The sequence below is a fragment of the Jaculus jaculus genome, chromosome 6, assembly GCF_020740685.1.
Source record: "Jaculus jaculus isolate mJacJac1 chromosome 6, mJacJac1.mat.Y.cur, whole genome shotgun sequence".
Lineage (NCBI taxonomy): Eukaryota > Metazoa > Chordata > Mammalia > Rodentia > Dipodidae > Jaculus > Jaculus jaculus.
The window spans coordinates 133,645,408-133,789,586 of NC_059107.1; positions in this window are offsets into that span (position 1 = coordinate 133,645,408).

Below are 144,179 nucleotides of genomic sequence, written 5' to 3' on the forward strand. Positions count from 1 at the left end.
GGGAATACTCAGTATGTATACAGTGTGTAAACATGTTGGTACTATCCTTTCCTTCATACCTGCCCCTCTCCAAAGGGACCCTCCTCATTGAGGATGCCCATCATCCTCATGGGGACATGCATTGTGGAGGCATCCATTAGTTATGGGGAAGAGGCAATGTCTCTGTGTATCATGTCCCCACTTGTGGCTTGGATGTGTCTGGCCCCTCTTCCTCAAAATTCCCTGAGGAGCCATGTTGAGTTTGTTTTAAGTCTACTTCAGTGATGGGCTCTTAGTAGCCTCTGTATCTCTTGTTTGATAAGTGTTGAGTGTCCTCATCTCCTCCCTTGTGCTGATATCAGGTTCACCAAGAAAGCAGCACTCTTGCTCATTTCCTCAATTCTGCTATGATTTCAGCTTTTTAAATGTGTGTTTTGTTTGGTGTCAAGTTTAGAATTAAATTTCTTTTCAAATATTTTTTTTCTGTAATAGTCTCTAATATTCTAACATGTGGTCTTTTTACTGCCCCACCTGTTTCTCATGTTCTCATTTAAATTAATTTAGCATTGGTTTTGACTACATGATCTAATTCCTCCACATTCTCTTCAAGACTGGATAGTCTACCTTTATAGGATCCATTCTATCAGTGAGACTTTTTTTAAAAAATTTTTCATTCATAAGGTATTTTTTGACTTTCTGTACTTTTTTCATTTCCAGTTTTATTTCAGTTTGTTTCTCCTTCAGAATTTCCATCTTTTCATGGAATTGTATTTCATGCCTTGGTTTCACGTCCTCATTTTGTCAAACTAATTCTGTAGAAACTCATTTAGGAATTCACTTTTTCTTCTTTGAATTTATCTAAGATTTCATTCATGTGTTTATCCATGTCTCCTTTGAACATATTATAAATATTCTTTTGAGTTATTTGTCTAGAGTTTCCTCTAAATAGGTCCCATGGGGGCCTCTACTATGTAATTGGTAGTTCTTAGGGAAGACATGTTGGCTTACTTTTGTGTGTTACCCATTTTGCATTGGGACTTTTATCAGTCTGGAGATTGTGTGATAGTCAGGTCTTTCTGGCACACCTGTGTTAGTTAAGTGAGTACTTGGATTCAAGTTAAGGTTTCTTTGAGTTTTCTTACCTTTGCTCTAGTTTGTGGTGTTCACTAATTTGTGAATGGGGTAGGGCAGGTGGGTTGTGACTGCCATTTGTGTGGAAAGAGGGATGTTGCTAGAGGAACTCTGAGTGCTGAAATTCACATACAGCTCCCAGCCCCAATGGTGAATCACCAGTGCCCACATAGTGGGGGAAGGAGGATTGCTGGAGAGAATCCAAGTGCAAGAAGTCACATGCAGTTCCATCTCCAGTAGTAAATCACAGTCATCTGTGTGGTAGAGAGAAGAAGTGTTGATGTAGGGAATCTGAGAGATACACTACATGCTAGACACAGCCCCCCCCCAAAACTAATGAATATGCAAATTTAATTTCCTTTGTAGGTAGTAAGATAATTATATAAAACAAATAAACATGGATACAGTATAATTGCTGGCTCAGTCTAATTATAATGACACATGTAGAACTCATAAAATAAAAAGCGAATACCTCCTCATTTGGTTTAAACTAGTAGAAAAGTTCATGACCATTCCTTCATTATCTCAAGACTATTCTACTAAGTGAACTGTATGCCATTTCAAGATAGAGAGTTCAAAACATAAAGTATTTCTATAGATGCTTGTCAAGTAATAAATTCTGATGATATACAGAAGTCTTTGTACCTGAAACTGGTATTGAGTAAATATATAAAAAATTTACCATGTTGTCATGAGATGGCTAAGGTGACTTGACTAATGAACACCTGTACAATGTTCTCACACAGAACATGAGGCCAGTAGTGAAATAATTGACATTGTTATCAATTCACTTTCTGTTATGAATGCTGAATCCAAGACTTGTGATGGTAAATAGGTAATGGACGAAGAAGAGAAACATTAAAAGTAATTGTAGAATGATTTCAGAATGATGTCAATTATGCCACATAATTTATATTGGGTTGATGTATGCAAAAGGGAAATAAGAGAGTACCAGAATTACAAAGTAGTGTTGATTTTTTTTTATTTTCTAATAATGTAATATTAATAAAGTATTTTCAAAATCATTTTTTTCAAATATGATTTTAGAATTAAGTATTCTTTTCAAGTTTGCCTTAATATTATTAAGGAAAAAGATTGAGGCTCAGAAATGGTTGCTACATTGGCTCAAGGTTTTAACAAGTAGGCAACTGGGCATTTGCTCTTGGATTCAGAATTCATTCTGGTGATTTAGTGTGTATATTAGAGACAGACTTTTGGAATGTTCTAGAAACCCACCCAAGTACACATGTGATTTCTCTTCCTGAGGCCATCAACATGGTTTCATGGTGCAGATGTTCCTTTGTAAATGTTTTACTTGTTTTTAATTCTTGAATTATTTCAGTTTTACTTTAGGAACAGTAATGGAAACAAGGGTGATGGAGCAATAAATACATGATTTTTAAAAGCTTATGTAAATATCATGGTTTCTTGGGAGTTTCTTTTATGTTTTTACATTTGGGACCATTTATTCAGAGAGGAATAGTAAAAATTTTGTACTGTAAATGATTTACTATGGCTTATATGTGTAGTTAAATAATAGAGCTTCTATAGTTATAAAGTATGGCTGATTACTTATTATTTTTTCCTAAATAAACCTTAAATGTGCCCCATTTTACATCATGTAATTAAATTATTAGATATTAGTAAACAGCTCAATAGACATTAAGTTCTATGTTCTTTATTTTTGAAATATATTTATTTATTTATTTGCAAGCAGAAGAGACAAGGAGAGAAAGACAAACACAGAGACAATGGGTGTGCCAGGGCCTCTAACCACTGCAAATGAACTCCAAGTGCAATGTGCCACTTTGTGCATCTGGCGTACACAGACACTGGGTAAATGATCTCAGGCCATTAGGCCTTACAGACAAGGGCCTAAACTACTAAGCCATCTCTCCAGCCCAACTCTCCAGGTTTTAAAGAAATTTTTATTATTATTATTTATGTTCTCTCCCCATATGGTGGTTGTTGTGGATAACTTCCTGTTGCTGGGATGAATATCCAAATCAGAGATTATGGGAGGATGACATTTATTTGAAGGTTAAGGATTAAGGGGAAGTTCCATAATGGTGGCAGAAGTTAGACACTTTTTCACAGATCGAAGCAGAGAGTAACCACAATCAGCCAGCACCACACACAAATTCAGATGGATAGCAAAAGGAACCCATATGGAGTTCAGGCTGCTTTGCATACCTTGGGCTGGAAACCAGGTTATCCACCAACACAATTTAGGGCTGGACCCCAGAATCTGCCTAGAGTGATGCCTCTTCAGCCAGGCAAAATCCAAGTTAACACCTGAGATGACTGGAGGACATTGAAACTACCACAGTGGCCAGTTAAACATTATAAACAAACAAGGTGAATGGTACACATGCATTTGCAAAATTCAAATCTAAGTCATTTAAATCCTGACAATCTTGATTAATAAAAAAATCAAGGCCTAAAATTTGTTCTCAAAATGTTTTTGAATCTCAATGAAGTAAGAAGACCAGAAAAAGTTATTTTTTTCTTCACATGTGCGTATGTGCAAGGTATAAGTTTGGTATGCTGTGTGTGGCTTGTGTGATGTGTGGTGTATGCATATGTATGTAAAGATGCCTACACCTCATGTGTGTATATATGGAGGCCACAGAATTCCAGGTGTCCTCTAATCACTCATCCATGTATTTTCTTCAGACAGAGTCTCTCCCTCAATTTAGTAATCTGTAATCAAGCCTCGGCTAGTCTCTGATCTCTGCTTGCCACATACTAGGGATAGATGTATATGGTCATGCCCAGCTTTTCTACATGGGTACTGGAAGTCAAATTTTGCAGTGTCTGGAAAAATGCTCTTAGCCACTGACCCATTTGCCCATCCCAATAATTAACCCTTTAAAAAGAAGTATTGAAATCCCCGTCCATCTTAAATCAATGCAAAAATTAAGGGAGCAGAGTTAACTTACCGATTTCAATTTCCTGCTCTTCTGTCATCCCACCCAAAGGAAACAAGTCATTATTATTTCACTCTTGCTTTCCAGTCAGGAAACTAATAATATCAACTTGATATCTGAAATCAAAGAATTTTTCCATTTGTTCATACATTATATATAATCTAATTTGAGACAAACTGAATAAATAAAAATACATTCATTAATTTATGCCAAGGGATTCAACCTTTAATAAAAATGAATCTAGTTACTCAACACTTAGGCATTTCTAGATACCCAGCCTACAGAAATTATGCAACTGGGAAACGAAAAGCAACTTTAAAAATACAAAGAAGTGCATTAAAGATAGCTCATAATGGAGCTGGGGAGATGGTATAGTTGGTAAAGCACTAGCTATGTAAAAATGAGGACACCAAGTTTGGATCTCCATCATCCACATAGAAGTGGGACGCAGCAGTGGGCACCTGTAATGCCAGCATCGGGAAGGCAGAGACAGGAAGATCCTTGGGACTTGCTGGCTAGTTAATCTAGCTCCATAGGTGAATTCCTATTTCAATAAGAGACTAAAAAATACTGTGGAGAGCAATGGAGAAGATATGAACATCAACCTCTGTCTCCAAACACGCGCGCACACACACACACACACACACACACACACACACACACAAACATACATAAAATTTACACATGTATGCACACCACACATGAATGAATACATATACACACACATGCTTTTCAATTTGAGGTTTGACATTCAACTGGACTTAAAATTTTGTGGTTTTTGTCTCCCTTTTTATTGGGAAATTTTTTTATATCTTTGTCTATCAAAAGTGGATTAGTTAAATTGGTTAAAAAATAAAGAATTCTGCACTTTTTAATAGTTGTGTAGAAACAGTGTAGAATGCCTGGTTCAATACATATTTAATTTTACTAAGTATTTTTATATATTTTGAGAGAGAGAAAGGGAGGGAGGGAGGGAGAAATTGGGTGAACCAGAGCCTCTAGCTGCTGCGAATGAACTCCAGGTACACGAGAGACACTTTGTGCATCTGGCTTTATGTGAATAATGGTGAATCAAAAACAGATCGTTAGGCTCTGCAGACAAGCATTTTAATTTCCATCATTCAGCCTTAATGCAGGTATTTTAATGAGGTGGTACCTGTCACTACGATCCATGTGTCAAACACATCCAGAACCTCTCCAAATTTGTTTCTGTTTGTGTGCCCTTTTGCTTTTATTTATTTATTTATTATTTTTTTTCGAGGTAGGGTCTCACTCTAGCTCAGGCTGACCTGAAATTCACTATGTAGTCTCAGGGTGGCCTTGAACTTATGGCAATCCTCCTACCTCTGCCTCCTGAGTGCTGGTATTAAAGGAGTATGCTACTATGCCTGGCACCTTTTGCATTTTTTAAAAAAAATATATATTTATTTATTTATTTTCTTATTTGAGGGAGAGAGAATGGGCATGCTAGGGTCTCCAGCCACTGCAAACGAACTCCAGACACATGTGCCACCTTGTGCATCTGGCTTATGTGGGTCCTGGGGAATCAAACTGAGGTCATTTGGCTTTGCATGCAAGTGCCTTTTAACTGCTAAGCCAACTCTCCAGCCCAGCCTTTTGCATTTATGTTTTTATTTTTTGGTAGTTAGGTTTCCTTTAAAATGTTTCACTTAACATAAAATACACAATACTGTGTTGCAAACTATATGTTCCATGTCATATACCACACTTCTGGCAGTTTTTTTTTTCAATGTCTGAAACTATGTACCTGTTAAACAAAACTAACTTCTTCCTCCTTGGGTTTGTGCACCATGCTTCCATGTTTCCCTTCTCTCCTTCACATGCTTTCAAAGATACAATCATATAACACTTTTATTAATGTGATTGGCTTATTTCACTTAACATATACTTTCTGCTCGCTCATGTTGTTACAATTAGTAATTTTCTTTATCTTTTTAAGACTGAGCAATATTCTATGTATTTACTAAACTCTGGAATTTTAAGCTATGTAGTAATTGGCTGTTTTTTATGTAATGTTTGGATGATCATGGAGTGCACATATTACGTTGAGATCCAAGTTTAAGTTAATTTGAGTATGTAAAAAAAGTGGGAATGTTAGATCATTTAATAGTTGTATTTATTTTGTGTGTGTGTTACATGTGGTATATACACATGCCTGTACAGTTGCACGATGCCCCTGTGTACAGGCAACAAGCCCACACATATGGATGCCAGAGGAGAACATCACAAGTCCTTTTATATAGCTCTCTGCATTATTTTCTTGAGTTAGAGCCTCTTTGAATACTCTCATAATTAGTATAGTTATTATAATAGATAATTACTTTTTTGAACAGCAAATGAAATAGAAAACTGTTGCTTTCTGTACTGTCTACCTTTCTGTTGTCTGTAGTGTCAAATTTCTTCTGTGTTTTTAAATGTTACTATCATCTGGAAACCATCCGGATGCTCCTTTTCATGGTTATAAATACTATTAAACTATAAATGCAAAGAGAGGTAGTGAAAGGAATCTGAGCCACATGTAATTTATATGTACTGCCTGCTTTCAAAGATATGCCAAGGGAGTTCTGGGCCAGTGGAGGCAGGGAACTCTTTAGGAAAGAAGAAAATTACTCACAACAGAATAGAAGCAAGTACGGTTTCATCCAAAGGGATTTTGGAGAAAAGATAGAATTAAATAAATGGCATGATTTGCTGTCCTCAAAGGAAGATTCTTGGGCTTGCTTAATTTATTTGGCAAGATACCAAGCATGATGTTGAATTTCCATAACTGTACATTGGGTTGGGATAGCAAACCCAATCAATGCCATTGACTGATGTTTTACTTTTTCTAATTTAGCAATATTCTCTCACATCATTTCACTCATATTCCAGAGGACACTTCTAATCCCCGAGTTTGTAGAAAAATATAAAAGTGCATACTTTATATTTTACCTCACATTTTTATGTCCTAAACATCTTGTTAACATTCTTCATTCATGACTTTTTAAAGATCATAGAACAATTAGGAAATCTTCCTGGAGACCTGAGTCTGCATTTCTAAAGGATTTTAGGAAGCTATGCCTATGCCTCTCATGTACCTCTTCCCCTGCCCGTATTGATACTGTCAATGTCAAGCCTCAACATACTTTCAAAATTGACACAAAGTGTGAGATGAGCAGAACTCTTAAATGCTTAGATGTCCAACTTCGCATCTCAGAGATGTTTTCACTCTCACTGTATCATTTACCCCAAACTGTATTTTACCTTACTGAGTGTTGAAATAGATCTACATGTGGCTGGTAGGTATACTATCCATATAGAGAATTGTTTTCTCACTTCTTTCCCTTTTTGAAACAAATCTGAATTCTTTGAGATACCAGTTAAAAACAATCAAATAGAAAATCAGTTGTTGGATCTGGTTCTTGGACCTGCCAACAAATGTAGGATTCTCATTAGCAAGAGCTTTACATGGGTCATTTGTCATAGTCTTTATTAACCCCTCATGTCTTCTATACATACATGGTGTTCTGAAATACCTACTTGATATCTTGAAACACTTTATTTTGTGGCCTTTTGCCATATATCAATGCCAATTCTCAAGGCCTATATTCTACGGGAGGTGTGAGACTGAGAAAATGACATCTTACCACTGCTGTGTGATCATATTATCCCACACCACAGAATCAAAAAGAAAATGTCAACAAGAAACATGGAGCTCTGAAGATATTTGATTTAGTGAAGTTTATTGTGTTTTGCACCTTTAGAAAATCTCTCAGTTCTCTAAATCAAATAAATAAATCCTCTTTGCATATTGAGTGCTCAAAAATCAAGTTTTTATTTACTATTTCTTCTCAGAACCAGAGACCAATCTTTAAGGGGTCACCAGAGGTGAATTCTGGGGCTTCTTGGTTGTTTACCTATGCTGTCTATTCAAATTTTCATGCAGAAAGTCCTACGTGGTACATTTGACTTAATTATATACTCATGGTCTTCTCTAGCTAACTCATAGGAATAATATACTTTCAAGTTATGTTAAAGAAAACCTAAGACTCATCTTTTTGTCTTTACCCGTAAATTCATACTTTCATTTTCTTTAATTGGATTAGGCACCCTGGGAGGCAATCATTTCTCTTTGAAGTCATCTCTTGGCAGATAGATGGTGAATACATAAGGAGTAGCTTTGCATGATGCATGAGTCAGTCACTTCTTAGCACAGAACTTCTATAATCTGCTCAGAGTTCTCCACATTTCTATTGCATTTAATTGCTCTGCCTGCAGTGTGGCAGGCAATCTCTATGAACTCAGTGACTTTGCATTGTATAACCACATCTTAATCTAAACTTTGAGAAGACATTTTAATTGGTAGTTAAATTGCATTATTACAATTAAATTGCAATTCTATGTGATTCAACAGCACAAATAACTCTACTAAAGTGATAGACAGGTGATCTATGGCCAAGTTCATGTGCCAGCAGATGACTGTAAAGTCATCACAATCCTAAGTAAATTTCTTTTGAAATTAATTATAAATTATATATTAATCTCAAAATTACCTAAGTATAGGAAGCATGCATTGTACAAGTGACTAGATGTGGAAAACTTCTGACCTCATATTATAGGATATTTGTTATATATACAGGTGTTTGAAACAGCAGGGACATTTAGATAATATTCCTGGTTCAATCTCTCTCCACCTGTGCACTAAATATAGTTTTCTGGAACTTAATTGCTTTTTTGTCTTGATATTTTTAGACTCTCTCACTCCCCTGCCTCTCTCTCCCCCCTCGCCCCACTATCCTGAAGGCCCACCTCAGTGAGGTTGTGGCAGTTACTGTGGGATCATGAAGCCCTTAGTCGGTTCTTGTTGTGTAACAGAGGACCATGTCTCAGAATATTCCTATCCACTTTGTGGCTCTTAAAATCTTTCAGTTCCCTCTTCTGAATGTTCCCTAAACCATGGCAGACCTGTTGGCAGTCTGATTTAGTGTTGAGATCTCTGTAGCCTCTGGATTTCTACAAGCCCATTCTTCTTTTCCAGATTCCAGTGGGACTTCTCTCTGACATATGGATTTCCTGACCATTGTATTCTGACTTGGTTCCCAGTACCAGATAAGAGTTCTCTGCACTGAGTGGGCCTCATTTCCAATCACAGAACAGTTGGTTACCTGTAGAGGCTACATGCCACTATTGCATAAGTGTGTGCTTCTTGTCCAGCTGGGTGAGCTCTAGTCTTCAGGGTCCCCCGCTTATTCTTTCCACTGGTGACCCTTGTCCTTCAGTGGCTCCAATAGGGCTCTCCAGGAAAGAATTAACTTGTATCATTTTTTTTTTTTTAATGGGAGAGTAAAAATATGTTCTAACAATTAACTGAAGTGAAATGCTTAAATTGTTTTTATGTTTAAAAGCCTTCTCTGCCAAGTCATTTATGAACTAAAAATAAGCATTCTTCTGGTTAAAACTAAATTGTATAATTTTATTATTGACAACTCCCATAATTATAGATGATAAAACATAATACTTCACTCCCCAATAAAAGTTTTAAGGTAATTGTATGATTAAAAAAGCTGTAATTGTTTCATATTGAAAAATTTTAATTTTTTTTAACAAAAAATTAGATAGACTAGTATTTAACTCCCAACAATAAATTCACAGCTCTCTGGAATCCATTGTTGCTTCTTTGCTCCTAACACGTTCCTCTCCAGGAATCAAATCATTTGTTTTGGGTAATGATAAAACATGCATTTATGCTAAAATTATCTTCTAAAATATCCAGGGCAGAGATAAAGAAGGTATTGCAGGAGGAAAAGCTGCCTCCAAAATATCTTTATAATTTTATCCTAAATTAAAGTGTTCTTTATTTTCTCTCATAGATTTTCTAAATATTATTTATAGGTCACTATAAGAATTTCCCAAAGTACAGATAAACAAGGAGTACCTTGCATGTCAATTTTGGGTGCCATCCCACAATTGGTATCATTGAAGGATGTGAATTACGAAGCCCAAGATATTGTCTGATACTCAGAAAACATCATTTGAATCTGGAGCTATAATAAAATTAATGATATGAGCTCATTGTAATTTAGAAACCTTAAAATGTATCAAAGGCACTAGGAAAACCAAAGTGACTTGAACTGAATTGCTTGATAGAGACTCAATGACAACAAAGAATTTGATACCTAAGAAGCTTGTCTAATATTCTAAGTATATGGCTATTTTTTTCTAGCAGGATCATTAGACTTAAAGTAGTGCTGGGTAAATCTACTTTTTAAGATAACAACACAGTCTTTTACAATAAAACACCCCATTGTAGTGAAAAAATGGTGCTTATCTGCCTCCACATTTGACATTAGGAGTTAAAATGGAAATCAATTATTCTGAAATTGTGGTTGCTATACAAAGGCATACGTATGTAAGGTGGTTCAGTGTGGAGTTGCTTGCTTGAATTTAAACTCTAGCTCCAGCTCTTCTTGGTTCTTTGTCCTTGAACAAGTTATTTCCCTTTCTGTGCCCCAGTTTCCTCATTCATCAAATGCAGGGAGCCCTACCGATTCATCATTTGTGGGAAGTCCGAAGGAGGGGAGGTTGTCTGGTACTAGAACACACTGGCTACCTGCTAGCAACCAGCCTGCCCACGAGGTGGTCCTGTCGCAAGTGCACGATGCACCTGAAGTGCTGTGTTCACTCACTTCCCTTAAGCTATCTCCGCTGAGTACCCTTTTGAGGTCACTGCTGAGATTTCTTTATTTCTCATGTAAATTTTTGTGTATCACAAAGTCCTGCCAATAGTAGTATTTTTAAATATCAAACTTTTAAACTCTTTCCTCGTAAGCATCATCAAAAGATTTGGGCCAGAGAAATAGCTTAGTGGTTAAGGCACTTGCCTGAGAAGCCTAAGGACCCAGGTTCAATTTTCCAGGTCCCATGCCGGATGCACATGGTGGCACATGCTTCTGGAGTTTGTTTGTAGTGGCTAGAGGTGCTGGTGATCCCAGTCTTTCTCCCCCTCCCACTCCTCTCTCTGTCTCTAATAAATAAATAAATACATAAATAAATAAATACATAAATAAATAAATAAAAATAAATCTTTAAAAAAAAGATTCCTTATCCTACTCCATGCCATATTACCTTGTTTTCTAACCCAACCTCTTGAATTATCTTTGGCAATCCAATATCCACATTTGGCCATTTGGCCTTGCATACTTATTCCCTACATTGTAGCCTGTGTCAGCTTTTCACAATTCCACCACATCACAGGTTATTTTTTCCTATTCCTTAGAAGCTTCCTATCACTTCACTAATAAATTTCTAAGTCTCTTTAATTTGTACAATTAAGAAGTAAAAGAAAAAAAACCTGTATACAGTTATGGTATGCAATAAGCTGTCATTATATATGGACATTGTGGAATGACTAAATAAAGCTATTAAAATAAGTATCACCTAAGATACATTGCTTGGCACTAAGAATAACTGATATTTAAGCTCAGTTCAATAATACAGGACATGATAAAATGTCTTCATCACAATATACAGAACTCTTACTCTTCCTATTTAACTGAAAATCTATATCTTTGAACCCAAATATTCTCAGTCTCCCCCATCTCCTAACCCATGGTCATCACCATTGTAGGTCCCTATCTTTCTGATCAGATTTCATATATAAGTGGGCTTATGCTAGATTTGTTTTCCTGCACCTAGCTATTTCACCTAACAGAATGACTTCCAAGTTCATCTATGCTATTACAATAACACGATTTTGTTGTTTTGTAAGGCATAATAGTTTTTAATTTTGTATATATGACACATTTTTTTGGCTAGAGTCAACAACTTGGCTATAATCTTATAGTGCTACTTTAAACACAGAAGTGTAGATATCTTTATGAGGTAGAGAATTCATTTATAGTTGTGATTTCTTGTACCCAGTAGTGAGATTTCTTGAGAAATGGTGGTAGTTCTAGCTTCTTTTTGAGGAATCATCTTAGCATTTTCCTTAGTAGCTGTGCTCACTCAGCCAGAGCCAGGGACTACAGAATGCACCTCTGGAAAGAAACAGCCACAGCTCCAGGGTCAGGAAACAAGTAATAATGCAAGAAGTGGAGGGCTTCTTCATAAACATCTCTAAAAGCAGCTCTTGCTTGGATTGGAATGGGAAGAGCAGTTACTGATTCCTTCTATGCTCACAAATTCCTCAGGGAAGATACTTGGGTTTACCTAAATGGAAGAAAGCATATATTTTCTGTATTGTAGGCCACTAGGGAATCACAGTGTTTCCTATTGTGGGGCAGATCCCAGTATCTCTTCATTAGTGTCTTCTAGCATCTCAAGCATGCTGCACTCGCTAGTAATGCTTTCTCTCTGTCATGCACCTATCTGTCTATCCATCTATCTATCCATCTATCTATCTATCTATCTATCTATCTATCTATCTATCCATCCATCTATCTTCTAACTATCTATCTATCTATCCATCTATCTATTATCTATCTAATATATCATCTATCTATTATTTTGTCTTATTTTTATACTCCACTGTTTTACTACTGATTCTTTAATGTTACCTTGAGTCCTTTGGGGCTAATTTGAAATCTGGTGCTATATACACACATGCATACATGCACACGTGTGCACACATGTGGAGTGCACTGACTGGTTCCTCCTCTCCATTTTAGTTATATCACTCCTGAAAATCTAAATGTCTGATGCTTCTTGAGAGGCCTTTACTTCAGAGTCATGTTAACCCTGTCTCTCTAGTCCTTTGCTCTCTGGCTGAAGTGGAGTTTCAGCAACTCAGATAGTCTACATTCTCTTATTACCTGTGTCCTTTGGGCATGTTGCTTTCCTTTTAATATAAATTTCTGCTATTACCCATTATTCCACTCCAATTTTATTAAGATAATCTTTTGTGCAAATCTCTAGACAAGTTGTCCTCTACAGCTTCCCTACCACAAAATCATGAGACTTCTTTATACTTCCTTAGGAAATTCAATGTCCTTCCTTCTTAACACTTGGATAAGGGAAAATGGCATTGCTCCTTCAGATATTACATGTCCTCTTTGTGGGCATGTACTGGGGAAACAAGAGCCTTACCTGTTTTCCTCTCTATTGTATTCCTAGACTTTATGTTGGGAACTATGGTGGCAGCTTTATATTAATCAGCTTTGCATTCCTGTAGAAATAACTCAGACAACTAGGATTTAAAGAGAATTGGTTCACTGAGTTCAGAGTTGACATTTCGAAGGTAGGGCACATGCAGGGCCAAATTGGTCCCATTTGATGAATAAAACAGAAGAAAGAATTTAATCCCTTGGTCCAACCCTTTACAGGTGACAGTATTTCCCAATCCCACCATACCTGGGACTATATATTCATACAAATACCATTGCTGAACACTGCAGACACTGAAACAAAATGCATAGGAAATATCAAACTACAATCTATTGTCTTGGATCATATATCAGACTTGGAGAGATGTGTTTTTATTTCATGTCTCTTTCACTATTAAACAGCTGGTCTATTTATGAAGCTTGAGTTATAGCTATTCACTTATTTTGTTACCTTGAGCTAGTTATTTTACTTTTCTTGAGGCCATTTTTTTTTTATTTAAAGGAAGGAACTGACTGACAATCTATTTTTCAGTTGCCATTGATATAAATGAAGAATATGAAAATGCTGTCTTCAAAGACAGTGATTTTATAGAGTGTAAGTTATTAACACAATTAAAGCCAAGCTATGCCCTAGATTCTTCCAACTAGAGATAGCTCAATACTCATTAAAACTTCATGACACTCTTTTCTGTAAGAGTTTTGTTTTCTAAATCCTTGTGATATTTCTTTCTAAAATAGATATTGAAAGTATGCCTAGGCCCCTGGTAGTTGAAACCCAGAGTATCAGCATGGTTAGTCATAGAATTTGTTATTTCATAAGTTTTATATAGACATAAAATGATCGAATATGTTTAATAATCCATGCCAACAACTTTTTTAGCAGAAGTGCAAGAATGATAAATCCACAATCAATATTAGACTTAAATAATCATAATTCATAACTTTCAGTATCTTTTAATCCTGTATATATGAAGTTTATTGTGTTTACCAATAATGTGTGGAACATGAGTAGCCTATTCTGCCTTCATCATTTTTGTTTTAAACCTAATGCCTGATTATTTTACTGATATTCAAGTTTTATTTTGTAGAAGTTATTGTGATGAAAAATTAAATTTAGTCATGTTGATTATCTCAGAGGTAGCTAAAGATATTTGTAATTCATACAGAATAACAATTAGTTAGTAGGACAACTTCAGTGTAAGCACAATAGATTATTTCATTAAATATTGTAGGATGACTAGACTGATTCTTTAACTAAAATGTTCCATTACCCAAGCTTTTCAATTGTGATGGGATTTGTAATTTATGTATCAAAATTTGTAAGACTGATATTGGTCTAAGTAGATCATTTTCTTGGTATATTATTTACTTAATATCTGCCAAGTTCTTAATCATATAGATTAAAAGTCAGGACAGAATTTAGGGATCCAAAGGGGAGAAACCTTAATAGCATTAGTCAAGCAATAAATGCCAAATGGGTGACATTAAGGATGTCTATCAAGTAGAATGAGTTTAAGGTTGAGAGAAACCAACATTTTTCCTACAAAATCTTTAGAATGTCATAATTACAAGAATCTCAAAAGTGGGGTTTATTTGGCACCTGGAAGAATATTTCTTTAATAGCAAAATTAAGACAATACTCATTAAGTCACAGACTAAAGAGAATATTTTCCTTTCATTTGTAAACCTAATTCAACACAGTTATATATACATACATTGAAAAAATATAAAACAATATTTGTAGCAAACTTCAATTCCATATAAAGAATGTTCATAGAAAAGCAATGACTACTTTGGTTATATACACACAGAAGTCATAATAGACTTTAGGGAGTATATTTTTATTGTAGATCTATACCTTAATTGAATTTCTTTTCCTCTCAATCTGATTGATACGTCCATCATATGCTCAACAAAGTTGTTTCCTTCTTGATAGTGAGAACTTGGGTGTGATGACAAGAACAAAACAAGCTTCTTGTATCTGAGATTCAGAGATGATTTTATCTAAGCAAATTATAGTAAAATAGGTTGCACTTAAAATATTAAAATAGTATGCTAATTGCAAATATGGTGTGGTGGTTTGATTCAGGTGTCCCCCATAAACTTAGGTGTTCTGAATGCTAGGTTCCCAGCTGATGGATATTTGGAAATTAATGCCTCCTGGAGGGAGTGTATTGTTGGGGGCGGGCTTATGGGTATTATAGCCAGTTTCCACATGCCAGTGTTTGGCACACTCTCCTGTTGCTATGGTCCACCTTATGTTGGCCAGGGGATGATGTCCACCCTCTGCTCATGCCATCGTTTTCCCCTGCCATCATGGAACTTCCCCTCGAGCCTATAAGCTAAAATAAACCTCTTTTTCCCAGAAGTTGCTCTTGGTTGGGTGATTTCTATCAGCAATGTGAACCAGACTGCAACAGATGGGTTGTCTTAGTCTTGGGCTATATTATGTAAAATATTAGGTGAAAAATCTAATGTTACTCTATGATATCACCACCCTTTGTGTTGATTATAATTAACTTTCAGTTTTGGCTATTTGTTTTGACTGTGGCAGTCCTGCATTGCTTTAGTCACAATTATCAAGGCTTATGGATATGTCACTTCTTTGTTATAACTTGCACACCTCTCTCTCCCTTCCTTGAGGAGACCACCTTCCTTATCCACTTGCAACAGATGATCTGCCTCTGATTTGTTTAGGTCATATCATCTCTTTCAGTTTTACACCTTACACTACATAGAATAACTTGCCATCAAACTAATATGTAGATTGCTGTCCAAGCTCACCCAGTAATGGAGTTTTATTCAAGGTCATTCTGATAATATACTTTGATAACATTCCCTTGAATAAATTCCAGCATCTTACTTCATCCTTTAGAGAGTGTGTTTGTCCTGAGTCTCCAGACTTCTATTTTGTTCTTTCTTGTCAAGACTGATTAAGTCTTCTACCTCAAATCATCCAATTTTCTTTTAAAAATCCTCTGAGTCTAAATCAGGCTGTAGCTATCATAAAGTTACTTTCCTCTCTTTCTAACTTTTATGTAGCACAAAATATAAGATTTACCACTTCCCAAGCTCTCATTTTCTCATTAAATCACTCTGGTTTCTTCCTTTGCTGCATAACTAAAATCTATACTGCTAAAGATTACTAATTACTAGTTACTCAAATGGGGGGACATATAATAACACTGTTGGCATCATTGTTCATTCTCTTTCTGCCTGAATTCCCCTTCTCTACTGACCCTTAAGAACTTAATTCTTTTGATCAGTCTCTTTCCACTCTGTATTCTTCATGGTGGTTTTTTTTCTTTTTTAAATAAAAATTACTTTTATATATTTTGAATATTGTTTGTTTAGGATACAGCTACAACATATCAGTTTTAATTTTTCACTGTCCTTTGATTAGATTAAAAAATAGTATGGTTTTAATTATAAAATCGTTTATCACACTGCATGCAGAGAAGTCTCAAATTTCTATTGTTTTGCTTGACTTTTTCTGAGTCTCAGATTTTATTATCCTTAGAATAGTGCTTAAAAATCTAGACTTTGGATTTAAAGCAAATTAGATTCTCTAATCCTCTGTGGTAGACAATTTGCAAAAATTCTCTAAGCAACTCTGTATTTTCACCTCTGTTAAATCAAGGAAATTTATTTTATGGGTTAACAGGATTACCCAATATGTAAGTGCATAAAATGTCAGGCATATAGTAAACACTTCCTGTCCTCTTAATGTCTCATTTAAGTAAAAGACACCTCTTTCTTCCAAATGTTCAGACCAAAAAGAAAGAATAAATTTTGGCATTTACACTTCCTCTTATATCTATGTCAATTCCATCAGTGAACCATATCCTCTATAAGTCCAATATGTATCAAGAACAACATATATCTTTTCTTTGTTATTTATTTATTTATATGATATAGAAAATGGGACAGAGAGAGTGAGAGAGAGAGAGAGAACATGGGCATGCCAGGGCCTCCAGCCACTACAGACGAACTCAAGATGCGTGTGCCCCCTTGTGCATCTGGCTAACGTGGATCCTGGGGAATCGAACCTGGGTCCTTTGGATTTGCAGGCAAACACCTTAACTGCTAAGCCATCCCTCCAGCCCTTTTTTTTTTTTTTTTTTTTTTAGCTTTTCGTGTGTGTTTAACATCTTCATTCATATTAACATCACAGTCTGCTAATACTGATTTTTTTCAAACTTAATCACTTTCCCTGTTTCTCCTTCTCCCCCCAGAGTATCATCACAGGAGCCACAGTGATTCTTTTAAAATTGACCAATATCTTCCAATTTTCCAATGTGTCCACATATTACTCCATGTAAAAATTAGGAACCTTGGGGTATAGCATAAATGCTAAAACACTTACATATCATGCACAAAGCTCCAGGTTTGATCTCCAGTACTGCATAACCCTGGGATGGTGATGCATACTTTTAATATCAGCATATGGGAGGTGGGAGGTGGGCAATCAAGAGTTCAAGACTGCCCTTGACTACAAAGTAAGTTAGATGCCAGTCTAGTCTGGGATATATGAAACAAGCAAACAACAACAACAGAAAACTCTTAAGTCATCCACTTGTCTCTAAAATATTACATGCTATAGTTCTGACAAAGCTCTGTATTAGTCAGATTTCCATTATAGCTCCAGAGATAACTAACTCATGAAGATTGGAAGTTATTTTTGTGTGTGTGGCAGTTTAATAGTTTTGAAATTTCTAGTCCAAGACTGGTGGTTCTCATCATTTCAGGCCTGTGACAAGGCTGCACATCGGAGGGAACAAGTGGCTAGGACAAACATTTCACCTCATCATCCAGGAAGCAAAGTGGGGGAGAGAAGAATGAACGTGGATCCAACAACCTTACCAAGGCCACATTGCCAGGCCTAAGATTCGCCAGGCTCACTCCTATCAACGCTACAGAGCAGTACCCTGAAGACAAATTGTGAACACATGGGCCTTTGACAAATTTTCAAGACCCAAACTACACACCCTCCAGCTCATCTTCCCTCCAATTACTCTTCTACTTCAGCCACAAGGGCATCCTTTCTTACATTTCTACAGATGCATCATCTTCCTACACCTGGAGCTTTTGAACTTATTGCTGTCTTTACTTTAAAATCCTTCTCTAGATACTTGTAGCGCCCACTCCTAGAATCCTTAGATCTCTTTTCAAACATCCCTTATCAATGAAATCTACACCATCTTCTGTCAAAGAGCTCCCACATCCCACTTCATGTATTCCTGTGCCTAGTAGCTAGCTTTCTTGTTTCCCAGTAGCACATAGCACTATTACACGTGATGAGTATTTAATTATAAATTTGTATGAATGTGCTCCCAATTAGAAAACATCCAGCAGAGATGAACCATGGGCATGCTGTATCCCTGACAATTGGAACAGTACCTGCCAAACAGCAGAAACTCAAAAGTAAATATTGACTGGCTGGCAGAAACATTACTCTTAATGTGTGATTATCTATTAGTTTTTCCACTTGTACTGTGAGCTCCTTGAAGATAATAATCAGTGAGCATAATTTACCTCCAGGATCTAACTTGGTAGGCACACTATAAATATATATTAAACCAATTAATTAGAGAGCATTTCTCAAACTCTTTTATTTGCCTCTGTGCCTACCCTTCTGAACCATGCTCCATGAGAAGTTTCCCTGGACAGCTTACATTTTTGGCCCCCAATTATATCTTCTTACATTAGCTAGAGTGAAATAGCCTAGGGCATATGCTCAGAATATACTCATGGAATGCAAGCTATCATAAGCAACAGAATTTTCAATATTCAGTGCATTTGTTTATTTAAAATATTAATGGAGCAACTCTACTGTTCTTGGATTTCATGATCATCAGAAAGCAAAATACTCATAAATTCCTTACCCTGTAGAGGAATATCATTTCTGTTTGGAAAAGGTGGGAGATGAAAAGTGTGCATGGTAAGTATTGCATATGCTTAGAACAATGATTAGTAATGTTTTAAAACATCAGTACATAGGGTGGGATGATGGTTCCATTGTTAAAAGTGTTTGCTTGCAAAGGTGCTGGCAAAGCTTTAGTTTCCCAGCATTCTCAATAAAGCCAGTTCCAAAGTGGTACATGCATCTATGATTACAACCAGCCTATCACAGTGCGAGATAGAGCCAGAAAAATCTGAAAGTTAGCAGGCCAGCTCAACTGACATTAGTCTAACGTCTGGCAGTTTGTTTACAGGGGCAACAGAGACTGTATCAAAGTAGATGACACACAGACTCCGCTTCAAAATTGTCATATAGCTTCTAAAGGCATACACATATATACACACAAGTAATAAATAAATAAAATTTGTATAAAAATAACTTAAGTAAGCATACACAAGCAGATGAGTGATCTTGCTGCTCTTCTGTTACCCACAGTACCAGCACATGTGCTCCTGCTCCAGCACTGGTACAGTTCACTGCTGCACCAACCTCGCTGGCTGCTGCTACTTCCTTTGTCATTCTCTTCATAGTCCTCACTCCTCCTGCTTCTGCTATCAGTAGTGCCACTCTTTTTTAAGTTTTTAAATTTATTGTTATTTATTTGTTTGAGAGTGACAGGCTGAGAGGAAGAGGCAGAGAGAGAGAGAGAGAGAATGGGCAAGCCAAGGGCCTCCAGCCACTGCAAACGAACTCCAGACGTGTGTGTCCCCTTGTGCATCTGGCTAACATGGGTTCTAGGGGATCCAGCCTCGAACCAGGGTCCTTAGGCTTCACAGGCAAGCACTTAACCACTAAGCCATCTCTCCAGACCAGTAGTGCCACTCTTAATGCTCCTGTTGCCATATTTTGTGAGTCTTTAATATACCTTTGGCTGCACAGTACTGCATTTTATATCAAATATGCTATTGAATACAGTAAGCGTATGACCCGTTTATTCTTTATTATTATTTATAATTCATTTAGTTATTTTATTTTATTTATTTGAGAGAGAGAAAGAAGCAGATAGAGAGAGAAGGAGGGAGGGAGGGGGCATGCCAGAGCATTCAGCCTCTGTAAAAGAATTCCAGACGCATGCGCCACCTTGTGCATCTGGCTTCCATGGGTCCTGGGTTAATCAAACCTGGGTCCTTTGGCTTCACAGGCAGGTGCCTTAACCACTAAGCCATATCTCTAGCCTTATTATTATTGAGAGAGAGAGAGGGAAAGAGAGAGAGAGAAAGAGAGAGAGAGAGAGAGAGAGAGAGAGAGAGAGAGAGAGAGAGAGAGAGAGAGAGGGAAGGTAAAAGGCAGATAAAAGAGGGAGAGAGAAAGAATGGGCATATGAGGGGCTTTCAGCTGCTGTGAATGAACTCCAGACGCATGTGCTCCCATGTGAGCAAATGTAACTTTGAGTCTGGCTATGTGGGTCCTAGAGATTCAAACATGCATTCTTCAGCTTCACAGGCAAGTTCCATCTCTCCAGCCTGTGACCCACTTATTCTTACTCTTGTTTTCAAAAATGAGAAAAGTTAATCTCTGACACAGTATCACTATAGCAAATTCACAGGACATAATAGCTTATGGAAAGGACTCAGAGTTCCTCAGACTCTGGGTTTAGTCATCTGGTCATTGTCCTGCAGTCTCTCATACTGACTTTTATGGTCAGAGATGACTAATCACTAACAACCAATACACTAGGCAGGCTTTAATAGACTTAGGATGTACAACTGATGAAAAGTATACTTAATCTTCTCAGAAGTACAACGAAATTTGTATCACTGTAAACTGTTTCACTATGAAGTACATGTAAAAATTACATACAAAAACATATACATAATACTACTGCTTTAAAATGTCTAAGAACCCACAAAATATTGTTGATTATAAACCAAATTATGTACAATAGATGTCTATATCTCTGTTAATAGTCATGGGGCAGAGTCTCCTTATAGCCTAGTCTCTCTGACCTTAGCCATTTGCATTCTTCTTGTCCTTGTGAGTTTGGCTGCTTTACATACTTCATAGACAGGGAACCGCGGGCCATTTGCCCTCCTAGGATGAGCTTGTTTTACTTCGCACACTACCGTCAAGGTTCATTCGTATTATCACATTTGACCAGTTTCCTTCTTTTCCATGACAAATATTTCATTATTATACATGCATACTACATGTGCATGCATGTATAAGTCATGTTTTTTTTTAAAATTTACTCATCTATGAATGGATATTTAAGAAATTTCCTGATCTTCACTATTGTGAATAATGCTGCAAAGAACACAGGAGTAAAATCATTTCTTTCTTGTGTGATTTAATCCTTTGGATACAAATCTAGAAATAGGATTGCTGGGCCTTTTTGAAGTTTTATTTTTATCTTTGTTTAAAGAATTCTCAGGTTGTTTTCCATTGTAGTTGGGCTATTATGAATACCCACCAACTATTTTCTCTACATTCTCATAGATGAGAAAAAAAATACACACACACACACACACACACACACACACACATCAAATAAAAATGGTGGATAATACTAAAAGACACTTCTAAATAATAATATGCATCATAATTATCCTGCAGAAAGAAATGTATTTGTAAACTGAGTGCCATATTTTCTCCATTCTAATATTCATTATATTTTAAAAAAATGATTGTCAATTCCTGAAATGTTTGCTAATGTTGTAATTGTTTTAAAGATAAATGTTCAATGCTTATATTTCACTTAGTTGTTTGAGAACTTATATATAAATATAATTATACACTCATATGTGTCTTGAATTTTTGGAAAGAGTTTTTGTACAATAAAATTATTCTGTTTAATTCAATATGATATGTATTTACACTTAATTCTTTTTTTTGCTCATTTTTATTTATTTGAGAGAGAGAAAGAGGCAGAGGGAGAGAGAGAGAGAGAGAGAGAGAGAGAGAGAGAGAGAGAGAGAATGGGTGTGCCAGGGCTTCCAGCCACTGCAAATGAACTCCAGACGCATGTGCCCCCTTGTGCATCTGGCTAACGTGGATCCTGGGAAATCGAGCCTCAAACCAGGGTCCTTAGGCTTCACAGGCAAGTGCTTAACCACTAAGCCATCTCTCCAGCCCTACACTTTATTCTTGTTTTATTCTTTTTTCAATTTTTTTTTTTTTGAGAAAGTAAAAGAGAGAGTCAGTGAGAAAATTGGCACCCCAGGCCCTCAGCACAGCAATTGAACTCCATATGCTTTCACCACCTAGTGGGCATATGTGACCTTGCTCTTGCCTCACCATTGTGCATCTGGCTAACGTGGAATCTGGAGAATAGAATATGGGTCCTTAGGCTTTGCAGGCAAGCATCTTAACTGCTAAGCTATCTCTCTCACCCAGTATTTACACTTTAAGATAATAAACAATTAATAGTTTCTATGTGTTAATAAATAATATTTGTTAAAGATAACTTTGAAACTCTGAATTTCGTCTTTACCTTAACTCACTAAATAAAAAAAAAAACATAATGGTTGAGTTCAAGTAGATAATTAATATTTCCATAGGGTTCATGTATATAAACATACATCTAATGGGAAAAAAATCTAAATGCTAGCTAAATTAAAGCTAAGCTCTTGATAAAAAAAACCAACAATAAAATTATGATTGGGAATTTGAAAGTAATAACGATATAATTAAATTAACACAAATAGATAAGTCTGTTCAAGTCCCCTAGCAATAAAGGATTTGGGCTCTCATCAAAACTCCCAAGCTGTTCAAAGGCTACAGAATGTCAAGTTATAACTTAAAAACTCAGGCTGAGCTAATACAACAAAGTTCCAAGTTGTTCAGTGCTGTTAACATGCAATTGCATTAAAACACATTAATAACTAATTTATGTCCATAGCATGTACTACTATAACTTTCAGATTCTTTCTCATCTGCTGCTTATTTGATTAATCTAAGTATCTGTTGGCCAGGGGCATAGGTGCCAACAAACAAATCAATTAAATATTGTATTACTGTTTTGTCCATGCATCTCCACAGTTCCCATTTGGGTATTTGTATACATAAAGACAAGAATCTACACAAATTTAGTGGACTAGTGGACCACAGTTTCAACATTAGCAATGACAACTGTGGGTTTTGAAGAATTAAATTTCCCCTGACTCTATTACATGTTTATATGTGCTGTCATTTGGAAATAGGACAGGAGTCTGGGAGATGGCTAAGTCAGTTAATCCCTTCTTGCACAAGTGTGAAGACTTGGATTCTGATCACCTGCATTCACATAGTGCCAGCAAGTGTGTAGGCCAGCATGCAGTCTCATAGTTTGGGAGACCGAGCCAAGGGATTCCTGGGGCAAGCTGTGTATCTAGACAAGTTAAATTAGTAAGGTCAAGTAAGAGACACTGTTTTACCAAATGAGGTGGTGAACAATCAAGGAAAACTTATCTGACGTCAGTTCTGGTCCCCACACTCATGTGCATGCACCCCCACACACATGTGCACCTATACTCATATAAATGCAAATACACTTGCATGTATGTATGCTAAACACAAAAACAGTAAATAATATATTAGAAACTTTTAATTTTATTTGCACATAGAAAGGCATAAGAATCATAATTATTGACATATAAAACCATAATAATTCTAAGTATTAGTTAAATTAGCTTAATATATTGTGTTAGGAAAAGTACTCATTAAATATTTTTTGTATTTAAAAAACTTAAATAGCAGTGCCATAATTCATTATGATAACACAAGTTATTAAAAAAAAACCCAGGTTACTCTACCTACCAATACTCCCAAACCAGCAAGAGTTAACTTATTGTGTGTTTTTTCTAGAATTTTAAAATTAATATTAATTTTGATTGAGAAATCATTCTTGCAAATAATTGTAAGGTAAATATGATATATTGATGTATTGTATTTAATGTGGATTGACTATATCCAGATAATGTATTCAGCACCTTATTTCATCATAATTTGTATGCTGAGATATTTAAAATTCACCTTATTTTTATTTAAAGTACAATATATTACTATTGACTGTAGTCACCTGTTGTGTAACAGATCTTAAATTTACTCACTTCTTTATCTGAAACTTTTAACCCCTTGACCGACAATTCCCCCTCAATCATTCTCTCCCCTTCCATATCTGGAGATCATCATTTTACTTTCTACTTTGGTGAGTTAAAATGTTTTAAATATTTGTATTTATAATTTTCAAGCAGAGAGAAATAGACAAAAGAGAGAGAGAAAGAGTGAGACAAAATGGGCATACCAGGGCCTCTGGCCAGTGCAAATGAGCTCTAGATGTATGCTCCATTTTGTGCATCTGGCTGTATGTAAGTACTGGGAAATTGAACTCTAGCCATTTGGTTTTGTAGACAGGTCCCTTAACCACGGAACCATCCCTGCAGCCCTTGTTAAAATGTTTTAGATTGCAAATGGAAAGAAAGACACAAACTATTTGTCTTTCTGTTCCTGGCTTATTTTGAACATGCATTGCACCCTTTTATTCATCTGTATTGCAGACAATAAGATACTTTATTTTAAAAGCCTACAGAGTACAAGATTAGGTACATATTCCATAATTCAATCAGACAGGATTATCAGTATGTAGCTCTCCTGTTTCTCCCTATCCAAGTGCTAGGTACAGACACTAGCATTATGTTTGACTTACATTCTTTTTATCCATTCATCCAGTGGCAATTATTCAGAGTGACTCCATATCCTGGGTTTTGTAAAGCAGGATGCAATGAGCATGACAGATTTTGATATTCTCTTTTTTGTATATATACATCAAAGTGGCATTACATAATCATATGGTAGTTTTGTTGATCTGGGTGCTAAATTTCCATACTGTTTCCCAGTATAGGTATACTAATTTACATTCTCATTGTACAAGAGTTCTCTCTTTTTCCCACATTGTCACTAAAACTACTAGCACTTAATTTTGTTTACCTTATTGATAAAAGGCATTATAAGATGCCAGGAGTGGTGGTGAATGCCTTTAATCTCAACACTTGGGAGGCAGAGGTAGGAAGATCTCCATGAGTTTGAGGCCACCCTAAGACTACATTTTGAATTCCAGGTCAGCCTGGAAAAGAGTGAGACCCTACTCAAAAAGAAACAAGCAAACAAAGTCATTATTAGGAGAATAAGGTGATGTTTCTGTTGGTTGAAGTTTGCATATCCTTATAATAAGAAATGCTACATATTTTTCAAAAGAATATTTGTATTTTTTAAAGAAATGGCTATTCAATATCTTTGCTCATTTTTTGTTTTTTTAAAAAAATATTTTATTTTTATTTATTTCACAAAGAAAGAGAGAGAGAGAGAATACGTGCACCAGGGCCTCCAGCTACTGCAGATGAACTCCAGACTCATGTGTCCCCTTGTGTATCTGGCTAATGTGGATCATGGGGAACTGAACCTGGATCCTTTGGCTTTCAGGCAAACACCTTAACCACTTAGCCATCCCTCCAGTACTACTAATTTTTTAATTGGATGGTTTCCTGTTATTGAGTCGATTGAGTTATTTATATTAATTCATATGTAGAAAAATTTAAGTATCCATATAGATTGGTTTTCTTTTGATCTACAAATACTATGACCATATTATATAAGTGGCTTTCTTTATTTTAAAACTATTTTTAAGGTCAGTCTTCATCATACCCTCCCCAGGGCCTTGTGATTCCGGTGTTCCCTCTAAGGACCTGATGAAGGCTCAAACATTTAGTCTGTATTTTAGGATATAGAATTTTATGGTACCATTGCTATTTGTGTCAAGTTTCACATCCCCCACCCCCAACATTACCCTCCCCTCCCACCCCACCCTCCCTATTGTCTGGTCCTTGAGATGCTTATTAGGCATGTCAGCATTCAGGTTAGGAGCCCCAGATGAGTGAGACCATGCAACAATTTTATCTTTTTGTGATTCAGTGAGTTCACTGAGAATGAACTGTTCCAGGTTTGACCATTTTTCTTCAAATTTCATTTTCTCATTTTTCTTTACTTCTGTGTGGAATTCCATTATGTAGATATACCACATCTTGGTTATCCATTCATCTAATGATGGACATCTGGGTTGATTCCAGTTCTTAGCTATTAAGAATTGAGCAGGGGACTGGACAGATGGCTTAGCAGTTAAGGACTTGCGTGTGAAGCCTAAGGACCCAAGTTTGATGCTCAATTCCCCAGGACCCTCGTTAGCCAGATGCACAAGGAGGTACATGTGTCTGGAGTTCGTTTGCAGTGACTGGAGGCCCTGGTGTGCCCATTCTCTCTCTCTCTATCTCTCTCTCTGTCTCTTTCTCTCTCTGTCACTCTCAAATAAATAAATAAAAATAAACAACAACAACAAAAATTTTAAAAAAATAATTGAGCAGGTATAAACATGGTTGAGCAAATCTCTCTGAACTGAGGCTTGGAGCTTTTAGGATGAATTCCCAGTAAGGCAATAACTTGGTCTTTTGCTTAATCTATAGTCAACCTTTTTAGGAGTCTCCATTTCCAAAGTAGTTGTACCATCTTACATTCCCATCAACAGTGGATGAGTGTTCCTATTTCTCCACATCCTCACCAGCATTTATTTTCATTTGAATTTTTAATGTTTGCTATCCTTATTTTTATAAGCTTCCATTGTTAGTTGTTTTGATATATATATATATATATATATATATATATATATATATATATATATATATATATATGTATATATATATATATATATATGGAGAGAGAGAGAGAGAGAAGGAGAAAGAGAGAATGGAGAGAATGGGTGCTCCAGAGCCTTAGCTGCTGAGAATAAACTCCAGACACATGTGTCCCTTGTGTGTGCTTGTGCAATATTGCACGTTTGCACCACTGTACATCTGCCTATGTGGGACCTGAAACTTCAAACATGAGTTCTTAGGTTTTGCAGATAAGTGCCTTAACTATATAGTCATAAAATATCAACCAAGAGAAAAAAAGCATGGATTCTCCTTCTTGCAGATATAGCACTTTAAGGTTATATTAAACAAAACATCCAATATGATTTCATGACATGAGTAAAATCAATAGTGCATATATTGTGTGCTATATCTCCCAAGACAAAATATTTTGGAACAATTTGAAGAAATAAATTATTGGCTAGAAATTGTTGACATAATAAAACCTCTCATTTCTCAAATGATATAAAATGATTTTGGACAAGTTGATCAAAAGAAAACACTGATTAAAACGCAATACTAAAATGGTTAGCTTTCCCATCTCCAGCTGCATAATGAGTTTGATTTGGTGCAACATCTAAACCAGTGGCCTAATGAGAGACTGACAGATCCTGAAGCACTATGTCTGACTGACAGGAGCTCCTAGCAGGCAGTAGCTGTGATCAAGTCTACTGTAGTCAATCCCACACATGTGTACTTTCCACCGAGAAAAAGAGGACTTTTACCTGTTTTAGAATCAGAATGTCATAGGGAGTTGTATAACATCTCAAGCCAGACCAGTTAATCAAGGCAATAAAAAGTGCTTTGCGGGCTGGAGAGATGGCTTAGCAGTTAAGCGCTTGCCTGTGAAGCCTCAGGACGCAGGTTGGAGGCTCGGTTCCCCAGGTCCCACGTTAGCCAGATGCACAAGGGGGCGCACGCATCTGGAGTTCATTTGCAGAGGCTGGAAGCCCTGGCGCGCCCATTCTCTCTCTCTCTCTCTCTCTATCTGTCTCTCTGTGTCTGTCGCTCTCAAATAAATAAATAAATAATTGAAAAAAATTAAAACAAAAAAGTGCTTTGCATTGCCAGTGAAGCTAGCTTAGTGATAGAACCCAGGAATTTTTGGGTTCAGTCCCTAGCAGTAAGTAGCTGCAACACATATGAATTTTGATACTTTCAATAGCCAAATGATTGATGCTGTTTGAGGCATCACTGTATCATTTTCTTTTCCTTTTTAAAATGTCTTATCAGTCTTTCTTGTCTCCTTATTTTGTCAATTCTCTTCCATTGCTTTTTTTAATATTTATTTTTCAAGTTTTGTTTTATATTTTGTTTCCGGTGCCCCCCACTCCCCTTCCTCCCCACACAAAGAATTCCTATGCCTGCCTGTTTCTCCTTGTTTGCAATGTGTGACAATGGTTGACTCCAAAAACTTAGATAATTCAATTATCAAAATAGTATTTCTGGAAAGTCCTCTACATATCTGATCTGTGCACATCTTCTAAAGTTTTTCCTTTTAAATGATCGGTCTGAAGATATTCAAGGTCAAGATGGCATTGTAATACACACAGATAATACCAGAACTTGGGAGGTTGAGGTAGGAGTATTTCTGAGTTCAAGGCTCACTTGGTCTTAATAGCTTTAGGTCAGCCTGGGCCACAGAGTAAGACTCCCACTCAAAACAAAACAACATAAAAAATTTAAAAAGGAAAATTAGCAAGCAAGCATTCCCATTCACAGCACTCATCTACCCATTAAATTTACTTACTCTGGCAATGTACTAATGTACAAAAAAACTGTTTTTCCATGAGTCTGTCTTTACTGCAAAAGTGCTATTGGATCTAGCAGAGAAAAGCATTTTAAATCAAGTCATGGAGTCATTCAAATAAAATAGCAGCTGTTTCTGAGATGCCTCACAATATCATGTAAATAAAACCATTCCAACAGCTGGAAGTACAAAACAAGTCTTTGATAACACTCTAATTATTTATTATGACTGCTTTGATACACCATTTTATATGAGTATGTTACATTTTTAAAAGTCAGAAGGAAATAAGTAAACAAAACTATTGAACTTCTGACTAACTTTTTTGCTTGAGGTTATTATAATTGGGCATCTGCTAAAATCTTTTTTAATATTCCATCAATTTCTTGGCTTTGGTTTATCTGTGGGATGTATATGGAATTACTAGGATGTTTAAAATAGAAAGTAGAGAAAATATCATTGTTTATCTCTTGGTAGAAATAAAAGGAAGGAAGCAAAATAAGCCAAATGTTAAAGCATAAAAATTATGAAATTTCCCACCAATCCTCACTACGTTTTATGAATTCATAAAGAAATTTTCCCTAAGCATCATCTTTGTTAAGTTTCTTAAGTTAAATATTGTGGAATGTGGAGACATCAGAAAACAGGGAAAACTTCCTGGCAACGGAATAAATGCATTTGGTTTCTGTCGGTGAAATTATTTCAAATGGATAGAGAGATGATTTCTCACAGTTTTTATAACTTGCAAAGGAAAATACAGGTTATGGCAGGAATGGCTGATAGAAGGAACATATGATGGAAAATTGGGATGATATGTGTCTAATGCCAATCTCTAATCTATAGAACTGAGGATGAAGATCCTGGAAGAGAGAATCTTGAGAATCTTTTTTCTTAACCACATTTAATTTTAGATGATGTGCTGAAATGGACATAAGGGGGAGCTTCGGACATCATGGAAAATTGTCCAACCTAACAGCTCTTCAAATTTTGCCAAATGTTCCCTGAAGACTTGGGGCAAAATAACTAATACAAACCCATACTTTATAGAATTTACTATCTCCAATATTGATTTTAAAACATGTTTTTGTTTATTTATTTATTCATTTATTTAAAAGAGAGTGAGGAAGGGAGGGAGGGAGAGGAAGGGGGAGAGAGAGAGAGAGGGAGGGAGGGGGGGAGGGAGAGAGAATGGGTGCATCAGAGCCTCAGCCACTGCAAATGAACTCCAGACACATGTGCCACCATTTGCATCTGACTTACATGGGTCCTGGGGAATCAAATCTGGGTCTTTGGTCTTCACAGACAAATGCCTTAACTGCTAAGCCATCTCTCCAGCCCTCCAAATTTGATTTTTAAGTGAATAAAGGCTAAGATGACTTCAACAGACTTCTACAGATGTTTATGGAGCACTTCCTGAGATTGTTGCTGGGGATGTTAAAAGAAATAATAGATATGTAAGACCTGTCCCTAATATTAGAGGAGCCCATCAGGTAGTTTTGTATGTATATATTAAGCTTCTAAAAGGAAAATAATGGATACAGGAGATATTTATTTTGTATTTTCTCAGAATTACACTCTGTCTTAAATGCTTTTACATGTATTACTCATTTAATTCTTATATCAATGTAGACATTCAGGCAACTAATATCCATTGTTTCTTTCAGCCACTAGTGCAATGTTTTATTTCAAAATGGATGTTTAGAACTTTATTGATAGAGAAATATGGAAAATAGGGTTTTCACACGCTTTGTTGTGCATGAATGTGCGTGCACATACACATATGCTGTTTACTTTAAAAATACACTCTTCTTCCTTTCATAGGAATAGTAGCACTCAGTACCACCCTTACAAAAGAACGATGAGCTATTTGTAAATAATTTTCAGTTTCTGGAAAGAAATGCACTTAGCAAGAATACTTCATGTCTGAGCTTTTGTCCAAATTGAGAAAGTTTTTTTATTGGCAATAAAAAAGTTCCTGCAAACTTGAGTAGTTACAATATCCTCTCCAATGGCTTTCGTCTGTCACATCAAATCAGATTTACTGCTTTGTAAGTTATTTTTATTTTCCAAAATAGGCATCTCATAACTTTGAATGGAAGAATCAGGCACACATTTACAGATGCACAGAGAGTGCAGCCAAGATGTTAGATCTGGCAGAGATGCCAAGCCCAAGGTTGAGAAGGAAGCAAGAGGTGAGGAGCCATTCCAACTATTGACCAGGAGACCTGGCAGAGCCCCAATTCTGCTGTTGTTGTGTGCTCTCTCTTCTCTGCAGCCTGCATAGACGACATGAGCAGAAGCAGTGTTGGGAGAATAGGTAGTTCAATCCAAGTAAGCAACTTTGACTTCCTATCTTTTCTGTTCTTTGAATTAGGGTGGTAAGGTTGCAGTATTTAGATGAGGCTTTAGTTACAAATGCCTTGACATTTGCCTCATAGAGACCCACTTGGGATATGGGAGGGTATCCTTCCCTGAGCAAGACTGGCATGATGCTCTTTTCAAAATGTATGCTTTATTTTGTTGATCACGCTAGATGTTTTGAATGATGCTGGCTGGCTCAGTCTTCAGGTGTAAGGGGGCAAATACAGCTAACAATTGCTTATTAATTGGGAGCTCCATGTGCCAAAACTGCTGAGAAAATTAATTGTGTGTAGTTGGGAATATAGACCAGCATAACATCAACTGTCTAGTATGTGAGAGGCCCTAGGTACACCAGTACCGCAATAACATCAAAATACTTTTTTGCCCATAACAAGTACATGTATGTGAGTTCCAATTCAGTTCTACAAAAATAGAATCTATAGATAGCTTAGTAAAATTATAAGCAAATAAACAATCTTTTTGTTAATTCAGTATCACCAGTAATCATTATAAAAATGTAACATGCTTTAACGGAAGTACAAGCTGTGTAACGAACCTTAAGAATAACTTTTGGATTTGTCCATATTTCCTCTAACCTACACACTGCTGAGCACTATCTCAAATATAAGCTTTGAATCTGAGCGCACTGATGCTATTCTCACACTATACAGCCATGTATGGCATGTACTTATTTAATATATAACATGTGATATGCAAAATGTATAAGATGTGCATTATATATTGCTATTTTATATATCATAGTGATGAAGGTGACAGCAATTGAGTTTAATATACAATATCTTCATGAAAAACAGCAACATTTTGCAGTATGGACTTTGAAATCAGGAATGTCTGAATTCAAACCATTTTCTCAGTTAGGAATTAATTTTATTATTATGCTTATGGCTGAAGAGGCAAAGAAATATAATATGCCATAGCGATAATTATTGACACCTCATATCAGGAAAATTTGGGTACATGAGTAATCTCCATGCCTAGAAACACCTGCCAGCATGCTAGAAGGAGGGACAGAGGGAGAGAAGATGAGAATTTTTTAAAGGGAGAAAGGAAGGATCACAGGTAATCATAGAAGCTCTTCTATATGCTGTGACATGACACAGACAAGCAGAATGAAAATAGCAAACTGCAAAAAGAGTTTACCTCAACTATGACAAAGCATAGATACCAACAAACCATGAATGTATGCAGAGAGTGGAGCAACAATGACATGACATTTTATATCCAACTCCCTAGTGAAATATGAAGGAAAATCTCACTCCTGGTGAGATTACACATTGATACAATGCTTCAGAGAGGAGTTTGGTAGCATCTCATAAGGTTGAACGAGTCTGTGTCTTTCTTCACAAGTCAGCCTTTCCACATAGTCTAAAATTCAAGAGCTTCTAAGTCCTCACATGCTCCTGAATCATGTGAGGATGTTGTTTGAGCTCAGGTTGTGTGTGAAGTCTGAGGGGTGCTTCATGCTCTGCTTATCTAACACTTTCTCTGTTGGTAAAAAGGCTACCAATATGGTAAATATGCACTGATTCCCAGGACTTGGTGGAATTCTTGCCAGGTATACCACAGGACTTACAAAAGGAGGCTTGCAGCAATATTAACTAAAATAACAAGAAATTGGAACCATACACAAACACATTAATATTTTCAATAATGCTTTGGGAACATACCTGGGGATAATATTCCTCAACTTCAGGTCTCTGGAGAGTGAGCAAAAGGTAACAAACAATTGAGCAAGGGCTACAGTGTATGTATAGTAATGTGTGTATATAATAAAATTAGTGATCATGGATTTTTTTCACTATTTTTATGACTTCATATTCTGGAAATTTCTTTTTCTGTCTTTCTTTCTTTCTTTCTTTTTTCTTTTTTTCTTTTCTTTTCTTTTTTTTTTTTTTTTGGATTATTGAGGTAGGGTTTCACTCTAGCTCAGGCTAACCTGGAATTCACTATGTAATCTCAGGGTAGCCTCAAACTCATGGTACTTCTCCTACCTATGCCTCCTGGTGTGTGCCACCATGCCTGGCTTCTTCTTCTTCTTCTTTTTATTGTTCATGTTTGTGATTGCAGCCTGCATGTGTAGAGTTCAGGGGGCGTCTTCAAAGTTGGTCCTTGCCTGTCTCTCACTACCAGTCTTTGCTGCACTTGTTTGCCTGAGATTCTGGGAAGTTCTCTTATGTCTTCCTCCCACCCTGCCTTCAGTGCCAGCATGTTAGGGTTACAGAAGTCCATCGCACCCTGCAGGATCTTACATGGAGTATGGGAAATCAAGCTTGGGGCTCCATCTATACGGGCAAACATTTTATCCACTGACACATTACCCCAGCCCCAAATAGGTACTTTTTAAAAGAAAAAATAAGATCATAACTTACCTCAAACAATGCAGGCTGATATTATATTTACTAATTTTTATTTTCCAAAACTATAGCATTTTTTTCCAGCACCCAGAACTCTTTAATTCCATCATCATTTATGCTGTGTTACGAAGGGAGATGAGACCACATTCTTGATTTTTCTACTATTTATTTCTTTACTTATTTGAGGGGGGCTGAGATTGGGGGGGGAATAGAGAAAGTAGCAGATAGAAAGAATGGAGAGGCCAGGGCCTCTACCCACTGCATACTCTAGATGAATGTGGTTTACACAGGTCCTGGGGAATTGAACCTGGGTCCTTTGGTTTTGCAGGCAAATGCCTTAACTGCTATGCCATCTCTCCAGCCCTATCCTCATTTATTTATTTTTAACATTTTTTGTAGATCTTATTCTTTTTCTTTGAAGCTGTCCTTTGCTTTTTGATTTTATATCAATTGTCCCCCTTCTACTCATCCTCTTTTTTTTTTTAACTGTTCTCTTTTCATTTTTTTCTTTTTATTTGAGACAGAGAGAGAGAGTGTGTGTGAGGGAGGATGGGTGCTACTCTACCCAGTGCAAAAACAACTCCAGAGGCAAGTCCCATTTTGGCATCTGGCTTATGTGGGAACTGGGGAGTCAAATCTGGGTTCTTAGGCTTTGCAGGCAAGTGCCTTAACCACTAAGCCATCTCCCCAGCTACTACTGTTCTCTTTTTCTATAGTGATGCAATTTTTTCCCAATCTCCACCATCCAATACAACCTGTTGGTAGGACCAACATTATGCATGTCTTCTGCAGAAAATGGCAGCCTCTCTGATATGAAAATAGCAACTACTTTTTGTCTGGGAGTTAGCACTCCTCCATATCTGCATATTTGGCTCCTACATTCTTTCTGCAACCTCTTCTAATATAGTCTTCTCTGAGTCACTGGAAGATAAGACAGAGATGTCTCAGTGCTAAGCTCTCAACTGACACATCTTTTCAGCACTTTGGCAGGCTTTGAGTCTCTCCAGCAGTTACTGCCTTTGAAAAGAGACATCTCTAAACAAAAGTAAGAGCATTACTAATATATAGGCTTAAACATAAATAATTAGAAGGTAATTTTATGGGCATAATATATTCATATGTCTATATAACAATAATCACTTCAATCTTATGGTTTTTGATCCTCCCAGCCATGGGCTTTTGACTAGGTTTTCAGAATCAGGCATGCATTCCTTCCCCTGGAGTGAGCCTCAAAGTGAATTAGACAGCAATTGGTTACCTCCATAACAGACATGCAACTATTGCATGAGTGGGCACATCTTGTCTGAGTGGCCAGTTGTGTAGCTGGCAGGGTTCAGTACACCTTCTTTAGAGCCTGTTTATGGATGTGGAATCTGAAGTCTTCATCAAGATTCATGGTTCAGCAGTGCAGCCAGAATGTAAACATAAGTGTATGTGTGTACAACCCACTACAACACTTGTGTGATGTTCCCTTACAAGTGGTAGTCTTCAAGTTATGATAAGCTTTGCTGGATCAATCAGTTCCAGAATACATAGGTTAAATAAAATCATAATCTATGGAAAATGTTTCGATTTGGGAAATACTAAGTTAATAATAATAATAAAATATAAAAGTTATTTCAACCAAAAAAGTTTAGATTTTGGAAAGCTTACCTCCATAACACATAGATAAACATACTTAGTCCTTGTAGACCTGAAAATGTTTGCATTGAAAGTGTTTATGTAATGAAAATAGGCTCTTTCAGGTGAGAGCTAGTGCAACACTGTGGTGAAAGCTGCATGGTGTATCCTTCTGGCCTTGGCTTCCAAACCCACTGTCATCACCTACCAGCTACATTGCTGGTCAGCAAGTCTCTCAGTCTATCTGAACCTCTGTCTCTTTATTCCCCAGTTAGGAATCAGAATGTCTGCTTCTTTTAAGAGCATATGAAAGTACATTCCTCAAAGCTAAAATATATTATAAGGAAAAAGGACAGTTTTAAATAGTGAACAAAGATTAATAAATGAAAGGTCTCTTATTATGGTTGATGAGAAAAGGAAAAGAAGGCCCAAGCGGGGTTGCCAATCCAAACCTAGTCCAAGGCTGTGGTACAAAATTATATATGTGTGTGTGTGTGTGTGTGTGTGTGTGTGTGTGTGTGTGTGCATTTATAAACAAAAGATACAATGATTTCCACACAGATTTAAATAGTCACATAAACATATAAATCTGTGGTAGACAAAGACTTGCAAGAAGTACACAGACAAAAAGAGAGGAGGGAGTGCTTTGCAGGCAAAGTAAGATGAATACAAGACTCTCATAAGCCAAGCATAGTCAAACATGTCTTTAATCCCAGCCCTTAGGAGGCAGAGGTAGAAGGGATTGCCCTGAGTTCAAGGCCACCCTGAGACTACATCATGATTTCCAAGTCAGCCTGGGCTAGAGTGAAACCCTACCATGAAACACCAAAATCAAAACAAACAAACAATAAAAAAAGGACTATCAGAGTTTACATATGTTGAATGGCAATTTCTTTGGTTATAACCTTGTTCATTTCTTGTTAATATATGTAAGTGTTTGTGAAGTTTGGGGGAAGAAAAAGGTTGCTATTTGGAGAGAAATATCTGCTGACAATTTCCACTGCAAGTTTATTTAAGATGCAGTTTTCTAAGAGGGTAGGAAGTGGGGTCAAAGGAAATGGAAAGTCTTCTTTCTGTGTTCCATATTGTAGTCATTAAAACAACAATGAAAACATAAACATAATTCAAGGGTTAGAAGCAGAGGAATAATTTAAGTTCTGAGGCACTACAAAGTGCTATACTTTTCTCTTGAATAAAAATGATCTCCTATGAAGAAAATTTACTGTCTTTTTCCTTCTTTCCCAGAGTGAATACTTCAGGTCAATTATCAGAAATAATTCTGAGAGGTTACTGGCTTCATAAAGCGAGCACATATATGAAATCCACCTCATGATTATGCCCCCAGTAGGGACAAAGCAGTAGCTGCAGTTGATTCTCTGGGTTGTGTCTTTTGCAGAATGCTGGTCCCTGGGTCTCTGTTCTTCAGGTTCATAAGCTCCCTTCACTATGCATGAAGTCATGCCTCATGTGCTCAGTGGGCCTTCTGCTTTTAGGTCTTCTAATGAGGGTTGGAAAATTGCATTGCAAGAGCCATCTTCTTTCTTCCCATTTGCCTTGTTTTCTTTTCTTTTTTTTTTTTCTTACAAAACTTACAATATTGCCAGATCAACCAAGAACTGCACATTTCTTTATTTAAAAATATAAGTTTAATGCTTCATTAACGTTGCCACTCCAAAAGTTTTTTTATTGTGTTTCCCAGGAGACATATGAACTCTGGCAATCTTTCTGTGCCTCACGGATGAGTAGTGTGAGTCTAATAGCATCAGATTTTAGCCAGTGAAAAAAAGTTCCTAATTTGAAAAAGGCCCTAATTTGCCTTTTAGTTTTGTAGTTTTTGAGAAGTGTTGGTTTACATGTGGCAATATATAAACAATTCTTAAACCCATCATGGATCAGAGTCATCCAAAGGAAGTGTTAAAATGCATTTAGCTAAAGTTAGTCACGTGAGATTCTGCAGGCTTAGCATAAAGGCTCGATAGCTTGAGGGTTTTCTTTTCTTTTTTTCTTTTTTTTTTTTTTTTCACTGGCCGGGGTTCTGAAATAGGGTTCACCTGTGGCCAGGCTGACCTGGAACTCACTCGGTAGCCAGGTGAACTTTAAATTTACCAGAGGCTTCTTATATCGGCCTCTTTAGTACTGGGGCTGTAGGCATGAGGCACCATGTCCAGGTAAGAACTTGTATTTTTAACGATTTCTCAGGGGATTCGGAAGCCACATTTTAAGAATATCTGCTTTCATTTGAATTGATCCACCAATGGTAGTTCATGTGAAACGGGACTTATTTTGAGGGCTTCAAACACAAACCCAAAACCTGAGCTTGTGTCTGTTTTACTTAAAAATTGATATCAAACAAGACTGAGAAGGATTATTATTTTTTTTAACTATTATGTTTTTTCAGAAGTCAGGAGGGATGAGGGAGAGTGGGAGAGTCCTCAGACCAAAGAAGGAGGAATTGGCAGGGGAAGTTAGTCTGAGAGCCGACGGGTGAGGAGTGGATACATCCACGTGGTCTACGGGCCCGTGTACGTCTTTTGCCACCCAAGCAGCAGCTAAGCTGCCAGAGTGGGAAAGCCAAAACCTTAAGGGTGGCAGAAACTTTAAGATGCTGAGAGCTGATTATCCCAGGAGCTGGAAAACAGAGAAAAGCTCACCCAAAGTCTCTTGAGCAGCCCGTCTTTTTATTTTTGGGTCCAGAGCTGAATCCCAAAGAAGTGGGTCCACCTGGGTACAGCATCCAGAAGGTGGTGGGCTTGAAAGCATGCGCCCGGGGAATTCCAGGGCAGCAGCCGCAGCCTAGAGCAGGGCGAATAAGTGGCGTAATTGCCCTCTCACATGTCCTGGTGGAGAGCTCAGATTCTGAGTAGATTCTTGTCCCCCAACTTATTAAATAGGAGGCGCTGTCCAGGTTAGTTACCTTTCTGCATTTGAGTTTTTCATAGCACAAAAAGATTATCTTTTATAAAGATGCTCTTCAAAAGGTTAAATAAAATAACAGATCCAGAACACTAGAGTGAAACTGACACAACTATTGGGCCACCACTGCTGAGGTAAGACACCATCGTCCTACAGCTGGACACTCGTCCTGCCCTTTGAGGTCAGTGTTTCCATTTTCATAGATGCTGTTCTTCTGTGTTCCATAAATCTGTAATTCCGATCTTAATCTGATAAACAATTTAATCTTTACAGTATACTTCAGGAACTGATGTGGAAAAGAGTCATGGAAACATGCATCATGAAGCTATGTTGAATCTTAGCTCTCAGCCATACTTGCCCAAAGGGAATGATTCCGCTACTGCATATGGTGGTCCTGCAAAGCTCAACTCATCGTCATCTGTGAGCAAGCACATAAGCATGACATTACAGTGTTTTGTCTACATTTATATCATTCTAAAAGTGGTTTTGTATCTAAACACATCACTTATGTTTCTTTTCCATTTGGGGGGAGGGTCAAGGTGAAGTCTCACTTTAGCCCAGGCTAGCCTGGAATTCACTCTGTAGTCTCAGGCTGACCTCAAACTCACAGCCATACTCCTAACTCTTCCTCCCTCTGCCTCGGAGGGTGAGTCACTACATCTGACCTACTCTCTGGTTGCTTGCTTGTTTCTTTCTCTTCTTCCGTTCTTTTCCTTCCTTCCTTCCTCTCTCCCTTCCTTCCTCCCTCCCTCCCTCCTTCTCTCCCTTCATTCCTTTCTCTTCTTTCTTTCTTTTGTTTCTTTTTTTCTGTTTTTCTAAGTAGAATTTTACTCTAGCCCAAGCTGACCTGAATTCACTATGTAGTCTTAGGGTCTCAGGGAGGCCTGAAACTCATGACAATCCTTCTGCCTCTGACTCCCTGGGATCAAAGGTGTGTGCCACCACACCTTGCCTATTCTCTGCTTTCTTAATTGAAAAATACTGTTTTTGAAATTTCCCTGTGTCATCTGATACAGTAATATATTACAAATTACAAATAAAAACAATTTGGGGCTGGGTGATAATTCAGCAATTAAAGGTTCTTGCTTTCAAAGCCTGCCAGCCTCAATTTCTCAGTACCCACATAAAATCAGATGCACAATGTGGCACATGTGTCTGGAGTTTGTTTGCAATGGCAAGAGGTCCTGGTGTGACTATATTATCTCTCTCATAAATAAATTTTAAGTACATTAAAAATACTTTCACATTTTCTAAAAGTAATAAAATTCTATTATTGTTCCATAATTCTTAGAGTGAATATTGAGTTAGCTAAGAAATTATCCTTTGAGTACCAACAAGAAACCAGGAACTGTGCATTTCCTTTGCCTATCACATGGCTCAGTCAAGTCTTTGCTTAAATGTTCTATTCTCATAAATCTCCCCTGACAACATTGTTTCTATGAAGGTGGGAGTGCATGAGTGTATGCGCATATGGAGGCTTGAAAGTGCTCTCAAAGATCTTATGTGAAATATTAAATATAATATACATATTTGTAAAACCATCCCCAAACAAAAGATGTTAAGGTTTTTACATAAATGGTGTGCTGTTTTCCTTATGTTATTTTAATGGCTTGGAATTTACAATTTGTTTTTATGTAGTGATTCCCTAGAATATTTTATTTTCGTTCCAAAGTCAAATAACATCAAGAAAAATAGGAAATTTCCATACAGATATCATATCATTTTCTTTCTCTGTGTGTATGCATGTTGGGGCTTAGGTTGCCTGAGAGGTGTGTGTGTGTGTGTGTGTGTGTGTGTGTGTGTGTGTGCATGCCTATGTGGGCATGTGCATGTGAAAGCTAGAGGCCAATAGCAGGTGTCTTTCTCAATAAATATCTACCTAATTTTTTGAGACAGAATTTCACACTGAACCTAGTGATCACCAACTCAGCTAGACTAGCTAGCAAGGAAATCCAAAGTATTCTGTCTCTGCCTACTTAAGACTTGGATTAGAGGCTCACTTGGCTAGATCAGGCTTTTATGTGGGTTCTGGGGATTGAGACTCAAATTCTCATGCTGACTTGGAAAGTACTATACCTGCTGAGACTTCTTTCCAGTGCTTATCTTTTCAACTATAAATTTTTTGCAAAGACGGAAAACAAAAATTAGAACAACATACGTATAGTGAGGTATGGATAAAATCACCACATCTATGCTCCCACAGTGCATAAATCACAACCCCATAGGGAATACCTGCGTCCCCAGTGAGGAGGACCCCTAGCCAAATGGGGGCAAGGACGAGGGAAAGGATGGTGTCAATACCTGATTTATGATTTATCCATATTAAGTATACCCATAATTAATAAATAATAAAAAGTGCTCTTGTCTAGGTTCCATCCTATGAATAATTCTAGAGTCCTCTCACAACTTATGTATGCAGAAAGCAATGAAAACTGAATGGCACATTTGCAATGACCTCCACATGAACTGTTGGGCCAGTCAGTTGGTATACAGGAGATGCCCAGGTTAATCTTAGGAAAAAAGTAAATCCCAGAAAGAGAATTAGAACATTTTAGTGTATCTTTACCTGTTAGGATTCAGTTAGGAAAATTTACTGTTTGATTTCTTTTTTATCTTGGATGCATAGGTACGAGAATATGTAATTTTTCTTTCATCATTTAGTTCCCTCAGACATATTGTCACTCTTGAATAAAAGTCCTCTTCCATTGAAAGAAAGTGATTAAAAATGTATGGATGGCACCTTTTCCTTTCTTATCAGCGATTTGCCAATTAACACAAAGGGCAACCTCCCTTTTCTGCTAAGCCAGCTGCAGCAATCTTCTGTGGTGCCTCTCCATCCACTTAATGCACTCAGCTTTACACCAGGGCAATGATAAGCTCCCATTACTACCACTTTGATTTTTATTTTTTTATGCATTGCTGCAGGTTTTTTTTTTTTTCCCTTAGTTTCACAGTCTACTGCCATGCTCTGGATTTACTTCTTTAAAATTTTCTCTCTAGTTAAATTTCTGAATTATATATTTTTTTAAAACTTTCTTCCCACAGTATCTTCATAAAAGTGCCAACACCTTTAAAATCTTTATTCCTTAAATGTACTTCTTTTCCTCTGCCATTGACTCACAAAATCCTTAGCTCTTGAGTTGTTTACTCTGCTTAGTAGTTTCATGCACATGTTTTCATAAGTATCTGTCAAGGACCTAGGCAGTGTGTGATGTATTAGATTGATATTCAGACTTCCATCTGTACTTGTCAGTTCTGGTAAACCACATGAAAAATGCTCTAAAAAATTCAGAGTAATGCTTGTTGTGAAAGGCAGTAATAACATATTTTATAGAATTCATTTTAAGCACTTGTTCAGTACAGTAACATTGAGCTGGAGACCAGAAATTTGGGGTTCTTGTCCTGAGTCCAGACTCCTGCAGATTGCTCTGTTATTTAGCTTTAGAAACAAGTCTCCTAGCATGTGGGCATGTCATCTGCCAAATCACTTTGTGCGCATTTCCTCTTCATGGCTCTGTGGAGTGTCAGACTAATTTTCTATGTTTTAAAAATCCATTATTAAAGGTCATTACTAGGAATAGTAATGTGGCAGAATGAAAATTTAGTCTAGGGCTGGAGAGATGGCTTGGCGGTTAAGACACTTGCCTGCAAAGCCTAATGACCGGGTTTTGATTCCCCAGCACCCACGTAAAAGCCAGATGCACAGAGCTCATGCATCTGGAGTTCATTTGCAGTGGCTGGAGGACCTGGCATACCTATTCTCTCCTTCTCTGCTTGAAAATAAATAAACATAAATATTTTAAAAGAACTTAGTTCAAAAACAATAAAGAAAAACCACATTCCTCATATATGCAATGAAAATAAACCTTCTGTGGTAATAACTGACACACTTTCTCCAGAGCCTTGATCCTAAAGAAAGGAATTCACAGTATAAATGGCAGCAGGGAAGAACAAATATGGCACAAGATGCTTACCAAGGCCATCAGTGGTATTTCTTTCTTTTTAGCTTTCAATAGTCTTTTTTGGCACTATTCATTTTCTTAGTGGGAATCCAATCATTTATATCACCTTTTCCCCAGTTTTGTTCAAAGGTTGTACAGGGAAAGAGAGAAAGAGAGAGAATTAACACATCAGCTCTTCAGTAGTTAAAATAATAGTTTCTCAAACATATCTAAATCCTAAATTTCGTAGTCATTAAATATGTGAGGTTACAATACAAGGATAAATAAGGTGGTAGGTACAGTCTTCAAGTTTGCTAATCCACTGACCATGAAGAGGAGAGCTCACCCAGAATTAGTGTGGTTGTTTAATGCAACCACCAGGGTCCTTAGAAGTTAGAGACAAAAGAAGAGTTGGTGTCAGAATGGTGTGAGGGAGAAAGGTTGCCCCAAGTCACTGACTTTGAAGATGGAAGGAGACCAAAAGCCACAGACACAAACGGATGCCAAAGGGCATAACGCAGCATGTGAATTCCTTTCTGAAGCCCCCTGAGGAACACAGTGCTGCTGATAACTTGATTTGAGCTTTCTAAGGCCTCTTCATATGTCTGAACTCTAGAACTAAAAGATAAAAATCTATGCTGTCTCAAACCATTAAGTTTGTGATTATGAGTGCACCCCACCCCTTGCCATGTCTTCTTGTTGCAAGCTGCACTCTGAAGTGAAACATACTCCTCCTCCATGAGAACATCTGATTTGGCTTGTCTTATTAGACGTCATTCTAGATCTTACCATTAATGTTCACAGTCTCTGGCACAAAGTCCCTTTATGTTCTGACCCACCGGCCCTTTCATGGCCTCTGATCTGCCTTGCTGAAGTATAACATCGTGGATGTCTAGGAGTTAGGCTTTGTGTGTATCTATGTAAACACCTCTATTGGCTATGTGAGGTCACCATCCCTTTGGTCTAGACTGCAACACTGAATGTGGCCTGGAATTTCTTCCTGGAATTTCAAGTGGGATTCTAGGCAGACTGTCTTTTTGCTTTCGGTTTCTCATCAATCAATCTAATATGCTCATGAATGTCAGGGAACAGGCTTATGCTTGCCCCCAAACCACTGTTTGGTTTGTGGCTCTCACAAGGTTTTAAACTTGAAAATATAGGCTTTCATTATGACTCCTTCCACAGTAGCTTACATTCCTTCTTACCTCTGATTGTCAGCAGGAAAAATGTCTATTATGGTAGGCAAACTTGAATTTTTATGGGGTAAAGGTAATTAAATTAGTTCACAATATCATCCTTTCACAATAAAGCCTGATTTTTGTTGCAGTTATTGTTTACTGTTGCTGCTGTTTTGAGGCAGAGTAACAGGTAGCCCAGATTGATGGGATGCACCCTATAGCCCAAACTGGCTGTAAACTCCTAGCAATTCTTCTACCTCAGCCTCCTGAGTGCTGAGTGTTGGAATTAAAGGCATAGGCCACCTCACAGCACTTGATTATTTTAAATTATTGCTTTGATATGGGGTTTACCACAACTATCTTCAGTTTCTGTTTACATTTATATTGCATAATTCTGATCTTTAAGAAACAAACAGATCATAGAGATTACCAAATAAAAACAAATTAAAAGAAAAAGCCTCAACTATTTTTTTTTCTCCTATTTTATGCTGTGGTATGCTGTAAGGTAATTACTACAAATGAAAGTAAAGATTTTATAAATTTAAGAGTGAGAAAGGATGAATATTATTTACCCTCTCGCTACACATTTAGAGTATTAGAGATAAAGTTTTGCTTAATTTTAGACATGGCCTTACTGTGTTGCCAAGGCAGGTATTGAATCCCTGGGTTTGTGCTATTCCTGTGTTGTCCTCCCAAGCTTGCAAGTAGTTGGGATTGTGGAGATTCATCATCATGTCAGGCTTGTTTTAGCCTTTTAAGAAGTTATATATTATGCTTTAGTTATTTTTAATTTAATTTATTTATTACTTATTGATTTGATAGGAAAAAGGAAGATAGGGAGAGAGAATGGGTATATCAGGGCCTCCAGCCACTGCAACTGAACTCCAGACACATGTGCTCCCCTGTGTGTCTGGTTTGCATGGGTGCTAAAGAATTAGACCTGAGTCCTTAGGCTTCACAAGCAACTACCTTAACCACTAGGCTATCTCTCTAGCCAACATATGCTTTATTTTTAAGCTAGAAAAAACTCGAGAATATTTAATTTGAATGTAAATATAGCATTTAATACTCAAAATCCAGAGACAGATTATTTTTTAATATTTTTCTTTATTTTTATTTACTTGAGAGTGACAGAGAGAGAAAGAGAGAAAAAAGGAAAAAGAGAAAGAGAGAGAGAGAGAGTGGGTGCACCAGGGCTTCCAGCCACTGTAAACTAACTCAAGATGCATGTGACACCTTGTGCATCTGGCTAACGTGGGTCTTGGGGAATCGAGCCTTGAACCAGGATCCTTAGGCTTCACAGGCAAACTCTTAACCACTAAGCCATCTCTCCAGCCCAAGAGACAGATTCTTTAAAGTCATTGATTTTACTGGATTTGCAAAATATTGTCCAAGCATATGATGAAGAATCATTTCATACACCACACGGCATCCATAAAGTGACATTTATAGCATGCTCCAAAGGATAGCATGAAGTCTTTTCTAGATCACAATCATGTTTTCAGTAATCTCAGAATATGCAGAATCATTTTATGCACTACACAAAATCCTCAAAGTGCCATTTATAAGTATTTCCAAAGTATGGCACATAGTCTTTCCTACATCTCAAACTAGATCTCTGCATTCTCAGGAAAAACAAATGGAAGACAGTTGCCATATATCACTTGAACTTTTCCTATCTCATAATTGTATTTTGAAAATTCAAGGTCATTTCATTGTGTCTTTTCTTACTCGTTATTATCTTCTTCTGTAGAATAAGCTCAGCTTTTTTTCTTGAAAGGTTATGAGTCTAGTATATCTAATTCTTTCAGAAAACTACATAACAAAATCATAACCATCCAATCACAATACTATTGAATATTCTTTTTGCTGACTTGTTTATCTTAGATTGCTTATGTAACACAAGTGAAAAAATGCAAAATGATTGGGCAGCTTCAGAATGATCCTACCGTTCTTCCCTATGCAGTCTTTATGGTCCGTTATCTTGTGATAATTTAGTGGTTACTATGCTCGCCATTCAAAGTAGAAACTTCAGCTGTCAGTGTGGGAGTACTGCTCTATTCATGCTAACAGTCCTACCCTATTTAAGAACTCAATCAATGCTAACAACAGGCTGGCAGGTGAATGCAGACACACTTGAGACCCCACCCTAGACAAGCTACACCAACAAGGATCATATAGAACTGAGAGTCAAATAAGCCCCTCTTCAAAACTCCTAAAACTTGGAGGCTTGTAGTATAGCTGTAGCCTATTAGTACAACCATTTGTCAGAGTACACTAAATAATATAATCCCTGTTTATCTATCACTAGATAATAATTCCTGATATACTTTCTGGTGATATTTTCAACTCTGTTGAACTGTGTATATTAATCAAAGAGACAGTATAATGCAGTGGTTAAGGGTTTAAAATTCTGGATTTAAATCCCAGGTCTGCTACTTAACAGCTTTATGGTTTGGAACAAGTCACATAACCCTCTTGCCTCCATTTTCTCATGTGTAAAATTGATCTCTATCTGCTTCATAGAGCACTTAGGAACATTTTATGAATTAGAATGATGTTGGCACAAAACAAGCCTCTGGTGTGTGCACCAGCTTTACTGACAAGCATTGTTTATGTTGTTTGAATAAAATATCTTTCATGGGATGCTTTTTGAATCAAGTGCTTTCACAAAGAACCCCATGACCAAGAAAGTTTATAAACCTGTCTGAAAATAGCACTTCATGTAGTAAGAAGGTTTATAATGAGAAACTACCTGGTCCTGATTGGTGTTCAGAAAAAAAAAAAAAAATCAACTGTTGCTACTAGAAAGAACTGACTCAAAGTGAGTGAAGCAAACATGACAGGAATGGACAGAAGCAGGGTGACAGCATTAAGAATAAAAGCTGTGTTAGTTTTCATTCTTTGCATTTTGCCTCAATATCCCCTGGTAGAAGGAGGGTGACATTTTAAAAATTATTTTATTATTTGTTTATTTGACAGATAAAGAGAGAGAGAGAAAGAGAGAGAGAGAGGGAGAGAAAGGGAATGAGTTGTCACACCAGGGCCTACAGCTACAGAAAACAAACTCCAGACACATGTGACACCTTGTGCATCTGGCTAATGTGGGTCCTGGAGAATCAAACCTGGGTCCTTTGGCTTTACACGCAAATGCCTTAACTGCTAAGCCATCCCTCCAGCCTAAGGGTGACATCTTATAGAACAGATGTCTGTATCCTAAGAAACAGTGCTGAAAGACTCGTTTGCATTTGAGACATGATAAGGTAGTAGCTTTCTATAGTATAAGCAACACACCTCAATTATGGTAGTTTTTGATTATGTGTTCAATTAAGAAGAAAATACATAAAACAGTAGTTAAAATTATAAAGGTTCTAAAGGGAAACACTCCGTTATTGACAAAGAAGTTACAAGAGGTGTTTTTAAAACTTAGTATGCTTTGGCTGAAGAGATGGCTTAGTGTTTAAGGTGCTTGCAGGCAAAACCAAAGGACTAAGGTTTGATTTCCCAGTATCCATGTAAACCACAGGCACAAGGTGGCACAAGCATTTGGAGTTTTTTGTAGTGGCTAGAGGCTCTGGTATCCCCATTGTCCCTACATATCTGCCTCTCTCTTTCTCTCTCAAATAAATAAATAAATAAAGGATTTTTTTAAAAATTGCTATGCTTTACATATCTTTGTATGCTGATGAATACTTGATGTATTCACTGAAATTGTACATTCCTGTTAAGGCACTTAAGCCCATTTTCTGTAAATCACTAATCAGAGTTTCTCAAAAATGATTATGCAAAAAAAAATGTTTCAGGAAATTGATTTTTATCAAGTGACCTATTTAGTGTCCAATAAGTGCTTACTACCACCATCATTTTTATGAACTATTTTTGCTATTACTACAGAAGACATCCAAGTACATTAACATAAAATCCATACATGTAATGTCAATATCTCCACTAATCAATAAACTTTCTCTTATTGAAATATTTCATCATGATTTTGGGGTTACTGTAGGTGACAGTCTGACTGCCTCAGTCAGTACAACTCATCTCACTGAGTGTTCTAAGTTCGTGCCTCCTTTCACTCTCTGGCACTCTGGGGGCGCTGCTTATTTCTGCTTCTAAACTTCCACTGTGTGCATGTACTTATCACATATACAATGCAATATTAAGACTTTTTAGTTTTATATTTTTTCCTCTTACAGTTGTTGGAGTCTTAAGAACAATAGCAGCAATGTCTTCCTCTTATTTATAATCCAAAGTATGTCAGTTTGAACATAGTAAAAGCTCAATGAACATTTCTGGAATAGACATTTGTTTGCCCTTAAGAAGTCTTCAAATTTAGGGAAATAGTTGTCATGATGTAAAGTACTTTTTCTATTTAACATAGATGTACACAAATAGTGCTCCAGCCATGGGCCAGATCCAGCTCTTGCATTTATGTAATTAATTATTTATATAAATAACAGGCACACTTCACTCATTAGTGCATGGCCTGTGGCCACGTTCAAGTAATAATGTACATTTTTGCAGTAACTATGAAGGCTGCGTGGCTCACAAACCCTACCATATCCATTATCTAACCTAATATAGGAAAATTTGCTTTCTTTGACATATGACTACAAAGGTATATTTAATATCAGATTGCAGTCTCCCAGAAAATTTAATCCTGTTGGCAAACATTAATTTCAGAGAAAGTATGACCAATTCCTTGACAATTAATCATCAACTGTTTTGCTAAATTAACTTAAACTAGCTCTACTCATCTTTTAATTTCCATATATTTTCCCTTCCATACAGATGTGTTCTATCTTTATTTTATATGAAATTTTATGACCTAATTCTCTAACTTATAGAAAATGAGATCCATTGCTTCAATTATGCAAATAATAACTAACTTAACATGTCTTAATCCTTCTCTTCTCTTGTTGGTCTGTGGTCCAATTATAATCTCACATCTTCTGCATTTTTACTCTCATTATTGCACCCTCATTTCTAAACCTCTCAAATGGGAAGCTACTTGGAAGCTGGAAGATACCATAAACAGTACGAAATACTGGTTATTCTAGAAGTAGCTATATTCTGGAATGCTCCCCAAAGGATGCAAGAACTAGTTCTCCAGTTAATTCGAAGTGATGCTAAACTTACTACTGTCATTATAATCACCATAGCTTCCAGAGTGTGAAGTCCATGGGGACAGTTCACAGATGCATGTTGTCTCTCTTCCCTGTACCTATTAAAATATTATGAGAGGCTGTATCTTTGGAGTTTTGATATCTAGACATGCCATTATTAGTTGGATCCTGAGTATCAGTTTTAGACAAGATTATTCAGAGAAGCAAAAGCAATATGTAGTGAAACATATAAGTGACTTTTGGAAATTGGCTCCCAGCTATCAAGTCCAAAACACCCCAATATATACTGCCTGCAAGCTGAGCAGTAGGAAAGTAGGTGGTATCATTCAAAGCAAGTCTGAGTTTCCAATCTGGTCAGATTCAGACATCTAAATTGTGAGGACTAAAGGCTCTGGATCTCCCTGATGGCTAACACCAGAAGAAGATAAGCAGCCCAACTCAAGAACAATGTTTGTCTTTTCCCTGCCAACTTGTTCTAGTTAGGTCCTCAATGAATTTCATGGTATGTGCACATATTAATGTCATCGTCTTTATTTAGTCTATTCATGTGAATGCTGATCTCTTCCAGAAATGCCTTCACAGATATGACCCCAGATGACATCTTACCACGTACATAGATTCCTGTCAGCCTAGTCCAGTGGACATGAAACATCAATTATCACAGTGTCAGTCTGGATCCAGCTAATTGACAGAGGAAATACTGGGGAATCTGTACATGTCATCAAATAGGACATGGCCCAGTTCTGTTTAATAATCTAAATGGATGACCATTCGTTGTTGCCATGTTGGTTGGCACTAACATTATGACTGGGTACAGTAAATGGAGAAGCTTTCCTTTGCTCCTTCCAGCAACACATAACTGGATTAATAAGGTCTTGTCTCTCACAGCCATACACAGCCTTTACCATTAGTAACTGCACAATACTGTGATGGCTGTATCAGCTAAGGTGCTCATACACAGCCTTTATCCCTAGTGAACTCACAGTGCTGTTATGGCTGTTATCAGCTAAGGTGTTCATCATTTGCCATATGTGTGTCCATTATTTCTTGACCCTCATAACCATTTTGTAGCATAATAAATTCATCAGTCAATTTATCTTTGGGGGGACATACTTGGTTCTATTTTTAATCAAATATTCTTATTAAAAACTTAGGTCAGTCCATCAGAAATATGCCAACAACTCTAACTCCCATAAGCAATTCTTTTGAACATTTTGTTAAGTCAAAATAGTTTTGTTATAATCTATCCCTTGAACAAAGGTATTGATATTCCAATCAATGGCATGATTTCAGCTCCAAAAACAAACAAACAAGCGAATGTTCTGAATTAACTTTTCTTCTTTCCTTGGAACAGGAAGGGCTAAACATTTGAAATGGCAATATTATTTAATACCCTTCTTGCATTCTGTTATCTCAAAATTATATTAAAATCAGTGGAAAAATTCATCAGAGCATATATTCAAAGAGTACATGAAATGTACTTATACATGCACACCTATTAAAATTAACTTGCTGCATTTGGCCACATGTTTAGTGATTGGCTTAGAGTAACAATTTTATACTTTAATTTTCCTGTTGGCATGGGTTCCTTTCCATAACATTCTTTGGGGCTTCTTGTAATTTTTCATTTACCTCTATGTGGGTATGTTGAACTATTTCTATAATTATTTCTACACATATTAGACTCAGCTTGCCACTGTAAAAAACAATCACTAGCTTTTTTGGAAAGAAAAACCCAATATCAATTTGTTAAATGCTACTTGAACGTGTTCTAATTAATTCAGAATATTGAGCTTGATCAAACTATTTATTAGTTGGTTTATTAATAGTCTCAAGACAAGAAAAAAAAAATTTGTCAACTGGGAAAGGACACTCTATTAGTTTCTTAGGCTTTTCATTGCTGTGACAAAATATCCTGACAAAAGTAACTTAAGGAATAAGAATTCATTTCAATTTACAGTTAAAGAGGATGCAGTGGCCATAGCTGGGAAGGCATGGCAGCAGGGGCAAGTCAGCTGGTTACATTGTATCCAAAGTCAGGAGGCAGTGAGTAATGAGAAATGATGAGTAATAAATGCTGACAATCAGCTAAATCTTTTCCTGCATATTAAGTACATGACTTCCAGGCCCCTGAATGTTGGCATCCAGATAGGGTAGGTCTTCCTATCATGACAGCCCTTAATAAGAAACCATTTTACAGACATGCCCAGACATTTTTCTCCAAGGTGATTCTAGATCCTGTCAACTTAATAATAGAAATTAATTATCATAAACATTGAAGAGATGTATAAAAATTCTTTTTCAGGATCTACTGGCAGAAAATTTTAGGAGCATATATAGCCATGTGATTCCTTGTACCAGGAAAAGGGGTCAGGCTACATGTTATCCAATACTCATTTTCCCCACACTACTTGTTTAAAAATGAAGTACTTGGTGTTATTAGAAGAAGTATTCTTTTTTAAATGTCAGGAAAAAATGATTCAGTTGGCATCAGCCTCTTTTCTAACAGCTTGAGCAAATTTTATAAGTTGAATGTTGTATGTGTTGTGATTAGTCTTTTTGTCCATGTTTTATTTTGATACCCATCTTGTATGGTCTAAAAGGCATGATGCACAAGGTGGTCACTTTCATATCATCTACTGGACAAGTTAAATAATCTTCCATTGATTTCAGTTTCCTTGTAAATTGTATGAAAAAAGTTGTTGGCAAATAATGCTTTGGATTATGAACTGACCAATATAGCCAGTAGAACTCTAAATCAACTTAATTTCATAGAATTAAAGGTATTGGTATTTCTTATTTCTCACTAAAGATGCTATGGTTTTTGGTCACTTAAAATACATGTCAGGAAGGAAAATTCCTGGTGATATTAACCTCACCACTCCTTGGAGGAAATTTATGATAGCACAGGCAAAATTCAGATCCTCACTTGGTGAGAAAGCAAATTGGAATAGATGTTTTATAATACCAAGCTCTGAAGGGGCAAGAGATGAAATCAGTGAAAAAAAAAAAGTTGATGGTCTAAAACTAAAGAAGATGGAATATTAAGGGAAATGACTTTATAGTGTGTTCATGGCATATGGGCAACAGTGTAATGGTTAAGAGCTAATGAGACATGTGTTCTCTGAAGAATAGATATGGTCCACCTAGTTCACTATGGCTCTCACGTTGTAGAAAAGAATGTACTGTTTGTGAGGCCTTGCCATATGCCTTGAATTGCATCATAGGCATATCTATGAATTTCATTTCATTTGCAGAACCACGAAAGGATATAGATTGAGATTCTCAATGATGTATAAGTGAAGAATTATGCATTTTGCCACAAATGAAGAGAAGTATGGGAGGTCACACTACTACTATGAAACCAGATTAAAAAGTTGAATCCAATTGCATGATTTCTATTTTTCCATCTCAATAACTTTCACAATGGAGATATTTTCATTATGTTCAGGTTATATTATATATTCCAAGTTAGGGAAATATATACAATTGATACTTTCAATATTTTCTACATTTTCATATAAATCATGATCTGACATTACCAGCTATTATATTTTATTAAGATTTTTTTATATATTAGTGATGTATAAAAATATTTCTAACTTGTTTCCCAGCTCCAGCTATGGGTCTAGTACCACTGAGTGGATCAGTTAGCCAAATTAAGAGCAATTGATTCCTCACCATGGCTGTGTACCACTATTGCACTTGTGTGGGCATCACATCCGGTTATTTGTTGCTAATTAGGTTAAACAATGTGTTGCTTGGACAGATCTTGGTCATTTCCCCCAGTCGCCTATGTAGCACTTTCTGGCACTAGACACGCTGACTGTCTGGGGACTGACTCTCTCCTGGCTTCCAGCCATGTCATTCCATTTTACGCGTCAGCTGCGTATGGAGTCTTCAGCAATAGGGTCTTACCACTGGCCTTTGGTGGGTCATCAATTACTCTGACAGAAGTCTGTCATTGTTTTGGGAAACCTTGTAGGTTTCTCTGATCAAAAGTTCCAAGCCCACTCTACAATATCAAGCTACCATCAATCACGGGGTATAAGAGGGCCTACACCTACCATACTGTCTATCAAAAAAGTAAGTGTTATCTCAATTTTCCAGGTGCTAACTTACTCTCCGTTGGAGAATCTGCTTCTTTTTTCCAGATAGATGCAGATCCTAAGAAGAGAGCTGCCCCAACATACCTCAAAAGGGGCCCAACTGAAACTAAGCACATAAGCAAGGGTGATGTTTTCCTGTGAACTGGATACCAGCACAAAGGGGAAGGAGATCAATGCAGAGAAAAATCAACTCCTACCAAATCAGAGAGCCAGAGCCTCAGATGCCCCCAACACATCAGCACTGAAGCAGACCAAAAATGAACCCAACATGGCTCAGGGAAACTTTGCGGAAGAGGGGGCGGAAAGAATGTCAGAGTCACATGTTGGGTCATGATTTGCAGAGACATTTATCATACCAATAACTGGGGGCTAACTCCACAATTCACGACCCATTTACATCAACAAGGAAGGTCTAATGGGAGGGGGTAGATCACAGATGAGCCTAAATAATGGTACCAAACTGCCTGTATTTACTGAAAAGAAAACTAATAAATTAAATTAAAAAAATATTTCTAAATTAATGGCATTATTTAATTCATTGAAATTTGGTGACCTTACCTGACACAGAATTGAAGATCTTGGCTGCCCATGAACATTTAAGATCCTTGCTTCTGTAGTCACAGGAACACAAGTGGTAGAGAGTGAATCTTCTATTCTCTACTACTTGGTATTTTTCACCTACTGCCTCTTTTAATGCATGAGATCTTGACCAAAGGAGATGAAGAGGATCTGTGTCAAATCATTCAAGTTTTAACTCTATACTAAATGGTTAATCTTAATTTACCTGTTTACTGTATATTAATCAAAACTGTAAAGGTGATCTTTCTGAACCTTACTTGTGGGCTTTTAGAATAGTTACAATTGTTTACAGACACAAAAGTTAAAAAAAATTCATATCAACTTGCAAAATGATTTTTGTTTTTTCAAGGTAGGTCTTACTATAGCCCAGGCTGACCTGAAATTTACTGTGTAATGTTGTATAAACAAACTATATTTTTCCTGCTCACATAAGCAAAATGTAAATTCGTGTGGTTGTGGTTTGTGGTTAAAATATATGTGCAATGACTTATCTACTGTATTGGTATGTATAGATTACATGCATTGTAGTCCTCTATAAGCATATCGGTTAAAAGTTCAAAGATTCAGTTTTTGCTCTGACTTAGTAGATGAATGGAGGCATAAAACAGACTTGGCTTCAAAGCCTTTAACTCAATAATAGTTATGAGAGGAAACAGCATTTAAAATCGCCAAAACCTACTGGGTGCTTTCTATACACACAGCACTATACTAAAATTTGACACCTCACTAAATCCTCTTCACAGCCCTACACACATTATTATCTCCATTTTACAAGGGGGATTTGAAACTTAGAAGCATTATAACTTATAAAGCTTCCTTCACTTTCATCCACTCAGTGGTGATTTATTAAGGACCTCTTAGGAGCCAGCATCATGATGAGCACTTTATATCCAGTGGTGAAACAATTGAATGTAATTCCTTGCCTCTCATAGCACAAATGGCATGGGTCCTAAAGTTAAAAGTCTAGTGAAGAATCACAGCAGCATCCATGCTCAAAGTCTCCATATTGAGAATGATTCTCATAATTCATTTGGTAGGAATGGCAGCATTAAAACCAGTTGAAAATTGTTTTAGTGGTACCTAAATCAAAATATGACCAATGTCATGTCTTGAGTGTGAAATATCCCCTGTAAGCTCAAGCGTTTGGCACGTAGTTGCTAGTTGGTCATGCTATTTAGAGACATTGGAAAATCTTGAGCAAGTTGGGTCTAGCTGCTTGAGGTTAGTCACTTGAGCCTGCTTTGGAAGATGATTACTGGTCCTGGTATCAGCTTTGACCTGTGCTTCCTGCACTGAGATCTCACATACTTAGCACCTCTTCCTCTTCAGGCCCCATACCTTCCCTGTAGTAATGAACCAAAGTTGCTCTAAACTAGTGAGCCCAAATCAATCTCTTTCTTTCTCCTAGCTGTTTCTTTAATTTGCCACAGCAATCAGAAAAATAATCCATAACAACTAGATCCTAAAAGTTCCAATGCTTAAGTATCTTCCTCACCAAATGCAAAGAAATAATCTACTTAAGGCAAATAAATGTGTGCTCACTGAAACTACCTAAGCTACTGAGCCCAAATGCTTGTCTGATAGCTTCTTTAATACATCTTTACTTTGCATTTATCTAAGGTGAAATTTCTTCCATTCAGTAAATTTATTTTTTAGCTGGCATGCAAAGATTTATGTATTATTCATTTGTCATATTAAAACACAGTTTGATTTTGTTGATTCCCATTACTCCTTCCTATCCCCAACCATTCTTCCCTCTCCCAATTCTACCTCCCAAATATTTCCCAGGGATAACATGGGATTTTGGTCTTACTGAGTTTTAAGTCATTTCAAAAGATCAGTTGTATGCCAGAAAATCAATATGTGTACACTTTTGGTCTAGTTTTCTTTCTTTCTTTACTTTCTCTTATTTTTTTGTTTTTGTTTTTCTAGGTAAGGTCTCACTCTCACCCAGGCTGAAGAGGAATTCACTCTGTATTCTCAGGGCAGCCTCGAACTCACGGTGATCCTCCTACCTCTGACTCCCCAGTGCTGGGAGTAAAGATGTGTGCTACCACACCTGGCTGGTTTAGTTTTCTAATCCTCTCAACTCTGTGAGTCTATATGGCATATAAAAAGGTATGTCTATTAACTTTGTCGCTGGCAAGTCTCAGTGACTTACACTAATATGGGAGTGTCTGTCAGATGTAGCTCTGGTATAGGTATTATTGGGCATGCTTGGCTTAGTTCTTGTGGGAAAGTTGAAGACCCAGTCTGAAAGATCAGCCACTATCTTGTCCTGCTGCTCTTGCTTTAGAGCTAGAAGTACCATGACCATAAGAAGCATCTGAGTCCCTTTATTGGCTCTGAACTCTATTATTGGCTCTGAGTGGAACTGGAATGTGGTCACTTCACAGATGATCAAGCCTAAGCTAATAAGACAGACTGGTTATAATACCCACAAGATCTAGAAAAGTTAGGGAAGAAATAGCTACTAAGAAACAATCTAGGGCTGGGGTGATATCCGAGCAGTTAAGGTACTTGCCTGCGAAGCCTAAGGACTCAAGCTCGATTCCCCAGGACCCACATAAGCTAGAGGCGTCTGGAGTTCATTTACAGCGGCTCGATGTCCTGACGTGCCCATTCTCTGTCCTCTCTACCTGCCTATTTCTCTCAAATAAATAAATGATTTAAAAAAAAAAAAAAGAAACAATCTAGTCTGCTACACATAATTTAACCTCTAATGACATTCCACTAATATCTCATTGATCTATTCTAGATATATTGATTTCCTCCAAAATTATTCCATTTTCTAAGCTAAAATAAAAATCTTAATTTTTTTCATTCCATTATTATTTTTGCTTAATTTTAATACCTCAGTCCCCCATTGATGGATATAATCTATAAAATCCCGAAATTTCCTGATACAGAAATTATCTGCATATCATACCTAAAAAGGCAATCTGACAAATATATTGTTCTTGATAATAGTTATGACTTTCTTCCCCACAGATTACTTATGCTATCAAGTGAAATTTCCTTCTCATTCTATGTTTTCAGTGATAATGTAAATTTCAGCATTGACATAATAAATACAAGAGAAAGTAAGGTGGTTTGGATTCTTATAGAGGTTGTAAAGATAAAATATCCTCTTTCCCATTTCCCCCTGTAATAAAAAGATGATTAATAAAAGGTGAATTATATCTGGTGACAAAACAATCAAAAATATGTTTCAGGAAAGATTTTTTTAAAACAAAAAACAAGCTCAGCTGACATGGGATTTCTTGCCAGTGTTCTCTGGTTAATGGAGCTCCAGAGAGCAATGAGAACTGCCACATGCTTATGAACAATGGAGCATAATTTTGGTTTCTGTGGTGGTTTGATTCAGGTGTCCCCCATAAACTTAGAGTTCTGAATGTTAGGTTCCCAGCTGATAGAGATTTGGGAATTAATGTCTCCTGGAGGGAGTGTATCACTGGGGGCAGGCTTATGAGTATTATAGCTAGTTTCCCCTCTCAGTGTTTGGCACACTCTCCTGTTACTATTGTCCACCTTATGTTGGCCATGGGGTGATATCCACCCTCTGCTCATGCCATCATTTTCTCCTGTCATCATTGAGTCTTTAAGTCAAAATAACCCCCCCCCACACACAAGCTGCTATTGGTTGGGTGATTTCTGCCAGCAATATAAACCTGACTACAATAGTGTCTTTGATAGCATAGAAAACTCATCATGCAGGTTATCCACTACTCTATTATTATCTCATTCAACTTGTCACCTGCCATGTTATGTTTATGTTTAGGCTAAGAAAATGTTTCAACCCTACAGTGTGGTTGCCTTTAGAAGCACCTGAGACATTTTCTTATTGCATATCATAACTCTACTTCAGCACCTTGGAGAATATGCCACTCCTAACTCTGTCATACTTCTTCATAATTGCCAGTGACTGTAAAAGATCCAAAATCCCAGGGACTTACTAATGAAATTGAGAATTACAACTAAACCCATAATCACACAAGATCACAACCACTTCCATTTTAAATACCTTTGCAAGTTTTTGGCATGTCCTGGCAAAAGAATCTGTTTTAGTATTAATCAGGAAGTCTGTGTGCTGAGATATGGCTTCCTATTCCTCTTCCCCTTGTTTGCATGTTTGGCCAGTCTCTGCTCTCAGAGTTCTCCCTCTGCTCCTCAGCAGTTGTTGGGGTCTTATTACCAAGGCAGGATAAAGAGTTGGGGATAGAAGAAATGTGTATCACTCTAGTTTGGATGCAAGGCACTCATTTGCTACTTTAAGATCACATGAAACTCTTTTCCTGTCTCTTGGTATGGTTTCTGGCTCTACTATTGAGTGGTATACACAAATAACTGAGAAACAGGATTATTATTACTAATCACCTGATTGTAATATGAGAAAAAAATCAACCTTGTTTTTGTTGTTGTTAAGTCATTGCACTTCACTTTTTGTTATTAGACCATGCTATAACTTAATTAGGATGAATCAAACCTGAAGTGAGGGAACTTCAGCATAATGAAATATTAATTAACAGTGAGTACAAGGAAGGTTTGACTGTCTACACTGAGGAACGGCAGTGATAACTCCGGAGCTTCAGAACGACTTGGGACCAGGAATAGGTACTTTCTGCCTTCTTTTCTTGTACTACATTTTATTTAGCATCACTTCCTTTCATAAAACTTTATTTGGAAACAAGAAAGTTGGGCTGGAGAGATGGCTTAGGAGTTAAGGCCCTTGCCTGAAAAGCCTAAGGACCCAGGTTTGATTCCCCAGTACCCAAATAAGCCAGATGCACAAGGTGGCTTGTTTGCTATGGCTAGATGCCCTGGGACACCCATTTTTCTCTCTATATATATCTGCCTCACTTGCTCAAAATAAAGTAAAATATTAAAAAAGAAAGTCACCTGCATTTTTCTCGTTGGGAGATAATTATAAAGGATCATAAGGGTTCCTTCTCTCTCTCTCTCTCTCTTTTTTTTTTTGTTTTTTTTTTGAGGTAGGGTCTCACTCTAGCCCAGGCTGACCTGGAATTCACTATGGAGTCTCAGGGTGGCCCCGAACTCACGGCGATCCTCCTACCTCTGCCTCCCAAGCGCTGGGATTAAAGGCGTGCGCCACCACATCCGGCTCCTTCTCTCTTTTTAATAGCACTGTTGATGACTTGCACAGAACGACCCACATTTCATGTAAAATGAATCTGAGGAGTGCAGAAATTTGTTCCAGATGCACACTGAGCTTGCCCAACTCAGAGCCTATTGCCATGGAAGAGGGAGAGGCAGAGAGCAGGTCTTATCCAAAGTACAGTGGACAGCTTTGATTTCTCCCATTACTTAGAGTGATATCATATGTATTGCACTCATGTTTCAACTTTACTCTGGCCTGTCACCAGAATGGACTCACACCTAGTATATCTGTGCCTACAACATGGCTTCTACTTGTATTCATGACAGTCTTTGATTCTGTGTCAGTAATCTGTCCTATTCATGTAAGAAAGACACACAATTTCATGAGTATGAAAACCCCAACTTGTTCTGCTGTGTGTGTGTGTGTGTGTGTGTGTGACCATTGCATAGAATAGACACATGCTCTATAGACAGTGGTGAGGAGCTAAAATACCAGTGGAAAAATTCATTTTTAAAAGTTAAATTCCTCCAAAAGCCAAATGTCTATGATTTTTATTTCCATTTTTTACTAAAGTGGAATGATTTTTGTATTACTATGTTTTCTAGTGGACTCAGTGTCCTAGTAGTAGCTCTAGTTAGGGGTTATTTTTACTTGGATATTGGGGACTAGATTGATTGTTCAAAAATGGATTTAGTAACATTATCAATTCATCAAAATAGTACAGAGAAGTTGAAATGAAGAAATATATATATAAGAGTAACATTATGGATAGCAACGTTAATAGGTTTCATTGTTCTCAACATTATTTTTTACTCTTTTTAAAGATAGTACACAAAGTATGGATTTAATTGTAGAATTTTCATAAAGATTTTATCAGTCATATTTCTTCCCTCACTACCATCCTCCATTTCCCTGATCACTTACTGGCCATTTTAACCCTTTGAACACTCCCCTTACGCATTCCTATCACCTGTCCTATACTTAATAAAATTTTATTTTTCCTCAAATTCCCTTCCCTTAAGATCTCTCCTTCCCTTCTCATGGCTCCTTTCCATTTTCTTGAACTGTTCCCACATAAAACACATACAAACACGTATACACATTAAAATCTTAGTTTCACATATGAGAGAAAACATGTGGCATTTGTCATTATGAGTCTGGTTTGTTTCACTTAACATAATGATTTCCAGTTCTATCCATATTACAGCAAATATCATGATATCATTCTTCCCTTGCTGCTGAAAAAATACCAATGTGTATATGTGTACTATGTTTTCTTTATTCATTTATCTATTGTTGAACATCTAATCTGGCTCCATTTCTTAGCTACTGTACAGAGTGTACCCACAAATGTGGATATGCAAGTATCTTTGTGGTAAGACTTAGCCTTCTGGGTATAAACTTAGGAGCAGTATAGCTGGGATATATGGTAATTCTATTCTTAGTTATTGGAGAAATCTCCATATTGATTTTAATATTGGCTACATAGTTCGCAGTCCCACAAACAGTGAATAAGTGTTCCTATGGGTCCATACCCTCACCACCACATGTTGTCATTGGTTTTCCTAGTATAACCATTCTGACCAAGTTGAAATTCTCCCCTTCTTGATGGCTCAGAGTGGTCAACAATTTTAAGTATATTTATTGGCTCTTTGTATTTCTTCTTTTAAGAAATGTCTACTCAGCTTACTAGCACATTTATTGTTTGGAAGATTTGTTTTGGGGAACTTAATTTTTTTCATTTATTTATATGTTCTAGATATTAGATCTATAACACAATGATGTTTCTCCATTTTGTTTCCTGTCTTTTCACTCTGGTAACTGTTTCCATTTCTGTGCAGAAGGTTTTATGTAATCCCATTTGTTTATCCTTTGGATAATTTTCTGAGCTATAGGAGTTCTTTCCAGAAAATTATTAGCTATGTGTATATCTTGAAATATTTTTTCTCTAGGCGTTTCAAAGGTTCAGATATTGTATTAGGGTCTTTGATACATTTTAAATTTTATGACTCTACATGTGAACATACAATTTCATCACCAAGATTTGATGAAGAAAAAGGCTTTTTTTTTCAATGTATATGTTGACAGCTTTCTTCAGAAATCAGAAGGCTGTAGCTGTTTAGGTTTGTTTTGGCTTTTCTGTTCTATTCTGTTGTTACACGTCTGGTTTTGTGCCCATATCATGCTGATTTTGTCAATATGACTCTATAGTATAGTTTGAGATCAGGTACTCTGATAGCTCCAGTGTTGCTCTTTCTGCTTGGGATTGCTTTTACTATTCTGGGTTTCCATGCTTCTATATGATTTTAATTTTTTCTGTTTCTCTGAAAATTACATTGAAATTTTGATGGGGCTTGCATTATAAATTGTTTGGCAATATAACTATTTTTCACAATATTGATGCTTTTAGTCTATGAGCATGGGAGCCACCATTGTACACTGTGAGCCATCTCTCCAACTATCTTAGCACTTTTATTATGAAACAATGCTGAACATTGTCAATGGCCTTTCCTGCATCACTTGAGATACTCGTGTGATTTATGTTATATAACCAACTTTTCATCCCTGGGATGAAACCAAATTTCTTTTTGATGCACTATTGGGTTCAATTTGTCAATAACTTATTTATAAGTTTTGTGCATTCATTAGGGAAATTGGTCTACTGTTTTATTTTTCAGTTTTTGCCTTTTCTGATTTTGGTATCAAAATAATATCATTTGGAGAATCAGCTTGATAGTGTTCCTCTACTTTCTATGTGGTAGAGCAGTTTTTTAAAATGTTAACCATTCCTTAAATGTTTCATAGAATGCAATAGGGAACCAGTCAGCTCCTCGGTTTTTCTTGTGCTTTTCTTTGTTGGAGAAACTTTAAAATTTTTTCAATCACACTGCCTGTCATGGAGCTATTTAAGGTGTTTATAGCTTCTTGGCTTAATTTTTGTAAGTCATATATGTTTGGGAATTCACACATGTCTTCTAGGTACTCCAGGTTTTGATAATAACATTTTGAAGATATTCATGAGAGATCGTCTCAGATTCATTGTATCACCTACGTTGTCATACCAAGTCTTATTATTTTGACTATGTCTTTCTTTAGGTTACTTTGGGTGCTGGCCAATCTTGCTTGACTTAAAAAAAAATCTTTTCTTTGACTCTGTGTATTGTGTTTACTCTGATTTTATTATGTCTTGTCATGTACTGCATTTGGGACTGGCTTGTTATTTGTCTTGGATCTTTTTTTTTTTTTTAAATTTGAGAGCGACTGACACAGAGAGAAAGACAGATAAAGGGAGAGAGAGAGAATGGGCATGCCAGGGCTTCCAGCCTCTGCAAATGAACTCCAGACGCGTGCACCCCCTTGTGCATCTGGCTAACGTGGGACCTGGGGAACCGAGCCTCGAACCGGGGTCCTTAGGCTTCACAGGCAAGTGCTTAACCGCTAAGCCATCTCTCCAGCCCTTGTCTTGGATCTTGAAGAGTATCATCAGGCTATTTCTCTCTATGACTCTTTCATGTAAACACTATACGGTCTCCTTTTAAAATTTTCTTACTTGTATACAAGAAGGTCTAGTTAGCTGTTCTATCATTTTTAGTTGATTGTAGAAAACTTTTAATTTCCTCTCTGATTTCTCTTGTGGCCCACTGTTCATTCTTGAGGCATTTGTATAGTTTTCATAGTCTCTCTTGCTCTTGACTTCTACTGTTGTTTTTCATGGTTTATTAAGACATCAAGAATGGTTTTGATTCTTTTATATTTGTTAAGGCTTGCTTTGTGACTTACTATGTGTAGAGAAGATTCTACAGGTCAATTAAGAAGATATTCAAGAAACTTTCTGTGCTAAGTTGAGCTTTGCAATCTCCAAGGAAGGATTCTCTTGGCAGTAGATTAGCAAGCATTTATCTGTGATGCATTTTATAGGAAACTGTGGCAAAATGTTGATTTAGTGCAGTAAAAAATTGTTAAAGGAATAATATACTTCCTGTCCATATACTTAATTTGTACTAACTTTAGATCTTACAGAGGAAGGTCAAGTTAACCCAGCCCAGCCCACACTTACCATCAAACACCATTTAAAAACACTCATTTATAAAACTGCTTTTTGCCCAGGAATTGATAGCAGATTCACCCAAGAAGCTTTGAAAAATACACATTCATTGAGTCCTTCCCACGTACATGAATCAGAGACATATGACCACTGGATGATATTCTTTTTACCCCAACTCTCAATTATGAGCCATTGTGTGAGGCCTGTAATCTTCACATACTATTCACTCCCATGCCCGCATAGAAGTCTAGTTTTGTTTTTTCATCCTACTGATTACCCTGTACCAGGTTCTTTCTGCCATTGAGCACTTTCAGGACAAGCCAGGAACAGACCCCTAGCAATGCTTTACCTCAGGGCAGAGCTGACAGTAGAAACAGGAAAGGCTTTGGTTGTGGAGCGTAACCCAGCTAGTCGATAAAATATTTGTGCATAATGAAAAGATGATTGCTTAAGCATGAGAAATTTTTATAGCTCATATGCTTTTAAATGCATACAGTTGGCATGAACAGGGTGGCCCATTTTTAAAAGAGCAACTGAATTAAATGAATTCCCTTGTGTAAAATGCTGTCTGCTCGATCTGTTTTCCAGATGTTTCCATGGCAAATGTTTTCTTAATGTGAAGCTCAACTATAAAAAGCACCTGGATAGTATGCAACTCTTCCAGACACAAATCATTTAAAAAATACTTGCACAGGAAAAACACTAGATTTATTTTAAACATAAGCATGGATGATCCCACTCCACACAGAAATATAAAGTGACAAAAACATTTAAGCATCAATCTCTATTGATAGAAAGAGCTTTACGGCAGTAAACAACACAATAGTAGATGTTATCTTTAAAGTCTTCTGTGCACTGAGGCAGCCATAGTTAGAGCCCTTATTTTCAGTACTAATATTTCTGTAAGATCTCTGCCCAAGAACATGACTTTAAGAGCTAATATAGTGAGGCAGTCAGCAGCTGAGACTTATGAATCTGATATCCTGGATTCAAATCCTTCTCTAAACACTAACAAACTGTATATAATTACTGGCCCTTTCCTTAACATCCAAATGCTTGTTATCCTTACAATAATAGGTCTTACCTCAGAAGGCTGTTACAAAGGTAATTCTGTTTAAATTCAATTACATTTAAAAATGTTGTGGTCTGGTAGATGGCAGCAGATATTAAGACCAATAATGTAGATGTATCAATTAAGTATTTCCTTTAGGATTAAAAACATAAAATCATTTTGAATGTGACAGTATGCTTTCTTAGAGGATAAAAAGATTGGTTCAAGATGGCTTCTTTGGGCAAAAACAGAAGCTAGGAAATGATGTGGTAGGCAGTAAACTCCCACTCCCCTTACAATTACCACATTCATTCATGAATCAATCACTTCCTTAATTTTCTGGGGTAGATTACAGAGTAAATAGCTCATATTTGCCATCTAGCTTAGTCATGAAAGTCACAAGAGGTTAGGTGCTAGATGATTGATGCAAAAAAAAAAAAAAAAAAAGGGGAGAGAAACACTAGAAATAAAACCTCGTGAGGAATGAGAGAAGATGAATATACATGAATGAGGAAGTGTAGCAAAAAAAGAGAAACTTCCCAAAACACAGTAGAAAAAGGTGGTGTACCATATTGATATTCTCTGATGAGTGTAAAAGGGATATAAATGTTACTTTGCAAAACTGTAATTGAAACTATAGTCATTTAATGGAATATTTGATTTAAGGTAAAAGTGGCTTATTTTATATTTTCTGCTTATTGCAAGCAGATGGGCTAGTCATTATAAAAGGCATTTACATGAACATCAAATACAGGTGAAATTTTTTGGCATCTACAAGATTCGTGTTAAAAGTTAGTTGTCTGGGCTGGAGAGATTGCCCAGCAGCTTAATTAAGGCACATGTCTGCAAAGCCTAAGGACCTCAGCTTGATTCCCCAGTACCCATGCAAAGCCAGATGCACAAAAGTGGTGCATGTGTCTGGAATTAATTTGCAGTGGCTGGAGGCTCTGACATACTCTCCCTTCCTCAGTCTCTCTATCTATCTATCATCTATGTATGTATATATGTATGTATCTATCTATCATCTATTTATCATCTATCATCTATCTATCATTTATGGCTCCCTCTTTCTCTCTCTCACTCTGTCAAAGAAATAAATATAATATATATTTTTAAAGTTAGTTGTCTTTCTATCTAATTAAAAAGAATGTGGCCAGAAACAAATATGGGGTAACACTGAATTTTGCCCATGAACCTTTAATATTTCTTCAGCATTTGTTTTCATAATGGCTATGGATTTCTTATTGCCTTTATTTAGATATGAAATAGGCATTCATATTTTCTCAAGCTTAAAGCAATTCATTCAAAAGGAAAAAAATATCCTTCTATTCAAAGTATATAAGCAAAATTGTCATATAAAGATTTTTTCCAAGTGAATATTAATGTTTCTAAATTAAGATACATGAACTCTTGATGAAGTTTAAATTGTAGTCAGCTTCCTAATAGTATTGTGAAAGTGAGAAAGCTTGTTTATCTTTAATTGCTATCAAAATCTAGGTTCCTGTGAAGCAGAATCCTATCTTATTTTAAATTTATTCTAGAAATATTAAAAGTAGCATATCTCAGCACAGTACTTTGAAGAGATCGAAATCTTTAATATAGTACAGATATATTTGCTATTAAATGGGACACTATGATTCAACCAGTGTGCTTGCACATTCTGGATAGAAGCTTCTTACTAGTTACAACAACTCACAATATAAAATGCACTGCAAGTTCACAGAAACCTAGAAATGGCAAAACATTTGAACAGTAAATGAAAATGGAATTTTGTCCCCATGATGATACCATACTTACTGCAGTTGTACTGTAATTTTCATCTTTTCCCTCAATTACTTCAACTTTCCTACATGATAGCAATTTCTACATCATGGGGATGTTTTGTAAATGAAGATTGTTCTTTTTCTTCTTGTTTTTTTTTCAGTATTTGTTACTGATAAACATAACTGGGCATTTTGTTAATAGTGGATTTCAAACAATATATGATCTATCTCAGTATGAATTGTCACCTGTGGATCCATGGTCATTTAAATGCTTTAGAGTCTCAGTCTTTTTTTTTTTTTTATTTTGTCAGATTGTGAATTGAATAGATATTAATTGGACTGGAGAGACATGTCTCAAATCCTAGACTCATCTCAACTCTGTTCATGGTATGGCCTAAGGCTCTCTTCTGAAGATTTTTTTAAGAAGAAAACAACGTATGCACCTCCAGAAACTTCCAGAATGGACAGGTCTTTTCATGACACTGACAATAGTCATTACTCTTCCCATTCACCTTGGAGCCACCCTCCTGGGTTGAAATACTGACCTTGTTTCTTGCTTTACATATGTGATATGGGAAAAATAACCATCTTTACTGTGTCTATAAAATTATAGACATGAAAATATAATGAATGAATATTGGCAAATATTTTATAAAGTTTAAGAAATATGATTATGATAGTACACAACTCTTGAGAGGTAGAGACAGGAAGATCATGATTTCAAGGTCTTTGCTACATACGCTGGCCTACTCTCTAAAACAAAACAGCAATTAGAAAAAGATAGATAAATAACCATGGCAGAAATATCAGTTGTAATTATTATAAAGTTAATTGTTTTCCCTGAAAATATGTATCATATACTTGGGTCTAATGGTTTCCATGATACTCTCCAGCTGTCCAAAGTCTAAGAGCTTTGGAGACACAAAGTTTTCACTTAAGTCTGAACTACTATTAAAAAGAAATTATATACAATGCCATAGAGCAAGTGTTCCAATTCCAAAGAGGAGAAATGATAGCATAGCAAGAAATGATTAGAAAGAAGCAAGACCACAATCCAACAGAGCAAACACCACATCCTGCAACTTTATACTTGGCATCTGGAATTAAAGGTAAATAATCTAGGCTCTGAAGGGCTCTCTCCTCTCCAGCTGTGTTTCCCCTGGCACATAAAACTGGTTCTACCATATTCCTGCAACCTCTTCAGCAGAAGTCCCATGGACATGGCTCTGGTATCTCCAGCATCTTGGGGACTCCACTTTAACTTGTTATTCACCGGAACAGCTGCTGATATTTATCTCTCTGGGCCTCCGTGCAGGTATTCTAACCTTGCCACACATTGCTGGGCATCCAACATCTATCTGGACCCTCAATGCAAGGTTATATGGCCCCTGAATTGTGCATCTTCCACCTTTCTATAATCTAGACTACTTGGACAATACTAAAGCTTGAAGCATAGCCTGCCTCATTTGGACCATACCTACCACAACCTCTGTGTGGCCCATGGTTGAATCTGGAAAAACACTTGTGCTAGTCAGTTATTTTTGAGAAGGGACTTCTTTCTATAATTTTGCAATACAGACTCTCTCATTTCAAATAAATTTGAATTTTCATGAAATGGGAGCCTCATATGATAGAGTCTCTCATCATGTTTTCTGTTGCCCTGAGTGCAAGCATTTAGGTTTCTCTTTAAGGGGGCTAATACCTTTATAAATTATATCTGTTTTCACATATTACTTGTCTATAAATTTATACTCATTTCTTTCCCTACCAAGTGGCATGTTTTGAAACATATTTTTGTCATTCCTGCTGCTCTCTCTCTCTCTCTCTCTCTCAGTGAACAGTAATAATGGCACAGCATGAATGAGATACTGTCTTGAAATTCCCACTGCTAAACAGATTAGTTCCTTACTATTGAATTCAGCAGCACTCAGAGTCTTAAGATCTGAACTGAAGGCAATCATATTTGTTATGGGAACATAAATGGAATGACGTCTAGCCCAGGTCTGGACAGAGTCCTTGCTCTCTGGAACCTTGTGAGCTGGGCCACCATTGTATACGTTACTGTCAGTATTCTGGTTTTATAATCCCACGCACCCAATGAAAATAGTCCATTAAGCTCTGCTTACAGAATCCTGGTGTGTTTTTAGCAAGAAGGTCCAAATTCCTTCTGGAAACACATTCAAGAGTCCCATGTCCCACATGGTTAGGTTCATCACAGTAGTGGCTCTACTCCAAATGCCAATTTTCTGAATTAGGTAATTTCCTCCTTGCTATGGTCAAATTCCAAGAAAGAAAGAAATAAATTTATAAGATTAATGGTATATTTTGACTTTCAGTTCCAGATAATTGGCAATAAAGATTATCCTTCAGCATTCACTCTCCCCCAAAATAACTGACTACTGCTCCCACAATATATCAACCACAACATCATGAAGAATACTTGCAACCCCATTGAGGAGTGTTCCCAGAAGAATGGGGGCAGAGGTGATGGAAAAGGGGGTACCAAACACATGATGTATCCATATGAAACATCTTGATGATGATAATAATAAAAACATGAAATAAAAAAGATATCCTTCAAACTCAGATTTATTTTATTTTATTACAGTGTCTAATCCATCTTTGGACCCTGCTTTCTGATAACCTTCTTCATTGTGGTTATATATTTGGGTATTGAGTGTTTCCCAAGTGTGCATATGTTGAAGGTGTTGTCCTCAAGTGAGCATTTGTGAAAGGTGAAGTTGGTTTTGAGGTATGGGCCAGGAGAAGACTTTTAAGTCATTTGGCATATATCTTTGAATGGAGTTGTAAGAAGTCTAAGAAAGCATTTTTTTCCTTACCTGTGTGTGTGTGTGTGTGTGTGTGTGTGTGTGTGTGTGTGTGTGCGTGTGTGTACATGTGAAGGGTCCAAAGTCCATGCCAGGGGTCTTCCTCATTCCCAGTTCTCCTGGCTTTTTTCTTTAGATTTTTTGTTGACCACTTCTATACTTACAGACAATAAACCACAATATTTCCTCCCCTCCCACATTTTCCCCTTCACAACTCCACTCTCCATCAATATTCCCTCCCTCTATCTGTTAGTCTCCTTTTATTTTGATGTCATAGTCTTTTTCTCCTATTATGAGGGTCTCGTGAAGGTATCGCTAGGCACTGAGAGGTCATGGATATCTAGGCCAATTTCTATGTAGACAGTTGCACTGTAAGGAGTGGTGCCCTTCCTTTGGCTCTTACATTTTTTTTCCACCACCTCTTCCAAAATGGACCCTGAGCCTTGGAATGTGTGCTATAGATATTTCAGTGCTGAACACTCCTCCATCACTTCTTCTCAGTACTATGTGACCTTGCTTTTTTAAAAAAAAATATGTTACTTAATCATTTGTAAGCAGAGAGATTCTGAGAGAGAGAGAGAGAGAGAGAGAGAGAGAGAGAAAGAGAAAGAGAAAGAGAAAGAGAAAGAGAAAGAGAAAGAGAAAGAGAAAGAGAAAGAGAGAATGGGTGTGCCAGGGCCTCTTGCCTCTGCAAAAAACTCCAGACACATGCACTGCCTTGTGCATCTGTTTTACATATGTTCTAGGGAATCAAACCTGGACCCTTAGGCTTTGTAGGAAGCACCTTAACCACTAAACAATCTCTCCAGGCCTCTCCTTACATTTTTTAAAAGGGTGTTTCTTCCTGAACTTAGAGTTCACTGTTTTATCTAGACTACCTGTCTAACAAGCCAAAGGAGTCTCTGTTTCTTCATCCCCAGACCTGGGATAACAAGTGCATGCCACCATGTCCAACTTTTTATTTAGATTTCAAAGATCCAAGCAAAGGCCTTCATGCTTACAAAACAGGCACTTTACAACAGACATTTTCCTAGCTCCTAACTATTTTTCTCTCCTTCAAGCTAGTGTGAGAAATTACTATTTATTCCAGCACCTGCTTGTGCAATGAAGTGTTCTCATGGCCATCCTTATTAGATGCCAAGTAATAGCACTTCCTCACCTTTCTGTATTTGGCTTTTAAACTGAGCTGTCTTTTCTCTTTGTAAGCTGGTGCTGCTTCTCTCATTCATGTTATTTTGTCACATTGTCTGATTAAACTCAGTGAGTCACACACCAACATATGAAAAAAAAGAAGAGAACAAAGTAGAAAAGGGACTACTAAGAAGAAGGGTTTAGTGAATGGGGATAGGGAGGAGGGACTAGAAAAGATAATAAGAGGAAATTGTGTCAAATGCATTATATATATGTATAAAATTGTAAATAAGAAGAATAATGATGCTACAGGAATTTTTCATAGTAACATGGCACTTACTCATACAATTGTTCTTTGTGTACTCCAGAATAACCAGATGTATGCAATTTTTAAATCAGGCAATTTTTTATGTCTAATTTATTTCAAGAAATATAATATGACATGATAATAAATGCTATGATAATAAACACATACTCTTTTTAGGTTATTATATGCTAGAAATAGTCTTGCTGTTCTCAGAATAACTAAGTTAATAAAAAAAAACATTAACAAAACAAATAACACCTCTATGTGGTTTTCATTCCAGTGGAGAGGCACAGAAATGATAAAAGGCAGGCAGAAGAAATTTTTGTAAGCTATAATTTAGCTCCAAATTTCTGAACCGTACTTATGACAAAATCATATATTTACTGTCATATATGCCCATTTGTTCCAAAATTATATCTATGCATTGATATAGCTACTCAAATTTTATATTGAAAAATATATAAAAAAATAAAGACTAGCTGAAGATCTCAGGTTTTTCCTATGTTTGTTGCAGCACTTTTTACATCTGGTCTTGTTTGTTAACATCTTACATTAAAGATGAACTTATTAAGAAATAAACCATAATGTCACAGAGTTCCAGGAAAGATAGCCTATTAGAGGTGGCCTCTGTGTTCTGGTGATAGAGACAGCCAGAGTAAGAAAAAGTGCAATTTGTCCCAAAGAAGGTAATAGAGGGAAAGCTCCAAAAAAAAAATAGAGGAAGTGAAAAGATATTGGAGAAGAATAGAAACAAAGACGCAACACAGAGATGCAAGCCATATCCAGCTTCAACTGTGCAATTTTGTGCTGGTGACACAGGGCTTAGAAGCTACTTCCAAAGGCAAACCAGATGAAACCAAAATGTCCTGTCCCCAGGACAGGATCCCAGCTCTCAAGTGCCTCAAACAGTGATGTGGGGTTAGGTGTGATGGAATTGAGTCAGTGATGGAGAGAAATACCATTTTGCCATGCCACTTGAGTGGGAAGACAAAAAGAAGGAAATTGGATAAAGCCAAAACGTGTGAGAATTTATGCATATTATCCCCCTTGGGCATATGCTGGAGGATTGTAAGTCAATGTACCACAAAGTTCCTCATACATCTATATTTATATCTGTATTGTCACTAATGTCAGGAAACAGAAGTAGCCTAGATGTTCAACAACAAATGAATGCATAAAGGAAATGTGACACGTACAATAGCATGTTATATAACCATAAAGGAAAAGAAAATCATGGTCAGCATTTGCAGGAAAATGGGTGCAAGTGCTAATCATTGTGTTCTGTGAAATGAGCCAGACTCAGAAAAGTAAATCCTACATATTTCTCTCATATATACAATCCACATTTAAAGAGTGTGTGTTTGTGTTGGGTATGAAACTAGAAAGAGAATCAAACCAAGTGAGGAATAATTCTTAATGGGGGGTGGGAATTACAGAGGGTAATGTTGTCCATGTGATAGGAACACAGAAAGGAGGAGGAATGGGGCAGAAGAAAGGGATAACCTGAAATGGAAGACACAGGAGAAGGGAGGGAGGGAGAGAAGGGGGAACAAACAAGAACTAATCGTAATGACAAAATTGTGAAGCTGCCATGATAAAATACAGTCATTTCCTTGCTAACCTAATGAAATTCTTTTTTTTAAATTTATTTATTTGAGAGTAACAGACAGAGAGAGAAAGAGGCAGATAGAGAGAGACAGAGAATGGGCACTCCAGGGCTTCCATCCACTGCAAATAAACTGCAGATGCGTGTGCCTCCTTGTGCATCTGGTTAACATGGGTCCTGGGGAATTGAGCTTTGAACTGGGGTCCTTAGGCTTCACAGGCAAGCACTTAACTGCTAAGCCATCTCTCCAGCCTGAAAGTCTTAAGAAAATACAAAAATAATCTATTTAAGTATAAAAGTGCTATCTGATAGAAAATGTAAAATTTTGTTCATAGAAAATAAGTGAATGATAATTTATGGACAACATCATAATAAATGTAAAAACACCAAATTAAAGTACTATGCAAATTAGTATTTAAGATCAGTTTTGGTAATGAGCTTCCATGTACTGAAGTCTTTTTTTTTTTTTTTTTTTTGAGGTAGGGTCTAGCTCTAGCCTATGCTGACTTGGAATTCACTCTATAGTCTTAGGCTGGCCTTGAGCACATGGAGACTCTCCTACCTTTGCCTCCTGAGTTGTGGGATTAGAGACATGATTTGAAAGTTACTGCAACTTTATAATTATAGTTTCCCAGTTTTAAAGTCCATGAGAATAGACCATAGACACATACTCAGTTTCATTTTTGAGTGTTTTCATTACAATGATAGAAAATAAGCCTGTCTTTGTCTCATGAAGGAATCTTCTCTGAGAATTAGAAACTCAGTATTGCCTCCACTAAGAGCATTTGACTTTTCTTTTTACTCAAGAACATACTTTGTTTAGACACAACATGTGTTGGTACCATCTTTTCCCTCCTCCTTTCCTCCTCTCCGCTGAGGACCCTCTGCAGTGGGGTTGTTGGTATTCCCCATGGGGTTGTGGGTTATGTCTTCTGAGAGCAGCAGGCAGTTATTGATGGGGGCAGGGAGCAGTGCCTCTGGGTATGGTGTCCAAACCATGGGGCCATGGTGGGTGTGTTTTAAGTCAACTTCAATAATGAGTTCTCAATAGCCTCTGGCTCTCTGCTTGGGTAAGTGTTGAGTATTCTCAGAACCTCTTTCCTTCACCCTGGTGCTGATCGTCGGGCTCACTATGAAAGCAGCACTCTTGCTCATCTTCCCACTTCCTCTGAGTTTCACCTGGGTCTTGGCTGAAATGTGAGGGGTGATTTATCTCCTTGGGTCTTGCTATCTTCTGAAAAACCAAAACAAACTTTCTAATGGAGAATGAAGTCACCAAAGGATAAATGGGATACACACTATTAATTTAGGTAGATTTTGATGGTTGTAGCCCCTCTTTTAGCTAAAGACTAGTGGTAACTTGTTGGAAACCTTAGTCTTCATCCCCACAGGATTCGGACCTGGTTCCCAATTCCAGCTATAGCTTCCTTTCCATGGAGCAGAGCTCTTATCCAATCAGAAATTCATTTATAATCTTTTATGAAGGTAATCATTTTAGGAATTCAAATGTCTGAAGTGAAATGACTTTACTAATGTCAAATTTATTAGTCTTGTAGGAAAAGTCTATGTGAGCCCTGAGATCTCTTTTACTGCATATGGAGGCTTTATCTTGTTACCAATAAATTAATGAAACATGTGAAAATGGGAGACTGATATATTTTCTCATTAATCACAACCAGTTATCAAGGAGAATTATGTTGGTTCTATCTCAAAATTTCTTTAAACTAACCCTTTCTCACTACCACTATCACACAGATCCAAGCAATCAGGGCCTTCTCAAAGTTTGAACAACAAGCAACATCAGATGCTGCTTTCTTTTCATTAACTATACCATCACTATATACTACCCTCATACCAGCATCCTACCTTCATGGTCCTTTGGACAAAGTGAGTCAAACAACTCTTCCTCTAAAGCAGTAGGACTGCATCTTTCCCTCTAAATTACTGCACAAGCTGACATCTATAATGAGATCCAAATAGCAGAGTGTAATCTGTCACCTACATCATCTTCTTATCTACATCTTCTATTTAATCTTCCTCCACATTCTACACCCTCACTAACACAAGATACATCTGGAGATGCTTGAAAGAGCACTTTCCATTTAACTGAGGAGGAGGACCTGCCTGGAGTGTGGATGGCTGGAGGGCCCAAATGAAATAGAAAGATAAAAAGGAGAAACCCAGCTGGCACAGAAGTCTGTATCTTTGCTTCCTGGCTACATTATATGAAATGATCTGGTCTGCCATGCCCTTCCTACTATGAGTGACAGCTGTCTTTGAAATGGTGAATAAAAATAAAATTTGCTTCCTTTAATTTTTTTTTTATTACAGGCATAAATATAACAGTATGCTTATATGTAGTTGTTTGTTCTACATTTCACTTATGCTAATGTGTAATGACTATCAGACAAATATAAAATGAGTACATATTTTAAAAGTTATTTCAGAGCTGGAGAGATGGCTCAGCAGTGAAAAGCAAGTGCTTGAAAATCCTTCCAGCTTGGCTTAAATTCCCCAGTACTCACATAGAGCCAGATGCATGAAGTGGAGCATGAGCCTGGAGTTCATTTACAGTGGCATGAAACCCTGATGTACCCATTCTCTCCTCTCTCCTCTTTTTTTTCTTTCCTTTCTCTTTTCTCTCTTCTACCTCTCTCCTTGTAAATAAATAAATAAAAGAAAACTCATTTCAAAAGTATTGGGTGAAAATAGTCAGTAAAAATATCAGGACAATATTGTTAAGCTATATGCAGAATGAATGAACAAAGTAGCAGGCATTAGATATAACCTTTGGTGATATTCCTGAAACTGGACAGAAATTATTTTCAGTTCTACTGGAAAAAAAGTTTACATGTTAACCTTAGCCACAATAGAGTGGCAAAATAGCCCACTTGATGGGAAGTCAAGCCTAGGACTCCCCAAAAAGGATGGCCATTAATGGCTTTGCCTATTGCCAAGTTTCAAGTACTTTTTGTGATGTATAATGTCAGGGCTTTAATTTTTCCCTGCTCTATCCCTTGATCTTTTAACATTTTAATTTCTACTTTGTCATAGATAGTTGGTTGGCAATAATTATGGTTTGGTTTTCCATTGTAAACAGAATTTGCACTAATATATATACATATACATATATATATATATATATATATATATATATATATATATATATATATACATATACATATGCATATGCATATACATATATGGGAGATGACAGAGAAACATAATGACAGGAAGAAGTGTTAGGAAGAAGAAGCCAAAATGTGTGGGATTATAAGGAAAACTATCAAATTACAATAGAATAAATTTTCCATCTGAGAATTCATTTGTTCTCAGTATGAAACCTGCAGCCATTAGTCTTGAGGTGATGATGTGAGGCACTAACATTTGTATCCTATTCCACTTAAAATTGTAAATTGAATATGCAACTGAAGGAATCACCTTTTCTGTATTCTCCCGTGACTCAAAAAGTCTTGGAAGGCGGACACCTAGTTAGATAGATCCTTGTAGAATAAAAAGAGAAATGTTAACTGACGCAAGAAGTGACATAATGATCTCAAAATGCCTTGGCTTCATTGCCTATGTATCACACATGAGGACACATGTGCATACAAACAGACACATACACAGCATAGGATTTGCTTCCAGGGAGATCAGGGTTAACTATGTCATTCTGATTACTTGTCCTTTAGTGGATGATTGAACACTCCACATTTCTATTTTCTCAACTGTAAATTTGGAGTCATTAATCTCAATTCTCCAATAGTGAATGTATCAAAGATGTTCCAATGTATAGTATATTAATTATTTTTCTCTTCGCTGTGAGCAAATGCCTGACATGGAGCAATTTGCGAGGAAGAGAGAGTTTATTTAAGTGTATGACTTGAGTATATATATGCATCATGGTGGACAAGCATGCAGCAGGAGCTTAAGCTGACTGGTTACCTTGTATCTTAAGCCAGACCCAGAGGAATGAGCAGTGATACTGAGCCAGGGCCCTTCTGTTCGTTTAGTCTCCTGCAGGAACCCAGACCAGTCATGTGTTTGACGCTGCTAATTGGATGCACTTGTTATGCACAACAAATAAATGAGTTTTGGGTTTAACACAATATGTTATTTTATGTACTCTTTTTTTTAAAAAAAATTTATTAATTAGTTTTGTATTCAGCAAATACAGTCAGTTTGGCACCATTATTAGGCTCATCCATGACCTACGCCCTCCCCTTGGTCCCTTCTTGTTGAGGTATATGGATCATGCATTATGGAGTTAGCCCACAGTTATGGGTAAGATAAATGTCTCTGCATATCATGACCCAACATGTGGCTCTGACATTCTTTCCACCCCATCTTCCACAAAATTTCCCTGATCCATGTTAGGTTCATTTTTGGTCTGCTTCAGTGATCAGGTGTTGGGGGCCTCTGGGGCTCTGGCTCTCTGATTTGGTAGGAGTTGATTTTTTTCTGTGTTGGTCTCCTTCCCCCTTGTGCTGGTATCTGGTTCATCAGGAAAACAGCACCCTTGCTTGTTTTGCCAATTTTTCTTAGTTTCAGCTGGGGCCCTTTTGAAGTATGATGGCGTGGCTCTCTCCTTGGGATCTACATCTATCTGAAAAAGAGAAGCAGATTCTCCAATGGAAAGTAAGTTAGCACCAGGAAAAATGAGATAACCCTTACATTTTTAATAGAGAATTTAATAGGTGTAGGCCCTCTTGTAGCCCACGATTGGTGGTAGCTTGATAGTGGAGAGTAGGCTCATGTTTGGATATGGCTCTGACTTGTTTCCCAGCTCCAGCTATGGGTCCCATACCACTGAGGGGATCAGTTAGCCAAATCAAGAGCAGTTGGTTCCCCACCATGGTTGTGTGCCACCATTGCACTTTTGTGGGCATCACAACAGGCTATTTGCTGCTAAGTAGGTTAGACCATGAGTTGCTTTGACAGATATTGGTCATTTCCCCCAGTCGTCCATGTAGTACCTTCTGGCACTAGATATGTTGCTGGGGACTGACTCTTTTCCAACTTCCAGCCATGCTATTCCATTTTACATGTCAACCACATATGGTGTCTTCAGCAGAAGGGTCTTACCACTAACCTTTGGTGGGTCATCAAGTACTCTGACAGAAATCTCTCTGTCTATTAGGAAACCTTGTAAGTCTCTCTGATCAAAAGCTCATTGTGGATGATAGCAACATGCTGGTACTGGGAGTTACAGGTCAGTACCCACTAAGAGAAGGAGGAAAAAGATAACTAATATATAAGCATTGGAGAGAAGAGAGAGAGAGAGAGAGAGAGTGAGAGAGAGAGAGAGAGAGAGAGAGAGAGAGAGAGAGAGAGAGAGAGAGGGAGGGAGGGAAGATGTAGAAGACTAAGGTTAGTCCTCATCATACTCTCTCCAGTGTCTTGTGGTTCAGGTGTTCCCTGTAAGGGCCTGGTGAAGGTACAGCCATTTGGTCTGCCTTTTAGGAAGTAGAATTTTATGGCACCATTGCTGTTTGGGTCTAGATCTATGTTTCCCACCTCTTCGATGCCCTCTCCTCCCTTCCCTTCCCTCCTAGTATCTAACCCATGAGATGTTTGCTGGGTATGTAAGGTATCTTGGGTAGATTCAGGTTAGGTGCTATAGATGAGTGAGACTATGTGGTGATTTTTTTTTTTTTTTTCTGTGATTGGGTAAGTTCACTGAGAATGATCTATTCCAGGTTTAACCATTTTTCCTCAAAATTCATTGTGTCATTTTTTTTCTTACTGCTGTATAGAATTCCATTGTGTACATATACCACATCTTAGTTATCCATTCTTCTAGTGATGGACAGCTGGGTTGATTCCAGGTCTTAGCTATTACGAATTGAGCCACTACAAACACGGTTGAGCAAATCTCTCTGGCCTGTGGTTTGAAGGTTTTAGGGTAGATGCCCGTAAGGGAATAACTGGGTCTGTTGGTATCTCTATAGTCAGCTTTTTCAGGAGTGTCCATATTGCTTTCCAGAGTGGTTGTACCATCCTACATTCCCACCAACAGTGGATGAGTGTTCCTACTTCTCCACATCCTTGCCAGGATTTATTTTCACTTGATTTTTTGATGTTTGCTATCCTTAAACATTTTTGAGGTAGGATCTCATTGTATGTAGCCCAGACTGACCTGGAATTCACTATGTAGTCTCAGGTTGGCTTCAAACTCACAGTGATCTTCCTACCTCAGCCTCCCAAGTGCTAGGATTAAAGGTTTGCACCACCATGCCCAAAAGTCAATGTCTTTTGATTAGAGAATTGAGATTGTTAACATTCAGAGTTATTGAAAGATGTACATCAGTCCTGTTATTTTGGTGCGTTTGTAATGTTTGTTACTTTCCTAATTTGTTTTTGCTTCTTTAGTGCTTTTTTGTAGTTATTTACTGCTCGTTTGTTTCCTGTGGCTTCATCTGTGTGCAGGAGTTCTCTGAATAAATTCTATAGTGCTGGCTTATTAGACATGAATTATTTTTTTAAATTTATTTTAGCTTTTCAAGGTAGGGTTTCACTGTAGCCCAGGTTGACCTGGAATTCACTGTGTCATTTCAGGGTGGCCTCAAACTCACGGTGATCCTCTTACCTCTGCCTCCTGAGTGCTGGGATTCAAGGCATGCATCCTCATGCCCAGCTGGATTTCTTTATGTGTATTATGGAATTTTTTTTTCTCCTTTAATTATGAAGGGTAGCCTCATTAAATATAGTAATTTTCTTTGCTAGTTATTTACTGCCAGAGACTGAAATTTATTTTTCCATGCTCTCCTGGTTAACTGAACAGAAATCTGCCATATCCTGAAGGGTTTTCCTTTATATGTGCTTCACTACTTCTCTTTTGCACTTTTCAATATAGATTCTGTGTTTTGTATAATTAGTGTTTAACTGTAATATGGTATGGAGATGTTCTGTTTTGGTCTTATATGTACGATGCTCTAAATATATCCTTTATCTGAGTGGCTATTTCCCTGGATTTGGAAGAAAATTATATTATGAATTTTATTGAGTACCTCATACCTAGCTTGAAATTCTTCTTCTGAGCTTATGACTTACTAGTTTTGTCTTTTGATACTGTTCTTTTACTTCATGTATTGTGTTTTATTTTCTCATTATTTTATCTTTTGACAGTATCTGAATGTTATAATTCATGTACCTTGTTTTCAGGGCCTGTATTTCTATCTTATACTTGATCCTTTTCTATCAATGTGGCTTTCCACTTAAATTTTTTTTTGACTTATGAAACATATTTTCCAAAATATGAATTTGAATTTTTCAGTATTTGTTTCCTTCTATTGAATTTTACTTTATTGTACTGCACTAATTTCCTTATTTCATCAGCTCTTCCTCTTCTCTTTGAATGAAATCTGAAGTTTATTTATGTCCTCTTTGGTTTCACTAACATTCTGATATTCACTCCTTTGACTTATTTGTCTAGGCGGTTATCTACTTTATTTTACTAGAGGTCATTACTGTGGAATAATGTATAAGTTAACCATTGATTATAGAATGCTATTATATAGAACTTGATGCACCATTGATGTTGAATAATATGTGCTAGTAAGAGATACTTGCTACTTTCAAATCATGACTTGTGTGTGTGTACAAACTAAGGAGTAATCAAGAAAATTATGGACATGTGGACAGAACTCCTGATGCCTACAGGTTAGACTTATTAATTGCAGATGATTAATTAACAGCATGCTAAATGGACATATAGAAATTGCATATATATATATAAAGCAGAGTAAAAAGATAAGGAAAATAAATATCAAGAGAAAAACTACACAGCAGAAGAATTTGTCCATTCGCTATAAAGGAAAAAATTCCAGTTTCTATCCTAGTATAATCTAAAAGTTTTAAATGGAAAATTTTAATTAAATGTCACGTTTGTCAATTACAAAGGGATTCTGTTCACAAACACAGAATCAACACTTAATGTCATTTTAACATTGCTGAAGAAACTGAGATTAACAATGCTTGGGAAAAATAAAAGTTAAGCAAAAGTCACAATAAGAATTAAGTATTAAACATATTGGCATGCGTAGATTATAATATTTTAGCATATTTTAGAATACCATCTCCTAGGGAAAGAAGAAAAACTTCATTTAGGGGAAAACTTAACTGTTAAACTGTGGAACAGCGTTTTGACACATTAGAGAATAGTTTTTCCATTTTCATCCCATCGTGAAGATCAGGTAGGCTAAGTTAGCCTGATGGTCCAGAAGACAGCTCCCCGGTTACCTGAACCAAATACCTTTATATAGAATTATTCTCAATGCCTTATCTTCCAGGCAGAGTTGCAACTCTCTCAACATTTGTTTGGATGCTTTTAGCTATAATACCATAACATACATGTATGATAATTGGTAAACAGACTACAAATGATAATGAACACCCAGCAACATTTTTTTTTCCTTTGACAAGGCCCTGAAGAACTTTCCCAAGATAAGAATAGTTTGTCTAAATTATGCTTTTACTGCTAAGAGTCTTGTAAAATAATAATTTGAAATTCCTATATTATTTCACAGGATAAGTATATATAATGAAAGTGGAGGAATCCTTCTTATTCCATGTACTTTTTCTTCTTTTGCATTTTTATTTCTGAATGTAGACAGAACTCTAATAAAAATAGACATTTTTCTTGATATTGTGAAGAGGAGAAAAAGAAGAAGGGAAATTAAAGTTGGAAGTAAAAAAAAAAAAAATGACGGATCAGCAATCAAGGAAGTAATAGGTAGTTCACCAGGGAATTTTTTTTTTTAACATTCAACCTCCAAACCTTTGCAAGTTTTCAATAGTCAGGAGAGGCCTTGTGGTGAATACTGAGGCATGCTACACAGTGCTCAATCAGGCTCTAAGAACCTTGAACCCAATGTCTAGGCAAGTTTCATTGACCACATACTTACTCAGGCAGGTATATAGAGAGGTATATGCAATTATTTCTTTACTAAATGTACCTTAAAAGATATATTAAAAAGGAAAATGGTAAATATAAGATAAACATAAAACTATGTATGATTGTCATCATGAAATATCTTTTTTTCTGTACAACTAATTTACACTAATAAATACTAAACCTTTAAAATACAAAATGGCATAATATGAGTAATTCTTACTCTCTGTTTATTGACTTTTTGTTTGTTGGTGGTATTACCTCTATAAAAGCAAAAAAGGAAATATTTAGTCATTTGTACTATCAAGCCTTTAGTATTTAAAACATTGTTTCAAATTGCAACACAGAGAAAGTATTGAAAGTTTCTTATTCAAATTCATTTTCAGTATTACAAGTCCTTTGCCTTCCCATATGAATTTTAGACTTTTTTTCTCTTAAACTGACAGTCTTACTAGGATATTGCTTAGAAAATTGTGCTGAACCTCCAGATCAGTTTAAGAAGATTTAGGTAATTAATGAGATATGCATTTTTGTTTGGATTGAATATTGTGTGTGTTCCTCAAGGGTCTGTGAAGTGGGACATAATTCTTTGGGTGGCACACATGGGAGTTGGGGTATGGTGGGGGGGGATCTGTCTTTAGGTCCCTGAGTATATATGATGTTTTTCCTGCAGCTCTTTTAGTGATTTTCACAAGAAAATTATTGTGAAAGAAGATTGACCCTGCCCATCCTCTTTCTGTCTTCTCTGGTTGAAAATGTAACTTGCTCACCCACGTGCTTCTACCATGGTATGCTTATGCCACCGGAGACCAAACACATTGGGTCAGCCTGGCCTTGCCATTTGAATCTCCTAATTTGTAAGGAAAAGCAACAACAACAACAACAACAAAAATCTAGTGTGTGTTTGGGGGGGTGGGTGCAGACCAAAAGACCACCTCCAGAGTCATGTTCAGGTACACTATCCACTGCCTTGGAGACAGGGTTTCTGCTTGGGCTGGGCCCCACCAATTGTGATAGACTGGATGGAGCCCATGAGTCTTTCTTTCCCACTGCACCAGCACTAGGATTACAGGTAAGCATCACCACATCTAGTATGAACACATGGGTTCTGGAGATGAACCTTAGACCTTTATTCTTGCAACCCATGCAAGAATAAACTTACCAACTAAAGTATCTTCCAAGCCCCCACACCTCTTCTTAGTAAGTGTCCTGTGTCTTCTTTGATATTTTATTTAGATCCATTCTTTCACAATTCTATAAAATTTCACTGTATTCATTGTATATAATTTTTTTTGTATTTAATAGAATATTAATGTTACTTTTTTTTTCAAAATAGCATCTCACTTTAGCCCAGGCTGACCTGGAACTCACTCTGTAGTCCCAGGCTGGCCTCCAACTCACAGTGATCCTCCTACCTTGGCCTCCCAAGTGCTGGGATTAAAGGCATGAGCCACTATGCCTGGCTTAATGTTATATTATTACTTAATCTCAATTTCTGATACTTATTTCTAGGAAGTAGAAATACAGTGATCTTTGTACCTTAACCTTGTACTCTGTAAATTTGCTAAATTTATTATTTCTAGAATTATATAGATTCCATTGAATTTTATAGATTTTATAAAAAAATACTTGAACAAAGGTGGCTCTTTTTTATTTTATCTTTTTAATTTTATGAAATAGAAACTTTGTATGAACACATCATGTGTTGGTACCATTATTTCCTTCTACCCTGCTCCCACTCCACTGTGGGACCTCCTTAGAGGAATTGCTGGTGTTCATCGTGGACTTCCGGGCTATGAGTTCTGACAGCAGCAATCAGTCATTGTGCAGGGGAAGGAATGTCTCTGGATATTCCCTCCCACCCTATGGTTCTTACCTTCCTTCTGGCCCCTCTTCCACAAAATTCCCTGAGCCTTTGTGGTATGCTTTATGTCTGCTTTAGTTTTGAGTGTCCTCAGCATCTGTCTGCTTCACCCTGACACAGGTTGTCGGGCTCTCCATGGAAGCAGCACTCTTGCTCATTTTGCCAATCCCTCTGTAGTTTCACCTGGGCCCTGGATGCCATGTGAGGGGTGGTTTATCTCCTACCAGGGAGTCAGCTATTTACTCTTATCTTGTTGCTAAATTTTGATTGTCCTCAATTCTTACTGTTTTGTGAAAAAAATTTTCCAATAGAGAGTGAAATCAGTATAGGTTAACAGGATACACATTGATAATTTAGAGAGATTTTGCTGGGTGTAGCCTCACCTTTGGACAAAAACTTGTGGAAACTTCTCAAATGAGTTCAAGGTCTCAATAAGAGTCTGACCCAGTTCCCAGTTCCAGCTATAGGTTATTTTCTACTGAATAGATCTCTTAGCCAATCAGAGCCATTGATTAGCCACCAAGTCTGGGTGTCACTATTGCATGGGTGTATACATCTTTTCAAGCTGGTTCCTTTCATATAGCCTGTCCCCTGCTTTCTCACACTTTGTTTGCCATATCCCACCAGCAGCTCAGGTAACACTTTTCAACACTATATGGCTAACCATCTGGGAACTGGCATCTTTCCAGATTTAGCTGTATCTCTGTTTTCAGCAATAGGGTCTTAGCTGTTATCTCAGGTGAGTAATCAAGAGTTATGACAGAAGCCTGTCTTGTTTTCAGAACCTCTTAGATCTCTCCAATGAACAGCTCAATGTGGGTTGTAACCAGTTTCTGGCACTGGGAGTTATAAGCCAGAGCAAAATGTTTTAGGGTTAGGCTTCATACCACTGTCTCCAGGGCCCTTCTTAACAGATGACCCTTCCATGCTTCTATTGAGGATTGTATCTTTTAGTCTGCTATCCAGTAAGAAGGTTTCTATGGTACCAACTCATTTTGCAATTGGTTTTGTGTGTATATCTCTCCTTTCCCTCCAATTCTTCTCCCCCAAGCCCTTTCATTCCTCATCTGTCCCTCAAATTGCTTATCAGGTTAGCCTGCAACTCAGCCTGTTCCAGTGCAGTAACCACAGATGAGAGAGGATATGTGCATTTGGCTTTCTGTACTCATGTGAGTTTGCTTAGTATGACTTGTTCCAAATCCATCCATTTTTCTACAAACTTTATATATCTTTTTTCCTTACTGCTGAGTAGAATTCCATTGAGTATATGCACCACATCTTCATTATCCATTCATCAAACAATGGGCATCTGGGCTGATTCCAGCTCTTAGCTATTGTGAATTGAGCAGCTGTAAGCATGGTTTAGCAAATATCTTTCAGTGAAGAGTGTAGCCTTTATGGTAGATGCCCAGGAGGGAAACGGCTAGTCAGTTAGTAGCTCTATTCTCATCTTTTTTTCAGGAGTCTCCATATTGATTTTCATAGTGGTCGTATAAGTTTGCACTCCCACCAGCAGTGGATGAGGGTTCCTCTTTCCCTGCATCCTCACCAACATTTATTGTTGTTTGATTTTTTTTTTTAAATGATTGCCATCCTTTCTGGAGTAAGGTAGCATCTCATAGTTGTTTTAACTTTCATGTCTCTGGTGGTTAAGGGTGCTGAATATCTTCTTAGGTGAATATTAACCATTAGTATTTCTTAGGTGGAGATTTCCCTATTCAGCTCTCTGCCCCAGTTTTTGAGTGGACTGTTTGATTGTTATCGCTTTGTTTTTTGAATTCCTTGTAGGTTCTAGATAGCAGGCCTCTGTCTGTGGTATAACTGGTAAAGATTTTCTTCCATTCTGTGCATAATGTTGGCTCTGTTCATGGTATGTTTGAACAAAAGCTTTTTAGCTTCCTAAGATCAAAAGTGGCTCTTTTCTAATGTGCATATCATTTATTTCATTTCCTTGCTTTATTATAAAAACTAAAACTTCCTATATGATGTTGAAAAAAGAGATGGTACTGGATTAATTATTTATTTCTGTTCTTAAAAGGAAAGTTTTAAATCTTTTATTCTCATATATTAGCTATAGGATGACTCACTCCTTGCACAACCCTCTTCATGTAAGAACGACCAGGGCAACAAAGGAGAAGTACCTCATATGAGCTGAGTAAATTTAGATGCCTGGTATCAGACTGAGATTGAGAAAGTTATTTTCTATTTCTAATTTTCAGAGAGCTTTTAAATAGAGAATAGATGTTAGAGTTTGTTAAATGTTTTCTGTAATTAATCAAAGGATAATGTTTTCCCCTTTGGCAATTTGCTATTATGAAAATTCATATTCAAATGTTAAGTCAACCTTGAATTTCTGGTATTAAACCCTACTTGATCATAATGAACAATCTATTTCATTTATTGCTGGAATTGATTAGCAAAATCTTCATCAATATTGGGCCTAGACTTATGAGGAGCATTGGCTACTATGCAATATTGACGTTCATTTTTGACACTTTAGGGTTTCCATTTTCTTTTTATCATGATAATTGATTGCTTAGAATTATCTTTATGTTGTAACAATATAGGAATTATTACATGTATCTCATTTATTGATTTATAATTTAAGTCTCCTTGGTTTTATGGCTATGGTTTTTCATTTCCAGGTAATATATAGAACATTCAGTCCAGTTTGAATTTTAAGTGAAGGCTAAGTAGTTTTTGGTTTTGTTTCATGTATCCCATGTAGCATACTTAAAGTATTTATGTTTATCACAAGCTAAATTATTATTGATGTTATTTGGTTTTTAAATATATAGATCTTACAACAGTGTTTGTGAGTTGAATGAACATTAATAATTCTCAGGTGAGTGATTCCTACAGGTCTGTGTATTAAAGGGTTTGTCTCCAGTGTTGCAATTTTGGCAATGCAATGAGGAACTTTATGAGGTGGCATTTAGTGAAAGAGGTCCTTAGTTGGCAGAGTGCTCTTGCAGTGGGCTGTGGGACATTGGTCTCTCATGCTTCTTCTACATCCCTGTTCATGATGAGCAGTTTTCTCCCTGTGTATGTACACTAAAATGTGCCACTGTTGTCAGAAGCCTACAATGATGGGACCACTAGCTTTCAACATTGAATTCTTGCCTATTGGGTCAATTACTGAAAGGGAGATAATGAAATCTTTAATTATATTTGTGGGTTTACATATTTCTCCTTAAAGATTTTCCAGTGTTTTATTAGAGTATTTTCAAGCTGTGTTGTATAAGGGCATAAGTGTTAGAGTTGTTGGTTCTTCATGAAATGATATTCTTTACCCCTTGTAATATTCTTTCTTCTAAAGTATATTTTAGCATATTTTTTAGGGTGCTGGATAATCACACTTGGGGGATTCAAGGACCTTTAAAGCATTCACGCTTTCCCAGCAAGCCCCCTTAACTACTAAGCCATTTCCAAAGAAATAAACATGCACTGATACCTCAAAGCTTCATTATGATTTAATATGATAAAGGGTGAAATCTTCAGGTAAATTTATGCACAAAATATCACAGAGCATGTCTATTCCTACATTGTTCATTTTTTTAAATTTTTTGTTCATTTTTATTTATTTATTTGAGAGTAACAGAGAGAAAGAGGCAGATAGACAGAGAGAGAATGGGCGCACTAGGGCCTCCAGCCACTGCAAATGAACTCCAGATGCATGCTCCCCCTTGTGCATCTGACTAACATGGGTCCTGGGGAATTGAGCCTCGAACCAGGGTCCTTAGGCTTCACAGTCAAGCACTTAACCACTAAGCCATCTCTCCAGCCCAACATTGTTCATTTTTAATTTAGTTGCTTTTCTTCTCTTTATTTCATACATATGTGCACATACACATATAGTCATGTATTAATAGTGATAGCAATGCATACTAAGACATTATTCAGTAAGTACTTTTAATTTTAGAAACATAATAAAGTATCTTTGCAATATTCAGTGATGGCCATCTATCACCCAACATCTGACATAATGTATTGTTGCACTCCAGAAACAGTGAACACCACACATATCAGGTGGCTGTGGTGTAGCTCAGTGGTTTGTTTTACACTGAACTTATTCTTATAAACTCAGAGTATGCTATAATAGTTATAAAAGTATAATAGATAAAAGGACAGTGTATAGTCATTTATTTTCTTTTAAAAATATTTATTTGCAAGGAGACAGAGGAGAAAGGAGAGAGAGAGAGAGAGAGAGAGAGAGAGAGAGAGAGAGAGAGAGAAATAAAGAGACACATCAAGAGAGGGATTGAGAGAACAGGCTTACTAAGGCCTTTTCTGCTACAAATAAACTCCAGTAATTAGAAGCCCTCAAGAAATTCAGTGGGCAAAACCAGGTTTAGACTTTCAATCCTGTGTCCCTTTCCTCCTTTGAGTCATACCTACCTTGCCTCTCTCATCTCTTAACTCTGTAATTTTATAAACAGCTTCAAGATGTAGACAGACTGGGTTTCCTTTTTTGCTAAAAGTAGCTCAGCTCAGGTGCCTTTTGATCATAGATAATTCCAGTGTTTGATAAGGTGTCAAAAACTCCACAATTCTCCCCAGATTCCAGCTTTTAAAAGTATGTAACAGAGGCACAGATGGGTCTGCTTCATTCTCGGGTAACACAACAATTAAATACTTATAATTCTGGCTTGTATGATTCAGTAGCAGACTCTTTTTTTTTTTTTTATGCTGTGATGGTCAGTAGAGCTGAAAAAGTTGTAAGGAAGAATGAAAGCATTTAACTGTCTCTGAAGAACACTGCCAGGAGTGTTTGATCTTTAATAAAAGCACACCTGTGAATGACTGGGCACCACTGTCCCTTCCTTTTATCCATATGGGTCTGATAAGGATTTGAGATGCAAGTTCAATAAAAATAAAAGCAAAGCCCGTTATAAAGATGGGGACGCAAAGATCAGTACCAGCACTGCTATCAATCAAAGGATAGGGTGTGCCAAAAGGAACATTTGCGTCTCAACTAGTTTCCGTCCACTGCAGGCTATGAAATGATAATCCCTGCTATTTTCTCCCCAGCAAATGTCAACTATAGCATTTTTGTTTACAGATGAGTGGGTTTCAATCTGTAAATGTTTATTCTCTACCTCTATTATAGAAAGAACAAAAAAGATTTTTCTCAGCTTGCCTCTGGGAAAGCAATATGATCTGTATTCATATCCTGAACTAGACCAAGGGAAGAGACATTGAATCAAGGACTTTCTCTCTGGGTCTGACTAATTGGATCAAAGCTTTGGGAGGCAGCAAATATGGTTTACTGCTTATCAAAAGTAAGTGACAAAATGTGAGATAAAATCTTTCTCCATTGTGAGAGAAAGATAACATCCAGGGTATAAAATATACACATGAGTTGTTTATGACATCACATGCTGTTTTCTATAATCTCAACCACTCTTCTAATTCTGTGACATTGTGAATGTTCAATTTATAATTTATAAATATATAATTATAATTTCCTAATTATAATTATCAGGTTGAAATATTCTTTTAAAAAATATTTTATTTACATATTTATTTGAGAGAGAGTGAAGAGAGAAAGATGCAGATAGACAAAGGGGAGGGGGAGAGACAGAGATAGACAAAGAGAGAGACTTCATGTTCCAGAGCCTTTAGTCACTACATGTGAACTCCAGACACAGTTTATGCATCTGGTTTTACATGGGTACTGGGTAATCAAACTCTGGTCCTTAGGCTTTCCAGGCAAGTGCCTTAACTGCTGAATCATCTCTCCAGCCCCTGATATAATACCTGATTGCAATAATGTGGTATGTTTAAGGTGTTCATACCAAAAACTTATGGGTCTACATATTTGTTTTATTAAATCCATGTGAGATTTTTATATTTTATATATTTTAGTTTATTTGTAAAGCCATATATATATATATACATATATATATATATATATATATATATATATATATATATATACATACACACACACACATAATCTCACAATAACCTTTTCTGCACATCTAAATATATTCTCGGCATATGCATGTGCACAGTATGTATGGTGTGGTGTATGCATGCCATCGTACATGTATAGGTGCAGATGTCTATGCCACATTGTGTGGAGGCCAGAGGAAAACAGCAGATGGCCTTCCTCCATCATACCATTTCCTTGAGACAGAGTATCTCCTTTACACTGGAGCTTATTGTCTTCATGAGCCCTGGTCACTCTTCAGTCTCTGCTTCCCTGAGACTGGGCTTGAAGATACACATGACACACCTAGCTACGGTCTTGTGACTGAAGAAGTCAGGTGATTTCAGTCCTCCTCCTTGTGGGGGAAGTGTTTTTACCCACTGAGCCATCTCTCCAATACCTTAGCCAGTTTTTAATATTTTTTGATTATTTTTTTAAATTTTTGTACTCGGTGAATACAGTCAAGTTGGTACCACTGACAGAGAGAGACAGAAAGAAAGAGAGAGAATGGGTGTGCCAGGGCCTCCAGCCACTACAGAGGAATTTCAGATGTGTGTTGCCCCCTTGTGCATCTCACTAACGTGGTTCCTGGAGAATTGAACCTGTGTCCTTTGGCTTTGCAGGCAGATGCCTTAACTTCTAAGCCATCCCTTCAGCCCACTTATCCACTTTTTAAAGCTTCAGTATTAACATGTACTGAAGACTTGTTTTATTGTTCACACTGGAAATTCTTTTTGTAAACTTTGTGTAGAATAGTGATTGCTAAGTTATTTTTTTTTTCCTATGGCAAAACAATTTTCATTTAAAAATAAAATTAAAAGTTCAAAGTTAGCATATTGAATTAATATTATTGGTCATAGTAGTACAAAAATGTTCCAGAGGCCAGCCTGTATCTTTATCCCAAGTTGCCTCTGTAGTAACATAAAATGTCTTTACTATTGTGGCATGATTTCCTGGTGTGTGTGAAATGTCTGTTAACCCCAGAAAGTGCACATACAACTGACCAAAGAAACAATACTGCTCAGGCCAGCTTACTGAACCCGTAAGTTTATAAAGGCCATAGAAACATGAGTGAGGACTGCTCATATGACCATGGGTGATCTAAGGCAGCTTCATTATCAAAAACCCCACTTCCACCTGGGTAACCATTCACAAATGCTGCCTCTCTATTTTGCAGCAAGTTCCACTAGTTTCTCCTCTCTCAGCCACTGTTTCCTGTTTACATAACCCTGGAGAGTGGCCTCCTGAGTATTTTAAGTTTAATGAACTTCATGAGCCTGTTATATTCATGAGCTTCCAGTCTTACCTGCCTGCCCCGGTGTCCAGGAGGGAGTGCTTCGATTGCAAGTAGTTAGAGGGTGAGTGGATTTGACAATATTTCCCAAAATGAAAGTTCAAGTCTTATTTACCCCCAAACCCACTTCTTCTCCATTTCTTCCTTGGTCGGTTATGTGTAAGCACTCTCCACTGGCTTCATTGTCTTCTCCATCTCCTCTCGTTCCCTAGTCTTTATCTCCATGAAGAGTTTGCATCCATCCACTTTCCTCTCCTTGATCTTGCCAATGGAATCAACACAAGCTTCCTGTGACAATTGTTCATTTTCCGCTCTCCATAGTAAAATGCAAACAGAGCTGCTTCTCTTCTGTGCAAACATGATTGTGTTTTCCTGTGTGCAACTAATTTGGCAACTAATGATTGCTTGTAAAATCATGCTTAAACTTTTTGACATGGCTTATAATATTTTATGATCTTTGATCTTACACCGAACTCAGACTCCATCATCGTATTTTATGAGCCACTAACTGTGACCTCCAATCCTTCCCCAAACACCTGACCTCTCCCAGTTCTTCCAGTTATTCTAAACCTCCTTGAACTTTGATAATTGAACAAGCATCCATACCTCTTGCAATTTGTCTTATAAAACTCTTATAACTCCTTGGAATATTATTACTCTTATCTTTGACAACAAAATTTTCATTCATCATTCAGGCTAGTGAATTTCAAGCACATATTTGATTTTGACTCATTTATAAACATGCATTTTTAAATCAACACCCAGATCAAACTCATGCAAGAACACAAATTAAGAAGTTTCATGAAACAATATTCATACATTTTTATGAAATACAATCTAACAGTTTGTACCAAGTGACTATTGCTGTCAACTTACTAAATCAAGTTTACAAATTATAATTTTGAAAAAGTGGCTTAAGTGATTTTGATAGGAAAGCCTTCCCTGGTCCCTTTTTTTTCCCATTCATTGAGAATAGTACCTATTGTGATAAGAAAGTTATGCTGGATATCTTTCTAAGTTAATAAGTGAAATTCTAAAGCTTTTAAATTAATAGCATTAAAAAGTCAAGTGGGCCTGGGGTGTGTGGTTTAAGTACTAAGCAAGTCATAAGGAAGTCAACTAATTAAATAATATCTTTAAGAAAGGAAACTGAATAAATATTTAATGAAAAAATACAAATGATAGTTCTAAAATAAAATCAAGTGTGTCTTTGGGCAACTCTTGCTACAATGTCTGTATTTCACTTTGTTTATCCTGCTATGCACACATTATGAACTGAAAATGCCAACCTACCCCAAGGAGGATATCCTGAAAGCCATAGATTATCTTTAACTATTGTTCCCATTGAATGTGTCCCAAGAGAAACATGGCATGGACTTTCACATTCCAAAGGTAGAACAATTAATCTTCCAGTTTTGTGCAAACATTGCCAAAAGGTTACATTCCAGATTGATGATTCAGAAGGGACTCCTAAGTTTGCAGAAGTTTAATTCTGAACCTGAGAAGTACTAGGGCTCTCCACCCAGATCTTGGGGCTCATTCTAGATTTGCGTGTAGTGCCAATTTTTTTTTTCATACTCATTTGTGACTTTGCTTTTTAGAGCTCTTCCATTAATATAATAGTGAACTGATGAGGGTGAGAAAAAGATGATGGATATGTCATCAGTGATGTTATTTTGATCTCCTTTGTAAAAAGCAATATTCTCTATTTTTATTATTTTCAACACTAATGAATAAAAAATTCAATACATATGTTTCTATTTTTCATATTACCAAAATATTCTTATAACAGAACTTTATATGCAGCTGTTTCCTCTCCAAGTTAATATAGTGAGCTTTTGAATAGCCTATTTTTTTGTGCATTAAGATTTTGCCAACTAATACGTGTGCAAGCCTATGACTCAATACATTGAAATGGATTTAGTCACATGTTATTATTTCTTAATATCACTGTGTAATGCATAGGTGAGAGTAATACTAACACTTTTTCATTATAAGTAAAAGTAAAGCAACAATTTATGAAGGTTAGTTCATATGAGACAAGAATGTTAAGTAAACAATATTCCTTGATCTCAGCTAAATCATAATGTTCACCTTCATAGAAATTATTCTGCCAGAATAATCTTTGCATTGGAAAAAGTAAACATCTAGGCAAACTTGCTTGAACAAGAGTGAAATACGTTTTTTTTCTCAGAAAGAACCTGGGTTCTTGGTTGTTTGGTTAAGAAATTCAATGTTGGTGCAAATTTTATGGCTGCTCTCCATCTCTTTGATCTATCTTTCTTTCCCAGGCTTCTAACAAGGTGATAGCACTGATTTCACATATGACAAATCACAGATAAAAACAGATACATGTATATAATTCTTAAGTAGTGAGAAGCACTATTCTAATATTTTTCCCAGTCTAGCACATTTTCCACCAAAACTTAGTAGTGGATTGAGAATTGAGCCTTTTGATGGAGCAAGAGTTGGGAATGGGAATAGCATGCACTGGGCTTCCGGGGCTCATGGCTGATTCATAAAATGGACAAAGGCCATTAAAACTTCAATTAAATGATGCTAGTTACACAAATCTTTTAGCACATGCACTACATTTAATTTGATTTAAAGTCATCTCCATGTACATTTCTGCTTTCTTGAGACACTATTTCTGAGTTGTGCATAATGATTTAAAAGAAAGAAATACAGGGCTAGAGAGATGGCTCAGCAGTTATCCTGAAAAGCCTAAGGATCCATGTTTGATCCCCCAGTACCTAAGTAAAGCCAGATGCACACTATATGATTCATGCATCTGGAGTTCATTTGCAGTGGTTGGAGGCTCTGATGTGCCCAATTCTTTCTCTACCTGCCTCTCATTCTCTTATTCCCTCTGAAATATGTAAGTAAAAAAAAAAAAAAAAATTTAAGGTAAGTATAATTAATGAGGTAAATGAGACAAGGGTTTATAGAGAAAGTAAAAATCCCTGGTTATAAATTTAGATATTATTGAGGAAAACATTATTTACCCTATTTGGAATCAATATAGAACTATGAAATGGGGAAATATACGAATTAATATAGGAATCATAGATCTGTGCCATTGTTGGATAAAGCAGAATTTAGAGCTAGCTGATGTTTATTCTACCCCAGCTGAATCTATCCTTAGCTTCTTCTGCTGATTTTCATTTACTGATAAGCACAAAGTGTGCAGTGACCTGCTGAATTCCTTTATTCCCTCTCCGCATGCTTGACTGCAAGAAAACTAAACATGTAAAATAGAACTGTGTTTCTCAGTTGTGCTAGGCCATGGGTTTTCCATGCTACAAGTTAAGGATATGTTGAGAATTCAGGAGTATTTCTTCAGAACAAAAGATAATTCTGAATTTGTTTTACACCACTTAATTTTAGTTCTTTGTGCACAAAATGGAATATATACATGGACATAATTAAAAAGAGAAAGACCACACCCTCTGTAAAATGTAAAGATTTGATGAGGTCATATCTGACTTTTGAAGTGTAAAAAATGATAATTCCATGGAAGTAGAACCATTTATAGTCAGTAATAGATGTTAAGTGTACTTATATGTATCATGTTTGTTCTGTCATCTAGATAGGATTTCATATCATTTTTAGTATTTCATTCACTTGATGATTCATGTGGTATATTTGCATTAAATGGATTTTAGCCTACTTGGTTTTAGTGAATTAAAGTTTTATCTATAGTAATGAGAGAAACTAACTGTTATTTTTCAACTTCACAGTATTTTTCAAATTTCCAAATGAACTGATATAAGTAACAGTTTTATGTGATGATCATACAATAGTATGAAGAACAAGTAAGTTTCAGACATAATTAACCCCTTCTGAAATTTTACAAAATTTCAAGTTGTTCTAAGTGAAAATCTTTATGTATGTATTCTGCCACTGTTTCTTTGTGTGTATGTGCATATGTGCATATATATGTATGTGTGTTAAACAAGTCTTGAGAAAGTAATCCCAGCACTTGGGAAGCTGAGGTGAGAGGAACACCATGAGTTTGAGGCCATCCTGACATTACATAGTGAATTCCAGGTCTTCCTGGGCTAGAATAAAACCCTACCTTGAAAAACCAAATAAGAAAAATAATAACACATTTTTATTTTTTCTTCTTTCTGTGTTTTTAAGACAGGGCCTTGTTATATAGCCCTGGCTAGCATGGGACTATCTATGTAGCCTAGGCTGACCTCAAACTCATGTTACTCATCCTGTTTATACCTGCTTAGTTTCAGGATTACAGGTATGAGCCACCATGCCTGACTTAAAAAGAATAACAGCTTATTTTGATTTTGATTTTCTTTCATATTACTAACTAATGACAAATTAAGACAAAAGGATTGTGACCTTGTAAGGAAATGCCAAAAACTCTAAAAGCATACACAGCTTGTAGTCACCAAGAAGAATGTTAGCTGATCACTACAATTTCCTTGAATACTGAATGTGGTGGATTAAATACAAATATATGCCTCTCATATTTTAGATATTTTATTCATTCAGTACATTTGTTAGCTATACTGTATGTGTTCTATTCACAGTAATTCTCTATACCCTTGAAACATAATCAGCAACGTGTGAGCACACTGAGCATGCATTTTTCGGCTATTATACTTGCATACTTACCAATACAGCAGAACACCTGACTTTTGCCCACTAGAGTTAACATTAAAGATGGAAATGTAAGTGAGATTTGATGTTTGTTTCTGGTTTTGTCATTGGTATTATTCCAATCTTTTATTGTTATGCCTTCTTTTTTTTTTTTTTTCTTTTTGGTTTTTCGAGGTAGGGTCTCACTCTAGCCCAGGCTTTCACTATGGAGCCTCAGGGTGGCCTCGAACTCACGGCAATTCTCCTACTTCTGCCTCCTGAGTGCTGGGATTAAAGATGTGTGCCAACATGCCCGGCCCTTCTTTTTGAAAAGGAAATGTTTACTTTGTGCCATTATTTGTTTGAAGTACTATGATCCTTGTAATGTTAAAATGCTGTAGGTATTTTTGGTTAAGCTTTTTGCTTAGTCTTACCAGGGTCAGTCCTGCTAGAGGAGGTGGGTCACTGGGGCGATTTTTCAGTTTAGCACCTCTTATGGAGTGTAGACGACAGTTTGAGCTCTAGCCACTGGTGCTTGCTGGCGTTGGCTTCTTTCTCCACTCCCTACCCCTCCCCCCTTTTTCTCTCTTTCTTTCTGCTGTGGATGTTGAAGTAAGCCAGCCTTTTCTATCATGATGGAGCTTCTGCTGGATTTTGTGATATGAAATGAACATTTTCTTCCCATAAGCTACTTTCAGTAAGATGTTTGTCCCGGCAATGTAAAGACAACTGAAACAGAAAATTGATACAAAGAAGTGTGTAGTACAGCTGACCAGGTGGGAATTAGTCTTTTGGAATGTGCTTGTGAGAGGAATGTGAAAGACTTGGTATTTTGCACTAGAGAAGCCTTGCAATGCTGCAGTCAGAGTTTGATGGGCTATTCTGGTAACACTTGAATATTCTAAATGCCGAGAGAATTGTGGACTATGAAGGCTTAGATTATAACTTTTAAAGGGGAGAGAACTTTATTTTCGTAATTGGGCTACTATAGAAAAAGGCTGGATGCATTCTTTTTTTTCCCATGCCCAGAGAGTTTGATCAAGGTTCAATTTAAAAGTAATGGTCTGCTCTCTCTTTCTCTCCCCCTCTTTCTCTTTCAAATAAATGAAAATAAACTATTGAAGAAATGGCTGGAGGGATGGCTTAGCTGTTAAGGTGTTTACCTGCAAAACCAAAGGACCCAGATTCAACTCCCCAGGGCCCATGATAACCAGACGCACAAGGAGCACACATGTCTAGAGTGTGTCTGCAGTGGCTGGAGGCCCTGGTGCACCCATTCTATCTCTCTCTTTTTCTCTCCTTCTCTGCCAAATAAATAAATGAATAAATAAATATAAAATATATTAAAAATAATAGACTGGTGTGCTTGGTGCAGGGCATAGAACAGAAAGATCAGAATGATGCACAATCAGAGGAAAAAAAACAAGCAAGTTTAAAATTACTGACACAGAGACACAGAGACTGGTTTTAGGTTACTTAACCTTCAATTGTTAATGAGATCAGTGCAAGTAAAGGTGAGCACTGTATTGGGACAATGGAAAATATATGCCCAGCAGGTAAGCTAAGAAAAGTTCAAACTAGTAAGAATGCAAATTCTTTTGAAAGGAGGTGGCTTGAAGGAACACTGATAAAAGAGAATCACTGGTCTTCAAGATCAAGCCTATTCCCCATTGGATTTCCAAATTGGGCTAATGATGCTCACCTGGTACTAGCTTGGGATGCACAAAATATCACAGAAAAGGACCCAGGTGGTCTATGTGCAGAGATGTGTCCCCCAGGCACAGAGAACTCAAAATGTGTGTCATTTTAGACTGTGATGTTTGTAGTAACTTATTATGCAGCATAAAAACTAATGCAAACCCTTTTAGGAAAACCTTCTAAAAATCCTTTTATATCAAAAATGATTCTAGGGCTGGAGAGATGACTCAGTGATTAATGCCCTTGCCTGCAAAACCTAAAGACCTGGCTTTGGTTCCCCAGTACTTACATAAAGCCAAATGCACAAAGTATCACATGCTTCTATTGTTCGTTTGCAGTGACTGTAGGCCCTGGCATGCTCATTCTCTCTCTCTCTCTCTCTCTCTCTCTCTCTCTCTCTCTCTCTCTCTCTCTCTTTCCTTCCTTCCTTCTTTCTCTGTCAAGTAAATAAAAATTTTAAAAAATTAACCCTGAGCATTTTAAAGGAACCATTTTAATATTTCATCAATCTTCAGTATAATGCTGAAATAGTCATTTTTGCTGTTTGGCAACCACTTTCCTCAGAGATTTCTGCTTACAGATGTTTTGAGTGTTCTTTTCTAATTATATACATTTACCTTCCTTATCACTGATAAATTCATGCTGGTCCAAAAACTATGCTGAGCAAGGAAATAAATCCATGGCTAAGAATTTGAAGGATCCCATTAGCCCATCTAGATATTTTTCTTGCTAATCACAAGAGAGTCACAGAATGTCACACAAGTTACTTGGCTTGATTTTCACTCAGTTTCTGCCATGTTAGTTGGACTCTAAAAGAAGTTTATCAGCATAATTCAATCCTATCATTAGTACCTTGTAAGGCTTCCCTGGAATGCTGCTATACTGGCAGGTTGACACGACTCTGAGTGCTATCCTAGCTTTTTTTCTCCATTTGACCTTGGTAAATTTGGTAAATTTTTGTAATCACTATTTCATTATTAATAAAATGGGGTCATTACATAGTTATCATATTGGTGTTATGGTTAAAACCCAGACAATGTCTTAATTAAGAGGTAAATGTATTCATTTCTGAACAGTTACTAGTTATCACTAGGCTTAGTAGTGTTCCTGTTATCTTCCTGCTTCTTCCTTCTTTCTCTTCACTACCATCCCAGAAAAAAATGCATATTTAATTAGCACAGCAATGACCACAGTGAAGATGCAAGAAGAAGCTCCTCTTATTCACATTTTAAAGAGGAGTAAATTGTCTGTCAAGAAACAAAAATACCTATCGAAGTTTACATAAGCAGTTACAATCATGACTAAGAAATTTAGAAATTTTGATAATTAAGGGAAAAATGAATTGTGTTAGGGACATTTTATCCTTTTTGTTTTGTTGATTGTTTGTTTTGTTTTTTGATTTTTTAAGGTAGGGTCTCATTCTAGCCCAGGCTGACCTGGAATTAACTCTGTATTCTCAGGGTGGCCTTGAACTCACAGCAATCCTCCTACCTCTGCCTCCTGAGTGCTGGGATTAAAGGCGTGCACCACCACGCCTGGCCGCATTTTATCATTTTATTTATTTATTTATTAGATACAGAGGGATAGAGAGAGAGAATGGACACACCAGGGCCTCTAGCCACTGCAAACAAATTCCAGAGGCATGTACCACAATGTGCATCTGGCTAACATGGGACATGGAGAATTGAACCTGGGTCTTTGGGCTTTGCAGACAAGTGCCTTAACTTCTAATCCATCTCTCTAGCCCATGTTAGGAGCATTTTAATGTAAAGTTTAGTAGTAATAAGTAGTATAAACAATACATGTAATAAAATGAGAATTATTTTAATATTTTTTTCATTTTAATTTCTTCTATAGTTTGTGTATGGGTGTGAGAGAGAGTGCAACAAACCATCTCAGGAGCACATAAGCCATGGCACATATGTGGAGGTTAGAGGAAACTCTGGGGTGTCTGTGCTCCAACTTGTTTGAGACAGGTTCTCTTATTGTTGCTGCAAGCAGACTGCTGGAGTGCAAAGAGAAGTCAGACTTGCTGGCCTAGGAGCATTACATTCTCCAGGCTCCACTGCCCACCCACTGCTGTAAGTGCATAGGATCACAGATTCACCACTTTGCATCCAGTTTTACATGGGTGTTAGGAAATTGAAACCAATCAGCAGGCTTTATAATCAAGCATCTTTAACCACTGATACGTCTCCCAAATCCAACCCCAAGAGTACTTTTTTTCTTACAGTGTTAAGCTGTTAAACTGTCTGGTTATGTCAGAAACTTGGAGATGTTCTTGCAAAGACACTGCAAGGGCAGACATTTGAGACTCTCAGAAGCTGCTAATGCTTTGGTGTTAAATCCTGGAGATAACTGTCCCATAACACCCTTGTTGTAAATGCCTCACACGGGCCAAATCTTTGGGCAGTGAGGAAAAAGCCCAGTTGTGACCCAGTGTTTGCCAAGTAGGAAGGCAGGTGCCTGGGTTAGCCATAAAGAAAATAAAGTTTCACAAGAGAATAGGTATGGAGGGCAGGCAGGTGACAATGACCAATCATCCATTAATATGACATTCTGCAATGTTATGTCCTGTGTGTATGGGAGGGGGGTATGTGTGGGCATATATCTGCATGTTTGTATGTATGGAACACACATGTATATGTGAGTTGCTCATGTGAGTAGGTGCATGTGAAGGCCAAAGGTCAAGGTTGAGTGTCTTTCTAAGCTTCTTCCTACCTAATTTATTGAGATAGGGTCTCTCACTGAACCTAGAACTCACTGATACTCCTAGGCTGGATAATAAGAAAGCCCTAGGGAACACGCTGTCATCCTTCAGTGGCAGAATTATAGACTCATGCCACTGTACCTGGTTTGTGCATGGATTCTAGCAATCCAAAACCAAGTCCTTATACTTATACTAGCTCCAATGCTAGATTTTAAAAGTAGTATGTTTCTCTGAGAATGTTTATAAGTTATCAGAAAATAGAGATTAGTACTTTTTTTTTTTTTTTTTTGGTATTTTGAGGTAGGGTCTTGATCTAGCCCAGGCTGACCAGGAATTAATCTCAGACTGCCCTTGAGCTCACTGTGATCCTCCTGCCTCAACCCCCATAGTGCTGGATTAAAGTGCACCATGCCCTGCAACATTGGAACTCTTAAACTACCACATGACAAATATTTTTGCAAAGATGACAGTCAAGTATGTTTAAATCATTCCTGGTTACTAAAGACAACATTGTTCACAGTGACATTAGTGTCATGTCTCCACACTGCCCCTTAAATGTAAGCAGCATTAACGGGCTGGAGAGATGGCTTAGCGATTAAGCGCTCGCCTGTGAAGCCTAAGGACCCCGGTTCAAGGCTCGGTTCCCCAGGTCCCACGTTAGCCAGATGCACAAGGGGGCGCACGCGTCTGGAGTTCGTTTGCAGAGGCTGGAAGCCCTGACGCGCCCATTCTCTCTCTCTCCCTCTATCTGTCTTTCTCCCTGTGTCTGTTGCTCTCAAATAAATAAATAATTTAAAAAAAAAAAAGTAAGCAGCATTAATTAATCTGTGAAAACTCAGGTGGTTTGTAGAAGTATTCCTGTGAAAAAGAAAGTGGAACCAACTGTTGATTTCTATCGTTTTGCTGGTTAAGTAACACTATCAAAATTCAACCAGCCTTCATGACCCCAGACAATGAATAAATGAATACCAGCAACCCCACAGAGATGCTCCTTCAGGAAAAGGGGATTAAATAGGAGAGAATGAGGGGATGTAGAGGTTTTGTTGTTGTTGTTGTTGTTTTTCAAGGTAGGGTCTCACTCTGGTCCAGGCTGACCTGGAATTAACTATGTAGTCCCAGGGTGGCTTTGAACTCTCGGAGATCCTCCTACCTCTGCCTAACAAGTGCTAGGATTAAAGGGTGTGCCACCACACCAGGCTTTGGGATCTAGAGTTTTATAAGCATTTTATAAAATAAGAAAATCTCAGCACTGGCAAAGTTGTCTAAAAGACAATGATATATTAACTCCTATGTCCTTAGACTTGGCACTCTGGACTTGCTCATAATATATTTAATTCTAAAATTAAAAAAAAAAACCTGTGGGGCATAATATAATGTTGAAATATACCCCAACCCCAAACTTAATCAGGAAAATATTCAAGAAACCTTACCAGTCTTTTTTTTTTTTCTCTACTCAAGTTACACTATTTTCACATTTCCATTAGATGATAGAATAAAAAAGCAGTGGTTTGCGATATCTTTATAGGCACTTTTATAAGGAAATAGCAGATTTTCAAGGCTTGATACACTTCACAAGGTTTAAACTTGTCTGTTAAAAAAAATCACAGTAATAGTTTGCAAATTCAGTGTTACACTGTTTGTTTTCTTTAAGGGGGGAACTTTACATAAACATGATAAGTAAGTAGGTATATGAACTAATTCAGTGCTTATTTAATACTTTAAACAAGTAACTTATTGGGGTTTCATTTATTTCTGTCCATTCCATTAATAACACCAAGGCATAATGTGAATATTCTTATTTTATTTATCAAATAAAGTTCATTAGTTGAACACACTGACACTGTCTGCAATTTTAATTACCTGAAATAGCTCCAGTAAAGTAAGAGTCAGTAATTCACTGTCATCTTAAAAATGATCTGGAAAAGGAAAAACAATGCACCACAGATACTACTAGTTTGTTAAACTGAAAATTACAGGTCAATATTGTACCAATCCATCTCATTTGCATCGTTTTTTATATCCCTGCACAATAAGTGCTCTAATACTCTGGAAACAATACTGGATTTAGCACACCAGCACTATTTAATTCAACATTATTTTCTTCCATAATAGCTACACTGAAAATTAGCCTGTGACCTCTGGTGCCACAAAAGAAAAGTAGACATTTTGTTTGTATAAGTAGGTGAATTACTCATTATAAATAGAAGCCTACATAACCCAGTTGTTCACTAAACTCACTGTCCCTTCACATAATAGATTACGTGTTTTTTGGTGAGCATCTAATATGTAAGTGTGTGACTTAGGTTCCTTTCCCACACTAAGCACACTTCAGAGCGCCTTCAGTCATGCAAGCTCTTCAGAGTTACATTTGCTTAGTAACATGACCATTGGGATATTATCTTAGGTGGTCTCTTTTTGACAAATGATCTGTTGCTTCATAAACTGTGAGTCTGTCACAAGTTAGATACCACAATTGCCTGTTAGAAAAGGATTGACAAAGAGAAGGCAGCTTTACTGTCCTTATAACCCCAAATCAAGTGTAGGCATAGGTCTTATTCCCTCATTTTCTAGCTAACCCAAGATACCACATTCAGAAATGTTTCAGAAGAGGCATAATGATACTAATAAGGGAAGACAAATGAAAATTGAACAATCCTTAATTTCTAGGTAGGATTGTCCACAAAACTCATTCTTCACTTTATTCCAGGACAATGTTCTGCCTCTCCTGAGCCTCTCCTACTATTGTGCACTGGGAACCCACTTCTTCTCCACTGAGAGTACCATAAAAATATTTGGTGTCTAGGTTCCAAATTCTGGGGCCATAAGTCACAAGAGGGAATTACCATGGGATATATTTTATAATCATGGAAAATGTTAATAAAAATTAAAAAAAAAAAGAAAGAAAAGAAAAAGAAAAAGAAAAAGAAAACTTTGTAGCTAAAAGATACATGAAAACAGCAGAGGGTGGGGAGTCCAGAGACATGATTTCTACTCTTGGATTTGTCACTTCCAAGGTCAAGTAACTCCAAGTCTCTGGTGGACTATAGGGGAGAAGGGTTAGATTAGAGGGTACAAATGACTGCAGCTTCCAGAGGGGGTTACTCTTTGGCTGATCTAATTATATTCCCCCTTCCTTTTTTCTCTCTTCTCTTTCTTTCTCTCTCTTTTTTTTTTTTTTTTTTTTTTTTTGGTTTTTCGAGGTAGGGTCTCACTGTGATCCAGGCTGACCTGGAATTAACTATGTAGCTTCAGGGTGGCCTCGAACTCACGGTGATCCTCCCACCTCTGCCTCCCAAGTGCTGGGATTAAGGGCGTGTGCCACCATGCCTGACTTTCTTCTCTCTTTCTTTGGTTGTAGATTGAACCCAGGGCTTTGTGTATGTTAGACAATGGTTCTTGCCACCTAGCAATATCTCCAGGTCTTGATTTTCAAAACAAGGTCTTACAGCAGGGCGTGGTGGTGCACACCTTTAATTTTTATTTATTTGTTTATTTGGGTCCTTTGACTTTGCAAGCAAGCAAGCGCCTTAACTGTCTTCCCCTTCCCAATGTATTTATGACCTTATGGTGTTGGGCCCTACCTTCTGGCTCAGGTGAACCACAGGGACAGCTGGTTGGTTAGGGTTAGGGGCTGTATCAGGAAGAGGCTTGCCATGACACCAAGTTCCAAGCGCTGAACTTGACCAACTACAATGTTTAAATCCTGGGAGACAGATCCCTTCCAAGAGGGGTCCAGGCTGTTTGTGGAAAAACAGGTCTAGGGAACCAGGCAAGGGATAAGAAGTCAGAGCATCTCTGATTTCTAGCAAGTGCAGACTGCCCTGCCTTTTTACTTTCAGGGGTCACCCTAATTGCCTAAAAGAGCTACCAGACTCCCTCTTAGTTGGCTCATGGTAGAGCACACGGGGAGGCAGAAGATAGCAGCCATGCCAAGACAGCTGGTGCACGCCTATACTGTCAGCACTCAGGCGGCTGAAGCAAGGGGATTCAGAGATCAAGGCCAGTCTGGGCTCTATAGTAAGACTTGAAGAAACTAAAAAGCATGAAATACTGTTTTAATACAAAAATCTCCTCTTTAAATCAAGGCATTAAGGGATGGAAAGATGGCTCAATGAGGGCTGGAGAGATGGCTTAGCGGTTAAACGCTTGCCTGTAAAGCCTAAGGACCCCGGTTCGAGGCTCAGTTCCCCAGGTCCCATGTTAGCCAGATGCACAAGGGGGCGCACGCATCTGGAGTTCGTTTGCAGAGGCTGGAAGCCCTGGCGTGCCCATTCTCTCTCTCTTCCTCTATCTGTCCTTCTCTCTGTGTCTGTCACTCTCAAATAAATAAATAAAAAATTAAAAAAAAAAAGAAATGAAATTTATTCTCTTTGACCAACACAGAAGTCCAATGTCCCTGGTTTAATATCTTTCCAAGGCCTATTCATTGTCTATGGTATCTGACAGAAGTACATTCATTACTATGCAGGGTCATCCCATTGCTCATGTGTGGGAGAAGCTTATCTCCTTCTTATATCATAAGTTGTCACCAAAAAGGGAGAAAGTGGTAATGTAGCCAGGAGCAAGCATGGCATGCCCTTGTCATTTCTTAGGTTCTTTTCTCATTGTGACTAATGCCTCAGATGCAGTATCACACCTCAACTAAAGGCAGTATGATGCTGGAATGGGAACCGCTATCTCTTCCTTCAGAAAAACAAACACACTTAAAAAAATGCATGAAATACATGTATGTTAATATCCTATTACCCAAAATGGCAACACGTGGCCCCTGCTACTTGGGGAGAATGGGAGAGAACAATCAAGGGAGAAAAGTGTGGTAAGTATTGAGTCTTGAATCCGACACAGGCCTGCAGTATTTAACCAGATACAGAGGAGATCTCCTGACATGGACAGTCCAGGCTGTGTTCTGTCAGATCCAGGGGTCCAGTCTCATGCACTGTTCTACGGAGATAAGGTGAAAATTGGGGCTAACATCCTTTCTATAATCATCACAGTTTCCCCTTATGATCTAGGCAGTTGTTCAAGCAAGTGCTCACATCTTACATCCATCACACTACCAGATACATAACTTTCAAAGAACTTTCCAAATATATGATTTATAAAAGCTATTCTTTTAACAAGAAGAACAAATCTTCAGAGACAAAACTGACTATAAACTCAATTGTGTGTGTGTGTGTGTGTGTGTGTGTGTGTGTGTGTGTGTGTGTTTTAACACAGCAAAGAATGAATTCACTCCCCAGGGCTACAAGTACATAAGCACAGCCATTTCAAAGGATGCTTGCAACTTTATATCCAGAAGCTACATTGCCTAAACCTAGACAGCATTTCCATTGTTGAATGTATGTATTTACTTCTATTGGCAACAACATTTTAAAGATAGGGGCACATTCACTCATATGCTATTTTTCTCTCTGTGATAGTTTTAAAACTTTATGCTAAATTCCCAAAACAAGACTAACCTATATGTGAAATAAAATTTAAATTTGGATGTATTTTGGCTCAATGAGAAGACTTCAAACAAATAGAGTCCTTAAGCATACTTTTCTAAATAGAAGCTTCCCAAACCACTAAGGGAGGCATGTTTCTTAGGATGGGAACAAGAACAGCATCTCTTGATTCTCCCCAAATCATTCTAACATCATAATCTTTGAGTGGAGTTTGTTGATCGACCCTTTCCCATAGGACCAAAGGAAAGGTAAAGCCTGTGACTTAAAGAATAAATAGGCTCAGATAAACAGCAGGGAAGAGTGAGAGTTGGAGAATGAGGAGGGAATTTAGTCTGAGAGAGGTACAGTGGAGATAGAATTAGGCTTAAGTGGGTTACAGAGGAGAATAATTTTCTTCCTTCCAAGAAAAGGAATGGTACATTTTGCTTCTAGGATATGGAGAGTCTAGAAAATGAGTGTCCCCCAAACACAAACCTATAGGCAAGTTCTATAAGATGACAAGCCTGAACTCTGGAAGATCATGGCATTGCGCTGACCAGCCATGAATTTGTGTTAGGCTTTCCATTGCTATGACGGACACCCAAGAGAAGTACTTAAAAGGAGGAAAAGTTTATTTTGGCTTAAAGTTCCAGAGGTTTCAGCGCATATTCACTTGATTCCAATTCTTTGGTATCTGTGGTAAGGCACAACACCACAGCGGGAGAATGTGGTGTGACCTAGAAGGAGAGCAAGAGGTACAAAAAGAGACCTGTGATATGATACACATCAAGGTGTTCTGCCAATGATCTGTTTCTTCCATTTAGGACCTACCTTCTACCACTCCCCAAAATGCCATCAGGATATGAATTCATCGATTGATGAACTAATGACGTCAGAGCCCATGTGATTCAGTCATCCCCTAGTAGCTGCACCTACTGGCTGAGACTTTTAGGAGTCAATTCCTATAGAAACCATAATAGTAGCATTTAAAAATGCTGTTTACACCGGGTGTGGTGGCACATACCTTTAATCCCAGCACTTGAGAGGTAGAGGTAGGAGGATTGCCAAGAGTTCGAGGCCACCCTGAGACCACATAGTGAATTCCAGGTCAACCTGAGCCAGAGTGGGACCCTATCTTGAAAAACCAAAAAAACAAACAAACAAACAAAAAAAAAAAACAGAAAAAAAAAGCTGTTCAGGGCTGGAGAGATTGCTTAGTGGTTATGGCACTTGCCTGTGAAGCCTAAATACCCAGATTTTGTACCCCAGACCTCATGTAACCCAGATGCACATGGCGGTGCATACGTCGGAAGTTCATTTGCAGTGTCTAGAGGCCCTGGATTGCTCATTCTCTCTCTGCCAGTCTGCCTGTATGTCTCTCTGTCTCAAATAAATAAATTAATATAAAGATATACTTAAAAAATAAAAACGCTGTTAAAATTATTAAGCTTCGATTTAGTAACCCTTATAGGATTCAGTGGGAAAGTTTGAAAGTATGTGGAAGTACTAAGGGCATGGGTAAAGAGGAGAGGATAAGGCAAAGTCCTGGCTGCTGTATCGTGGAATACTTGCATAAATAATGATAAAGTGTGAGGCCCATGCAGGGGAAACGAGTTTGGAAAGAGTGATGGTCAAGCCCTCATGGAACTATGGGCTCATCATGGTGGTGATGTCCTGGAGAGAGAGTTGTAACTTCTGTGTTTATGCTAGTAGCAGGGGAAAGACTGACTGCATTCACATAACCATTGTTTATGCGGCAGTGCATATTTATATGGGTTTGTCGTAATGTTTTCTCCTGTGTAGAGGGTGAGTAATGGAATGACATTTACAGTTTTAGTAATGGGACACATTTACAAACAGCAAGAACTACCTGAAGTGAACTGATCAGGTCAGAACAGTTAGGGGAAAGGGTGTCAACTAGAAATGAGTGCGATACTATGTGGTTTTAAGTCACAGTCCACCTGAGTTACAGAATCTGCTGACAGGGTGTGAACATAGAGTCAGAAAGGTGTGTGATTTGAGAGGAAATAGTCACATAATGATGAAGTGAGCAATCTGGAATAAACAAAATGTTCAGAAACAAAAATATTTACCCTGACTTGTCACAAAGATCAGTTGATATAGGTAGACATCTCAGCTTTCTTATACAAATTTTATTTCATTTTATTCTGTTACTAAATATGATTTTACACTACTTCCACACTACTGACATATGTGTTAGGTATGAAATTCAGTGATTATATTTAAAATGATTACCATTCTCTTCAGCAAATTTATATTAATTTTAAAAGCATAAATAATTACATATAATAAATATTTTGGTTAAGGAAACATAGAACAAAGTAAATGAAATTAATACTTAAAATCTTTTTCAGAAGGATTCCTCATAGTGTATTAGGGAAAAAATAGAAAAGAAATGATTATATTTGGAAACAAAAAGATTTAAGATTTTTCTAAGGGGTGGAGAAATGGCTTAGTGGTAAAAGGCACTGCTTGCAAAGCCTGAATGCCTGGGTTCAATTCCCTAGTACCCATGTAAAGCCAGATGGACAAACTAGAATATGCATCTGGAGTTCATTTGCAGTGACAAAATGCCCTGGCCAACCCATTTCTTCTCTTTCATTCTTTCTTCCTTTCTCTCTCTTCTATTTCCCTCTCTGTGTGTATGTGTGTATGTATCTCTCTCTCTATCCTTGTGAATAAATAAATTAATTAATTAAAAAAATTCTAAGCTAAATGAATCCAAGGAGCATCCAACCTGAAACATGTCTGAAATCTTAAATATCAAAAATAAGGAAAGAATTCTGAGATCATCCAAGCAAGGAAAATAAATTAGCTACTAGAGAGGCAAAATCTCATTAGCAAAAGATTTTAGTATAAGGATAATTTTCATATTATCAAGAAACTATGTCTATAGACATGTTTTTATTTTATTATTTTCAGATAAGGCCTCACTTTGTAGCCTGGCATGATGACATTAATCTTAAATTTCTGTCAATCTTCCTGAATGACGTGGCCTCCCAAGTAGGATTTTAGACAAGTCCTACTATGTCAGGCTAATATAAATCTTTAAAGAAGAAAATAGTATAACCCAGTAATTGTAGCCCAATTTTTTGTGACTTTTCCTAGGAAGATGTGAACCAAAGTCTTTTATTTGAGAGAGACAGAGATACACATATATATATATATATACATATATATATATATATATATATATATATATATATATATAGAGAGAGAGAGAGAGAGAGAGAGAGAGAGAGAGAGAGAGAGAGAGAGAGAGAGGGAGAGAGGGAGGGAGGGAGGGAGGGAGGGAGGGAGGGAGGGAGAGAATGGGCACACCAGGGCCTCCAGCCACTGCAAATGTAACCCCCCTGTGCATCTGGCTAACATGGGTCATGGGGAATCAAGCCTCGAACTGGGGTCCTTAGACTTCACAATCAAACACTTAATCACTAAGCCATCTGTCCAGCCCAAGGGGGACTTAATTCTTATTTAAAGGAAATTAATTAATAAAGCTGGCTGCATCCTTGGAGCTCCCTGCCCAATTTGTAGTCAGCTCCACTGAAGAATGTCCCTTTGCACTAATTGTTTACTGCTTATATAACCTGGGGCGGGTCCTTGTGTGTCTTAAAACATTTTGGGTTTTCTGAGTTGTAGAAGCCTCCCTCCTTCCTCCAAGAAAGTGCTTGGATTCAGAAGAAATGTGCTACAAAATACTATACAGATTACCTTTTCTCAAATATTAAGAGGGTTGTTTTAGGGATGTTGTGGGAGATAAGGGCTAGCAATGAATATAGAAATGTATTAAACATGGAAAGATGAACTGCCAAAGGTACTGCTATGCACCACAGTGGAAAACCTTGTTGATAAGCTCATATAAGAACACCCATTTATTTATTTCATTCCATATACATGTACATTATGTTCATTCTATTGCAACGCACTGCTTCTGTGTTATGGCTCTCTGAAGTGCTGGAATGGATACGAGAGTTCAGGCATACCTTTGTCAATGATTCAATTTCCTTTTTCTGGATTATATGGCACATCTAACTAGTTTTTCTTAGGAACATCCATGCTGTTTTACATAATGGCTGCACAAATATATGCATACTCACAGCATTTGTATGTTTTATTTTGTGAAAGGACTGTTCAGATCATTTTCACATTTTAATCTACTTTCTTTCTTTCCTTCCTTCCTTCCTTCTTTCCTTTCTTTCCTTCCTTCCTTCTTTTCGTTTTTTATTTTTTTTAAGGTAGGTTTTCATTCTAGCCCAGGCTGACCTGGAATTCACTATGTAGTCTCAGTGTGGTCTTGAACTCATGGTTATCCTCCTACCTCTGCCTCCCATGTTCTGGGTTTAAGGGTGTGCCACACCATGCCTGGCTGCTCTCCTTTCCTTTTAACCATGTCACTCCTAATACACAGACATGACAAACAATTGAGGTTATTAAATGCTAGGTACCCTGGCCTGATCCTTAAATAAAATATACATGTATCAAATTATCATATTCTACCTCATAAATATGTATAAATCAAACATATAAAAAATGATAGTTCTATTGGTCCCATAAATATTTCAGGTAGAAAAGAATCACAGAACAAACCACATGGTAATGAACTATACTATTATGTTGACAAATGACTTGGGGTAGTATTCCAGTAATGGCAAGGTATCTTAGGTAGCAACAAATTTTGCTAAGAATTGTTCAATAATTATAGCAGTAATAAATAATATTCTTCAAACTACTAGCCTTAGTATTAATGACATATTTTCGTTTTGAAACACAACTTAGAAACACTATAATAGTATTTATTTTAATAAAATTTGCTAAATTTAATGAGTGATTAAAAACACGCATTGAAAACCTGTAGGGCACTAGATTCTTGAAATAAGCATTTGGTTCCCTCAAACACTATGCTTGGAGTTAAGCCATCAAATTGGAAGACCATATTATAAATATATAAATGTTTAAACTGTATAAACTGCCTTGACAGATATACTTTCATAATAGAAGTTAAAAATACATAGCCAACTATTGTCCTGTATGACTAAAAATCAGCTAAGTAAAAAAAAAAATGTGATAAAATATAATTATCTTCAAGTATTGTCGTCTTGTATCACTAAAAATTAGCTCAGTAAAAGAGATGATCCAATTTAATTATTATCAAGTATAGTTTGACTTAGATGGTGGAACCAGTGATGGATGCTTCATTTATGGATCCTTACTTACTTCAGAAATTTTGTACTTTTTCTGTAACATGCATTGTTTTTTCCTCAATAACAAGAAAATCAATAATTACATTGTTATCAAGATTTTCACAGAATCAATGTTCTTTGACAATAATACTAAAATAAATGAATTTTTGAATAATTATACTTCTTTGGTAATTTTATATACTTTAATTAAAAACAAACTTTGAACTGTTGAAACAGTGCCTATACATAACTAACATTAATAATAAAAAAAAGTAAACCTGGAAATCAATTACTTGCTGGGGTTTTGTTATTTTTCCACAGCACCAAAGGTGAACCCAGGGCACTTAGCATACTAAGCTAGTGACCTTCCATTGAGTTACATCTATAATAATCTCTTCGTTTTTATTTTTATTTTTTAGATATGATTTAACTGAGTTGTGTAGGTTGGCTGTGAACTCACTTTGTATATATCAAGACCCTTCTGCCTCAGAATCCCAAGTAGCTGGGATTAGAGGCCTGATTACAGGCTATTTTTTTAGATACTGAAATGGGGTAATACACAAAAATTTTTATCACTGCATGTCAAAAATCACATGTACTTTTTTAAAACTACATTTTGAAGCAAGGTATAGGGGCTAGTGAGGTTGTTCTGTGGATAAAGTATTGGCATTCAAGCATGAGTACCTGAGTGCAGATTCTCAGACCCCAGTAACAAAACGTGGAAGGTGCCATAAGTTTCTACAACCCCAGCACAACTATGACAGGATGGGAGACGGAGACAGGAGTATTTCCCGGAAACTTGTGGACCAGGTATCCTGGTAAACAGGGATGAGCAAGTGAAGAGTGAGAGAGAGTCCCTCCCTCACATGAGGTGGAAGGTGAGGACGAAACTCGAAACTTGTTCTTTGACCCCTACTAGAGCAATCTGGAACACGCATGCCCATACTCATACACATGGATTCACATATATCATCATGTGCAAGAGTTAAACACAGGAGTTAAAGCAATATATAGATACAAAAACCAGCATGTATTGCAGTCATTACATTTCCTGGATGCTACATCTGGAACTACATAGATTACATTTTAAAAGTAATAAAATTGTCAGCTATTCCACAGCTGTAAATTGGAAGACAGAGAGGCATGAATACTGGAGACAATTGTAAAGCAAGACTTCATTTTAGGTAAAAATGTATTGTGCTCATGTTATCTGAAGGGAAGAATTTTATGACTTAATTAATTTGAGCTTTACCTTCATTCTGATGTTCATCACTCAAATTCCCCTACATTTTCCCTCAGCATCTCTGATGAAGAATTAGCACAACCCACACACTTTGACAGCTTTATTGCAGTTGCCTTTTTCTCAAGGACACAGATATATAGAGAAGTATTTTTCTGAGTCCTGATTATACGATGTCATTACAGTGCTGGATCCCATGTGTCAAGATCTCTGCAGTAAATGAGATTTTTACCCTGCTTGTAATAAGTAAGATAGACTTTTATAGTTATATGGCAGCCTGGAAAAGATGTAAGAGTCATTAAAAAGGATGAGAAGGAAAGTACTCTTGAGGACACATCTGAACAGTGTTCCAAGAAGAAACGATAATGTATATAAAGACTGAAGACAGGGCCCTGCTTGCTATAGTTAAAGAAAAGTGGGTCCTGTTCGGTTAGGATAAAGATGCTAGCTCATATTAGGCTTTATGTATTATGGAAAATTCCATTTCCCTTTGCGAATGAGACAAGGAAACCCTTGGGATGTTATAAATGACATGATCTAATTCAGGATTTTAATATTTTATTTTATTTATATATTTGACAGAGAAGGAGAGAGAGAGAGTGAGGAAATGGGCCCGCCAGGGCCTCCAGCCACTGCAAAAGAACTCCACCTTAACCGCTAAACCATCCCTCCAGCCCCTAATTCAGGATTTTGAAGACATCCTCCCACTACCTTTCACAGGCTGAGTTGTAGGAGGACAGGGCTGGTAAAAGTTAGATCTATTAGGCAGATTGCTGTACTCAAAGATTCATCCAACACCAGACCAGGTAAATATTCTGGCATATCTATCAACACTAAGTATGGCTCTAAGGATTGCAGATGGAGAAATTAGGTGGGATGAAGGGACTGGGTAAAACTAAATCTGTATAGACTATATCAAAGCTGTGATTATTTTAGCACATCAAATTTGAGCTATATTGTTATTATTGTTATCTAAGAAGCTACCTGCTGAGGTACTGGTAAGAAATAAGGTCTTTTACAGCCTTTAGAACAGGGCTAGGAAGAATGACTACAAATTGCAATCTGAAGCCCACAAACATGATTGGTTTCATAACAAACATTAGAATGTACTTAAAGAGAGATTCCAGGTTTACAGTTCTTATTCCCAGAAAATTTATGAAAGGGATTATTGCAGTTACGTTCTCATTGCTGGCACAAACACCCAACCAAAAGCAGCTAATTGGTAGAAAGGGCTTATTTTTGCTTACAGACCCAAGGGGACTCTTTTTGATAGCAGGGCAAAATATGGCATAAGCAGAGACTAGATTTCACCTCCTGCCCAGCATCAGGTGGACAATAACAACAGCATAGCATGCAAAACTAACAGTGGTGAGCTAGGGTTAATAAACCTCAAGGCCCACCCCCAGTAGCACACCTCTTCCAGCTAAGCTCCATCTCCCAAATTTCCACCAGCTAGGGACCTACCATTAAGACCACATTAGCTATGGCGAACCAGAGTTCAAAGCACCACAAGGATTTTTTTTTTTTAAATAAGCTCACATTAAGTCCCTATTAATTTAAGTGCTTAGTCTGATTGCTGGGACTGCCATAAATTAACTAAAGATTCTTGTTATGAGTTCTACACAGTATGGAACCCAATTCATTGAGAAATAAATATTGAAGATTTTATGATGCTAGATTATTTTGTAAAGTAACTGGCCTAAGGAATACTGAAAATCTCTTAGTTAGCTATAATAGCACTTTTCATCCAGTTCAGTCATATGTGCTTATGAAAATTGCATTTATTGGGCTGGAGAGATGGCTTAGCAGTTAAGGTGTTTGCCTGCAAAGCCAAAGGACCCAGGTTTGACTCTCCAGGACCCATGTAAACCAGATGCACAAGGGGGCGCATGCATCTGGAGTTCATTTGCAGTAGCTGGAGGCCCTGGCGCACCCATTCTCTCTCTCCCTCTCTCTGCCTCTTTCTTTCTCTCTCTCTCAAATATATAAATAAAAATAAAGTTTAAAATATTGCATGTATCAATTAGTCAATAATTTTGTTTTAAAAGATATAGTGCTTATATCTTGTAAAAGGCAAAAAAAACTGAGCAATGAATGTTAATGATATAATTAATACATCATACAATTGTATTTTATGATATTTTTAGCAATGGAATCTATTATATATTAAGTTCTTTGTAGTAAGGTAGAGATTTCTAAACAACTCAGGTTTTATGAAATTACAGATTACATAAACTGCAGCAGGAATTACAATTAGAATTCTATCTACTTTTCTATTTTTAAAAATCAAATATTAAATCCTTTCAAAGTACTTGTACACTAATTGCTTTTGGCTGATTTTAAGTAAAAAGCAATTTTAATTCCAGCAGTGTTCTTATTCTTCCTCCTCTTCTCCCTCTATTTGTGTCTGCTGTCACTAAAATCTGAGTAACAGGTTATTAAGCCCTTATCACTAGTTTTACTAAATGGAAAAAAAGCACTGAAATTTATGTGAAAGAAATGAACAATGCACCATGAATTATATGAAAGAAAAGCATCAAAAATTTCCATATAATTTGGGTTTGACACTGAAATTAACATTTTAAGAACTTAAGTGATGTCTCAAGAGATAAGTCAAGATACAATTTTTATAGAACTCTATGGTTTGCCTGTATTTTATGATTTTGACAGTGGATATTCATTTATCAGTATTACTGTATGGAATGGAGTTCAATGGTAGAGGGTGTGCTTAGCTTGTACAAGATACTGGTTCAATCTATAGTAGGCACATAAAAACTTACTGAAGTATAAGAGATTAAATTATGATCAAGCCCAGGTTCCTATGCACTTTGGAAATATTGAGCTGATAAAAACAATCAGAAATTGATATTCATTGGGGTTTAGTGCTAAATTTTATAATAGATAATCAATACAGTCTTGTTCAGAACCAAAATGCTCCCAGAGAAAGGGCATTTGAACCTGACAGAGTAGTGCAGCAGCTAGTTTAGAATAGTGTGGAGAAGGGGCAGGTATGTGGTTAGGCCCAGAAATTCCTTACCTCTAATATCCCCATCATTTATCTCCTGCCATTATTTAAATCTAAGCCACTAGACATCCTGTATCCCCACCTCCCTTAAGTTACTCAACTTTATTCTCTATCTCATCACCTGTTTTATTCATTTTAGGCCAATCATACCTATCTGGTGTTAAGATCTTTTTTTTTTTTTAATACCTGAGTTTCGCCCAAGAAGAATATAAATTAGAGTTGGAATGTTTGTTGTTGCCGCCGCTGATTGGTTGGCAGGCTAACTGGCTGACTTATTAAATCGGGTCTCATGAACTCACCACGTAGCCTGGCCTCAAACACACGGTCATCCTCCTCCCTCAGCCTCTCAGATTTGGGGATTACAGTACTGCACACGACAACTTCTTGGGCCTGTGTTGTTATATACTTTTTTGTTGCGTGGTGCAATCTGTTATGCACTGAATGCTGAGTATTGCTGGGTCAAGAAGGAAAGATGAAAAGAACCTGGGTACTTTTGAGGAACACAGAGCTGTAACAAGAGAGGAATATGAACTGAAGTCATGTCCTTCACATATAACTAATTTTATGTGAAACATTTTTGGTTTATGAAGACACATTCCTTTTCCTTTTTTAAAAAAATATATTTTTATTTATTCATTTATTTATTTGTTTATTTATTTATTTGAGAGAAAGAGGCAGAGAAAGAGAGAGAATGGGCATGGCAGAGCCTCAAACTACCACAAACAAATTTCAGATGCATGTGCCCCCTTGTGCATCTGGCTTATATGAATCCTGGAGAATTGAACCGGGATCCTTTGGCTTTTCAGGCAAACACCTTAAATCGCTAAGCCATCTCTCTAGGCCTCCTTTTTCCTTTTTTTTCTTTTTAAACTGAAAGACATTTCTGGCTGTCACAGGTACTAAGAAGAAAGTGAATGGATCAGTACCACTATCATACAGGAAACAGAGAGGCACCGATTGCATTGAAAATGAGAATCAAATTAGGAAAACTAGAAGTTGGATCTTAACGTAAGCAAGATGACTTGCCATTCCCACAACCTGAACTTTCCCTGCCCTATTACAACATTCTGGTCTATATCTGTTGCTGCTTCTAAGACTCTAGGAAACAGAATATCCCCTGAACCCACTGCAGTTTTATAATTTAGATGCTAACATACATTTTAATCTGTTCTATTATATTTAACTGCATGAAGGTTAGAAAACAGAAGCCATATTGCAAATAGCTAGGGAGACTTAAAATATTCTACTGTTCATTATGTTAAAAATACCATGCATATGTTAGCATTTCATTAGCATCCCATAGCAAAGAGGATAAGCTCTATTTGGTTTATGACAAAAGACTCTTCAAAAGCCATACACATATACATATAAAATCTGGCATTTAAAATCTTCCTATGATAATCTTAAAATATTCATAAGTCTCATGTGAAGTACTGTCCTCTGGTCCCCAAAATATCCTGCTTATATTTTAGGAAAGATGGATTTGTACTATCAGGGACAAAACCAATACAACTCAGAAGACTAGCTCATTGGCCAACTATGAGATACTGTCCCATTATTCAGTGTAACACATCAATTTCTGTTGGTCAGTTTTAGGAATTGATTCTGTCTCTATATTCAAAAACAAAAAGCATGAGGTGGAAGTTATATATAGGAAGAACTAAATATACTAGAGGCTACAATATGGAAATTTCATTCATTAAAGGCACAAGAAGCAGTGGAACAAGGGAGAGGAGGCACAAGGAAGAGTCCTTGTCCCATCTGAGAAGAAGGATCAGCATAAAATATGGTGAAATGGGGAGATAACTATGAAAATTCTGTTTGTCAAACAGAAACAATTATTCCTGTGTTCAAATGTTTGGGTATTTATACTTCCCCCCTTTGTGGAAGAGTGACATGAGTCACTCTCAATTCTCAGTCACATATAAATCTTGGATTTATTTTCACTCTGTGACATAATTGTAAAGTAAAATATGCATTTAAAGAGGAAAATTATATACTTACATTTTGCTATATTCTTTCATTTATTTATCTATTTATGTATTTTTTATTCATTCATTCATTTCTTCATTTTTCCAATGACCTCTTATTTTAATTGCATTTTGTCATGATCTGGTTCCTATGACCAATTTTATTCCAAATCAAGAATGATTTCAAACCAAAAAAAAAAAAAAAAAAAAAAGGTTGCTAGAGCCATGGGGGTGGCTTAGAGGTTAAAAGCTCTTGCTTACAGAATCTGCCATCCCAAGTTCAATTCCCTAGTAACCCGTGTAAAGACAGACAGGATGGTCCTTCTTTTGCAGGAATGAGACTCTGGTGTTCCCATCAACTAAATTCCTGCCCTCAACATGCACACATATAAATAAATAAATAAATAAAAATTGAATATTAATTTACTAATGATTAATCACTTAAGAGTCTTAGATCATATTCTATTAACATATATAGGTTGTCAAGTAAAATTCAGAGCCTAGTCAATACATTTTCTTTTACTGATTTAGTCAATGTTAATGTAACATAATTGTTAACATTTTCATGTCTTGCTTTCTCCTTTAATAACATGTATTGTGTTCTAAAGAAAAATTATAAACCAAGCAGCATAAAATTTAAACTACTATATATAGGATAACAGTTATACCTTAGTATTCATCACCTATTTCATTTTTCATGTCTCTTCTGTTTTAAATTATGAACTTCAGCAGCCTTACCCATGTGGACATGGCTACATGGATATGAGGGAAATGTTTGCATGCCCTCATAGTCAATTTTCTTTAGCTTCTCATCCTTCACGAATTGTTCAGGAATCTGTGTGTTACTTAAAATATGTTGGTCCTCCCTGCTTTGTTTCTCTTCAGTAGCTTAATTATGACATATTTACCACTTAAATTATCCACAGGTAATTCTCATTTTCAGAAGCCTTGACTTTGTTAATTTAATCTTCATTTCTTGGTTCTTGAGTATAAACTCTTTCTCTATTCCTAAGGTAGAAATTTTATTGGGGCAATAGAGACATCTATGGAAAATACAAAATAACCTAAAGCCAATAGTAAGATGCCAATTTTCTTAAATACCCATGTACATTCCAGTCATACAAAAATCCAGCATTTGTCTGCTGTTTTCAGATTCTGGCTTGCAACCCTTCATAACACATGTACTTTCAAAGACTTATTTCAAAAAATAGCAAAAATTATTCATGTTGGAGTTTGTCTTTAATGTTCTCATGTCAGTATATTAATTCCAAGTCAGAGCTTCAGATCAAAGAACAAGAAGAAGGCAGCAAAAGATTTGTTCTTACCTTTTTATAGTTGTGTTTTCTTCACCTTGTGGCAATATAAGTAAGCTTTCCTTCTGATATGTTGAATGTTTGCAGCAATTCAATATTTAGAAGGCATTATTTGAAGTCAGAATTCCCTTCTGGCTTGTGGTTAATTTTGAATAAGATGTTTAGGTGGCTTCTTGTTAGTTTTTCTCCTCAAGAAGTGATACAAAGTTCATCTGCCTTAGAAATTTGGTAGAGTTAAAGGGATCAACACCTGTACCCCAATGTGATTGCAAGTAACTAGACCTTTTGAGGATTTTGAATATACTTGACTAATCTTCATGGAGAATTGTCATATATTAGAACCTTGGCCTAATCCGATTACATTTATTCATCTTAAATAACAAATTTTAAAATGATGACCTAACATTACTTAACATTTATTTAATTTCTACATGTATAAATCCCTTTGCAAAAGAAATTCTGCCTATTCTGTATATTTTTAACTTGCTTGAAATATTCTATTTTTCTAATTTCTTCTTCCATCAACTTGTCTAGTTTATAAGAAAACATAGCTTGGTGTGGTGGCTTATATGTTTAATCACAGCAGTAAGGAGGCTGAGGCCAGAGGATCACCATAAATTCGAGTCCAGCCTGGGCTAAAAAGAAAAAAAAAACAAGATAAAGGAAAAACACAGTTAAATAATTCTGTAAAGTTTTAAAATAAATTAAGTGTACCCATATCTAGGGTTTAACATGATGATTACCAAGTTATCTTTGGCATTTTTCACCCTTAGTTGGATTTTACTATTATTCAAATACTTCAAAAAGTTCATATATATATATACATGTATATATATATATATCTTTATGTATATATGGAGAGAGAGAGAGAGAGAGAGAGAAATTATTTTTATGTTAATTATAAGAGATATACTTGATTATTGAATTATTTTATGTTCCATTTAATGCAACTTAAATAATTTTACATGCCATCTTTTTATAAATATTTTGATTAATCAGTTTATTAATGAATTACATTCGTATATTTTCAGGATTTGACCTTCACAGATATTACTGTTTAACATCTCTGGAACATGCATACATTTGTGTGAATTACAAAAGCATAGAGAATGTATATATCTGAGGTAGGGAAAGCTACTCTCTTTGTCAAATGAAAATTATCAGAATTTCAATTTCTTCTGTTTAATAATAAAATTTTCCCTTTTCATATTTTGTAGGGGTGAACTAGTAATATAATATGATTTTACTTTCTCTTTATTAAAGGAGTGGTCAACATATCTGTGCATTTACTAGTCATATAAAAAGATAACCCTATCAGAATAACAGATGATTTTTCAATGGGAACACTGAAAGTCAGAGGATTTAGAATGTTTTAAATATTGAAAGACCACAGCTGCTAACTCAAACTTCTATGCCAAGTAAAATTACTTCTTATAATAGAATTAGAAAGAAAAACATTCCATAATAAAAATAGTCTAAATGAATTTATGATGGCTAAGGCAGCCCTACAGAGGGTAATAAATGGGATACTTCACATCAAAGAAAAGAATAAACATAGTCAAGTGACTATGGAAGAAAGAACAGCCAATGCTGAAATAGTTGCTAAGCAAATGAAGAGCTTAAAACACCAACTTCCACTAAATTACAAGACAGAGATTGCATGACACTTCTCAGTATTAGTTCTGAATATTAACATCTCAATTCCTCAATCACACAAATTAACAAACTGGATCAGGAAAAACAGGATCCATATTTTTGTTGTCTTAAAGAAACTCATCTCACCATCAAAGACAGATGCTACTTGAATGTGAAGTGAAAGGGTGGAAAAATATATTCCAAGCAAATAGAACAAAGAAACAAGTAAATGTTGCTATATTACTATCTTATAAAATAACTTCAAACCAAAAATAATCAAAAGATATAAAAAAATCACTGATAAAGATAACAGTTCACCAAGAGGACATTGCAATCAAGAAATGGGACCTCATGAAGCTAAAAACCTAATATAAAGCTAAAGAAACTGTTAATTGGGTCAAAACAAGCATAGAGAATAGGAGAAAATATTTGCAAGCTATGACCTGACAAAGGATTAATATCTAGAATATACAAAAAACTTAAAAAAAAAAAAAACAACTGAGCAATAAAAACAAACAACCCAATCAGAAAATGGGCTATTCAATTTAACAGAAAATTATCAAAAGAAGAAATACAAATAGACAATAAATATTTTAAATTTTTTTCAAAATCTTTATCCATCAGGGAAATGCATATTTCAACTACTTTGTGATTCCATTTCACCCCAATCAGAATGGGTATCATCAAAAAATAAAATAAAATAAACAAATAAATGACAACAAATTTTGAGAAGGGAGTAACAAGGAAACTATATTCACTACTGGTAGGAGTGCATACTGGTTCAGGATTATATAAATAAATTATATAAATGTTATTTTTTTAAAAAATTGTGACCCAACTATGTTATTTCTGAAAATATACTCTAAGGTTTCTACACTTATCATAAAAATACTTGCTCATCCATTTTTATTTCTGTTCAATTTATAATACCAAGGAAATATAATCTACCTGGATGCTCATTAACTTCTGAATTGATAATACAATTTGGCATATATACAGAAGAGAGTTTATTCAACTCTAAATAAAAATATTTTTTTTAATTGGGTGGCATTTACCCAAGTGCAATAGTAGCACACAGCCATGATGGGTAACCAATTGATCTTGAATGACTAATGGATCCACTCAGTGGAATGGAACCCATAGCTGGAATGGGAAATAAGTCAAAATCATATCCAAAATGTGAGTTTGTTCTCAATATCGAGCTCCCATCAATCTTGGGCTACAAGAGGGTCTATACCTATTAAATTCTTTCTAAAGTAATAATGATTATCCCATTTATCTGGAGCTGACTTTACTCTCCCTTGGAAAATTTGCTTCTCTTTTTCTAGATGGACTCAGAACCTGAGGAGAGAATCAGCCCATTGCACTTCACCAGGATGCCAGCTGGTATCAGCACAAGGGTGAAAGAGACATAAAGAACACCATGTCCTACCAAAACAGAGACACAGAGGCTCCCAAGACCACATCACTGAAGTCGACTTAAAATTAACTCAACATCGGCTCAGGGAATTTTGTGGGAGACAGGGCAGAAAGATTGTTAGAGCCACAAGTTGAGACATTATGCACAGAGACATTGCCTCCTCCCCATAACTGATCACTACTCCCACAACGTATGAACCACAATCCCCATGGGATAACTGGCAACACCAACAAGGATGCTCCCTTCAGAGGGGGAGGACAGGGAGGAGGCTAAGGATGATACCAATGTGTGCTGTTTAAACACTGAGTATGTACATATCTAATAAAGAAAAAATGTTTCTATGTGCCGGGCGTGGTGGCACAGGCTTTTAATCCCAGCACTTGGGAGACAGAAGTAGGAGGATCACCATGAGTTTGGGGCCACCCTGAGACTATATAGCCCAGGTCAGTCTGGGATAGGGGGACACTGCCTTGAAAAAAAAATAATGTTTATATGAATATTTCTATTGATCCCCAAATCGAACAAAGGGGGGATTCTTTACCAGTCACTCAGTGTGGAAATGCCTTGTAATACCACTGGTCTTATCTCCTAACACCTTATCCTTGGATATCTCTTTCTTTAGTTGGGGCCCAAGTAATTTGTCCCTGAAGCATGAGGCAGAGTAGAAGCACAGGAAATATAGTCTTACCCAATGGTAGGCTCTGTTCATTCTGTCATAGTATTTTGTAATGAAAGACATGAATGATAAACAAAAGTAAAGTATGCTTATTGCATCATATTATGAGAAATTTGGCCCTGGCAGAATTTTACTACTGCTCAGACTATGCACATTTACTCTGATAACACTTAACAAAGGTTATGAAATAGAAATCATATACAATAAAAAATGAAATTATAGGGCTGGAGAGATGGGTTGGTGGCTAAGGCACTTGCCTGAAATGCCAAACGACCTAGATTTGATTCCTCAGTACTCAGGTAAAGCCAGCTGCACAAGCAGTACATACATCTGGAGTTTGTTTGCAGTGGCTAGAGGCCCTAATGCACCTATTATCTATCTCTCTCTCTCCAAATAAATACATAAAATTTAAAACAAGGAAATTATATAATTTACATACATTTATAAAATACAAGTTAAGTGAGATAACCCAGGTTCAGAAAGACAAACATTACATGTTCTATCTCATACAGGATGCTAACTTCAAATTTTTAGGTTTATATGTAACTTGAAGAGACACTAGAGTCAAGGAGATGGAATCATCAGAGAGAGGTGATAGTAGATATGTAAATATATTAGTAAAATTCTGGGGTTGTGAAGTCTAAAATCAAGTCAGGAGAAGGGGACTGAGGAGAAGAGAAGCAGAAGAGGGTTAACCCACACTAATGACAAAGGTGTTATAAAAGATAAAAACATGGGAGTTGGAGAGATGGATTAGTGGTTAAGGTACTTAACTCTGAAGCCTAAGGACCCAAGTTTAATTCCCCAGAACCCAGGTAAGCCAGATGCACAAATGTCTGGAGTTTGTTTGCAGTGGCTAGAGGCCCTGGCACGCCTATTCTCTTTATCTGCCTCTTTGTCTCTCTCTCTCTCTCTCTGTCTCTCTCTCTCTCTCTCAAATAAATAGAACTTTTAAAAATAGGTAATTAGTCCTTTGTTTGCCAATTTTTGCATATGATTGATATTTGAAAGAAAGAAAGAAAGAAAGACAGACAGACAGACAGACAGACAGACAGAAAGAAAGAAAGAAAGAAAGAAAGAAAGAAAGAAAGAAAGAAAGAAAGAAAGAAAGAAAGAAAGAGGAGATAGTGTGAGTAAACACTCCCTATAGGGGTGGGCAATGCTGCTCTCTGAAGTCATTGGTTGTTCCAGGAAAACCCCATTACCAGGAGTTGGATATTTTCCCATGAGTTGTTGGTCTGGATGGTCCCTGCATTCCACCCAAACAATATAGGCTTTTACCAAGGATCTTGATTACCTACAAGACCTATCTGGTAAGATCCTGTTGCTGAAGACATTATATGAGTTGATTGCCAGACACTAAATAATTAAAGCAAAACTGAGCTAAAAACTTCTTCTCTGCTGGAAAACTGTCATAGTGCAGAATTATGCTCTGCAGGGTGCTGGGAGAGAAGAATCCAACAGTTTATCCACCCTGCTTTCCATATATCCAGGCAAGAGGTACCTACTTGGGCAATAGGGTTATGACTGCTATGGGTATAATATACTGCTCTATGATAAAATCTGAGGCCTGTTCTATGGGAGGAAATTCATACCTTGTCCTGTAAACCTAGTAAAAGCCTAAGACACTAGGAGGGAAGCTGCTACTGTGGTTTGGCTAAATAGATATGCTGTGCTCAAGAAAATTGTGCTCTAATAATTAACATTATGTTTATGTGTTTTGTTCTTCCTTCACTATTGTTCAGGGAAGCTTTTGACTGCAGAAGACAGTGGATATTGAGGACGCTTCTCATCAAAGTGCTGAGAATAAGTGGCTATTCGATGCTCAGGTCTGTTGTAAGACATGTCTATTTATACCCTCCAACACTCAAGGAACATTGAGGAAAATGTGGAGGAAAAAATATAATAAGAGTCAGAGGCTGGAAAGAGTAATTTGGGTCACTGTCCTTTAGATAAGAAGTGACTGTTGCATTCATGACATCATAGATGCTGTTGGATATTTTTATCCCTATAAGACCTCCACAACATTGAATCAATGTTTCTCAATGGATAAGTGGGAGAAAGAGGAAGGCATAAAAATAGAAGAGGGACTAGTTGGAATGAATAGGTTTGGGAAATAAGTATGGGGAAAGAAGGACAAAAGAAGCCCATGGGAGAGGATTATGCTCAAATTACAGAATGTTCATGCATCAATAAAAAGTTAAAAACAGCAATATCTTTTCAGTCTTTACCCATCTTCTGTTGCTTGTTAGTAATTTTTCCTACTTTTGAATGCACGAATCAGTAACTGATTGATTTTTAAAGACTATATAATGAAGTACTATGTAGCCTTGGTGTTGTCTGTTACATGAATTCTTTCATATTTTCATAGGTCATAGAGGTAAATGCTGATACAAATTTAAATATATGACTCCTAGAAGAGAAATAGTGAAATTTTATAAAAGTTCAGTCATCTTACCATTCCTGAAACCATGGGTCTCTCTCTCTTTCCCCCTCTCGCTCTCTCTCTCTCTCTGTCTCTCTCTGCCACTCTGTGGGGTTTGTGTGTGTGTGTGTGTGTGTGTGTGTGTGTGTGTGTGTGTTGTTTTAATATACTTATCCAGTAACTACAACAGGTAAATGTGGTATTTGTCATTTGAGCTGTGTATGCTTCATTCACTATACTTTTACCTAGTATGGTAGTTCAGTTCAATTAATGGTGAAATAATGATATATTTTTTATCATATTTGACCCTCCTGGTTCATACATATTTTTACATTATTATTATAGTGCTTGCTCTAGAGTTTACAACATGCATCTTAAACTTTCCACAGTTTACATTATGAACGCTGAACCAATTTATATAGATGTCATAATGCAACAAATATTTTTCTTTGTGCATTTGAATTTCAGTCATTAGCATGAACCAAACAATTATGGCTTGGTTTTCACTGCATTTAGCCTATTTGAGTTTTTCACTTGTTTGAATTTATATTTTTTACATTCATCAAAGTGGAGAACTGGTGCAAATATGTCTATTTGTATTTTTTTCTCTCTTACTACTTTTCCCTCATTTGACTTCAGTGTCATATCTGCTAGGTCTTTGAATGCTGTTTTCAAGTACTAAGACTCCATGTTTTATTTCCTCTTATGATGACCTCTGATGGTCAATCTGTAGCATTTCTCTGTCTTCAATTCTTTCCATTTAGCATTTAGTCTGGTGAATTGTTTTTGCTCAAATTTATTAACTTTTTTTGAAATCTTATTTTTCTTTCTTTAGTTATAAGGTCTCTTTTAAAGTTCTTGTCTGATAATGCTAACATCTGGGTCAACTCGATGTTTCTTTCTCTTGAGTTTTATAATGATTCACACTTTCCTTCAGATGAGAAGAAACTTGGAAGTCTCCCAATTGCATGTGGAAACTATATTCTTTGAAGGTCCTCTGAAGATTGCTTATGTTTTGTTTTAGCAAGGAACTAACTTGGACACAGACAAATTGGAAAACGCTTCATTAGTGAATGATCTTTAAACTTGATCCTGTACTTTTTTTTTAATCTTTAGTTTCATGTTTTTAATTGTGCTAAGTACTATGTAGATCAGGCTCAGCCAAACAACTAGCATTTTCTACACAAATGCTCTTCCTCTGATTCTTATAACCCAGGCATGGGCCCTCACTTTATAGTACATGGGGACATGCAGTTCTCTGTCTTCTAGTCTCTTAGGACAGAAATACAGTAATATTTCTGTGGAACATCATGCCTTGTACCATATATTCCCTTTGGCTAGAACTTAAAAAACCAAAAGCTCCTTTCTACATCCCTGTCTTGACTGCCATTAAATATAGGTCTCCATTTATTTCAGTGAAATTGTAAAAAAGAAAAAAATTTAAAAAGACCTTTACTTTCAGACATTTTGTTAATGCAAATCACATTACTCTAGCTTTTTTTTGAAATATAGGAAACAAGTTCCTTCAGTGCAGGTACCCCTTCAAGGTTTGTAGAAAGATTTATATTGCCTCAGAAAGCTACAATATATGGCTGAGCCAAGAACATGTTACATGTATAATGATGATATTAAAGATTTATGGAAGATTTTGATATGTTAGCCCTAACTACATTTGATTCATAGGATATCAAAGAATTCTTTGTTGTTTTAACATCTGTGAAATGGTTTATTATATTACTTTATAAACATAATATGATTTGTAATAAGATTATAATTAATTATACTTATGTGTAATTCTCAGTTCTAAGATCATCCAGAATCTCTCTCTAATCAAATATCTTTCCTGTGGCTCAGCTCAAATATACATTCCATTTTGATTTGTGTCTTAGGAGGACACTTGTAAAAGTGTGTTTTTATAGTTTTCTTCTTAGTCTTGACCTCTTCCTATTTCCTATGTCTCAGCTCATTTAGCACCTAGACTAAATATTCTTCATTACTCCTTTCTCTACAGTGTAAGTAGACATTTCCATCAAATAATATTGAAATATGACCATGGCTTTGCTGTGAGAAATAGGTGCTGATAAACTGAATACTTCTTTCAATGCCAAGATCTGATTGCTAAGCTGCCAGCAATGGTCTCAAGGTCATTTGAAGGTTATAAACATAAAAACTAGTCTCCACAGAAATAGCAGGAACATGTGAACTTGTTAAACCACTAGATTGATATAGGTAGAAAAATTCTGGTCATCTTAATTTCTATAACATTAATATAAGTAAGGCAATTTGATCATTATTATGGTCAAAATGATTATTCTTGAAGCCTCAAATATAATAGTAACTCTTTAAAAGCTCACTTATGTATTTTCAAGCAGAGAGAAGAGAAGAGAGACAGAGAGAGAGAGAGAGAAAGAGAGAGAAAAAATAGGCATGCAAGGGCCCAACAAAGTCCAGTTGTATGTGTCACTTTTCATCTTATTTTATGTGGGTACTGGGGAATCAAACCTGTGTCATTAGGCTTTGCAGGCAAGTGCCTTAACTGATGAGCCCTCTCTGCAGACCAATAATAGCTATTAATAATCAAGGCAATATGAAAGAAAAATTAAACTTACATTTTAAGCTATAAAAAGTTCTTCTTTGCCCTTCTACCATTATACTATTTAAGCATTAAAAAAACTGGCATAAGTGATGGTCTTCTATTTTTATAAATTTTATTTATTTTTTGATGAGAGTTAGAGAGAGAGAGAGAGAGAGAGAGAGATTTGCATTGAACTCAAGACACATGCTCTACCTTATGTGTATGTGTGCCCTTGTGTTTCTGGTTTATATGGGTTCTGGAGAATTGAATCTGAGTCCTTAGACTGTGCAGGCAACCACTTTAACTACTAAATCATCTCTCCAGCCCAACACATTTTATTTTTCTATGGTCATGTCAAGTTTTTACATTTTTATGAGATAGGGTATGGTGTTTTGTTTTATGTATTCATTGTGCAATAATAAAGTCACAATAATTTTTAAAAATATCACTACCTCATTCTTTTATAATTTCTTTATGTGGAGCACATAAAAAACCCTTAACTACGTTAAGATACATGGTGAATTACTGTTAACTGCATTCGCTACCCTTTTGCATAGGACAGCAGGACCTGTTCTTATCTGAGAACATTGTACTCCCGACCAGCCTCTCCTTATCTCCTTTCCCCCTACTCTTCCCTAGTCTATCTAACAATACCCTATTCTCATCTCATCTTCTAGCAGGTCTATTTTTCATAGTTTATATATCAGGGGTCACCTTCTCTTTCTTAAAAAAGAAAAGAAACATTAATTACCTGATTCACCATTTCAAGATGCAGTTGGATTCTCCATGTTCTTGGGTTGCTCCTGACAACAATGTGTCCATTACATACATTATTACATTGTGATTCTCTACCTACCTGTCAGTGTTCTTGGATACAAAGCAATAACATGTAAAACTCATTAAAGCATTAAAAAGAGTTATAATTGATCATCTCCCAGTTACAACAAAAATAGCTCCATAACAGATTTTTTGTTTCTATCTAGAATCATGTTTTATTCCTATGTCCATTTTCTGGTTTCATTTCTGTCGTACACTTTTTCTCAGTTTCTCAACTCACAGCTCAACTGTTATCTTTTCTACTTCATCATACACAGAAATTTCTCCAATTTAACATTGTTTAAATCTTCCTTGCATTTATTTCTTTTGTTTAGTATACAGAGTAATGGGTGTCATTAAGGCATTTTCATGTGCAGTTTGTTTTTCTTGATCATCCTTTTCCTTTCTTCACCCTCATCCCTCTGACCACCTTCACTCTTGCATCCTGCCACTGGAAGCTTCTTTTCTACATTGAAAATAATTTCTCAAATTCAACCTGATATTGGGCTTCAAAACATAATATTAAAGATATCTATTTTAACACAATATATCATTTTAAATTCTCCTATAATAAAATCATTTAAAAAATTTAAAAAACACACTTTCATTTAAAATAATATGGTAAATGTCAAGAGATACTAAGGTTGGGAACTTTTACAATTCATATGTAAAATAATTATTAAAATACGTACATCTTGGAATTAAATGGTTGTGTTTATGTCATAGAATTTATTGTTCAAATCATAGTGAATAGAAAGCTCAATCCTTTAGAAAAAGTGAAGTTTTTTAACCATTTTGATTGCCACATCTACAGTAGTATAGGAGTACCATGAAGAGCTGGGTGATGAACTCTTCCTAAACAAAATTTCCCCGTGATTCTGATATCCATATTCATGAAAATGCATGGGAACTGAGACTTTGGTCAAAGAAATGAAACATGAGGAATCTTAGCCTCTTTCACTATTTTCTATCAGCCCTAAATGGTTGGGAGAACACCAGTCCTAACTCAGAGAGATAATATTATAACTGACTCCAAATATTAAATGTATTCATGTGTGGTATATTAGAACTTCGGCCTGTAATCTATCTTCTACCATTTTATGGACTTATCTGTGTACAGGAAATCAAGTCTTGTGATTGATGTTATGTAATGTTGCACAATTTGTATCTTACTGCCACTTTTATAACTTACCAGAAGTTTTGAGTCATTACAGAACAGGAATTTCCTTGGTTCTTTTAGAAGATCAGTCATGAATCATTCTTAGAGAAGTAAATTCCTAAATATTAATGTCCCACAATAAATATATTTTTAAAAATATCATATTATGTTTGCTAAATACATTTAATTGAAACTATAAATTTAAAATATAATTAAATGAGGGCTGGAGAAAAGGCGTAGCAGTTAAGGCATTTGCCTGCAAAGCCAAAGGATTCTGGTTTGATTCTCTCGGACTGACATAAGCCAGATGCACAAGGGTGAGCATGCATCTGGAGTTTGTTTGCAGTGGCTGGAGGCCCTGGCATGCTCACTCACTCTCTCTCTTTCTCTCTCGTAAATAACTAACTAAATAAATAAAATATTTAAAAAATAATCCTTACTTTAAAACAAATTAATTTAATGAGGCATGAGAAAATACTTTTTGGTGAAGTGCTGCTCACTGTAGGAGCATGAAGACCTAAGTTAGATTCCCCAGCAAAAAATAAAAATAAAAATAAACACAAACATGGTGGTGAATGTTTGAAACCCAGTGCTGAGGAGGCAGAGACAGGAGAATCTAGTGCACTCTGGTTGCCTTTTCTAGGAAAATTTGTAAGCTTAGGTAAAGACCTATTGTTAGGCAGAGAAGAATTGAAGATGACCTCTGGCCTCCATGCATGTATGTATGTACACACCTAATGAACATATATACATTCATGTACAATGCACATATACACACTACAAAATGGATTTAACTGACTTGTAATTTTCTTTATGATACAGTGTTTGTGTCAAATTGTTACAAATGTTTTGCTAGCTTTCTTCACTGAATACACAATAGTTTCTTTTTTATGTCATCTGCATACTTTTTTAAGAATGGCTTTGTCCCTTCAGTGTCTGACAGAACTTTTTTTCTTTTACTCATCGTTCATTGAATTGAACTGTTATATTTCTATTGCATCTTCTGTTATGAATTTCTTAATTCCCAAATATATGTAGATTTTCTGATGTTAATTTTATAAGAAATGCTAATAGATTTTTTAAAATTTTTTCATGCTATTAGATTTCTAGTTACAAAACAAGAAAAATTCATTGCTAATGTTTAAAATCTGAATGTTTTAGTATAAAAGTTTATTCAAGGGCTTGTATATTTTTCTCAAGTGTGCAGTGCATTTGACAGACAATTCATATATTGATAGCTTATATTAACTATCATGATAATAGTTGTATTCCTTTTTCCTTGAGAGACAAATCAAAACATCTTAACACTTAATTTAAAAAGTCATTAGCATCTGTGTGTTCTTTACAGGCTAACCACTAGCATTTCTGTGGAGTTCTAGTTTTGTTAGTGTATGTGGACCATATGATGCGGTAGATGTTCAAATTATGCATTGTAAGTTTTTTTAGTCTTCATAATGGTACTAATCTCTCTCTCTTTGCTGGTGCCATGTCTTTTGCATTTCTTATAATGGTTGTACTGCCAAGGAAGGATAATCTAGTAAAGTATTATTTTTTGCCTTGTAGGTCCATTATATTGTACATTCATTTTCCTTTGTACATATGTGATGGCAAACATTTCACTGAAATATTCTAAGACCCAATTGCTTCCATGAAAAACAGAAGATACTAACATAATATATCTTGATAATATTGCTGTAAGATTTTTAGGTTTCAGGAGGGTCCCAAATTAATGAACCCCAATTTGAGTTCTGTCCTACCTTTAGCAAAGAATTGATTGATAAAGATGGCATTAACGTGATAAATTATGAATTATTAAGTTTGCTTAGGAGAAATAACAAATTATGTGGTTTATTTAAAGAAGACTGGGATTTGGGAAAGAAGGTTGGAATAGAGTTATAAACACATAGGAAGTAGGTAACATTCTATCATGAAAAACACTGTGTAGTTTGATAAGGTGCCTTTTAAGAAAAAGTGAGGTTTTTAGGGAAAGACTAGAGTAGAGTTGTAAGCACATGGAGGCATGTTCACAAAGCTTATTAAAAGACATTGAGGTTTTCAAGAAAAAAAAAAAAAGAGAAAAACTAGAGTAGAGCCACATGCATGTGGAAGATATAAAGTAGGAGCTAGTGTAAGGAGATGTAGAACAAGCATACATGGCATCTGCCACGGGCTTTCCTAGAGAAGGAAGCTAAAAGGGCAAATGATAAGGCTCGAGAAGACTAAGGGGGAAAATATCAAAGCAGAGACCAAGAAATTCAGAGGATAAATGTGTGATGAAGAGAGTTACACTCGTGGTTACCCCAAGTTTAAAGAAATTAACCTTGAGAGCCTGTTTGGATGTTCTAGCAGGGGATCGCAGCTACTTGCATACCCTTGACTGAAGACTGGTCCTCCTCTATTAGGAGAAGGTCGTCCTCTTCAACTGAGTGTGCAGCTTCGGGAGGGACACACATGGAACACTGAAGGAGGAAGGGGACACCCACCTAGCCAGCCAGATCAACTAAATCAACCCTGGCGATCAATGAGGTGTCAGATGTGGTAACAAGATCACCCTCACTGGGAAACACTAATCTAGACCCAAACAGCAATGGTACCATAAAATTCTACTTCCTAAAAGGCAGACCAAATGGCTGAACCTTCACCAGGCCCTGACAAGGAAACACCTAATCCACAAGACACTGGAGAGGGTAGGATCAAGTCTAACATAAATCTTCTACATTTTCCCTCCCTCCCTCTCTCTTGTCTCTCTAACTCTTGTATATTAGTTATCTTTTTCCCCATTTTCTTAATGGGCACTGACCTGTAACTCCCAGTACCAGCATGGGGCTATCATCCACAATGAGCTTTTGATCAGAGAAACCTACAACGTTTCCTAAAAGAATGACAGATTTCTGTCAGAGTACTTGATGACACACCATAGGTTAGTGGTAAGACCCTGTTGCTGAAGACACCATATGCAGCTGACACATAAAATGGAACGGCATGCATGGAAGCCACAAGAGAGTCAGTCCCCAGACAGTCAGCATGTCTAGTGTGAGAAGGTGTTACATGGGCGACTGGGGGAAATGATCAATATCTCTCCAAGCAACTCATGGTTGAACCTACTTAGCAGCAAATAACCTGTTGTGATGCCCACACAAGTGCAATAGTGGCACACAGCCATTGTGGGGAACCAACTGCTCTTGATTTGGCTAACTGATCCCCTCAGTGGTACAGGACCCATAGCTGGAGCTGGGAAACAAGTCAGAACCATATCTAAAGATAAGCCCACTCTCCAATATCAAGCTACCATCAATCATGGGCTACAAGAGGGCCTACACCTATTAAACTCTCTGTTAAAAAAAAAAAAAAAAGTAAGGGTGATTTCATTTGTCCTGGAGCTAACTTACTCTCTGTTGGAGAATCTGCTTCTCTTTTTCAGATAGATGCAGATCCTAAGGAGAGAGCTGCCCATCATACCTCAAAAGGGCCCCAGCTGAAACTAAGGAAAATTGGTGAAACAAGCAAGGGTGCTATTTTCCTGATGAACCAGATATCAGCACAAGGGGGAAAGAGACCAACAGAGAAAAATCAACTCCTACCAAATCAGACAGCCAGAGCCTCAGAGGCCCCGAACATCTCATCACTGAAGCAGACCAAAGATGATCCCAACATGGCTCAGGGAAATTTTGTGAAAGAGGAGGCTGAAAGAATGTCAGAGCCACAAGTTGGGTCATCATATGCAGATATTTATTGTACCAATTACTGTGGACTAACTCCGCAATGCATGACCCATATACTTCAACATGGAGGGACCAGTGGGGAGGGGTAGGCCACGGATGAGCCTAATAATGGTACCAAACTGCCTGTATTTGCTGAATATAAAACTAATAAAAAATAAAATAAAGTAAATTTTAAAAAAAATTAAAAAATAAATTACACAGGTGGCAGGCCTGGAGTTAGTGAGAGCAACCACATGGTAGATCTAGAGTATATGTGTGTGGTAGATTCAGAGACCACAGGAAAATCATGCATGTAATAATAGTGAGAGGCTACCCCAAATGATAACTCAGAGGCAAACAGAAAAGTACCTGTAGACCGAAAAACAGTTTTATGCTCCCCACCCAACCATGCTGGGTATATGAATCCCTGTGGCCCCAGCAAAGTGAGGCTGGAAGATCTAAGCAAAGCTAGAAAATAACAGCTGAAATGAGCAGAGTCAGGTAGAGCTAGCATGAGGAAGAAGACAGAAACCTTTACAGGCAAGGGTAAGACTCAAATGGTTTGTAGATTTGAAAGACAGAACCCAGAGCCAGCCCACAAGCACTAGCCCACCTGAGCCAGCCCATCTGGGACATCTATCTAAGTAGCCTGTGAGACTATGGGCAGTAGAGGCCATTGTAGATCATTCTCAATCGCACAAGAATTCTATTCTTTCTGCTGTTGTTGTTTGTTTTTTTTCTCTCTGAGTCTCTACTCTCTTTTTTTAAATTTTACTTTTGTTATTGACAATTTCTATAATTGTATACAATATCCCATGGTAATTTCCTCCTTCCCCCCACTTTCCCCTCTGAAACTTCACTCTCCATAATATCCCCTCCCCTTCTCAATCAGTCTCTTTTTCATCTTGAGTTCTATTCTTGAGTCAGGGCATTGTGGCATGTGGGGTTTCATTTCCTGGTTCTCTCTGGAGCTCAATCTGTAATTGAAACTACCTGAAAGAAGACAGCTTTTTCCTATCATTCAATGCAATTTTAGAATTGTTATGAGGGTATAGTAACAGAATTTAGATGATTAACAAATATACATATTTTCTTCCATCAAAATTGTGAGTCAGGCCTGGAAAGATAGCTCAGCAGTTAAGTCACTTTCCTGCAAAGCCTAACTACCCAGGTTCAATTCCCCAGTACCCACATAAAACTAGATGCATAAAGTGATGCATGCATCTGGACTTCATTTATAATTGTTAGAAGCTCTGTCAAGTGCATCTTCTCTCTCTCATACACCCTCTCTCTCTCTCTCTCTCTCTCTCTCTCTCTCTCTCTCTTCTACTGTTTGTCTCTCTCCTTGGGAATAAGTAGATAAATAAAAGACTTTTAAAAATCATTAATTGGCTTGAAAACTTATGTAAGGTTTTACACAAAAAGGGAGATGCATCATAAATATCTCAGAAATTCGATGACTTTTTTCATGCAATAAATTATTGGAAACAAAATTATTCCAATTTCAAAAGTATCTGTAATAATTAATTCATCTTTTCATAACATCTCCAAGACTAAACAAATTCAAGCAGGCCAACAATCCCTGTCGTATTACAGGAAAAACGGTAAATGGCAAAATAGTAGATGTTTTATGCCTCAAAATGCTGTGACACTATGATTTGTTGTCTGGAAAGTAGTAAATGGAAGCAATCCATAAATGACTATTATCTATTACACTGTGCTATTTATGTTCAGTCTACCAGTTATGAATATATGGTCATAACATTTAGTCCAACTATACAGTAATACTGTAGGAATGTCTAATTGATGCATACATCATTAGTGTTTTTCTCACCATACTGAGATTTTAACTGCACTTGAGTGAATTTTCTAAAAATTTACACAGTACTTTTAAAAAATGAATATCTTCACTCATAATTTTATCAAGTATTTTCTGTAGAGCTGGTTTTGTCTTCAGATATTCCTTTAACCTGCTTTTGTCATGGAATGTCTTTATTTCTCCATCTATTTGGATGGATAACTTTGCAGGATAAAGTAACCTTGGTTGACAGTTGTTATCTTTCAGAACTTGGAATATATCACTCCAGGCCCTTCTGGCTTTAAAAGATTGTGTTGAATAATCTGCTGTAATCCTGATGGGCTTGCTTTTGTAGGTAACTTGATTTTTCTCTCTAACTGCTTTCAATATTTTTTCTTTGGTTTGTGTGTTTGGAAGTTTGAGTATAATGTGGCGAGGAGAGTTTCTTTCTGGGTTTTGTCTGGCTGGGGTTCTAAAGGCTTCCTGTATCTGTATTGGCACCTCTTTCCCAATTTGGGGAAAATTTTCCTCTATGATTTTGTTGAAGATGCCTACTATGCCTCTGGAGTGGAGTTCTTCTCCTTCTACTATGCCCTGAATTCTTATATTGGATCTTTTCATAGTGTCCCGAATATCTTGAAATTCCCACTCATACTTTTCTATAAGTTTGTCTTTCTCTTTGTTGGACTGCATTAGGTCTGCCACCTGATCTTCTAGCTTAGATATTCTGTCCTCTCCCTCATCCATCCTACTGGTGAGATTTTCTACAGAGTTTTTTATTTCATTAACTGTGTTCTTCATTGCTAGTAATTCTGACTGGTTTTTCTTTATTATTTCTATTTCTCTATTTATGTCTTGTATTGCCTTTTTTATTTCATTAAATTGGTGTCCTGCCTCTTCTTTGATTCCTTTGATTTCCTCTTTGATTTCCTCTTTGATTTCTTCTTTGATTGTTTTCATGTGTTCTTTGACCTCTTTGAACATATTTATAATTATTCTTTTGAACTCTTTCTCAGGCATTTCCTCTAACTCTTTCTCACTGGAGGACATTTCTGATGCATTAATACTTTTAGGTGGATTTATATCGTCTTGCTTTTTAGTGTTTCTTGTGTTATAATGTATATATTTTTGCATCTTGGATTAAGTTAATGCTTGGATTTTCTAGCTAGCTGTGTATTCTTAGCTGTATCAATTGATTTGATGTAATATATTTTCAGGGTAGGACCTTAAGGTATTAGGTGTAGCTCTTAAGACTCTCAGAGTATCTACAAAGATGTTCTTAGGGGTTGAGTTTCCCTGCTATAGGAGTATTCAAGCAGGCTGAGTGGAATAATATACTGGTAGATTCTAAAATTTAACTAAACACTGTACCCATTCCATCAAAAACAGCCCCGAGTATGTATGCAAGAGTAGTTATTATAATGACCAGATCCTCTATCAACAAAGAGGTTTAGATTTCTGGTCTGTTGAGGTATCCAAGTCAGCTTGTGACCAAGTGAGACCCTTCCCTGGTGCAATCCCAGTTACCTTGGGTGATTGTGGTCTCAGTCAAGTTGCTGCCTGGGTCGTCGGGCTGCTGTTCTGATTTCTGGAGCTGGGCACTTGCTTTTCCTACGGGGCAAACTGAGCCGCTGCTGCCGCCTCTGCAGCTGTTGTAGCTGCCACCCCAGGAGCCACCACCACTGCTGAAGCTGCCGTTGCCGTGTCCACCGCTGCTGCTCACCCCGAAGCCACTGCTGCGGGATCTGCCTCCGCTGCCGCTCCTGGGTCCGCTGCTGCTGGGGCCACTGGTACCGGTGCTGGAGCCGCTGAAGTTGCTGCCGAATTCTGCTCCTGCTTGGGTCCCGCCGTCAGCCCAAGTTGGCGTGGCCGGGTCCCGGGCCGCTGCTGTGTTCGCTGGAGCTGGGTTCAGGCGGCGGGGGAGGGGAGGGAGCCGCGGCTGCTCTGGTTGTATTGCTTCTCCACGTGTGCTTTTACCTCGCGGTCTGCTCCCCCCTCCGTTGCTCGCTGCCGCTCTCCTCTCACGTTTCCCGAGTTGCGGAGAGCGCGGTGTGAGGGGAAAATCCCGCACCTGGCTTGTCCTGCGGCTCGAGCCGAGAGACTGGCGGTTTTCTGCCGCTCCGCGGTTGCGGCGGGTAGCCGAGCCGCCCCGGAGCCGCTGTTCCCGCCTGTGCAGGCTCTGGATGCTCTATAACTCTTCCACTTCTCCGCTGCCGCCTCAACTTCCTATACACCTCACTTTTTAGTAAAAGTGTGTATTTTGCTGAGTTTTTTTTGGTCTTTCCCCCTCCTAGGCTGCTTTGGCGTGGTACCTACGCCGCCATCTTAACCGGAAGTCTCCTCATTTCTTCACTCATAATTTTATATCATTGTATTGTATGGGAAAAATGTTAGCAAGTAAAAATATGTAAAATAAATAAAAAATATGTAAAATAAATTCTCATAAGGAGATTAAAGTGATACCATAATGTATAAATATGACATTACATAATAAAAATGACAATATTTATCTGAAGAGAATGAGTAGATCCTCAAATTTTAGCATATCTTTTAAAGGACAAATTTAGAATAAGAAATGTACAAATTATTCTTTAGAAATACATTTGCATGAGCTTTTATGTGTTAACAGAATTATAAAATTCATTAGTTAATGTAGTTTCAGATGTTAATATTGACCCAAGAAGATGTTTTGGGTTAAAAATGTCACAAAAATATGTTTTATTTAGATTTGGGTAGAAGACCCCAGGGCCAGCCCTTCTGGGTTAATTTATTTAGATAGCTTGATAGACTGTGGGCAGCAGGTGGTGCTGTAGATCAGTCTCAATCAGAAATGAATTCCATTTTTGGGCCAGTAGGTGATGGCATGAGGAGTGGTATTTCTTGGTTCTCTCTGGGCCTCAATCTCTAACTGAAACTGCCTTAAAAAGAGGTATTTCTCTTCTATACTCCTTCAAAAATGGTAGCTGATTTTCTGTAGACATGTATCATGAAAGATATACAAATTATCTTTGCTTTTAAGCTATAAGAGTCAGTAGTCATTTGACCTGGCTGAAAAATCCAATACTCTCACTGTTACATTTCCTCCACCAAATGTGAGATACTTAAGAGGACTGTACACTTGACCCATTATTGGTTTTCTTTGTAGCCTGAGTGTCTACAACATAGCATGTGGTATGGAGAGATGGCTTAGCAGTTAAGGCACTTGTCTGCAAACCTTAAGGACCCAGATTCAACTCTCCAGATTCCATGTAAACCAGATGTACATGGTGGTACATGTGTCAGGAATTTGTTTGCTGTAGCTATAGGCCCTTGTGTGCCCATTTTTTTTTTCTCTCTCTCTCAAATAAATAAATAAATAAATATTTAAAACAGTATGTATGGGCTGGAGAGATGGCGTAGCGGTTAAGCGCTTGCCTGTGAAGCCTAAGGACCCTGGTTCGAGGCTCGGTTCCCCAGGTCCCATGTTAGCCAGATGCACAAGGGGGCGCACACGTCTGGAGTTCGTTTGCAGAGGCTGGAAGCCCTGGCGCGCCCATTCTCTCTCTCCCTCTCTCTGTCTTTCTCTCTGTGTCTGTTGCTCTCAAATAAATAAATAAAAATTAAAAAATAAAATAAAATAAAATAAAACAGTATGTAATCAGTGTTGAAAGGATGGTGCTGATTAAAGACATTTTAAGGCCTTTACCTCAGTCAGCAGGCATTTTATGAAAAAGATAATGATCACTCCTAACCATATCTGGTTTATAGTCTAGCTAAGCAGGAAGAAAATTCAACACCTGTTTGTTGTTTAGCAAAAACCTATCTTGTTTTGCTATCTGAACTCAGATGAAAGTATCACTCCCCATTGACATTGTCCAAGAAAATGACCAGGATGATTTGAAACTGGTAACTAAAAGCACAAATATCACGTGGAAGAGGTGTAGCACCCATGGAAGGACAGGCTCACATGCAAGGATGTAGGGGAATTAGTACTGGAAAAAAGGGAGTATTATCCATTTTCCACTATAAAGTGAAAGCCAAGAAAGAAAATACATTAATGACAACTATGTTAAAATAATGGCTCTCAGGTTGATATGATTATCAATGGTTACCATGAGTTCCCTGTGAAGCCCTACTTTTCCATGTCCATTTGTGGGTTAAATTATATCCAAGTTCAACCTCTGGTTGTTTGAACAATAGATGAGCAGGATACTATTGGGGAAAAAAAATCATTGATGGACAAAATAATCCAAATTATTTAAGAACTCTGTTAATTTTCTTTTATTTTAGTAGTACATACAGTGTCTAATCACTTGTGCATCTCCTAAAGGGAGCCCTTCACAATGTTGATATCATCAAATAAGTCCTGTTCCTACTTAACCATTCTGATTTTTTTTTTTTATCATGTTCTTACGTTACATAACCAGGCCACCATATCTATGGATTTTAGCTCTGGGCTTTTACCTTGGATCTTCATTTTTGAGCTCTTAGACATTGCATGTCCTATATACCCCCCGTCTCCAATTCTTAATTCTAACACTATTGTTTTGTTTTGTTTTTTTTTTTTACTTTTATTCTCATTTTGTTGAAATAAATACCATGATCTGATACAGTTATGTAATCTAAGCCACTACGTTTATATGCCATGTGCAGAAGGAACATTGATTCAGAAAACTATCCACTTGGATTCTGGGGTCACCTTGCATAGACTTGATAACAACTTTGCTACTTGATACTGTGTGTTCTTAGAAAAGCTAGTTACTACTTCTTTCTCTCTTTACATTCCAGAAAAAAAGTTCAATAAACAATATTATTTTATTTTGGACCAACTGAAAAATTTAATAACAAGTGCTTTTTACAGCAGTCTGGTATATTTTGTGTTTGCTGTTCAATAGGATCAAGGTTATCAGCCTTGATCAAATTCAAATGAACAAAAGACATGCACATTAATTTACAAAACAGCTAATCTGGAAACATATTTAATATAGATAGGTTCCATTTATCAATATAGTCATCCAAATTTCAGTATATTGGATCTTTATGGGTAGTTTCTGTTTCTTAGCAAATGGAATTTTATATATCAAAGAGTTGCTTCAAATTGTTGCTTGATCCTGGGATGGGAAAATGGCTCAGAAGTTAAAAGCACTTGCTTGAAAATACTACAGACCTTGGTTTAATTTCCCAATACTCACTTAGAGCCAGATGCACAAAGTAACATATGTATGTGCAGTTTATTTATAGCAGCAAGAGGACTGGCATGCCCATATTCATTTCCCTCTCTCTCTCTCTCTCTTTACTCATAAACAACAAATTTTTCATAAAAATGTTACTCCTTTTAGAGAATCTTGAATTGAGAAATCCAGCCCTGTGTAGAAAATGAGAACCAACAGTTATAGAAAATCTCTTGTTCATTTGATTAGCTTTGCTGCCTGGTAATTTTTTCTCTAACACATCTACTCACAGAATCATTCTGAAATTGTCCTTCAATGATCTCTCATTATGTACTAATTTCCTAAATTACTAAAATAATACTTAGGATTATCACAATTATATGTGTTTGTGGTGCTTCACATGATTATAATAATCATTTTATCATGCCACTAAAATATTAATAATCCAGCAGTTATCATCATTCATTACTATCTATTTCACAGTCTACCACATAACCCCAGATAATACAATTTGCAACACAACAATGAAAAGACTGCTATGGATGTCTTTTTTTCCCCCTTTTAGAATGTTACTTTAGTGGTTTAGAAGGAGAACATATGCATGCTAAAGCACTGACACTAACTGTTCAAATTTTCCTAGAGAAGTAATTCTTTTTATGTAACAGTATGTCTATTATTAGTTCATATGCATTAGCTTTGGTAAATAGTACTTATTCTGTCTGCATATCTTGACAATGACTTCTCCCTACATTTGCAGCCACCCACTGAGACAATCATCACCACCATTCAGACACACAGCAAACTAAAGTTTTATTACTTTAATTTTCCAAACAAATTATACTATGCTAAATTACAACACATGGAAATAATTCTTAAAAGACAAAAAGAACAACAGATTTTGCATTTTTATTAAGTGAGATATCTATAATTTCAAGCAGTAGTTTATATTAAGTATTGTACAAATGCACACACACACACACACACACACACACACACACACACACACACAGATATGTCACTGAGGGTTTCTGCAGGCATCAGAACCCTTTTTGAAATTAAATAAATATAACTATTAATTTTCCTGCCTCTGATTTTCCATAGTTCAACTAACTTATACTCTAAGTAATAGTTGATAATTAAAAGTTATATGTTTCTCCATTAGTATATTTATAATTAGGAATTTGGAATTTGTGATTATGTAGGCATATATACACACACATGTATCAGTAAAATTTCTATTATCGTAAGCTTTAGAATCTGTTTTTCCTACCTATGTCTAGTGCTATAAATAGCCTCACAAACACTGAGACACTGATCTAAGGAAAGTGAATTACCATGGAACAAAGATAGATTAAAAGCATAAATCTTGGGCTGGGGAAGTGGCTTAGTGGTTAAGGCATTTCCCTGTGAAGTCTAAGGACCCTGGTTTGATTTCCCAGGACCCACATAAGTCAGATGCACAAGGGGGTGCATGTGTCTGGAATTCATTTTCAGTGGCTTGAGGCCCTGACACACTCATTCTCTCTTTCTGTCAGCCTCTTCCTCCCTCTCCACCCCTTTCTATGTCTTTCTCTCAAATAAATAAATCAAATATTTTTTAAAAGCATAAATCTATCCAGTTGGGGTGGCACATGCCTTTAATCACAGCACTTGGGAGACAGAGGTAGGAGAATCACTGAGAGTTTGAGGCCATCCTGAGACTATGTAGTGAGTTCCAGGTCAGCCTGGACTACCATGAGACCCTATCTCAAAAAAGCAAAAAAAGGACATAAATCTACTCTGGATAAAAACAGTGAGACACTGCACTAATACTAAGAGGGGAACTAGAAGCAGGAATTGCCCATTACAAAGTTATTTTTTTTTTCCAATCATTTAATCACTTTTAGAAAACTCTAAGAGAAGATGACAGAGAAATAAGGAAATTTTTGGTTGATTATTATCATTTCCAGTCATCCTAATTTTCACAATGTTTTAAGAGAGAGAGTTAGTTTTGGAAACAAAACACTGAGAACCTATAAGGGTACCAATTCAAATGCCACCCAGTGGAGTAATGATGTGGTTGTTGGTACCGAATTTATTATTTCATGGTTACTCAGTGAATAATGTCACTTAGAATTACTATGTCCTTTCAATTCACACTTAGATGGACAAATGCCTCCATTAAGGCCTCATCACTCTATTATCCATTTGTCCTTAGAAGCTATTGAAAACTTCAATTTTCTCTCTTCATGTTTAATGAGAGACTGGAGGGAAGCAGGGATGATCTGTTGTGGTTGTCTGTCCTATAAATGCAACTGATTATTGCTAATTCCCATGCCCCTGTAATGTCCATTTGGTGGTCAATTTCAGTAAAATTTGGAGCAGCTGGTCCTAATTCTGGCTGTACATGAAACTAACTAGGGGGCTCTTAAAAATATATATTACCAGGGTTTAACTCAAAGCTACTGAATAAGAGCTTCCGGGCATCATTTTCTTCGTTATATTTGAAAAGCCCTCTAAGGCAGGCTTTGGCAGCTTCACATGAATTTGTCTTTTGGATCTATTCACTTTATTTTTTTTAAATATATATTTTTTAGCTAGCATGCAGAGTTTTTTGGTTTGATTATGACATTTTAAAATACAACTGAAACACTGTTTTACTGATTCCATTCTCCATAAAGCTGAGCCTTCTGTAGGATATGAAAATCAGCCTCAAACCCAACTTGGATTCTTTTAAGATGGGCCATCTTGATGAAGTTCAAATGTTGCTTGAACTTCATGTATAAAATGGAAGCTGTCCTGTTTCAATTGCTTTGAGGACTTCATGAGTAACATGAGTTCCTGCTTATAAAGCTCCAATACACAAGAGGCATGCAGGAGCATGAGATACTGTTGTTCACCCAAATCCATTTCTTCTTGTTTCTGATGTAGAAATAGTCTACATTTTCTAGAATGCCTGGGGATTAGCTATGTTCACGTGATTAAGTCTAGCCTAGTAAAATGCAGCAAAAGGAAGGAATATGACTCATTTCCAGGTTTGGGCCACAAAGACTTCACCAGTAAACCAATGTGACTATTTTCCATTCTGACTGGTTGAGTGAAACCTTCTGCAGAGTGACCTTAGGATTCATACATTATACACAGGTTCTATGAAATGAACCAAAGAATAGCTGCTGAATGATAATTTTGAATGCTATCCAACTAGAGTCCTCAATTGTACTAGGCACCTATTATGTTTGGCTACCTATCACAGCACTTTGTACCTTGTATTTGCTGTTAAATTCTTATATTGTCTTTAATATAACAGTAATGTTTAAGAGGCTTTGCCTGCACTTTCTATCCAAACAAGTATGTGCTTTTTGTTAATTATGGACATTGTCAGGCATTCAATTACTCATAGGAAGCAGTGAGAATTGTATGTATTCCTGAGGCTACAATAAGAATGCAATATCAAGAATGATGATGTTCCTTAAATCAGACTATTAAAAAAAAAAAAGAGCCACGAGGCAGAGTCTAATGGCAGCTCTCTTTTAGATAATAAAGGGATCAAAACAGGTATACCTGATGGAATATTCTTAGACCATACATAATAAATTAATGAAGGAAACTGGCCATGTGTGGGTCCCAGTACACCACAGGTACTGCGAATCATGCCCAAGGTTATGTTTGAGCAACTGTTTATGAGAATAAGCTCTTATCTAACAGTAATAATGCTTCTTTTCACCATATTTATTTGGGATAATCTCTCATTCTTCTTCTGCTTATAACTTTTAAGCAACTCCTACCGTTTTTTTTAGATCAGTTCTAGCATTCTAATATAGAGGGCTGATCCAGAAGTATGCCATTTTTGGGAAAGACATAATTAATATACAAAAGAGGATGGAAAGGGAATAAAATTAAACATAAAAAAGATTTTTTGAGGCCTTTTTTTCCTGTCTCTTAAGATCTAAGTGTCACATCTTTAATACCCAATGTGATTCATTTATTCCTATTGTTCTACCTGCCTAGGTTCCTTCAAGCTCTGTTCATTTGATATAATGATCCAGAGAGACAGTCTGTTCCCCCACACCATTTCCAGATTTAATCTAATCTCTTTTTTCCTATATACTCAGAGATACGTACCAGCAACTCTAGGATTTGATGCCTCCAGCATGGAAGTTGGACACCACATCCATAGTTCAACTCACTAGTAAACTATTAGTGACTCCTAGACAAGCCATGTTAAGAAATAGTTGAGACTAATGTATGGAGGCTAAAAAGAAAGAGTGATCTTATCAGATTATTATGGCTTGGTAGTTAAAGGAAAAGAAGGTGAGCTCTCATGCCAGGTATTACTCATTTATTTTTCCCTTCATAAAAATAAAAGGCAGAAGAGAAATTTTTCTACAAGAAAGTAAGAATGAAGGAGTAGTTCGTTTTATATTTAGGAATGGTAAAGTGTGAATATACCTTCCCAGAGAGAAAAATAAATAAATAAAGAAAGAACCAAGCTTCAGGCATTCTTTTGACATTGAAGCAATTTAGAAAGCAAATTGTGAAAACTTAGATGACAATATTAAATGTGGCAATATATTTTAAGTGCTTAAATTGAACAATTATAGGTTAATGAAAATCATATTTTCATTCTTTCAATGTAGCATTCCCATGACTAAATACATAAACATGTTTGGGGCTAAATAGAATTCAAAATTTGAGGATCACCATTTATGTAAGATTGGCCCAAATGGCCACCTGAAATGATTCATATTGCCAGATCAATTCCTTTCTCCAAAAGAACATAAAATAAGAAATCTTTTCCAGGTGTGGGCCTGCAGACCTTTAATTCCAGCACTTGGGAGGCAGAGGTAGGTGGATCACTGTGAGTTCAAGGCCACCCTGAGACAACATAGTGGATTCCAGATCAGCCTTTGGCCAGAGGAGAGCCCTACTTGGAAAAACAAAAGAGAAATATTTTTCAAAAGAAAGACTAAAGGTCAATACTGAAAACAGGTAAAAGGAAAGAACAGAGATGACCATTGAAATATTTCAAGATATAGAAATTTATCGAGTTCCAGGAGATTCATAATTCTTCTAGATCTTCTTGAAATCTCCTTTACCTTTGGTAAAGTGTCATATGATTCCTTCTTCACCAAATTACTCCATTTCTGTTACCAAATACTTCAGAAGAAGCAACTTCATGGATGTAGGGTATATTTTGGCTTATAATTAAAAAGGATGCCATGGTGTAAAAGGCATCCTGAGAAGTGTCTGGTCACATTGCAACAACAGTCAGGAAGCAAAGAGTGAACAGAATTTGGGACTTGGCTATAGAACTTCAATGGCCTCCTCAATGACCTACTTTTTCCTACAAGGAGATATACACTCTTAAAGGTCCCACAGCATTCCCATATAGTGCTATGAACTGGCAATAAAGTGACCCAATACATGAACTCATTAAGGATATTTCACATTCAAACCACACCACCTTTAGAATCTTCGATCCAAGGGCATCAACCAGAATCACCTTGTTGCCACAATATCCTTGTGAAATATCCTTGGCAGAAGTAGCCAGGGTGGGACAAGTGTCCCTGACTGAGGGTAGCATGAGGAAACTCAAATTGGAAGCCAAATGTCATACTTTCCTGCTAGTGTTCTCATATGTTGGCCATCATTCTAAATCTTGGTCTCATAATGAGATGAATAGATGTCCCTGGACAGGTTGGATAATAATAATGATAAGTAACATTGTGTCTATAGAAAAATGCCTATCAAATTTCAAATAATTGACTTCAAGAATCATTTGCATCATATCGTTTTGTAATTGGTAGCTCGTTTCCTTGTTTTCATTTCCCTCCATTATGTAAGGCAATTGAATATAGCAGGTGTCAGATCCACATGTTCCCACACACTCATTTACCAGTTGGAAGAATAAAGAAATAAATTTAATGATGCCACATCACCAACTTGACTGCTTGCGTTCCTGCAGATCCTGATAATTTCTCACATAAATGCATCCCTCTCTCATATCCATGTTACTAAGAGGACACTTTTAGTTGTGGTAAAATAGTGTACTTGATTGTGAAAGCGAGGATGAGTTGGTCACCAATAAATATAATAGTGGAATTTAGATTAGGATGTTTGATGGGAACACAACAGCAAAATGAGACACAGTCTCTTATTACAGCAGTAAATAAGTTATCCAAGTTTGCTGTGATTTTACTGATGATATAATGGTAATTAGAAAGTGAAGTATTATACTTATAGACTCACATGTAAAATTAATAGCATATGAAACAATCACCAAAGACACAAATGTATGTGGGAAGAGTAGAAAAATGTGTAGAGAAATTCTGTTAAAATATCAGTTTATGCTTATTTCTAGGGAGGGAAAGAAAGAGTAGTTGAGGCTTTTAAATTAGCTGCATTTATTACTAATTTTTCATGTGAAATGCAAATGTAGCAGTGAATTAATGTGTGGTAAATATGTTACATTTTTGATTTTGTATAATGAAACATTTGAATTATTATCTTGATACAAATTTCAAAAGAAAGTAAATTCTAGGACTGCAAAGTAAGAAAAAAAGTTCAATTAAGTTCTCCTATTTGGCAGTAATTATTATATATGAACTGAATCACTCAGCTATCTAAAAGATCCTACTCGCAGTTTAGAAAACTAATTTTTAGTTCAATAATATAACTTTGACAGTGTCATGGTATTTTGACACCACATTATCTCCTTTATTAAGGTTCTAACAGTTACTTAATCTAAAATTCATACATTAAAATGTGAATTTTAATAATAATTCTCTTACTGTTTTTAAATTTAGAAATTAATTATCTCCATGTAAAATAGGCATTCTAGATCTTTTTCTTCATGGTAGCTCATATTAAATAAGATAAGGCTGAAGGTAGTGAGAGCAGATTGTCACACTACTATCATTACATCCTTTAAAAGTTATATATAAATTCCATGAAGTTATTGTGGCAATCTGAAATGGAGAGAGGGTTTTTTTTTTTTTTTTTTTTTTTTTTTACTTTTTAAAATAATAGAATCCATATAGCTTAGAAAAAATCAGATATAATAAAATAAAAAACCCTATGGAAAAAATGGGAACTGCACTCTGACAATAAGTATTACAGT